The sequence below is a fragment of the Glycine max genome, chromosome 20 (genome assembly GCF_000004515.6).
Source record: "Glycine max cultivar Williams 82 chromosome 20, Glycine_max_v4.0, whole genome shotgun sequence".
Lineage (NCBI taxonomy): Eukaryota > Viridiplantae > Streptophyta > Magnoliopsida > Fabales > Fabaceae > Glycine > Glycine max.
The window spans coordinates 917289-1061467 of record NC_038256.2 but is presented as its reverse complement, the minus strand read 5'-3'; the positions used below and the strand labels follow the sequence as shown (position 1 = coordinate 1061467).

The following is a 144179-nucleotide window of genomic DNA, read 5'->3' as shown; positions in this document are numbered from 1 at the left end:
AAAATGCTTCAAAGTTCATATGCTGTATGCATGTACCTCCCTCCCTGGATGAGATAGTTAAATCTTACAGTTGATATTTATTTCAATATGCGTGAGTTTGTTTTTCTATCAAATTCAATTTTCCTCACAAGTGTGCATCCTTTTTCCATTTTTACCTTAGGTCTTGCTAAGCTCCTTATAACAGATCCTTTCTTGATTTGATTATACTGATGATATCTGATATCTAACTTGAAAGATTTTTTCCCTATAAACAGACGTGGATGGCGTGTCAGACTTTCCTGCTTCTGCTATATCCTCAAAGGATTTGTCAACATCTAAGGCTAACCTTGCAATGGACACAACAACATCATCTCTTCCACAATCTACTTCTCTAATACAAAAATACACTTATGACATGAGCTACACTAGGTCAAATGATCTTCAACAAAAAGACCTCAAATCCTCCCTCTTAAGTGAACATAAAAATGAGAGTGATTTCCACTTAGAGGCTCTATTAGGGAAAGGAGGAGGGCTTGAAAGCTTGGAGAGCATCGTGCGGATAAAAGAGGCCGAAGCGAGAATGTACCAAAACAAGGCAGATGAGGCAAGGAGAGAGGCAGAAGGGTTCCAGAAGATGATCAAGACAAAGGCTGCACAGATGGAAGAAGAGTATGCAGAAAGGATTGGCAAGATTTGCTTGAATGAGGCAGAGGAAAGGAGGAAGAACAAATTTGATGAACTCAATGTCTTGCAAAATTCCCACTACGATTACTTCAACATGAAAAGCAGAATGCAAGATGAGATCCATGGTTTGTTGAAGAGAATGGAAGCAACAAAGCACCAACGGGTTTAATATACATATTTTCTTCTTCTTCTTGTTTAATGTTTTACTGTCTAGAACACTAGTAAAATGTGTGTACTTTATTGATCTAGTGCCGATTTGTATTCTGCTGTTTCTTATCATTCAGAATAGATACCTTTCTATTGATAAATTCAAGAATCAAGTTTTTCCTTCTCAAAATTGAGAGGGGCTTAAACGTGAATTTAGCCATGTCCTTCATGAGAGCTTGTAATTCCTGTTTATGACCTAAGACAAAATAAGTTAGTGAAATTTTTTCTTTATATATATATATATATATATATATATATATATATATATATATATATATATCCTTTTTTTCTGACTTTTATTTCATTTGTCGTTTTTTTTACCAAATTAGTGTAGTTTGCTTTTAAAATGACTAAATTAGTGTACTTTTTGAAAAACATACCAATACTGGGTAAACTGTACTTCACCTTCACGAGGTCAGCTTCCTTTTATTAATTAATTTATTTTTTATTCATCGCAGTTTACTAACGACCAGCATTTGTAATGAAATTCCTAGAAATTATCTGCCTTTTTTTTAAAAAAAAAAATACACTTGTTTGATAATTTTAAAGTAAACTACGGCTAATATATACAAATATATTTTTTTTTTATAAAAAACAATTTATCATTATAGGTTTGTCAAAAACTATTTATTAATTTGAATATTTTTGTCATGTAGAACACATGCGGCGATAATAAAAAAATGTTCCTTCAAGACACGTTATTCTCAATGATTTCTCATCTTTAAAGTATTTTTTTAATAAAATTGAACAAGAGGTGTCACCTTACATGAATTCTCTTAGTTAAATTGTTTTCTTTTTTAAATAAATTGAAGAGAAGGTGCTATCCTGATTTATTCCATTCAAGGGGCATCACCTTAAAAGGCTTCCCTGTTTAAATTATTTTTTAAAATAAATTGAACAGGAGGTGCTAAACCTCCCGTGCTAGTGAAGTTGTTGTTGGTGATTGTGAAACTTGCTTTTTTTTTTTTTTTATCTTGTAAGTTCTGTAATTTTGTTTATGTATATTTTTTTTAATTTTATTTAATTTTTTAAGTTTTTTTTCAGTTGTTATTTTATTATATAGTACATAAGTGAATATTTTTTATTGGTTAACTTTATATATTATTGTTTTTTATTTGTATAAATAGATAATATTTGGTTGGTCCTTTTTTTAACTTTGTAGGAAAAAAATATAGTTGTAGAAAACAAATTGTAGGAATAAAAAATTTGTATAATAAAATTTAATAGAAAATTATTGTTGTCATTTTGTAGATTTGTAAAAAAAATGATAGGAAAAAATATAGTTGTAGAAAGAAATTAATATTAGTGTTCGTGATTTGCTATAGTGTTATTTTTTTAATAATTTTTTAGTTCATATTTTTGTAAGAAAATATAGTAGGAAAGACTTTGATGTCCTTTTTTAGTTTTTAGAAAAAAAAATTAATGTACTAAATTTTTAAGGTTGTAGATAAAAAATTATTTTTTAGGTTGTACATAAAAAAAATTTAGGTCATAGAAAAAAAATATTTTTTTAGGATTTAAATAGGAGATGCCTTTTAGGGTGGTGGCTCCTGTTTAATTTATTAAAAAAAACAATTTAACCAGGAGAAATTATGTAGGGTGACATCTCCTATTCAATTTTGTTAAAAAAGTACTTTAAAGAGAAAAACTATTCAAAATAATATCTCTTGAAGGAGTATTTTTTACTGACGTCACAATAGTGTCTTACGTTAGAAAAATCACCCAAGTTAGTAAATAGTCTTTTGACAAACTTATAATGATACATAGTTTTTTTTTTAAAAAAAAACAATATTGATAAATTAGCCGGTAAACTACATTAATTTGGTAAAAAAGTCTTATACCAGCTAGCAGCACTGAATTTAGGATAAGAGTCTGGAAACGGATCTTCTATATTCTGATTTGTTAAGTTGGTCCCTGATATGCTTGATAGATTATTCTCTTAGCTTTGCCAATTGCCACGTAGTGATGTAGGACAAATTTATATAAGAATATGAGGGTTCTTATCTAATTGTTACATAAACAAAACTGTACTAGGAGGTGGAGAAGGAGAATAATGTTCAATGGTGCCCTCCCTAGACATTATTATTCAGTGACTTGTTTATTTGATCACTCATTATTGAGGCTTCGTGCACCATAGGAGGCTTGGTACGGTGCACGTTTTGAATTGACTTTAATCAAACATATAATATTTGTCGTGGCCAAGTCACTTACAATTTGCTATTGCCAGTTGCAGAAACAGTCAACACTATAGTCTTAGAATCGAATTGAATTCACATCACGCTTGAACAATGTAATCATTATAGTTTGGCCAAAAACCAAAAAGATTAATATCTGTACGTAGTTTTGTTATATGGGGACACGATTTTTTATTTTTTTTTTATTTATCTTTGAGCATATTTTTATTACATGATAAATACATATAATCAAATCAACGTGAATTGCCTCGGATGAAAATTTACACGTCCTTAAATTATTCTAAAATTAGATGCAAAAACCTAGGCGTTGCAAAGCTAATTCAGAAAGTATAAATTAATTTTAGTTTTATTTGGTTTAAAGGTGTATTTTAATTTGCGTGGAATGAACATTATTATCTCTGCTGTTACTTGAAAAGTGTCTCCTGAACACTTTTAAGAGTTATTAGATGCAACAGGGGAAAAATATTTATTCTTGCTGTAACAACATATACTAAAACGTTGCAGAGAAACAGTTTGCGAACCACGTACAAGGCCATGGAACACATGATACCTATGGAGTTCTGCAACAGGAGAGCGATTCTAGCAAATTTAGAAAAGAAACCAAGTAAATATGTGCAAAGAATCACTTGTGAGAGAACAAAGCAACAATGGGTTTTGTATTTATTGTTGAAGTTTTTTTTTTCCTTTTCTTTCTAAGAACTCTCATAAAATGCATGTAATTTTATTAATCTTGTGCCATTGCCCATTGGAATTATGCTTGATATTGTTTAAATAAACTTATCCACAGACGGTTATTATAAGAGAACAAAATATAAATAGTAGTATATACATTTCCCTTTTTTTTTAACTTGTATTTGGCATTACTCTTAGAATTTAGATTTTTACTTAATCATACAAAATTTCAATTTGTAAAGTGAAAGTTTCTCTTACTTCTACTTATATATTTCATTTTAATTATATAGTTGAAATTTTTTAATACATATCTCTCATGTCGAAGATTAAACATCTTAAACATAAAATTCATAAGATTAAATATTTATGTTTGATCGATCCAATTATAATCTGATATAGTAGGTGACATGAAGGATTCAATAAAAATAATTATTGTAAATTTTGATATTGTCTTAAAATTTAAATTTAGGGTTAGTATACATGATTTGGAAACCAATATGTTCCCTGATTTGTTAAGCTGACCCTAACATGCTACTTGATGGATATATAAATCCTCTTAGCCTTGATGACATCATTGTAAGACAGATTCGATCTGAGAGGGTTTTCTTATCAATATTATCACGTAAACAAAATTATACTACAACTGAAGAGAGAAATTGTTTGATGATGATCAGTTTTAGAACAGCTGCCAGATTCATGTGGGAGCCCAAACTTGCATGTTGGATATTTTCAAGGAACACATAAACTAATCTCATAATTGTCTTCTGAATTTGACATGAAAATATATAATGATAGATGCAAGGGAGAAACTTGTGTAAGTATACCAAGTAACAACACATTAAATAAAACGCGCGTTGGATGGTGCCCTCCCTAGAAAATATTGTTCTGCTGGGACTTGTTTATTTGAGCACCAGTTATTGCGGCTTCGTGCATCACACGTGGCTTGGAGCATCTTGTCAAACATTTTTCTATCCAACATTCAAACTAATTTACCAGTATGTTATGGCATATCTGATAGATTACTGGCACTCAAATCAGTGCGTGACCAAAAAGCTTAAATTGGATTATATGTGCACCTTCTATCCTTGTATATGTTGTTTTATTATCTCTCAATTGGATTGACTTTAATTAAGCAAACTTTCTATACATTTTTGGTCAAGTCACTAGCGAACTACAATCTGCTATCGTGAATGCAATCATTATACTTGGGCGCAATAAGATTTACTATCAATCTGTAACTTTTAATTAATTTTATGATAAAAAATGACACAAAATTTTATTAAAAGTAACTAAGTCATGACAATACCAACACATGTACACTAAGTTAAAATGGAATGATTTGTCGTCGTGTTTGTTTAGCTAATCGGGCATATTGTGGGAGAGAGTCAAAGGAAGTGAATAATTTATTGAATCATGATATAGCATAACAATTAAATAATTTAAATAACAGAAATGGAGCAAATGTTGCAACAAACACATACATATTTTCATCAGTAATTTCTTTGGAGAATGACAGAGAGGGTAACAAAGACGGCAAAGAGGAAGAGTAAGAGACCAGTGGAGTTGATAATTAGTGCCTCTTGAGTGCGGAAAAGCTGTAAAAACTGGAAATATTCAACCAAACCCGTCTCAGCTGTGGCAACTGCAAGGAGGAATATGGCCATGCCCATAAACCTGTGCCATGGCAAAAGGGAAGCTCTAGCAGACATTTCTGCACCGGGGAAGAAATAAGCAAAGAACCCAAATATATACTGCAAAAGAAATTTAAAAAAACGGGTTTTATTACAAGAGTTTATCATATAAATAATGGAAAATTCAAAAAATATATGATAATTTGTGATTAAATTATAATATAAAAAAAGTTATACTATAAAGGATAATAATAGTTTAGAAAGTATCTATTAACAATGCTCAATGCGCGCGTTTAATTGTTAATTAAGTATTTAATTGATTCCAAAAAAACCAATCAGATCATGCCGGTTCCCATAACATTTCTCGTCAACTTGAATCGATTATATCACTTGTTTGTTCCTAATTAGACCGGTTCAACGTACCAATTAGTCTAAGATAAACCTTTTGGTTTGCTTTAAAGGGAAGTTAATTAGAAATTGGCGAAGGTTATAGTTAAATGGAATTAATTACCTGTAAGCCAAATAGTGAGATTGCTGACATGCCTAGCCAAGAGTGTAATGTATACATATCAGCAAGACCTGCCTCTTTCTTAGATTTGAAAACTGCAATAATCCCTATAATTCCAGCCACTAAAGCTATCAGATGCAATAGGAGGTGAACCACCTTCACTGACCTCCTTTTTTCAGGCACCGACTTGTATATCATGATTGCTGTTGCAAGTAATATTCTTGTGTAAGTCACCAAATGAATTCAAGTTTTGAACAATCGTGAAAATTTGATCACTGCTCCCAATATCATACTAAAATATGCCAAGAGAAAATGTTAGCCTATGGGGGAAAAACAGAAAAATAATGGGAATTGGATTAAAAAGCCTATGAAAAAATTTGAGAATGAATTTCATATTTAAAAAATTATTCAAAATTGGAAGCAAAAAAAATATTAAGATTCCTGATCTCTTTAATAGGACGAGCTCAAATGCAATAAATCTATTACACAAGTTTTAAAAAATCGTTCGCAATCATGATTTCAACTATAACATCAAGATTTTTAGAGTCAACGTGATTGTAACGCGACGTATGGTGTGTTTAATTTAAAACACGTTAAAAACTATATTAAATATGAATTGTTACTAATAATTGTTTTTGTATTACTTTTGATGTGATTTTACTCGAATAAACGTGGATCTCGTAATATGAAGGATTGTAAACAAATTGCGACTATGACCATAATTTAATTAAAACCTGAATACATAGTCTATAACGGCTTAAGTATAGTTCTTTTTACCTTCTCCACCAACTAAAATAAATCCAATTACCATTAGAAGAGGATGCAGCTGCATATAAAGTAAAGAACATGTTAGTAGCTAGACATGTTGATCAAAACGAATATCACACAACAACATGATCAATTACACAGTTTGAACAACTCACGTTGAAAATCTTGACTGGGTTGGAAGAGCTGAAGAAGGCCACACCTTCTCGAAAGTGTAGCAACCAAACTAACACAAGGGTTGCTATTGCTATGAACAACAAATGAGCAAATATGGTAACTGAAGTAGCTCGAACTTGGAAGCCACGAGCCATTTTTGTTCAACTCAAAGAGTAACACCTCTATGCTACCAAGTCCTTAACTAGAGACCTTTATTAGTATTTGATTGCAAATTGATCTAAGAGATTAAGATATCCCTTCAATGGTTCTGTATATAAATAAAAGGGAAAGTGGTGAAAGAATCAAACTATGCACACATATTTACATGAGGATAATAACAAAAAAAGGATTAAGGAAAACGGTTTGGCCGGCAGGAAAATTGCTGACAAGTGTAACAACAAATATGATTGTAATTATATCGATCGATGAAAGCTAGCTGTTTATATATATTATAATTATGGAAATTTAATATTGATCAATGCCTAGGATTAGCTGTAAAGAGCTAGAATTTGCAAAAGGTAAATCGAAAGTTTGGTTACTCTGTATATTATTATTACATCGAAAGAAAAATAAATCACAATCACAAAGCAAAATATACTTATTATTTCTGTTGTAGGTCAAGACATTAATTAAAATTAAACAAGGTCCAACATAATAGCGGATCGATAGTTAAGTTCTTTAATTACATTATCAAGGTTTGCTTCTTGGTTATGTATATCAAGAAAACTTTTTGGTTTTTTTAGAGAATTTTTTTTTATTGAGATAAGCAAAACTTACTTTCATGAATTGATGTCTGGAAAGGATGGAAAGGAATTAGTTTCTGATTATTAGTTAAAGGATATTCTTGGTAAAAATAAATAAAATTTATTATCTTTGTTTAATAATAAATCACAGAAATATTGTGGCTGACAGGCTGTGTAGTGCTTGTTACTTTCGAAGACATTGAACCAGAAAATTTTCCTTTTGAGGCCAACAATTAAACGACAAAATTTTTATTAAATGTATATAAACTAATAACTTATATTTGTATCCTTCGTATATTCTATTTTGTATCTTCCAGAACATATAGTTAGTTAATGTTTAAGGACTATATTTGGCTTAGTAAGACATTGGTGAAAACAAATATAGCAAGAAAAAAAAATACTAAAGCATAAGTATTTATTGAGCGGTTTCGGCTGAAATATCATTTGCGGCATTTTTCTACACATGTATCCTTTTGCGGATGCAAGAGCATGACAAAGACAAATAAATAGTATGTACAATCATATCATCTGTGGCATTTTTTATACTTTTTTTCAAAAACAAATTCAACAATAGCATGTACAATCATAAATTCTCTAAAAATTAATTCGTACATATGATTAACATGACACAAATTATACAAAATTCTAAAATGAAAATTACAGTTTGAATTAAAGTAATTGTAATTATGATTAATATACATCAATCCATATTAAAAAGAAAAAAATAACTCAATCATCAGTGCCAAACTTGGATGGTTGAAATGTGAATATATCTACAAAATGTGTCGCCCAAATGTCGAAAATCTCATGATCTCTAAATTTTTTTGTTCAGACAAAATCAGTACAATGGGTTGGACCAAAGCATTTTGGACGTGTCAGTTCTTTTGATTTTCAGCACCAAATTATGTGAGTTCTTCTGCACCTGTTTCCACCAATCCTGAATTGGTTAGAATAGCATCAATGCGGTTCATGAGTCACGACATGATTCTGTATATTCTTTTCTTTTTCTCCTTTTATTCCAGTAAGTTTCATATAACTCAACGTTCTTTTTTTTTTATCATTGAAACAACTCAACCTTTAAAAGGACATACTCTTAAATTCCAAGTATATTATGAATTTCAATGTGGCCACATTTTGGGGTTAATTGGATTCGGTGTGTGTCCCGTTTATAAAAACTACTAGAGGTAAGAATATATGCCTACGTACAAATAGAATTAAGATGCTTGCTAAATTCCTAAGTTTCTTTGTTCATCAAAATTCCAAAACTAAGAACAAAAGTAATGATCCCTTTTTTTTCTCCTCATTTCAATTCTATTTTTCCATCAAATTCATCAAAGGGTATAAGACTGAGTCACTAGCCTCTCTTCCATTCCATGAGAGTGTGACACGATGAGTCCCTTGGGTATCTCAGGTTTGGCACACTTGTTTGGCATCTTAGCATTCATCCTCTTGCTCGTTTGGTTGTTGCATTACCGTGAAGGAATTGATTATGATTCAGACAAGGGATTTCGCGTCTTCAATGTAATATTGTTTCCTCTCCCCCTTTTTCTTTATTTGCTTCTGTTATATATATATTAGATTACATGAGTTAGAGAGTATGATTCTTTCAATTAGCATTCTCAATATTATTATTTTGTCTCTTTTAGAGGTATATTTCACACATTACTTCAACAACTAGCCATTTTTTTTTGTCTCAAGTATTTATAATTATTCTCCTTTTTATCTTTATTAATATACTTGATTTTCTTAACTATTTCTTTCTTTCAATTTTCCGTATTTTATTTGTATCTCTAAATTAATTTTTTTAGTGAAATTGTCAATAGTTAAAAATAGTCTTTTATTACAAAATTTAAATTGTTCATTATATATAAATTGAAAATATGATTTATATATTCAAAAATATATATCTATATAAAATATAAACATTCATCCAAAGAGATACAAGAATACTAGTTGTCACATAAGGGAAGGGATGTATCATAGCTATATGGTGGCACATGCTTCCACTTATTTTCAAAATTCTTTAATACGATTATCATTATTGATTGTCAGGCATTGAGTCTAGCAGTAGTAGTTAGTCTCTCATATACCCACATATTTAATGTTTGATAGTATTTGGTAAGATTGCTCGAGAAAGGAGGACATCTCTGTACGAAGGAGGAAAAATAAATTCAAAACTTTGCCCCCGTTATACAAATCTATTGTACAATTTTTTTCCCTCATACAAAGAATGTTATTTTGTCCTATCTCCATTATATAATTTACATATTTGTCCCTACACTGGTTACATAGTTAACAACCATGTGATGTTAAATTTACGTGTATATATACGTTCTGCATGCAGGCTCATCCTTTATTGATGTACTCGTGCTTCATTTTCCTTGCTGGAGAAGTTATCTGCTAATTAACTTCAATATTCGCCTTCTGTAGTAGAGCTATGTAAATTCAAAATTGATACTTCCAAGTTATCATGTGGTTGTCTCAAAAAGCAACATAACATTGTGTCAAAATGCAACAACAAATATCTTATATTTAATTTTCTTCATCCTTTGGCTTCTTTTTTAATTGAATTGAAACATATATACAGCTATGATGGCATTCCAAACCATACCAAGCGAAAGGAAAGTCAGGAAGTTTGTTCACATGCCCTGCATTTGATTGCTATAGTTCTTGGCATTGTTGGTTTGAATGCCGTTTTCAAGTTCCATGGTATGGAAAACATTCCCAATGTTTACAGCCTCCATTCATGGATTGGCATTGTCACCTTCTGCTTATTTGGATTGCAGGTAACCTGATTATTAATACCAATCATACATTTATGCCTTCTATTATTTTGGTAGAAAATAGTTTATGGTAAGGGAGGTTGTCTTGTGACTATGTCATGGGCCAAATTGATGGTTATGGCTAAATCTGTCAAATGAGTCCATCTAGTCTGTTTCGATCTGACTCAAAACTTTTAGCGTTTTCATTTTGTTGGCTTTGCTTGACCTATTGGCTTATTGGACTAGACTAGGTCAATTTGACCTACTTATTAATTTTGTTTTGAATTCTTTTTTAAAAGATTTTTTTAAAAAAAAAACAGTAGTAGGACTAATAGGATCGATACCATTGAGGTCTAAATTTGATTGGCATGCTAAGGTGGGTCAAATTGGTCTAATTTTATTTAGACCTCTAATTTATGGTTCATTTTGATCTAGTTCGTTAGGTTATCTAATTGAATTAATATAACTAAAAAAATAAACTTTTAACATAAGTTATTAATCATGTTAAATTACTGATGTTAAAAGTATCAAAGTTAAGATCGGTTTTTAAAAATCGATTTTAAACTAAACTACACAACATCTATTTTTTTTAAAAAAATGATGGTGTATAAAAAGAAATAACCAAAAAAATGTAAAAAATATATAAATCAACATCGGTTATTAGAAAAACGGATGTTATTTTTTGAAATTTTTTTAATATTCTGTATGTTTTTTTAATTACCTCAAATTAATCTACAAATTAAAAAATAAGATCAATTCAAACAGTTTTCAAAAAGTTTTTATTAGACAGTTCAAATTTTATCCATAATAATTGAATAATTACTATCAATTAAAAAAAATATTTAAAGTAATAAAAGTCAATACATAAAATCATTTGTAACCTAATCTAAATTAACATAACTCTATCATTCTAAAATTACATAAAGTGTTTCATTCTTACTTTTTAGATAAAATCTTGCTCAATAAATATGAATTGTCTTCATTCTTTTTAATTTCAATGATCTTGAATTAGTAAAATAAGAATATAATAAAACATAAGTTAATAACTATATAACAATTATAACTAGTTATGACTTGTGGATAGTTTTAATTTGTGGTTGGAATCTTTCAGTTACATTATGATTAGCAAGATCATGAAAAATCACAAACATTACAAGTGAAAAAATTATAAATAAATGGTGTAGTCCTAATGAAACATTTATTTTCTAAATACGAGAAAAAAAATCAATTTAAATTTTCATTATCTCTGTAAGATTAAATCAATACATTAAAAACTCCAAATATTGTTGCTTTAATTGCAATTATGGACCACTATTAAATACCATAATTGTTACCTTCAATTGAAAACATATATACGGAATATATATATATATATATATATATATATATATATATATATATATATATATATATATATATATATATATATATACCGTAAAATTTTAAAAGTATGCATGATCAGTGTGAAGATTTTTACAGTGTCAAAATAAGTTTGCATCTAAAGTATGACTTTTACATTAATTAATACATAAATTAATAATATTATATAAATTATAATAAGTTGATATCATAAAAATCACTAACATTATATTCTAGTTAAGAAATTGTTAAAATAATTTTCCTCAACAAAATTGTTAAAATAATTTGCTTATTATACTCAGTGGATCATGGGTGGTCCAAAACTAATATAGAACATCCTATAATGACTCCCTACAAATAATTGCAGCCCATGAAGAACTAATACTATGGTTATTTAATCTTAAAAGCCTATTACCAAAGGACAAGCTTGATTACACTTTTGACATAACTTTCTTGATGAGAATTGTTGTTTGCAGTGGCTTTTTGGTTTCGTTGTGTTCATGCTTCAAGGAGCTTCAGTCAATACAAGAGCTAAAGTGCTACCATGGCACAAAGTTGGTGGTAGAGCACTGTTGTTCATGGCTGTGTGCGCTGCTGAAACAGGATTGATGGAGAAGTCTTGTTTCTTAACAAATTTAAAATTGTTACATGGGAGAGAATCTAATTTGATCAACTTCACGGGTCTTGCGATTCTCTTGTTTGGAGTTTTTGTAAACTTTTCTGTTGGTTTCTCTTAGTTTGCCATAAAAACACTCTCTCATTTGTACACTTGACTCCACATTATAAATTGGATTGGTTCAGTGTGATTTTATCTTTCCAATTCTTTATTATTTTGTAATAAATAAATTATTTGATTCGTGGAATGCTTTATATTGAATTTTCTTCTTTTTAACAAAACCAATGGTGCAAGTTGCTTAATGAGCGGTTCGCTCGTTATTACTTCTTGCATCTCACATTTTTTGTCTTTCAAGGTAAAGTGCATGCCTTAAAAAATATTGTTTATGTTTATTTATCAAAAATATTACAAAAAAATGATTTAAAAATATTATTGAGGTTTAATTTATTTTTTGTCACGGTATAATTTTGATCTCTCAAAATTTCATTAAACTAGGCTGGTGAAAGCCCCGTTGGCCAACACATTTGGGCTGGATAATGTACTATTGGGCTTCCAGTTAATGCTCGGGACTGTTGGACTTTGATTGGGCAATTGCTTCCTGCACTTCCCATATTTTTTTCGAAATGACCATTCCATAAGCAATATGAGAAGCCTCGGAAGCAATATGAGAAGATTTTGCAAGCAAATGTGGGAATTGTAGGAAGCAATTCTAGAAGTGCAGAAAAAAAAAAAAAAAAAACCCTTTGGTTGAAGCTTGGGACTATTGGGCTCCGGCTAATGTACACACACATAAGCATTGAAAAAGGATTAGAAACAAAAATTCAAAAATAAAAGAAATAGGAGAAATAATTACCTTTTATTTGTTAATTTAGCAAATATTTCAAAAGATAAAGGATTTTTTGTACCCTTTTTAGGAGAAAAATAAAAAACAACAATTAGAAGATAACTTATTCCCAACAAATTAATTTAGCCTGTTTTACTCTTAACTTTTAAAAAACTTACGAATTTTACTCTCTCTTATTTTACTTTTAACATAATTATACTTTTTACCCTCAATTTTTTTACAAATTTTACCCTAATTTTTGTGTTTATTAATGGATAAATGGTTGGGATAAAATTTGCAAGTTTCTTAAAAATTAGGTTAAAAGTGTCAAATTAAAAATTTGGGGATAAAATTCGATAACAACAACAACAACAACAACGCCTTATCCCACTAGGTGGGATCGGCTACATGGATCAACTTCCGCCATAATGTTCTATCAAGTACCATACTTCTATCCAAATCATTAAGTTCGAGATCCTTTTTGATAACCTCTCTTATAGTCTTTTTGGGTCTTCCTCTGTCTCGAATTGTTTGTCTTCTCTCCATCTGGTCTACTCTCCTCATTACAGAGTCTACCAGTCTTCTCTCTACATGCCCAAACCACCTAAGTCTATTTTCCACCATCTTCTCTACAATAGGCGCTACTCCAACCCTCTCTCTAATAGTTTCGTTTCTAATTTTATCCTGTCGAGTCTTACCACACATCCACCGCAACATCCTCATCTCCGCTACACCTACTTTATTCTCATGTTGGCTCTTGACCGCCCAACATTCTGTTCCGTACAAAATCGCCGGTCTTACCGTAGTCCGATAAAACTTTCCCTTTAGCTTGATCGGAACCTTTGCATCACATAACACCCCCGATGTTTTTCTCCATTTCATCCATCCTGCTTGAATGCGATGATTCACATCCCCTTCAATTTCCCCATCATCCTGTATTACAGACCCAAGATATTTAAACCGTGTGACTTGAGGGATAATATGGTCTCCTATTTTCACCTCTGAGTTAGAAACTCTCCTTCTTTTGTTGAACTTACATTTCATATACTCCGATTTGCTTCTGCTTAGGCGAAAGCCATGTGTTTCTAGAGCTCGTCTCCAAGTTTCCAACCTCTCATTCAACTCCTCCCTCGACTCTCCAAGGAGGACTATGTCATCTGCAAAAAGAATGCATCTCGGCGCTATCTCTTGGATTTGTTCCGTGAGGACATCCAGAATTAAGGTAAAAAGGTAGGGGCTAAGGGTTGACCCTTGATGCAAACCAATTGTGATGGGAAAATCGTTTGACTCTCCACCCTGTGTCCTAACACTAGTCGATACCCTATCATACATATCTTGGATAGCTCGAATATATGCAACCCTAACCCCTTTCTTCTCTAGAGCTTTCCACAAAATCTCTCTAGGCACTCTATCATACGCTTTCTCCAAGTCAAAAAAAATCAAGTGCAAGTCTTGTTGGGCCATGCGATATTGCTCCATCACCCGCCGTAATAAATAAATCGCTTCCATGGTCGACCTTCCCGGCATGAAACCAAATTGATTCTCAGTAACTTGAGTCTCCTTTCTTAATCTCCGTTCGATCACTCTTTCCCATAATTTCATGGTATGACTCATGAGCTTGATTCCCCTATAATTTGCATAATTTTGTATATCCCCCTTGTTCTTATAGATTGGCACTAACGTGCTTCTCCTCCATTCCTCCGGCATGCGTTTTGACCTCATAATTTCGTTAAAGAGTTCGGTGAGCCACTCAAGACCTCTATCTCCAAGAGTTTTCCACACTTCAATAGGTATGTTGTCTGGCCCCACCGCCTTACCGTTACTCATTCTTTTCAACGCTTCCTTTACTTCCTGTTTCTGAATCCGACGATAGTACTTATAGTTCCGGTCATCTTCTCTTGTGTCTAGACTGCTAGAGTCATATCCATATCCATCATTAAATAAGTTGTGGAAATACGCCTTCCACCTTTCCTTGATATCTTTTTCATGCACTAAGACTTTGCCTTCTTCATCCTTAACACACTTTACTTGATCCAAATCTCTAGTCTTCCTCTCTCTACCCTTAGCAAGCCTATATATAGATCTTTCTCCGTCCCTGGTTCCTAGAGCTTGGTATAGTCCATCAAAAGCTTGGGCTCTTGCCTCACTCACCGCCTTTTTGGTTTCATTTCTAGCTATCTTATACTTATCCCAAGTTTCAGAATTTCTACACCTAGACCACTCCTTGAAACACTCCTTTTTTACTCTAACTTTGCTCTGAACATTTTCATTCCACCACCACGATTCTTTACCCCTAGGTCCAAAACCTCTAGATTCACCCAACGTCTCTTTAGCCACTTTAATAATCTCTTGGGACATCTTATTCCACATATCATTTGCACTTCCTTGTGATTGTCCACACCATCCCTCCCATATCTTTTGTTGGAAGATTCCTTGTTTCTCACCCTTCAAGTGCCACCATTTGATCTTTGGTGCTACCATAGGACTTTTTCTCTTTGCCCTATCTCTAATTCTTACATCCATAACCAAAACTCTATGTTGGGTAGTCAAGCTCTCTCCCGGGATAACTTTACAGTTCAAGCAATACTTCCTATCAGACTTCTTGATAAGGAAGAAATCTATCTGAGAACATGTCCCTCCACTTTTGTAAGTGATAAGATGTTCCTCTCTTTTCTTAAACCATGTATTGGCTATAGAAAGATCCAAAGCCTCCGAAAACTCCAAGATGGATTTACCCTCCCCATTCATCTCCCCTAGGCCAAAACCCCCATGCACCCCCTCAAAACCTCTAGCCACGCTACCTACATGTCCATTGAGATCCCCTCCTAGGAAAACTTTCTCTCCTTGGGGTATATCCTGAAGTACCCCTTCTAGATCCTCCCAAAATTTTACCTTAAAGTGTTCTGCTAACCCAACCTGAGGTGCGTACCCACTAATAACATTAAAGGTGTCCTGTCCCACTACCAATTTTAAGGCTATGATACGATCTCCTACTCTTCTTACATCCACGACATCCTTCTTCCACTCCTTGTCCACAATAATCCCTACCCCATTTCTTGATCTGATTTTTCCCGTATACAACAGCTTAAATCCCGAGTTGTCTAATTCTTTCACTTTTTCACCTGTCCACTTAGTTTCTTGTAGGCACATAAAATTGATCTTCCTCCTCACCATAACATCCATTATTTCCATAGATTTTCCAGTAAGTGTGCCTATATTCCATGTACCAAAGCGAATCCTCCTGTCATGAACTAGCTTCTTTACCCACACCCGTTCACGAAAATGTGGGAACCCTTGCTTACTTTTCACTACATCCGGGCGGCGATGCAGCGGCCCTTGCTCTTTTGACACTGTACTCGAGCCATACAGCGCGTTGCTTCCGGGCAACGACCTAGCATTCACATTATTACGTAATTGATCCATGTCATAGAGATTCGACAAAGTTTAACGTTGGCTGTCGAAAGCCTAACACAACCCTCTCCTTTTATCCGGGCTTGGGACCGGCTAAGAATAGCAAAGCTAACCTAGGCTTGGATAAAATTCGATAAATAATTAAAAAATTGGAATAAAAATGTAATTAAGCCACTACTAAAAAAAAATCTTTTAATGACAGTCCTGAAAGGGTTTTAATGATAATTTTCAATGGTCATTGAAACAACCGTTATTAAAAGTCAAAGGATATTAACAACCGTTTAAAACTATGCTGAAATAGAAACTTTCAAAGTTTAAAAACTGTTTTAAAAAAGTTTTTAAACAACATTTTCAAATATAGTTTTGAGAAAACCTATTTTTGAAAGTTGATTTTTCATTATGGTTTCTTCCAAAACTATTGTTATATATGTGTTTTTAAAGATGATTTTCTGGTAATCATCTTTGAAATCTCAAAATTTTTTAATTTTGATTTTGTTTTAGTGAGAGGGGGAGAGATGAAAGGTGGATTTGATGACGACCGTGGATTTGATAGCAACGGCAAACAGGAGTAAGAACACAAAGAGATATAGCGAGAAAAATTAGAGAAGTTAGGTTCACAGAGAGGAAAGAAGTTAACAAAGGAAAGTGCACGAGAACAAAAATCTTTAAGCACATTCAAAGACTGTCTTAAAATATTTGTAATTCAAAGATAATTTTTAGAAAAATCTTGCTTTCAAAGAAAAGTGCACGAGAACAAAAGTCTTTAAAATCTTGCTTTCAAAAAGATGGTTTTTAGAAAAATCACTTTTGAAATTCACTTTCAGCAATAGTTTTGTGAAAACTATCTTAAAATATTTGTAATTATTTACAAAATTATCACCATATTTTTTACAACTACAATTTTATAAAATTGTCATTGATTTAGTGTTGTAAAATCTCATTTTTGTAATAGTGAGCCTAACAAAAATAAAGACAAATAGTAGAAATAATTATATTAACCCTTAGAAGGAAAATCATGTTTCATTAGGCCAAAAATACTTTGAACCTGAACTACTTTTGGGATATAAAACCTGATAAACAAATAGTATATTTTCTAAATTCAGCTCAAAATATTACCAAAAATTCATGTCACAATAATGTTTTCAAATTAACCCATAGTTAACCAAGAGTAAGTAGAGTAAATAATTTTAACACTATTATTTAAACATAAAATATTATATATAATAAATTTGTTGACTTTTATGATATTATTTTAATATTTATATTAACAATGATTTTCTTGTTAATTTAAAGTAAAATGTTTTTGCAGTACATAAAAATTAAATTATAATGAAAGGCACAACAGGAAAAAAAACACACACACACACAAAAGAGAGTCTTCCTTAGCAATTGGCATAGGCATAGCATAGAGCACTGAATATGTTTGCTCATTCATGGCCACCTGAAAAGGGGAAAGAAGTTTTCAAAACCTTTGGGGATATCATCTCCAAAGCAAAAGTTAGGCCATTAAAATTGTGTTCATTAGTGCACGCGATAAGGTTGAACCATCACTGGTCCATGGCATAAAGTGCACATAATTACGCCAGATAAGAAAACCTCAAACATTTGAAACAATAAACTCTCGTGCACTTTTCAAATACTACGAGGATGATAGTCCATTTCAAAACAAGGAAAAAGGAAATGGAAATAAAAATAGTGGAAGGAGGAGGACCACAATGGCAATGTAGCTTGCTATCATTGTTGCTGTTTTTTTTCCGGTCAATGACTTGATGACTTTATAGCCATAGTTAATTATGCGATTAACCTCAAAATTAAAGGTTGTCATAAGGTAAATCCCTGTTTAAAATGGTAATTAACTTTTGGAGTCACGGTTTATTTCTACTGTGACTAATTGATTTTGGATAACAGTGACTATATATGTAGCTATGTTCGTTTTTATATAATTAAGTGTTCGTTTTTATGCTCTTCCATTTAAGCAACTAATTTGTATTAATTATTGTTTGCATTTGGTCCTCATTGCTGGGAAATCATGGAAAGTATATGCTATGCTTGTCTAATAATTATAACTAGCTAGTCTGATAGAGACATTGGATTCAATAATATCTACTTTTCTACTCTAATGATTTAAATTTTAGTTGTCATATGCTACACATATCGATCATCAGAATTATTTAATTTTTTAAATCAGCATATACATAATATATATTATATGGGGGCACAAAGGGCACCCCAACTTATATACAAAGAAGAGCAAAGAACCAAAATTAGGATCACGTACAACTAAGGTTATGGCATATATATTTACATAGAACCATATGTGAATAGATGATAACAACTAGAACTTTTCTTTGAATGAGAATACCAACAAAAGGTTTCTATAATTGACTAACAGCCTTGAGAATATCATCAGAATTTTCCAAATTTCATAGAAACCTGCCTCTAAGTTAATCTGTTTATTTGTGGATCTAGCTGGGTACATAAACTTCTACTATATGGTAGTATTTAATTAGTCTGCAATATTTTTCCTCATTAAATTTTTTACCTTTTTAAAATGACTGTACTAATGTGAACAATCTTTAAAATGCTACAGATCTTGAAGCTGTTGCGAATAACCAAATTGCATCAAAATTGGAACATCGCGTAATTATTATTGGCAGCTTCATTTTGTTCATCAACATCGGCAAAGTTGCTGTTATGTTGAGTTCTAACAAGATCTTCTATGGACACATGGTAATCAAGGCTTATTTATCTAGAATAAACACCTATTAATTTTAGTATTATAAAGATACAAGTTTGATACTAATTAATGTGCACCCAAACACTGGGGAATTCACCCTTAAAAACCTATTGTTAAGGATAAGAACCTTGAGAAAATTACATAAAAAAAAAAAAAAACTAACATCGCACTGTAGTTAGCCATGGGTTATTCGTTAGAGTCAATGTCTCGGGCAATTGACACAATACGATAGTTCACTGAATCTTTTTAAAATATTTGTATATTAAGGGACGTCCCTTATTATTTTTTTCATAGACCCATAAAAGGTCAGGATCGGTCTATCAACTTGCATTCCTCATACATCAGGAGAGTTGTATTACATGAAACCTACTAGGTCCTAACACATGCTAACATATAAACAGTTAGAGATAAATAAAATCAAAGAAATTAAATGGGACTAAAACCTTTTAAAATACAGTTTTAGTTTTTTTTTATGGTTTTTATTATATTCAGTTTGGTCCTTATCTTTTAGAATATTTAATTTTATCCTTTATGCTTTTTAAGTGGGTTAAAAAAATCCTTCTTAAATAATAGTTGTTTTTAATTTTAGAACATGATTTTGAATCATTCAATTTAAAGATATGAAAATTATATAGTACCCAACTAACTTTTGAATAAACAGGATTAAAATTGCATAAAAAGTAAATTTAACAAGTAATTGAAAAATTAAAAATAATTAATATCAGTTTTTTTTTTCGATTGTTCAGATATATTTTAAAGTATATGTAATAAATAGAGTTGTAATGCAGCAAAAAAAAAAAAAAACAAGTTGTAATTTAAGTAATACATATATTTTTGAGTTGTTCATAAGTTTAGTCTTAATTAATTTGAATCAGCAAACCTACCTATATATTTAAAATTGATTATTTAACTAATCAAACGAAGTTGAACCAATGTCCAATGAATTAATCTCGAATAGTTTATAGATTCAAATCATTTAATTTACACACACAATGCTCATATAATGATTTATAAATAATGAAGATATTTTAATTAAATTTAATTTGAACTATCTAAATTATATATATCATCAAATTTTGTTTCTCTCACGTACACCCCATCAAAACCACCTGGTAGTATAAGATATGAATGATAGATTATCTGATAACCGCGTGCAAATTGCCCAATGCGAAACAAAAGGTGGCTAACATAATTTGAAAGAAATGGAAGAGCCTCGAGGCCACTTAGCTGCAAAAGTAATTTATTTTACTACCAAAAATTGAGAGAATGGAAGAAGACCCTAGAGGCCACATATTCAGTTTATTTATTTTGCACTATCAATGTCTTTGTCATATAATTGTGTACATCTTCTCCAAAAGAGCCAGGGAAAGTTGAGCATATAAGAAAAAGATTTGCAACATACCTCAGAAACACTCAAATCCATTTTTCCACTAATTTAGTTAATGCGGGTAATTGGATTGCAATTTTTTTTATAAACAAACATTTATTTATACTTTTTTTTTTGTTGCATACATTATACGATTAATTATATCAACTGAATATAAGAGGTACTCAAATCAAATCCATTACATTCAAGGAAAATTATTAATTAAAGCTGCGGTAAAAATAAATGAATGATTATCTCCTTATATATGAAATTAAGACGTGCAATAATTAAGAGTTAAGACATATACATGAGCCTCACTTTTCATTTGGCCTTTTCAGCATTGTCAGTGTTTCGATCTCTTTCAAATTACCACTTTGAAATATCATAGATAAAAAGCATGGCTTCAATAGATTTCCATATATATATTCATTGCTAGGATAAAATTAAATTCACCATTTTACATTTTTTTTCTTACTAAGCAGTGTCTCATAGAATTTAATAAACAAAATAGTTGGATAGATTACTATCATGCTTATTTAACTCAATAGAGCAGAAACTAAAACTCAATAAAATTGTACTATAAGTGCATGATTAATTAATTTATTGTAAAGCATCAGTTCTTTTTGCAATTCTAAAGAAATTCTTATAGAAAAACAAATCCTTTAATTTTTCAAAATTTAAATGTGCACTACTCATAGCTAGCTCCACAACACAACTTTCATGTGTGGCTTTGAGCTTGTGGAGGAGAATGCATGGGAGTTGTCAAGATATGGAAAGCGCCACCTCTGGATGATGTATCACGCTGGGGATGAGCTTTACAGCGATAGAATCATATATTCACTTTCGTGTGTTCAATCTCAAATCGAAAACAATTGGTGAAAATAAGGAAAGCTTTGATTTGTTGACCAATTAATGCACTCAACTCAAGTGTAGGGACATATTTTAAAATCTATAGTATGATATATGAAATAAGAACAAAAAAATATAAGAATCCTTAATTATTAAAAAAAATAAGAATTGTAAATTTAAATATACAATCGTTTAGATATCCAAATTAAAAATTAGTTAACAATGAGATCATTATTTAAAAATAATAAATTATTAGATATATGGAGATCGATTAGGACCATGATGGTCCAGATCCACCCTCCCATAATTTCTCATAAGAAGAATGAATTAACCCCCTACCACTCAACAAATTAAGGCTCAATTAGTCTTCACCATAAAAGAAGGATTCACAACTAGTGTCTCACTGTGCATTAAATAAATTTGTCCAAAAGTTATCTTCATGGATTCATATTTAATAATATATTGAACTTGGAAAGGTTATAATTAAGTTTCATTTAAGTCGTTATTAATTTAATTTTCAATTATAGCATATTTATAATTTTGAATAAGATCTAAGATATAAATTAATACTTGAATTTTCCAGACATCTCAAAGCATAGGTTGCTATTTCCTATCATTTTATGTGAATAGATCACTAATCATTAATTCATATTTTTTGTAATATTCATTATCCTATATTTAATTCCTTAAAGTTAATCGCATGAACAATTTCAATGCCTCGCACGGAAGAGAAAATCAATGACTTAAAAAGGATTTTAAGCCGTGTGATCGAGATAAAATCCTTTTATATATTTTTTTTCTTTACTCCTCTATTTAAAAATATGTCATAAAAAATAATATTTTGTTTTTGATTGTTTATTTTTTTCACTGAAAAGTATATTTTTTTTAATTGAAAGAATATTAAAGAAGAATAAAAATGTAAACACAGGTAATTTGATTCCGTGTAAGATAATAGATAAGGTTATTAATTGTAAAATGTAAGTAATTTCCTATAGCTAGCATACTCTGATTTTACCAATATCAAGGTATTTTGTACCATGTATATTATAATATTTCCCCATGGCCTTAGTTTTCGGAGTACCCCCACCCCCCACCACCCACCAACCACCATAACGTGTGGAGATCACTAATATAGTGGCAATTTGCCAAAGTTGATAAGAACATGATTTGGATGGACCCAATCACATACTTATGCATGTTACAAACCCATATTTAAATATAATTAAATTTCCCAACGAAGGAAAAGCAATGCCATTTTCTAACCCCATAGGAACCTTCACTTTCAAAAAGTGCATATACCTTATTTTGAACAAACCTCATCCATTTGTCCGTATCTTCGACAGGAGAACCTCCTTTAGATATAGTGTACCATTTTACATGTTAAGTTCCACAAAATTAATCATTTGACTTGGGATATAAGCAAAGAATAGTTCAATAATACAAGCTATATAAGTGCATGCATGGCTCAGAAAGAGAGAAGACGACTGGCCCGGATCATTAATTAGTTGGAGCTATCTTATGTGTTTTTGACATGTCGGGAATAAATGATGTGAAGAGGCCCTACAATAGCATATGCATGAAAAAACTAAACGGCAAATTAAAGAGGGTGTGAGGAAAAGTCTCTTGAACATGGATATATCATATATGGAACCCCACCTTGCCTACAAGATAATTCACATTGTATATATAGAGAGATTGTTTGGTATTTCTTTTGGCCTTATTGAATTTGGTTTGGCACCATGGAATCTAATCACAGATATATCATATCATATATACGACCAATTTATTATAATTTTACAAGTAATCATGTTTTTTTTTACTTGATGCAACACTTATAACACAAGAGATGTTATATATTACGAACCAAAATAGACACGAAAAGTACGAATAAGAAATTTGACAAATCTAGGTCCTAAACACAATATAAGAGTGGTTTAAATGATAATCATAAAGTATGGTTTGAATTATTTTAAGATTATTATTTTAAAAGTTATCATACAAAATTATAATTAAATTAGTGTGTAAAATTTTTCTCTTTTTCGTATAGCATAGCACATTTGCATTTGCCCTCAGCTTGTAGGGTGTATTGATTATCTGTTACTTTAGTCAAATTATATGTATTTGATTTAATCAATATGGAAAGTTAATTTGAGGGGCAAATGGGTTAATTTGTGCACATAATGGGAGGGTATTAACGCTTGAATAAACAATAACGGGAACTAGGTCGTCAGGTACTGGTTGCGCTTGCCTGACGAAGATTGCAAGTAGCTGCCCCATTCGCAATAAAGGGCAAATCTGTTATTTATATTTATTTGATATTTTTTATTAATTAGTAAGAATTAAAACCAGATAAATAATTCCTCTTGTTTAATCTACAGAATCAAACCCCTCAATTGATATATATAATAAGTAATTGATTAAAGGGGTTATCCTTTCTGCCCAAAAGTTTTTTGAATATGATTATTTTCCACAATCATTCTACTTTTGTTATATAGTACTGTTTTCGTTTCCTCCACTGAACTCATTGCCTTTATTTGTTCATACTTGCTTTTGTTATTAAAGCTTTTGACACTTTGTCTCTCTCTACCCTTCAAATTTTAATAAGCTTTTAATTGATTGTTTTAAACTGTTACAGTAGGCATAGGATGCCAATAAATATTTCACTCATTATTGTTAATTAACATATATTGGCAAGAGAACACGGGTGTTTCATAATCCCATTCTTAGCATATATTTATAGTTTTCCATTTGCTTTTTATTTATTTTCTTCTCAATTTTTTTACATTACACATCATTGATTACAGTTGATATTTTCTTTTCTTTTTTTCCTTTTATCTTTTCCTTCCTTCCATCTTTACACCCTAAAATAGAATGTATGCATTGCTCATTTTCCTTTTAATTACAAGAGCTATCATTCACCATCATTTTCTCTAGCTTCTCTGTGGTATTATCCTACCAGATTTTTTACATTGTCATTTGCTAATTGATCTCTTTTGTATAATGATCTATAATATTTTATATCTTAATTAAATATATTTTATAAATTTTGTCTAAAAGCTTATTCTTGAGAATCTCATATTTAAGAAAATGGACTAAACACCACCTATATGGTACATTCTTCACATTGATATATAAAAATATCATTTAATCAATCAAAATATTAAAGAAAAGTTGGCACGTACTGATTTTTCAGTTATGGTTAAAAAAAATTTAAACTAGAGAGCAAGTATGATAAATGGTTGGGTCAAAGTCAATCAATTAATATATGTTTCCGTTTGTATAACATTTAAGAACATTTATACTTCCTTTAAAAAAAAAAAAGAGAACATTTCTACTTCTGATACAATATAACAAGGGGGGGTAAGTTGTTCATATATAATTAAATGAGTTTGTTAGCGGACAATAACTTAGGTAGTAGTATCCACGCGCAAATTGGAAGCCTGGAGATAGTGTACATTACTGCATTTTATGAATAGAATGTCTCTTAACATGCATGCCAGAATTAGTATTTAGTACAGAGCATAATGGTATATGAAATTGGAGGCTGAACAAAAAAATGAAATTGTAGATTCATTTTATTAAATTGTTGAAAAAATACTACTAGCCTATACTCGTATATTATTCTCTATTTTGTATATATAATACTATATAATACATATATTTATAAAAGAAAAAGTAAATGAATATGCTTAAAGGTTTGTTTATATATGTTAGGTTTGTTTATTAAAAAGGTTACGTTAAGACTTTCTTCAAATTTTGTTTAAATAAAAAGGTCAAGCCTTAAATTACCTAAATAACTCGTTTGGTCCCGTATGTTTATCTATTTAATAACAATAAATTATTATTATTATTATTAATTTATAACTCTAGTTTTATATTGATAAATTTATTAGCTTTTTTGTAACTTACACTAATAGGTTTTTCGACTTATATTTGTTTATAAGCTTATTAGTGTGGTGTCAATGGTCTGTTTACTTGTGTGTAGACTTTATTATGAAAAATTTGAAAACCTTTTATGTCAAATCAAACTTTTACATAAATCAGTTCAAATATATTATAATAAAAAGTACTATTAATATATAAATCAAACTTTAGTTTAAGATTATGAATCAAGTTAGCAAAGTCTAACTTCACATAACTCATTTCTACTCCAAGTAATGTGTTAATAATAAACAAATCCCAATTAAAGATGATTTTTTTTAAGGCAAATATGAAGTTGTTTTTGTATTGTAATAATTTTACTTCCTTCTTTTCTTAAAAAAAAAAATATCCATGTCAGGATATCTATTAAATTAAATCTACTGCAGAGTGCAGACAGCTTCAAATGGAAATGTAACTGAAAATTATATACATATTTTATGGAAAAAAATCATTAATGAAACTTTAAAAATAAGTGAACAAGAGCTATAAATTTTGGAGAGATAAACGTTACTTCTGCGATGAAGAGGACTTAGAGACATGTAAACCTAGGCACATATTAAAAGTTTTTTTATCAACTACCCATAAGTATTGTTAAATTATTAACACATACTAAATTTGTGAAAACAACTGATATAATTTCAGTTTCAACACTTATACTTGTACCCCAATAACAAAGAAAGGTATATTGAAAAAAAAAAAAAAGCAACAAAGAAAAAAGAAATCAAGAGTAGAAAAAAGGGCAATAGAAATATCAAATGATAAATCATGTGCATTTCTCATTTTCATCATCATTACTATTTATTGCAAATCAATGAAAATGAGGGTTTCAAAATAGTTAATCAACCTTCATAAAGAAACTTGAGTAAAGAAGAAAATCAATCCATATATAAACAATAAAATACAATGTATTAAAAGTTGATTTTATGTTTAAGAAAATATTCCTTAAAAAATGTTTAAGAAAATATTAACGTAGTTTTCCTGTTCAAATATAATTTTTTGCATAAAAATTAATTTTTTATTTTTTTAAATTCAAAAGGTGTTACTATTTAGAGTTTGATTTATATACCGTATACATGAAGAACATCTTTATACAGAAATCTAATAAGATTTAACCATTTTATCTTAATTAATATAATAATTTAATTTTTATATATTGTTAATATAAAAAAATTACATAATCTAACAAATTAAAAATCATCATTAATATAATTTTCAAAACTACTATTGGAAAAATCAACGTTCTTACTATGACATAAAAATGTAAAAGTTGTTTACATTATACTTGTATATTAGATTCTAGTCTAGTGTTTAAATTTATTATATACATACATATAATGAAATTTGATAACTTCACTTTAAAAAGACATCCAATAAAATTAATATTTTATTTTTGGCTTTTCACATGTATTTTCTTCTTAAACATTTTTTTTAAAAGCAATTTAGATAAGTACCTTAGTTTTCCTTTATTGAGAGGTCGTGTTATCAATGCTGATTTTGCGCATACATCGGATAAAATTAATGTGTAGACTTGCTGGTTAGAAAAGTAAAGTCTTGAGTAGAGTGGGACGTATTACTTTGGCCAATTGAATGGCAACTTATAATATGCAGAATTTATGTGATAGTATTTTGACTATTGATAAGTTGGTTCGTGGTTTTATTTGTTTGGGTGAGTTGGGAAAAATAACTCAACCAAAGAGTATTGGTGGCTTGGGGTGTTGGTAACCCTTCTTGGCAAACACATTTGGGAGCTTATTCATACGACATCACAATAAGTTGTGTGTGCAAAGGGGGAAATACATTTTTAATATTGAGGCTAAACCCTATTATGAAAGGGGTCCATGACTTAAAATCAGGCTTCAAGTTTTGTATTTTGGGGTCAACCATATTTATTAGGCGTTTGTCTTCTATGCAATGGAATTTTCGAATTCTTCTTGCTAGGAATTCATCTTCTTCCTTTGATAAGTTAGTTATTTTCGGTCAATCTGGATTTGTTGACAGATGCTTGTGACACTCTTCATGTAAGGAATTAATTTTTCTGAATATAAAAACAAAAGATACAAACAAAAATTCAAACATTAGTTGTCATATTATTAAAAGATTAATTCCTTCTGTTAAACTTAACTCTCGTAGCTCCGATGTTAGTAATAATAATTCTTTTTTGATTTTTCACATTTATTTTTTTAAGCAATCCTTTTAAAAGCACAGAATACTAACATTCCTAGACTTCACTCTAGTACCTCCAGTAAAACAATAAGCTTAATATGACCACAATAGAATTGTGTGGGGATGGAAACTAAAAATGAAAGGGAAAGAAAAGAAAAATAAAATAAAATTGCCCGCATATAATAATATTCCAACATCTCTAACTCTCAACACAGCACAGCACATTCCCAACTCCCAAGTCTCGCCAATAAAACGTTATATTCCAACCTCTCTCTCTCATCCCCTGCTATTCTTCTTCATCACTCTTCTCTTCTCTCTTCTCCCCTATAATAATATAATAATATTACCAACACAACACAACACTCACAAAAACAGCAGACAAGTAGCCAGAACAAGAAATCCTTTGACACATTAATCACTTTCTTTAAGGAAACTAATTAACATGGGAGGAAGGGGTCACATGGGGTGGTTCCTCTTCTGTTGTTGTTCTTCTTCTCTCCTTTTTTTTGTTGCTTCTTCTTCTTCTGTGTCACCCAGAAGAAACTTGCCCATCATAGCCTTTGAGGATGGCTACACACCCTTGTTTGGTGACCATAATTTGGCCATCCATAGAGATGGCAAATCAGTTCACCTTTCACTTGATGAAAGAACAGGTTTTCATTTTTTCTTCTTCTTATATGATGCCTTTATTTTTATTTTATTTTATATTTTATTTTGAGTTGTGATTACAGGTTCTGGATTTGTGTCTCATGACCTTTACCTTCACGGGTATTTCAGTGCCTCGATCAAGTTGCCTGCCGATTACACTGCTGGAGTTGTGGTCGCATTTTATGTGAGTAGTGGCTTCTAATGCTTGATGATCAAATAAAAATCATACCTTTCTTATTATAATTTCATACCCTTTTTACAGAATTTTAATCATCCATCATAATTTGTTAGAAACTGTACATGTTTTCCTTTTTCTTCACTCCTTCATGAAAAATGATCATTCATATCAATTTTCTTCTTTTTTTTCATTTTTTTTCCAATTAACTAAGGTATTAATTGAGGAATTTCTAGAAGATGTTTTGAAGCTTGCTTGTAAATAATGCGTTATGAGAACAAAAAAGGAAAGCATATTGCTTTCAGTTTCGTTTTCTTCATGAGGTTACTAATGGGGACAAAAAAAGATTAATTTTTTTTCCTGTTTTTAAGGGAAACTCCAATGTTTGTTTGTATTATTGAAATGAAAACGCCAGTTAGTTTGTTTGTCTCGATTTTCCTTTTTTTTTTAACTCCTTTCCCCAGAAGATAAGGGGCACGAGTCATTTTAATTTATTCCTAACATTTTTCTGCTGCAGATGTCAAATGGTGACATGTTCCAGAACAACCATGATGAGATAGACTTTGAGTTTTTGGGGAACATTAGAGGCAAAGACTGGAGGATTCAGACCAATGTTTATGGCAATGGAAGCACCAGCATTGGTAGAGAGGAAAGATATGGCTTATGGTTTGATCCTGCTGAGGATTTCCATCAGTACAGTATTCTTTGGACAGATTCTAAGATCATGTATGTATGATGCAATCTATTTGAATCCCACATGCCATATTTGGTTATTACATTTTCCTTGTTATGGTAAAACTAGTTTCTTCAACTGTTCTATTATTGCCTTTTATACTCTAACAATCCCTTGCTTTGATGGAGTGGTTTGATGGCTTTTTGTTACTAGAATTGTGGGGGCTTTTTGTTCAAAAGATTCTCTGGTTTTCTTTTACCGTTTACTACATCCACAGTTTTTAAATCAAAACCAGTTTTTGCCTGTAATGCATTGATTACTTGCTGATAGTGAATAAAAACCAGATATGAAATGGCCTAATTTTTCTAAGTTGTGTATATCCTTATGGAGAGGAACCCACATGATGAAATTTTGGTGGGGTGTGTGACCCACAAGATGAATTGTTAGTTGTTGGAGAACTATTTTTGTCTACCTAATTTCATGAATTAGCAATCAATATTCATTCCTTAGTTACTATAGCTACCATACCTAGTGGGTCTCATGCGTCCCTTGCATATAGGAGATAGGAAGAGATTATGCTGAATTTCCTTTTATGTCCCACCTTGTCACTTAGTACTTTGTAATGTTAAATTTAATAGACTTTAATTTCTATCCCGTATGAAAGATTTTGTATTGTTAATCAATCAGAAATCATCATTTATAGACTTTAAGATAGTTATTGTAAAAGTCAAGTTTACCGTACTTGACCATTTGTGTTTGGACAGTACATAGACTATTTGCACAATTTGATAATTATTTGTGGTTTACTTGTTTTGTTAATTAAGTGTTTATTTATCGAGGGGGTCTAGATAAGTTGGTTGAGCAGGATGCGTGAATTATTGTAAGTCTCTCGGTACATGTCTTTGATTCCTACAAATAAAAATAAAATAAAATTGTGTTTATTTTTTTTTCTTGTGCAGATTTTATGTGGATGATGTTCCTATTAGGGAAGTTAAGAGAACAGAATCTATGGGAGGAGATTTCCCTTCAAAGCCAATGACATTGTATGCCACCATATGGGATGCTTCAGATTGGGCAACCAATGGAGGCAAATATAGAGTAAATTACAAGTATGCACCCTATGTTGCTGAGTTCTCTGACCTGGTCCTGCATGGTTGTGCAGTTGATCCCATTGAGCATGTGGCCAAGTGTGACAGTGCCCTAGGTTCTGAAGAAGTTCCCTCTGGTGTCACCCAAGTACAAATAACCAAAATGAGAAACTTCAGGTTGAGGCACATGACATATTCTTACTGCTATGACACTGTTAGATACAAAGTCCCTCCACCGGAGTGTGTCATCAGCCACCAAGAAGCTGAAAGGCTTAGAAAATTTGATCCCATAACGTTCGGCAATGGCCGGCGCCACCGTGGTAAACGACACCACCATAGTAGTAGAGGAAGCCAAGAAGAGATTACTGCTTCTTCATTTTAATGTATGGTTCCATATGCAGAATTTGTCATAAAGGAAATATTTTCATATAATGAATCAGTTTGATTTACCTGGGTTACAAACAATATGTCTTTTGATCAATGATGTTTTTTAGTCCGTGAAAAATGAGTCATTTTTTTTTGTTAGTCCCTAACTTTTAAAACCATAAGTTTTGGTCCCCTTCACTATTAGCTTTAAGACTAAAGTTTGTGTATTTAAAAAATATAGGGATGAAAACTTATGGTTTTAAAAGTAAAGGACTAAAACCCAATATGACTCGTTTTTTCAGGGACTAAAAATATCATTAACTTGATATCTTTTTTTTCCTTTATCCTTTCATTTTGGTGTAGAGAGAGAGAGAGGGGTTTGGACATAGAAGTCCTTAATATGTTAGTTTATGATATGGTTCTTGCTGGTGGGTTTTTGTATAGTCCTTCATTCCTCTAGGTTCCTGGGTATTTCCTCATTGATGTCCTATGCTACTTTACAAATTGAACCTCTTCATTGATGATTTATGTATGTGGAGACACACCCCAGGGTTTCAATAAACTAGTATTTATTTTATTATGAGGAGGAGTGATTTAATGAGTGTTAGGTATGAATTATTTTAGTGTTGGTATGCCACATCCAGTATGAAACCAACCAAAATGACTTTTATATTTAGTCCATGACTGGTACTGAGGTGTGTTTGGACTGTCTGGAAAATTACATGGTCAGATTTGTCAGCTTGAGGACACAAAATGTGGCCATTTTGTCAAGGTAATTGGAATCCAAAGTCAAGTCTTGAATGTGACAAATACTGCAGGCTGGTTAGTTTACTGGTGCTTTCATTAAATAGTGTGACCAAAATTTCTCTCTCCACTTTTTCTTTCCCATGCTTTTGTCTTCTGGCCTATAGTTGGGAATTTCAAATGGGCAGTTGGGATCTCTAAGTACAACATTCGGAGTGATTATTGGCCTCTTATCCTATTGTTTGCACTGTCTCTCCATCTAAGAAAAGCAAACAAGGAGGACAACTTGTGTCCTTCGTTTTTCAAATAATAATAATAATAATGGCATTTTAGTACTGATAATCCTGGTTCTTGTGGTAATTATCTTACTACGATGGCCATAAGGGGACAATGACCATAAAGGATTGAGTTTGAGTTTGGTAGAAAAGTGTATAATTGCATTTTACTACTCACCAAAAATCACTAATTTAGAACCACTAAATATGTGGATTAATTCAAATGAGATTATTCTAATTTAATCATTGTCCTGGAATTAGAATTTTTAGCATACAATTGTATTAAATATTTAGAAAGAATTTTGTATCCTAAAATAATTTTAGAGTCAGTGATACCATGTATTATCTCAATAAAATATATATGATTTCTAAAGAAAATACTAATTAAGATGACCCAAAATTTTGTCAAGGAAAAAAGATTCAACATGCATAAGCTAGACTAAAATCTGAGTTTGATCATTGATAAAAATAATTATTAGTCAAATTTTATTGATTTTTAAATTCAACTCTAGATTTAATCAGAATTTATTTTTTTATAAACAAAAGGATTAAGAAAAAAAAAATATTGTGAGAAAATGGTCAACTATGTCTCTATCACAAAATACATAATAATAGTGTAGAAATTTAATTTATATAAAAATGTATAAATACTTTGCATCTTTAATCCATCACTTTATGTTGTAAAACATGAACAGTTTTCCGAGCCAAGTATTTCACAAATCTCATTTGATCTGATTATTTTTGTGAATTATCTCATAACTATCATTTCATTGCCATGAAAGTGACAAAACATTTCATATCATTAGTTTTAGTGTAAATGATAATGTTAATTAGTACAAATAACTAATCAATGTTCCGCAATCCGCTCTACTTTTAAAAAGCATTTTGGAAAAGCAATAGCACTAGTTTGAAAAATATCCGAAACTTTTAAAAACAAATAAGAAAAGTAGCTCTTGATAAAGCAATGTTAGCTCTACTATTATTTTAATTTAGATTGATTACAGCAAAATCAAATACTCCCTCGTATATTGGAGTGACTATGAACTATAGCCACGTTTAAAAATATGTTTAAATACATTTTAGTTTTTATAAAATATGTTTTTCTTTCGTTTTGGTTCTCTTTTTTTTTTTTGTGTTCCAATTAAAAAAAAAATTGTTGGATTCTAGTCTGACTTGACACTTAGTTCATATACTTCATTTTTAAATCCCTATAAAATTTTAAAGTTCTAATATAGGTCTCTTTTATATTCAAATATTATTTTTTATTATTTTAGTGCATATTATTTAAACAACATTAGCTTTGTTTTTTTTAACCTATCTTAGTTACATCATCACTTAGGAAATCTCGATGTCAATAAGTAATTACTAACAAATAATAGCAGATATACAAACCGACAACAAAATGTTTTAGATAACCAAAATGAAAAATACAATTTTATAGAAAAAAATTTATTAAAGCCTTTTAAAATAATTGTACCCCTTATTAAGGGGAACCACCGAATCAGTCTCCACATTGATGCAACGTTTGGTATTAAGTACCTAGATGAGAAATACTCATCAAAGGTCATTATCATACCTACAAAAGTAAAATTTCAAGCCTCAACTTGTCCATTGGCCAACACGAAAGATGAGATGATGGAAGAGAGAGGTTGCTATTTTTTTTAAATAAAAAAATACCCAGAAATTTAGGCCATAGAATGAACATGCATGCTTCTCTTTTATAACAGGCCATCTCACCTGTCTTCCCCCATTGGTTTGCCCAATCAATGGCAATTTATCATTTACGATTCAATTTTTGAAAAATTTCAAATTTCAACTTTCTGTTGGAGAAGTTATAACGTTAGTTGCTAATTGAAAATGAGAATTTGAGGGATGAAGGAAGAACACGAAGAAATCACCATTCTAATAAGAAAGGCTAAAATATACAAATCATCATTTAACTTATTTTTTAGTTTTAAATAGATCCTCTAACATTTAAAAGTTCTGAACAGGTTCTCTTATTTAATTCATGATAAGTTAATACTTTGTAACCATTAATCAATTTTAATACAATTTTAAATAATATTTTTGTTGATTCAAAATGTGAAATTTATCATCTACATAAAAATTATTATGAAAGTCAACTAATGTTCGGACTAAAAAAAGATGTAAATAAAGTGAAAAATTCATAAAAAGTGATCGAAAACCTAAAATTTTTATTATTCATGAAACATATCTTTCATGCAATTTTCATTCTATTTATGCTAATTTATCATGAAGTGAATAAGTAAGGAAATCATTTTAAAACTGTTAAAGGTTAAGGATTAATTTAAAAAAAAAACAAGATAAAGGGCTATTTTTTATATTTTAACCAATAAGGAAAGCAACAACGTTATTGAACTGAAAAAAGAAAAAAAACTTGTGTTATGTACATTCAGCGCTGAACTATTTTCCAAATACACCCTACATATCTCTATAACAATTTCGACAAGCATAACGGGTTTATATATAAAAGGTTTATAATACATGCACTAATAATATTTTTTTTACAATAATAGTTATCCTCTATAGTAAATTCGTTGATTCTTATAACAACTAACTTTAAAATCATATTTACTATAAAATTTTATTGACTGATAATATAATTCTTTTTACATCAATAATGCATAAAATATTAAATTCTTAAACACAAACACCATTAACAAAAATGAGTATAACTTTAGTTTAATTAGGAGTACTTGTTTTTATTTACCAATTAGCACAAGTCTCCACTTGCATGTAAACCTTGTACTTATTTCATTATTTTTATTTTTTTACATTGCTCAATGAAACTCAAGTAAAATCTTTATTCCTGCAGAAAACGACACCAAACCGTAACTGATTCTTTTTTCTTTTAATATTGTAATAACTGCTGGATTTAAAGTTAAATATTAATGTTTCTGGCTTCACATTGATGCATATTGAGTATGAAAACATAACTGACACAACTTAAACAATTACTGTAGTTCATAAATATGTATTATTTTATACTTATTCTGCAGTTGTGTCGGCAAAAATATTTTTATGTTGGTGTTGCTCATTTGGAGGGGAAAATTGAGAAAACATTTTTTTATGAGACTTACTATTTGGCACTGCATCTCTAAGGGTTAAATTAACACTAAAGGAACATTTATCTCGTTAAACGTTAAAAAAGAATGAGAAAATTGGAATTAAAGACAATTGTTGCAGTGACGGATTAATAATAAATAAATTCAGTTTAGCATCTGATTAGCTTAAACTGCAAATGTGCATTTTCTTTGTCTGATTATCCTTAAAACCCAGAATTTATTCTTTATCCCTAGGAACCCACTAGGTCAGTGTCAGCTTAGTAGAAGAGAATATGGGTAAATTGCATGAAATCCTCATTCAGATTTCATTGCCGCTGTTGTTATAAAAAATCATAATATAACTAAGTTGAATAGAAACATTTGTTTTACTAACGAGTGATTAGCTCATATCATGCATGTCTTATTGCATTTAATTAAAGTCACCTATAAAAGATAAATATAAAGATAAAAATTTGTTTTATTTTTTTTACAGAGAATTTTTGTTGGGTGTGGGGGATGGGGAGCAATCTTTAGCATGAAATGTTAAAGATTAAATTCCTTAAAAAAAGTATGAGATTAGAAGTGCAAGAAATGTGTAATCGAACCGAGGTCCAAACAGTTTGTGGACAGAGCTACGTCATAAATGAAACGTAGTAATTATTATTCCATTTTTTTATAAAAAAAATCTTCGGGATAGTAAGATAAAGATAAATATTGTTGACTTTTAATTTTTTTTTTGAAAAAATGTAAATTATATTAAACTCAAAATGATACTACAATAAACGGGACATATCCCGCAGATAGAAAAAATCAAAAGTCTCCCTAATACAAGAAGACCTATATCAAGATGTTAAAACAAATGCAACATGTGCGCTTGTTTATATATAAGAAACGTAATCTTGCTAATAATATCTATTACAGAAAATTGATAATATTCAAAAATCAGCTTGTTTCTAGACAATCAGATATTGTAATTGTTATAATCTTTGAACAACTGATGTGGATCTGTCCCTAGTTAAAGATTCACTGAAAAAAAAAAGTAAAACGCGTGCGAAAAGACTTTTAATTTTTAATATTACGTCTTTATCTCTTTTTTATTTTTTTCGTTTGTCTTATAAATTTATCATCTCAAATAAATGATATATAACCCCACAGTCCCACACCTGAAATTAAGTACGCTCAGATTTGCCGGGTCAGTTTGCTTCCTTTTGAAGACCAAAAACCTTTGCCTAAAATATAAGCAAACTAATCTTGTTGCTTTCTGCACTTTCTAAGTTTTTTTTTTTTTTTTACTTTATTTTATTTTACCTTTGAGTTTGATCATTCTGGATTGCCCAAACTCTATTGACCCTAGCAGATCAATTACAAAAAAAATGTGATTTAAAATTTCAGTAACCAGATTTATTAAATTTATCCAATCATGCATATGGAATAGATTTTTTTATTTAAGAATACATGTATCTTTTATAGGATGTAATTATATCCTAATTCTATAAGATATTATGCACAATAAAATTCTTCTTTTAAATATTTAATATAAATACATACTCAAAATTTAAATTCAAAATATTGATTTACACAAATAATAATTATTGACATGCACAGAAGGAATTGAATTTACCTAAGGTTTAAAGTCAAATTACTAAAGTTTAAGTGAATCTATTTTACAAACTGCCTTTGGTTGAAGTGTTGAGTATGTTTCAGACATAACCTTTTTCTTGGTACCAACCAGGTTAGAGCTGGAGGTAAAGTTGGTCAATTATCTGCATAGAAATCACATGACTCACATTTATCCCAAAAAACTATACAGCCATATCAGTGCATATATATTCTTTTAGCTTTCATATCTAGTAGGGACGCAAAGGTCTCTAACCACCACCACCCCTAAATTTGCAAGGTTTGACCTTTTCATGAGTCCCCCAAAGGAAAATATTCGTGAAGTAAGCAATTTTCCAACTTCAGATGAACTATTAAACAACCTACTGACACTCTTTTTGTTCTAGACCAACACTTATTCACGTTCTTAGGATCACAGCCAAAAGTACACGGTTAAAATCGTTGTTCTTTCTTTTCTTTTTCTTTTTCAAAATCTAACATACGACTGTACTGATTTTTTTTTTTCTTTTGCAAATTTATTTCCAACGTCAAGTATAAGCTTTTTTTTTCAACTTCATTACTTGGACATTATTCACAATTGTGATGATTTTCAAAATAATCCTATGTTCATTGAAAGACCATATCACCTTTATAGTCAAATTCAATTTTGTTTGACCGTAGTGCCCAATGAAACTTCCCCATTTGTCTTGTCGGGCCTCTCCCTAACATTAGAAATATTTTCTTTCTAAATTTTTGTTTAATACATTCAACCGTAAACACTAAGTTAATTTTAATTTTATGGAAAAAAATTAAGTACTTAACTTTTGAAAAAATTAAATGAAAAACAAAATCTTCTCTAAAAATTAAGTACATGAGTTAATTTTAATTTTACGTGAGAAACTCAATTTATTTTTTTTCAAGGCTGACCCAAGGATAAGACGGTCCAAATCCTTACTTTAAACCTACCAAAAATTAATTTTTTTCTTATTATATATATATATATATATATGTGTGTGTGTGTGTATTAAGCATATGTGCTATCAAAAGTTGCGGCTTAGTAATAACACTTCATTTTGCACAAAAGAGAAGCAAGATATGGAGAATCCAGGGAGAAACTAAAATCAAACTTTTATAGATCTTAGGGGAATCAAATAATGGATCAATATCAGGTCAAGGTTCTTCCCCACCAAGATTTTCTATGATTTATCTAAACTGTTGCTGACAAAGGTGTCATTATACCTTTCCTTTATTTTAGTTTGTTGTGTCAAGCCACAATTTTAACTATACACATCAAACATTGTTTCAAGAACCACCAGCCTCCCTTCTCTCAATAAGCTTCACATAATTACGGACAAATTGTCTAGCCTTCTGGGGTTATAAGGCTCTCTGGATGAAACTGAACTCCCTGTAGTGAAAAATAAATAAATTTCAATATGGGAAGAGAATGGAGACAAAGTGCAAGTTCAAAGGCAATAATAATAATAATAATAAGGCATGAACTTCAAATCAACAGAATCCTTTACTGCTAACTAGGAATGTATAAGGTAAAGGTTTAAATTTGATTGGAAACCACCCCCACAAGTAGCTAAGCTTCCTACTTTATAAACACAGCATAAACTATTAAGATTTTGCCCTATAAAAGTATAAACACTAAAAAGGATTGGTGACAACTGACAAGATATGGAGGTTGCATCAATCCAGGAAAAGAAAGACATTTACTGATGGTAAAATAAATTAGTGTTACTATGTGATTCTATTTGACAAAACAGGAAATTAAGCCCATGTTTGTTTTGGCTTTAAATGCTAGGAAATAATTGAATTTTTCAGCTCTCTCACAGAGCTGGTTTGAAAGTGATTGTTTTTCCATAATGAGTTGAATCAAACATAAGCTAGTTCTTCAACAGCCAATATAGAAATTATGTTGATGACTTGTTAAACACGAGTAAATAGTGTACAAAATATGTTCTAGTCTGGAAAATTTAAGGGCATGTAACAGAAGCTATACTGGGAATTAGGTGATTTGACATTTGAGGCTAGCCGACAGAAATACTGCAGGTTTTAGACAGAGAACTCATCAATTCATGGCTTATGCACTCACCTTTCTAAATTTTCTGAATTTGCAAGAAAAAACTGACAGATTTATTTTGATTTACTTCATGTTAATACAAGACTCTCGAACATGGAAACAGTATTGAAGTACATGTCAAACATAAGGAATACTATGCAGCCTGTGGATGATGTCAACTACACTCCATATCAAGAATGAAACTGAATCCACTATTTTCCTTTATTTGTGTAAAGAATATAGATTCCTTTCTAGATTGTATTAGAAAATACCAAGTTGTGGATTTATCTCCTCCTAAATGAACACCAGGAATTAAAAGTTACTATTAAACCAATTAAACTACAATATGAATACTTCAATCCCATATATTAATCATCAAGTTTCAATACTCCCACTTTATTTATTCTGCATAACAGGCTATTCCTTTTATGTTACTTTCATGTATTATTAGAACACTCAATCATTTACACCAAGTTACTTTAGATTGATACAAAACAGTGGAAAATTATCATATGATAGAACATCGATTTCAATGCTGAATAAGACAATCAGTTCTGAAGGAAAATTAAGATGTTACCTGTGGATGCTTATATTTCTTATGACGAGCAGCCATTATAAGACCATCTTCTGTCCAGGCTGTAACCTCAAGTTCATCATTAGGAAAGTTATCTTTCTCAATTACAAGGCTATGATATCTACCAGCCAAGAAAGGACTGAAAATGATGTGAATTGAATAGAGAAAATTATGTTAGTGCTCAGAAAAAGTTGTAACTTGAATGTAGGGGAAGATCAGAATGGTAAAGATCAGAATGTAGGGGAAGCTTGTCATTTAAAATGAAAGCCAGGTTTATGATGAACAACATACAAATATATCAAGAAAAATTTACACTCATTTCTATGCACCTAATAGATCTGCGGCTAAGGGGATTACAAGGAACCTAATATTCTCACCTCCAAAAGCCTCTCCAATGCACTGCAAACCCATGCACACACCAAACAATGGCACAGTTGGTCCAAGCTCCAAAACTGTTTGCAAAGATATGCCAGAATCTTGAGGTTCTCCTGCAAGGATGAAAAAAAATGTAAATTAGCAGCCTTGTGTTTATTCTATTATTTCTTTTTCTTTATCTATTATCTAAATATTGATCATGTATTAAGTTTTTATTAACTCGGAAATTAAAAAAAAAATGAAATTTCTAAAGAAGCCAAGCCTTACCTGGCCCAGGTGATATCAGCACTCCACTGGAATTTTTACTGTTCAAAAGACACAAAATAAATAAATAAATAAACATAGTTAGCCTTTCACATCAGGAACTTCAAAGGAACATGCGTTATCCCACAAACCGCTTCATCAATAAGAACTGTTATATGATAATGCATAACCAGAAAAAACAATTTTACCTTTTCAACTCCTCCACTGTCAACTCATCATTGCCGTAGATGTTGAGAATAGTTCCACATCGGATGTTTAACAAACTTGATAAGTGCTTATATAGCTGGGTAATCCACCCCCTTATGAACCGATTTTTAAGGGGACCTTTCGGATGCCTTTGCTGCACTATAAAATTTAATAGTAGACCTCAAAGTGAAACCCTAACTCCCCCATATACTTCAAATAAAAATGATACAATGTTAGAAAAATCACTTGTAAAGATGTACATGTACAACAACAGATTCTATACAAAGCTCTCATTTGTTCCTAATTGCCCATTTCTTAAAAAAAAAAGAGGAGGTAATAATGTCAAACTTGTTATGGCTCATTTGAAAAAAGTTAAGTTAAATTTGAAGAAAATGGAGGCAAGGTGAGGGGAGGGGAATTTAAGACTCTTTTCCAAATAAGCTCCTGAAGTAAACAAACTTGGTATGGAAATCCCTCTATGATATTTCATTTTAGATATTAAGTTCAGTGTTAAATTTGCCATTAGCCTCTCCCCCTTCACTGCAAAAGGTTCAAAATCAAGCAAAAAATTATCTCATCTAAACCAAATCTCATGCCAGCCATTCAATAAATTTGGTTCCTTTGAAGTGCAATATTTTTTTAGATGGCAAACACAAAAGATCCTGAAATTAGCCAAAACTCTGGTTGCTGCATATTTACAAATCATGTCAAGAATTTGAATCATTGCCTTGATTTCAACAAGTTTCACGAATTTGAATCATTTTACAATGACTACCAGGACTTTTACCAAACGGATTTAGGTCTTATACAATTCTTCAAAGTTCAAATCCATCAACTCCCAGGATTTTCAGCACAGAAATAAACATACACACACATACACAACCAAGAATCTTGAGAACAAACCAACATCAAGAAGAAATCACAAAAATGATAAAGAATGGATTTAGGTCTTCTACAATTCCTCAAACCCCTTAACTCCCAGGATTTTCAGCACACAAATAGACACACACAAAGAAAGTAGCAGTACATACAATCAAAACCCCTACATTTCCTCACACTAAAACAGTGAGTAAAGCACATGACACAGTCATCAATCAAATATTAAAAAAAAAAGAGAGAGAAACAATCTTGAAAACAAACCACATCAAGAATAAAACATACTGTGTAAGCCATATATATATATATATATATATATATATATATATATATATATATTATCATTATGAAGTGAAACAGCTAAGCAAAGTGACATGTAAGTCTCAAACTAATTTTAATTTTAGTTTTCAAAATATATTGACTAGAAAATATCATTATTTAAATTTGATTGGAAAATAAAACTTGATTGATCATATCGAATCTAGATTCTACTTTGTTCAAACAAAAAATCTAGATTTTACTTTTGATTTTTTATTTCTATATTTTTAATTAAAAGAGATTAAAAAGTCTTATATACGAGCAAAAGAGCCAATATAACTGAGGGCCCAAAGTTAAAAGCCACGGTCCGTGTGTCTTGGAAGTTGGAAAGTAAAACACAAAAAGTTGCCTAGCTTACAAAACAAAACATAAAAAAAATTACACAGTACGCTGTCGTTTTGGGGATGTGAGTTTGGTCATCCCTAAAGGAGAGGAGATAGCTTTATTGATCGCTGTTTGCCCCCTTTTTACGTAAGTTTTGGCAACAAAAAAAGAAAAGTGTTTTCAAAGGCATCAGATAGAAACAAAAATTACAGACAAAAAAGCCATGACAATGAAGAAGAAGAAGAAGAAGGAATTGACGGACAATTGCGAAAGAAATGAAATGAAAGAACCAACCTGGGCAGAGATTACAGGTGAAGCTGTCATGGTTGTCAATAACAGCAATGGGGTTGTTGTTGGACTTGTTGTTAGCCAAAATGCCCTCAACGGAATTCAAGGTGGCCTTTGCCACAAACCCAATCACCCTTTTGGCCACAGAACCCCCACCTGCAATCAAAATCCAAAATTTGCAACAAAAGGGGATAGTAACAATTTTATTAGTATAAACATTGAAAATTTATACATATAGTAATACTAACAATTTTATTGGTATAAAAAATCAAAAAATACTATCAATGCATAAGTTTATAAGAGAGATGGCAATGATGATGCATGTTATAAAGTTCTATTCTAACCCCTCTGAATGAGAAGTTATTGTTTATTATTATGATATGAATCGATAATTAATTTAAGTGAAAAATATGTTTTTAGTTTATATATTTTCAACCAAACGTGATCAAAAGCTCTATAATTTGATATTGATACTTCAAACTTAATTGAAATAACATGAATTTAGTCTCTTTTAACTTTAAAAAAAAAAACGATGAATTCTTAAACATAAGGGCAATCCACATGTTTTAAAAAGATTCGGTGACCAAATTGATTGATATTAAAGTATAAGAATCTTGAATATATTTAAAGAAAAATACAGGGATTGAAAATATTTTTTTCCCCTTAATTTAAACAAAATAAAGGTGTCTAAAATAATCTTTTCCAACCACAGAAAACCAGGAGAGAAAAATGTGACATTCAAAGTGTTGTACTGTGGAATATGCCACTCGGACCTACATAAGTTGAAGAATTAATGAATGGAGTGATTCCATCCATCCACTTGTTTCTGGTATGGTTTATACTTTTTAATTAACAATGTTTGTGTCTCTTAAAATAGTATTTTAATTAAGGTTTAAATATAATTTGTTTATGTAATTTAGTATTTTTTTATTTTTGATTCTTGAAAAAAAATCTGTTTTAATCTTTATAAATTATATTTGTTTTTCTTAAAATACTTTATAGATAATGATTTTTTCATTGTTTAAATAATTTTTTTACTATTCGAAGCCATTTAGGACTGAAACAACTATATTTTGTAAGGATTAGAACAATTATTTTTAACTAAATTACAAGAAAAAAATATTTAAACGTTTTTATTAATCAAGTGTAAGAAGCTTGAAGTGCCTAATTGAGTTCATGATATTGGATGAACAGATTACAGTGGTGAGATTGTTGGAGAAGTAACAGAGGTGGGAAGCAAAGTAGACCAGTTCAAGGTTGGAGACAAGGTGGCTGTGGGATGCTTGGTTGGGTCTTGCAAATCATGCCAAAATTGTGTCAACAATGTTGAGAATTATTGCCAACTAAATATTCCCACTTATGATGCCAAGTATGTGGATGGCGCCATCACATATGGGGGGTTCTCTGACTTCATGGTTGCAGATGAACACTTTGTTGTCAGCATTCCAAGTGACCTACCTCTTGATATTGCTGCTCCTCTCCTTTGTGCAGGGATCACAGTGTATGGTCCTTTGAGATATTTAGGGCTTCACAAACCTGACATGCATTTGGGTGTGGTTGGCCTTGGTGGACTAGGCCATCTAGCTGTCAAGTTTGCAAAAGCCCTTGGCTTGAAGGTCACTGTCATCAGTACCTCTCCTAATAAGAAGAAAGAAGCCATACAAAATCTTGGAGCTGATTCCTTTGTGGTCAGTAGAGACCAAGATCAAATGCAGGTGCCTATTATTAATTACTGTTAACAATTGTTTTTCTTTGGCATCATGGTTTTAAAAAATGGTCCGCCACCATGATTTTAGTTGCAACATATACCAAGGGACATGCATCTACACAATAGTAAATGGACAACTTATAATGTTTTTCCATAACTATATATAGGCTGCAATGTGCACCTTGGATGGTATAATTGGTACTGTTTCAGCAGTCCATCCTCTCATGCCCTTGATTGATATGTTGAAGTGTCATGGGAAACTTGTAATGGTTGGGACACCTGAGAAGCCTCTAGAGTTGCTACTCCCGTCTTTAATTATGGCCGGGTAAGTATGCAAAAATATTTTAATTGATTTATGTTCAAGTTATCACTCACTTGAAGGTAGAGTTCACGTGGATAGAACAACTGCATTATTTTTTCTCAATTCCCTGCAAGGAAAGAGATATTTTATCTCAAAAATCCATTAAGAGAAAAAAAAACACTTTCATTTTTCTCCCTTCATTCTCCCATTAAGAGATGTTTTACACTTATCCCATTAAGAGAGTATATATGTAAGGAAATAGTGTTAACACTTTCATTTTTCTCCCTTCATTCTCACATTTTTTAATTGTCTTTTCATGATTAATATTTTTTCATAAAATAGATTAATTAATCTAATATTCTATACATATTAATAACATATGATATAATATGTGATTTGCATAGAAGACGTGATTTAAAATCTTATAGAATCTTGTTAACAATCTCTAGAATTTAGCCGTTAACTATTGTTCTATAATCATTGATAATTTAGTTTCATATTTATAGTATAAAGATAATTTAGTTTCATATTTATAGTATAATTTAAATGACAAAAATTATGTTCAATAAAATATTTCAACTAGGTTCTAACTTTTTTTATTAGTTGAAAACTCATTTAACTGTTTGATAAATAAGTTTTTTTAGTAGTTTTTAGCATTTTTTGAAACGCTACTTAAAGTAATATTTTTTAAAACTTTAGCTTCTAGTTTTTTATATTTTTTCCCTTTTATCCATAATATTTATCAAATTTTTTACTTACCTTTTTAAAATAAATCATAGTTTATTATTTTTCAATTATTTTACACTTTTTAACTATTTTAACAACTAGTTTTATCAAACACCTATATTTAATAAGTTAGAGCTAGTTTTTCAGATAATTTTACAAACATAGTTAGAATGATACAAGGAAATGAAAAATATGAAGGATAAAGAATAGAAGTGAAAAAAATAATGTTAATGTCTATGCTAATATTTTACATGTAACATGAGATTTAATTGAAAATTTAAGAGTGCTTCCATAAACAAAAATGACAATGCATTAAGTTCAAGAACTAAAATATCAATAAATGCTTAAATTCAAGGACTAAATGACAACAAATTGTTAATTTCAATGATTAAATTGAAATGTAAACAATTATGTGTTACACATGACAACCACATGCTTGACATGTGATAATTGTTAGGTGTGCACATTAAGGATAACAAAAAAGAGTTAACGACATAATCGATTTGTTACATCTTTTTGCACATTCGATGATTAAATTCAAATTTATCTTTCAATAATCAATATGTAAATGTCCCATACTTTCAAGGATCAAAATAAATATTTATTCATAAAAAATTGTGCATACCTTCTAGTCATAAACTATTAAATAAACTAATAAAATATTAATTAAAAAAAGCAAAAAAATTAAGAAAAAGAATCATATAGTCCAGAATCACCACATTATTTATGTAACCCATCAATAATAATGTGACCGTGAATAATCAAAAGATATATTCACTAAATTAAAAATATATTCAATAATTATCTAAAAATAATTCATTGTGTTATCTTTTAATTTAAGAAATCTTAATCTATTTAAAGCATTAGATTATCTATGTATCACATAATTATTAGTGAGATTATAAATTGCTAGAGTTCATAATTTCTCCAAAATTAGGCACATTTAGTTTAATCTAATTTAAACCACGGATGCGTGGTGAATAAGCCATGAAATTTCTTTTAACATCAGAACATAACCTTAACCCAACCCTAGATCTTCATCCTTCAACAGCGCGAACCTTCTTCCTTCTCTTCAACTCAACAACATTACATCACACTTCATTCTCAGATCTTCCCGGACAAGTCTCATTCCTTAACAATTTTCCACCTTTGAGCCTCAAACCCTCTTAATTTTGCATTCCATCTTGTGGGATCCACTTGAATTACACTGGATTTGAAGCCCCACTAAAAAAAGTCACATTTTTTTTCAACTGGGTATGCTTTGCATGCGGCATTAGTGAGTAGTGTATTGTTAGGTAGTGAGTTACAATGGCAATGCCATCGGGAAATGCAGTAATGCCGGAAAAATTGCAGTTTCCGGGTGGCGGTGGTGGTAGTGAGATCCACTACCGCCAGCAGTGGTTTGTGGATGAGAGGGACGGGTTTATCGGTTGGCTTCGCAGCGAATTCGCGGCTGCAAATGCCATCATAGACTCTCTGTGCCACCATTTGCGTTGTGTTGGGGAGCCTGGGGAGTATGACATGGTTGTTGGGGCAATTCAGCAGAGGAGGTGTAATTGGACTCAGGTGCTGCTTATGCAGCAGTACTTTTCTGTGTCTGAGGTGGTGTGTGCACTGCAGCAAGTGTCATGGAGGAGGCAGCAGAGGGTTGTTGATCTGGCGAAAACCGGTGCAAAGGAGTTTAGGAAGTTCGGTTCGGGGATTAGGCAAGGGCAGCACAGGCTTGAGGCTGCCAAGGATGGTTATAATTCTAGTGTAGAGTCTTTTTGTCATGGGACAAATGCTGTGGTGGTTGCTGGAGGTGTGGAGAAAGGGACCCCTTTGACCGAGAAGAATGGAGAAATTAAATCTGGTGGCAAGGTTGGGACCATGGATAACAAGAGTTTAGCATCTCCTGAGGAGAGGAAAGGTAAATAATGTGTCTTTTGGAATGTATGTATACTGTATCATGGTTTTAGATTATGGTTTCGGTTTTGGAGGCTGGCTTAACCGCTTAAGCTGTCGCTGCAATGCTGTGGTCTTAATTGTAGTTGTGGACTATAATTATAAAACAAGTGTTAAACTACAATGTGGTGAATGTTGGATCGCTTGGTGAATATTGTTATTTTAAAACAAGTTTGATCTTGTATTATACTTAATATAGTAATTATAAATTGAGTGCTCCATTAGGATTTAGAAATATGGCTTTTGTACATCGCTTTTTGGATAAGGTAGATCTCAAACATTGGAATTCATGACATGGTAGAGCCAGAGGATGAATTCACGGATCACTGATACATTTCTACATATTGCTATGAGATGCTTATTATGGCTATTGTTTCATATGATAATGTGGTTCCTTCTTCCCTATTAACGATAAGGTAGTGGATGTTTTCACAAACACTGACACACTATAAATCAATGACACTTAACAATTGGAATTAGTCTCTGTTATGAAGAGTTTGTGAATTAAATAATGGTTTCCTTTAAGCACCAGGAGGTGTGTGATTAAATAACTAGTACTCTAATACATTGCAAATTGAAAATGGGTGGGAGTGAGGACAAAATAAATGTCTTATTCACTTATAAAAATCTATTGGTGGCAATACTGTCTTTTTGATTCTGATAATTAATGAAAGGTCTTCTCTTTTTGCTCTCCTGTTTGTTTTCCCCTTACTTTTTCTTGAGTTGAAATCTAGTGTAGCATTATTTTGATGGCTCTGTACTTTACTTTGTCCACTTTGAAACAGACTCCCTCACATTTAAACCTGTTGAAAATAGTAACACAGTTCAGAGTTTTTTACTTTATGAATACATTTTATATGCTTGTTGCTATTTTGACTTTTTCATCTTTTGGTTGCTTGAGCAGATACTATTACAAATCATCAATCTGATGGTATTTTGAAGGGCTCTGGGAATTCTCAAGGATCTCTGTCCACCTCTGAATGTGAAGCTGTGGGTGTAAATGAAGAATGTGTATCAAATTCTAAAGGTTTTCTTACTGCTGACTGTGATTAAATCTAGAGGGCACCAGACTATGTTAGTTATATGCATGAATTTTTGGAATAAGTAAAAATGCTCAGATTCTTTCCCCCCACCTTCTGTGTTTGCCACCGGCATGCAATGCAATATACCTTGACTGCATATTGACATACCAAATAAAAAAAAATGTCCATACTACTTTGCTTGCAGTCACACATGCACATACAGAGTTACATCTAATTATAGGATCAGAGTCAGCTTTTAGACATAATTTGCCTTGCACATGGATTTGATTTTGTGATTCTTGTGCAATGTGTTCCAGAGAATGATTCTACCATGGGAAAAACTTTTATTGGCAACGAGATGTTTGATGGGAAGATGGTAGGGTCCTTTAAATGTTAGTTTGCTTTGTTCATTCCTTGTTGTTTTTTCTTGACATGTAATACCTCATAAATTTTCTTCCTTTCCATTTAATATATTATCTTTAAAGTGCGCCTGTTTTTTAATCTTAGGTGAATGTGGTTGACGGACTGAAGTTGTATGAAGATTTATTGGATAGGACTGAAGTTTCAAAACTTGTTTCATTGGTCAATGATCTGAGGGTTGCCGGAAAGAGAGGACAATTTCAAGGTAAGTGTACTGTGTGTCTTATGTCAGTATGTTGGAAGGATCTATCGCTGCTTCTTTTTGTAACTTTCTTTGATCAATATGCAATAGTCAGTGTCTTTGCCCATATTCTCAAAGTTGGTGGTTTCAGTTAGAAATGACCACTGGTACATATTTTTCTCTTTCATTATAGTAGTTGAATAGCTATCAACAAAGAATTATTTGGAATTACCATGATGCTAACTAACAACTGTAAATTGGTAACGTGACTTATGCCGCGTCAAATACTTAATTGTAATATACATTCAGACTCTTGTGATTGTTGTGAACATATGTATTTCCATTTGTGTAAAATGATGAATGATGAATTATCATATCAAAAGGCACCAACTCTGAGATTCCAAGGTGCAATAGAAGACACTTGGTTATTGATATTTGGTTAAAAGAAGACACTTGGTTATCAACAGAGATGACTAATTCAAAACCGAAGAATAACAAATCCTCCCAATGCAAAGAAATAATAGGAGGTTAAATATTTAAAGAAAATTATATCAGCTCAGCTTAAAAGGATTCTTAGTTATGAAACAGTAAATATTCTATTTCAGTTTGACTAAAGAGAAGATGCATAATTGAGGGATTTCTTGCTAAATTATGGCAATTTGTTCCAACGAAATGCACCTCATCCTAGTTATATTCTCTTGTATCTGCAAATCTAGCTATCCATTTATATTTTCTCTTCACTCTCTAAATAAGACTATTTCATCTAGCTTTCCATTTATATTTTCTCGTCACATCCGAGAGGGATTTCTGTATTAGCTTTCAGTAGCTCAGAGTAGGAGTTGTAGGCTTGTAGCAGATATTAGATACCTTATTATGTAGCCATACTATGGTTCCTTTTCAAACTACATTAGTTTTATTTTTGAACCATGAGTATGGACCTAACTTTTTGTACTTAGTACCTCTGGTACTTCTATCAATATATTAATATTTTTGCCGATCAAAAAAAAAAAAAAAAAGACTATTTCATTTGAAAAAGACATACATTGTGGTGGCAGCTATTGGATATGTCAGTAGGCACATCCAAAGGTGTAGTCTTAAATTTGGGGGGAAGTCTTATTTGGCGCCCTACCTTGCGTTTTCACAATTGAATTCTATCAACAACCAATTATCTTCTTAAAATTCTATCTTTCAAACTACTTTAAAATTTACATGTGCAAAGAAACATTTAATAAGATCTAATATGATTTAGTTCTCACAACATTTGTTAACCAAGTATTTTCAAAGCAGGAAATGTCAGGTTACATATATGGCTCGTGTGCAGAAAATTACAATCTGTGATTATAGTTTGACAATTAGCAATTTGTATTTGTGTGTTATGCAAGTTATATTTCTTATAGCTGAGTAGGTTTCCACTTCCCATTTATGGAATGTGATCCGAGACCCTGTCTTCAAAACAGAGAATAGGTCTTTCATTTCATCAATAAGATGTAAAGAAAGGATGCTGCTTTGGGTGCATAGTTCACTTTGCATGCATCACTATTGTACAAACCCCTGTATTAAGGAAATCCTTTTTAATAGTCAATCAAGGCCGAGTCTCACTCTTGTTGTAAATCCATTTGTCTAAACTTGTGTCTTATGTTCAAGTAATATTAAGATTCAGAAGTAGTGTATTTTCCAATATATTGGGACTTGGTAGTTGGTACCAATCTTCCACATCTTACGATATTATCTATAGACCATGCATTTTACCATGGTTTCCAAAGATCTACAATATTATTATATATTTTATTTTATTGTATACTTGAATAAATTGAGTTATTTTTACAACCTACTCACCGGTGCTTCTCTAATGCAAAGATTCTTTTCTTTTTAAATATCCTGCTAATTGCTGATGATTTCTGTAAACAGGAAATCAGACATTTGTGGTTTCAAAAAGGCCCATGAAAGGACATGGAAGGGAAATGATTCAGTTGGGTGTTCCCATTGCTGATGCACCACCAGATGTGGACAATGTAACAGGAATCTCCAAAGGCATGTTATCTCATGCATATTTATTTTATATAGATCATTAGTATAATTCACATATTTTTCTCTTTGCTGCATGTTATTTATCTTCACTACCCTTGTAGTATTAGTAATGATTGATGAAGTTCCACCAATTGAATCTGACAGATAAGAAAGTAGAATCTATCCCTTCTTTGTTCCAAGATATTATCAAGCGCTTGGTTGCCTCGCAAGTGATGACTGTGAAGCCTGATGCTTGCATTGTGGATTTCTTTAATGAGGTTGCTTCTTCTTCCTTTTTTCTGGGGGGGAGGGATTTATATTGGTGTTAGATTTGCTTACATAACTAGGTATTGCAATCATCTGTAGGGTGAGCACTCACATCCCAACAATTGGCCTCCTTGGTTTGGAAGACCTCTTTATATGCTTTTCCTGACTGAATGTGACATGACTTTTGGGAGAATAATTGTCTCAGATCATCCTGGGGAGTTCAGGGGTGCTGTCACGCTTTCTCTTGTACCCGGGTAATATTTTTTAACCTTATCTATTTGTTATGCTGGTGCTTCTGATATTATTATTGTTAGTATCATTTTTTGCATAGGATCATCTTGGCATTATAGAAACTGTGACATTTCTATACAGAAATGTCTATACCATACAATTTAGTTGAATTTTAAGTTATGGTTAGATCTAGTTGAGTCAGTAGAATGTACTAGGCATTATTAGGTAAGAGTAAATTCCCTTCATTGGCCTTCACATCTCTAAATTAACGTAAAAACAAAGCTAAAGGTGTTTATTTTTTGAATCCATCATCTGTGAATTATATATTAGTTATTCCATGAGTCAGATATTTGTTTCCAATCAAAATTAACTCTTTTGACGAGTGTATCAATAATTTTTGTTTTTTGGATACACTATTGAAGATTTGTTTTCAGAGGACTTGTATATTCCTACTCCCTACTATATTATTGTAATTGTAATTTGGCTGTCTGGTATGGAAATGGTTTTTTCTGCCGTGATGCATATTGGCCCTGACAAGTTTCATTGTTTTAACATTTGCTGATGGTTAGAGGTTTAAATCCTCCCGTAGCCTCATAAGCAGCTCATGCTGCATAATATTACATGGTATGCTCTTTTATCTGATTCTACAATTAATATATCTAAGAAGACTGAGCATTTCTAAGTAGTGGTCGTGTCATGTTGTAACCGTGTCAGATATGTATCTAGGTCGGATACTGGATGGGCATTTGAAATACTTTTTGATTGGATTTTTTTTATAATTTTTGTAGCAATACTAATAGAATACCACGATAATAAAATAACTTTTTGTATATTATTATGTTTATAATGACTTATGCTAATCTTTAAAACATGAGTTCTCTTGTGATTTAAAATTTTATTTCATTCACTTTAAATTAATTTTATATGTCCAATGATTTTTAAAATTTGTTGTATTTCTATGTCCATGTGGTATTGTATCTGTGCTTTCTCCTGATATGACCTATTTACTCTGGCAATTGTAGGTCCCTTCTGGTGATGCAAGGGAAATCAACTGATTTCGCCAAGCATGCTCTTCCTTCTATTCACAAACAACGCATAATTGTAACCTTCACAAAGTCCCAACCGAGAAGTTCCCTGCCAAATGATTCTGAACGACTTGCTCCACCAGCAGCGCCCCATTGGGCCCCACCACCGAGCAGATCTCCCAATCATGTGCGTCATCAATTAGGCCCCAAGCATTATCCCACGGTTCAAGCAACTGGAGTACTGCCAGCTCCGAACGGTATGCAGCCGTTGTTTGTGCCGGTGCCGGTGCCAGTTGCATCTCCCATGTCATTTCCCACACCTGTGCCAATCCCACCTGGTTCCATTGGATGGACCTCAGCTCCTCCGAGGCATCCTCCTCCTCGAATCCCTGTTCCTGGCACAGGAGTTTTCCTCCCTCCACCTGGCTCAGGTACCATACATGAAGTGAACCCAAGTGTGGAAACTTGGACTGTGTCGGGAAAGGAAAATGGGAAATCTAATCACAGCAAGACAAATTCTGAAGCTGAAGAAGCTGGTGTAGAGAAAGAACACGAAAGCAACGACATGACGGCTGCAAGCCATTGATTGAGCTATGGCAGATTAGAAAGAGGGAAAGCTTATCAAAGGAAAGGGGTAGGCTACGGATCTAACGAGTTTGAAGCAAATGTAAAGAGCGGCAACATTTGACACGACACGATACAATACTGCAAAGGAGAGAACAAGGGAAGTAGGCACAACTTTTTTGGTTCACTTCTTGATCCTCATTCCTTTTTTCTTGTCTTATTATATTTAACTTTTACAGCAAGGGAAACCCCATTCTTAATTCAGATTTTGATTTTTCCTATCTTTGAATTATTTTACGTGTTTAGGGGTCGATTATTGTTGTGGTAATGTTTTCTTCTACCATTTTTTAAACAATTTTGATGCATGCATGGTGAAATAGAATCTGAGGACTCTTGAATTAAAGTAGAAGCAGGCAAAATAACCCTTTGAAAATGTTTAAAACAACCGACTTATTTTGCACCTATTGAATTCTAAATATTTTAATAGTCGTATTGCTGAATCGAATATATTATATATTGTAGTTGTGCATTATAAACGATATAAAATGTATGGCAATAGTTCTCAAAATTTTTGTTCTTTTAAAACCAATTGTTAGATAATGAGTTGCCAAATACTAACATCTTGGTTCTTGTATATTTGATTAAGACGTTTAATTTTTTTTTGCTTATGGTTTGTGACTGCCGCGGACCAATGAAATTTTTACATATGGTGTGAATCAAATATAGATTTTTTTTAAATAAATTATTTTTACTCATATAACCGCAATGAATCTCACATCAATATGTCAATTCTTTGGTTTTAAGACATGTAATTATTATTCTTTATAGTTTATGAAGAAAAATATCACCTTTTGTTGATGTTCTAATTACTATCCAACCAAAGCTTAGAAAAATATATTTACAGATAAAAATATCTTTCCAATTTTTAATACATTATATTTTTAAAAAAAATTGGTTTAAATGATTATTTTTAAATCGTCACTTAAAAAATCAATTTAAAAAGTTAATTTTTTAAGATCGATAACTTAAAGAATCAATTTAAAAAATTAACTTTTAAGACTAGATTAATAAGTGATTTAAAAAATTTAACTTTCTATGTCACTTTCATAGACTTCAGCCATACAATCAATGTAAAAAAAAAAAATTATCCTGTGTAAAAAAATCTTTTATATAGTAATGTACTCTCAGCTGAGTAAACGTAATGTATAAAAATTGAAATTTCAATCTCAGCATCAAATTATTTTAATTATAATCTAACTGTTAAAATCAATTCTTCTCATTTGATATATATATATATATATATATATATATATATATATATATATATATATATATATAAATGAAATGAATCAAAAGATACCAAATAAATATTACTAGAAACAACTTAATAAAGAAGGTAGCTGATAGAGTGATAGTGTATGTTTGGAAAATGGTTCGTTCCAACGCAAACATACATTATATTCAACGAAACACTGGTGTTGCTTCTCCGTTTTCTCTCTTGAAATGTGCAAATAAACGTTTTTGGTGATTCATATGGTAATCCAAACACACTATGCATCAGTGGATTAGGCTTTGCACTCCACTTCTCCCACATTTGTCATCAATGATGACAGTACATTCTAACTGCGTCCAATAGTCTCAGGTGGGTTTGGAGGAGGCAAAAACAGCTCCATAGTCATTTTTATGTATCAACCAAACTCCCAACTTGTCAGGGACTCAGAAACCTTCGGTAAGCGCAAAAGTTCGACCAGATAAACTGGGAGGCAATGCACTTACAGCGTGTTGAATTTCCTGAAAATATCACAAGCACCACCCAGTGTATTAGTGTCCTAACAAATAAACATCACTGGACTAAACTAACATTCCACAAGCTAATAACAAGCATCACAAACGAGTTTTTGTATTAATTTGAAACATGGAAGGCACTTATTCCACATCAAACAAGAGGGAACTTCCCATGAGTAAAACATGGGAAGCTATACCAACCTTCTCCCAGGATCACACTCACCAAGGCTTTTAGAAGGAGTAATGTATCATTTTCTAGAGTCAAAAAAGCAAAATGTTATACCTCTACTGTGTAACGAGCCGAAAAGTGAATCAAAAGGATTGCTCTGTTCTGTAAACTCTCAGCATAACTTATTATCTGAAGAACATTAATCAGAAAAATAAACAAATAAATAGAAAAACAATGATAAAACCACTCAGATTTACATGAATCTTTTGTGCATACCTCGGACAGATGAGTGTGTCCATAATCTCTGGCATGTTCCACAGTGATTGAATTGTTAACAAAGGTGCACTATATGAATAAAGTTAAAGGAAAAAAATGGCTGTAAAACCATAATATCAACCATAAAAAATTAAAGACAGGAAAAAGTAGAATCAGTAAATTAAGAATGCAATACTGCAATTCGACAGAGAATTAAGTAAATTGACAATGAGATGCTCTCTTTAACAATGGAGAACATAGTTTAGCCCCGGGATAAATAAGAAAAAGCAATATATATAAGCAAAAACAAATGCAGATTTAAAATTCCTTTTACTCCATTACTTAAAAAGTCAAGGTTGTGTTTTCTTGTATTTGAGGAAGGAGTATGTACATAGTGACTAGCAGAGCTTCTATGTTACTAATCAATAATAATTAATAGCCACAAAAGTATAGAATAAAGTAATTCACCTCCAATACAAGAATTCTAGCCCGTAAGACATCTGTGTTATTTTCATCAACTATGAAATCTGACATGGTATCTCCCGTGAAAGCAATTTCTGGTTCTGTCAAAGTGTACGTTATCTGCCAAGAACCCAGCTTGGTTGCATTTAAAACCAAAAGATATAGATGTAACTTCTATCCCAAAATTCAATGTAAATGGTGCATAGGCTACAAATTTATTTTTTAAGAACAATTAATTAATAATTAAAAAGTTACAAAAAAATCAATTTAAATTATATGATTTAGCATATCCACGGCAGAAATATTCAGCAACAGACAACTTTATTTGCTGTGTACAGCAAGAAAATGAGACCAAACTTAAAACTGCTATTTTTTCAGAACTAATATTGCACGAGATCTGAAGTTTAAGAGAGCTAAAACAATTATATCACAGAAACATATTGTATTCATCTAATGAACATAAATCACAGAAACAACGAAACATTATGTTGAGTTGTTGAGTATAAGTTTAGATCCTCCTTCATGGCCAGATTCACCATTTTCATTATTCTGCTGCAAGTTCATTGCTTTCTTGTCATCAAAAGTAAACAATAAAATAAACGAAAATGTTACGTGTCTGTTAATATCTGTTAGTGAGAAAGTTAGTTTATTTTTAATATCTGTTAGTTTGTTGGGTTAAGATAGAAAAGAATTAAGGCATATTGTCTATGAATAAGAGGAAAGGTTGAACAGGAGATTTATTTAGAGCCTTTAGGCATTGGGAGGTATAGATTCTTGAAGTTCTATCTTTGTAATTGGGGTTTATCCCTATTTGGTCCTAATAAAGATATCAGGTTTCTACTAGAAAACTACAAATTAACTAGTGTTAAAATTGGTTGACACAGACAGAAGATAGTCAAATTTGCCAAATCATTGATTTGTACAATAGTTAAGACTGACCTCCACGCCAGATGACTTCAAATTCTTTATTTCATTTCCAGAAAGGCCAACATACTCTGGTTTAAGTTTCTGTTTTTCAGAATATAGTATATAACCCTGCCAAAAACATGCAAATAGTTAGGCCGCACAAGGGTAAGCTTCAAGTGTCAAGATAAGGATGCTGTGGATGGTCATTTGAAATTGTTTGGTGAAAATGTGATAAAGGTGCAGTGGAAACATCATTTTAAAACTGCTTTACATATATAAAATTACAAAGCATATGTTATAAACTACTAAAGACACAAATTTAAACTTGGAAAAGATAAAGCATGAATTTAACATAACATAAAGGTCCTTTATATTTTTAACAGTCTAAAGCTTAAAAAACCATGCACTATGGTGCTTCTCAAAAGTTCAAGAGGAAACAATTTAAAAGAACTCAAGTTTGTGACTTTCACTCTCAAAAAGCACCAGAAATCTACAATCAACAGCCAAAACATTTTTTGATCTGGAACTAGTAGTGATTAACTTAAGACTCAATAGAAACACATTGTGTTGGCTGGCTACCTGGCTAGGTATAACATGGTAAGTCCGGAAAGCTTTTACTTTAAGATCCTTTCTCAAATAAAACTCTTCTCCTGCAGTAATGCATGAATTAGCAACAAAAGGGTACATGAGCAGAAAGACACAAAGTTTAACTGTGTAATTACCTACATCCAAGCCAATCAGGTTGTGCTTAAGTTCTGATTGATCCATTTTCCTGTGAATCTCAAAAAGCTTCTCTACATCCTCCTTTACTGAAATTGGCACAATAATCGTAGGGGGCTTCATACGATACAAACCACGTGTGGCAACATACATAGGAAGTCCTCCCTGTCAAAAAGTAAATTTGTAAATGTAAGTCCTAAAATGGATGTTCAAGTTCAACAACAAACTAATTCAGCAATACATTCATCATAAGTATAAAAAAAATAAGAGTTTAATGTTCACGCACGCACTGATTGACTGACAGTGTAAAACACTTTTACACTATCATCCAATCACAATTCAAAAATTGAATGTTGTGCATGAAAGAAAGAAAGGGACTAACAATGTGATCCATGTGAGCATGGGTGATTAAAAGAAAGTTCTGGGAAACAGCGCGAGGTGGGCAGCGACCAATATCAAAGGCTACTTTAAGTGTGGGGAAAATGACGCATGTTTCATGGCCTCCAATGGACAGCCCCCCAACTGTGTATCCTTCAATTTCCAAATCCTTTCCAGTCATTGATTGCTCAGTTCCCGGCTCCAATGAACTATTAATAATTGATGATAGAGTGAAGCAGAGGTTTAAAATAAATACACACACTGAATACAAAATGTCACATGTATAATTATAGTGCTTTCCTTGACGATAGGCAAAAGGTAAACTAAAATCAACAAACACTATATATAGATTTTAGTAGGAGCTTTGCAATTCACAAATACAAGCACAATGAACTAATCATGAAAATTGGATCCATCTTAATTAAACAACGGGCATTAAGAAGCAGCTTCATTTCCTAATCTTATTCAATTGGAACTAGGACAAGCTATATCCATCGAATAATCAATTGTAAACACACAAGCAGCACATTAGGAAATTAAACGAAGATTCATTCGCATATAAATATAAATTAAACGTTACCAAAGACAGAGTCCGACGAGACCGAAGCGACAACGTGCTTAATGCTTGCTTGGGCTCTTGAATTTCTCTGCCAGGGAAGTCGCTATGCACGCCGCCACACCAAAATCTGATTTCTTCACATACACAGTACTCAAAATACTATAATTTTATTTTCAAACTTTTTAGCAAATAGTGGATTGCTTAATAAAGTGTCTTTTAAAAGAATATCTTTTTTAATTTGAAGTATCGCAGATATGCATGAATACCCATAAGTTTAAAAAATAAATCTGCTGGTATATACCCAATAGTTAATAGTTAATGAACCGATTGTAAGTACGAATTTTCTTCTTCCCAACCTAGTGCCATCTCTAAGCAAAAGAGCCAATATAACTGAGGGCCCAAAGTTAAAAGCCACGGTCCGTGTGTCTTGGAAGTTGGAAAACAAAACATAAAAAAAATTACACAGTACGCCGTCGTTTTGGGGATGTGAGTTTGGTCATCCCTAAAGGAGAGGAGATAGCTTTATTGATCGCTGTTTCCCCCCTTTTTACGTAAGTTTTGGCAACAAAAAAAGAAAAGTGTTTTCAAAGGCATCAGATAGAAACAAAAATTACAGACAAAAAAGCCATGACAATGAAGAAGAAGAAGAAGAAGGAATTGACGGACAATTGCGAAAGAAATGAAATGAAAGAACCAACCTGGGCAGAGATTACAGGTGAAGCTGTCATGGTTGTCAATAACAGCAATGGGGTTGTTGTTGGACTTGTTGTTAGCCAAAATGCCCTCAACGGAATTCAAGGTGGCCTTTGCCACAAACCCAATCACCCTTTTGGCCACAGAACCCCCACCTGCAATCAAAATCCAAAATTTGCAACAAAAGGGGATAGTAACAATTTTATTAGTATAAACATTGAAAATTTATACATATAGTAATACTAACAATTTTATTGGTATAAAAAATCAAAAAATACTATCAATGCATAAGTTTATAAGAGAGATGGCAATGATGATGCATGTTATAAAGTTCTATTCTAACCCCTCTGAATGAGAAGTTATTGTTTATTATTATGATATGAATCGATAATTAATTTAAGTGAAAAATATGTTTTTAGTTTATATATTTTCAACCAAACGTGATCAAAAGCTCTATAATTTGATATTGATACTTCAAACTTAATTGAAATAACATGAATTTAGTCTCTTTTAACTTTAAAAAAAAAACGATGAATTCTTAAACATAAGGGCAATCCACATGTTTTAAAAAGATTCGGTGACCAAATTGATTGATATTAAAGTATAAGAATCTTGAATATATTTAAAGAAAAATACAGGGATTGAAAATATTTTTTTCCCCTTAATTTAAACAAAATAAAGGTGTCTAAAATAATCTTTTCCAACCACAGAAAACCAGTAGAGAAAAATGTGACATTCAAAGTGTTGTACTGTGGAATATGCCACTCGGACCTACATAAGTTGAAGAATTAATGAATGGAGTGATTCCATCCATCCACTTGTTTCTGGTATGGTTTATACTTTTTAATTAACAATGTTTGTGTCTCTTAAAATAGTATTTTAATTAAGGTTTAAATATAATTTGTTTATGTAATTTAGTATTTTTTTATTTTTGATTCTTGAAAAAAAATCTGTTTTAATCTTTATAAATTATATTTGTTTTTCTTAAAATACTTTATAGATAATGATTTTTTCATTGTTTAAATAATTTTTTTACTATTCGAAGCCATTTAGGACTGAAACAACTATATTTTGTAAGGATTAGAACAATTATTTTTAACTAAATTACAAGAAAAAAATATTTAAACGTTTTTATTAATCAAGTGTAAGAAGCTTGAAGTGCCTAATTGAGTTCATGATATTGGATGAACAGATTACAGTGGTGAGATTGTTGGAGAAGTAACAGAGGTGGGAAGCAAAGTAGACCAGTTCAAGGTTGGAGACAAGGTGGCTGTGGGATGCTTGGTTGGGTCTTGCAAATCATGCCAAAATTGTGTCAACAATGTTGAGAATTATTGCCAACAAAATATTCCCACTTATGGTGCCAAGTATGTGGATGGCACCATCACATATGGGGGGTTCTCTGACTTCATGGTTGCAGATGAACACTTTGTTTAACCAACATCCCAACAAGTAGATTTTGTAAAACAAATATAATAAATAGTAATAACCTTGTATTAATTGTATATAAATTATTTCATATAAGTTTAAAATATATTTAGTTTATATATTTAAACATATTTATTATAAAATTTTAAATATAGTTTAATTTATATGTTTAAAATCATTATATAATACAATTAATACACATCTTAAAATACTAATTTTTAATTATAAATCAACTTTAAAACTGTTTTCAAATCAGTTTAGAACTTTGATATAGTTCTAAAACTATTTCTTTGGAACAGTGTTTTAAAACTAGTTTAAAGATTGATGTTGAAACCGGTTCAAGATTAAAAATCTATTTTTGTCCTATTTTAAAATCTGTTGAGGCTTTAGTGATGGTTCTAACTTGCCAAGAAAGTGATTCTAACAATTCACCCAAATAAGGAAAATGATAAGGCATCTCAAAGAAAGTTACATAGTTAATATGATCAATTCTATTGTAGAAATTATGTTAAAGTATAAGTATGAGGTAAAATTTCTACATTCAATATATAAATGCTAAAGTTGAGCAATTATGTAAGTAAGTAAAAGATTCATAAATTTAAACCTTAAAGTTTTGAATTAAAGTGTAGTGTCAAGTTTATTTATGTGGTTGTTCATGACTCATTGGTGAAAATTTTCTTAATATTTATCATTTTCATATGCACAACAATTGTTATTAAAGTTGATGATTCGATTTGATGATTGATTTAAATAAGTGAAGTTGACAATAAATCTATGAACATGAGAATCCCTTGTAACAAAAGTTTTCTTAATAAATGAATTCATGGATAAAGGTCAGACAACGTGTCCCATGACCTTGAGGAAGTGGACTGCAATGATGCAAGATACTAAAACATTTTTGCAGACAATGACTAGATAGTCCCAGTAGTCATGTTTAAACTTCAAGTTCATTTATGTCATATTAATACTATTTCTCTTTACGCCTTGTAACAATTCTTCTTATTAATAATATTGCGGTTTTGCTTTTTTTTTAAAAAAAAAATAATAATTATGTATGCCATATTAGGAAAATAATTTTGTAGATTTCAGTATTCCCCTTATAATAATTACTAATAAAATATAACAAAAATGCTTTGTACTATATTAAATAGTAGTGAAAGAGGTAAACTAGATAGATGTTATGTACAAATAAGGCTACATAAAATTTCGTACACATTTTCTTGTACATCAACTAAACATACTTCATATAGAAGGATGCATCGTGGACTTAGTCACTTTCCAATGGTGTATCTTCTCACCAAAGACATTGTAGAAAGCAAAATTTGTGTCATTTTCAGTCATTTGAACAGACATGAAACCTTGACCATCATAAAAGAATTTCACATCAAAGTGGGTTTCTTTAACATCACCTCTCCATGCCTTTGATCCTGCTCCACTCGTTAAATATAGAAGTGGGCTGCATTTTGATATTGGTATAATAAAGAAGAAATTACTTTATAAAACCACATATATAGTTTGATTGGGAGAATGTATTTTTGTTTTTTCGTTACCTATCTGTGCTGCTTATATGTTGGAGGCAATGGTCATGCCCATTTATGTACATGTCAACATTGTTGGCCTGGATAATCACAAAAATATCATAAGCACATATTCTGGTAAAGAACAAAACAATTGTAGATAAACTAATGGTGATGTCAATTCATGAGACAAGCATAAAAACTAATAAGAAAATATTTTTGTTGGCGAACCTAAAATTTAACTTAAGCTTTAATTTACCTTTATGCCGATGCCGGAACATGAGAAAATTACTAATGGACATATTAACATTATATAAATTGTCGGATTGAATTATGTTAGTCTTAAATCCTCCAAACTTGAAAGTAGCATTATATCTTAATTAATCTAACTCGAGTTGGGTACATCTATTATAAGGAAGAAAAGTTCTTCCACTATCTATTTTTTCATTTCAAAAAATTGAATTTAAGATCTTAATTACTTGAGGAAAACTTTTTTTATAACTGAGGGAAACTATTTCTTACTACCTGAAGCTATTGACGTTGATGAATAGTGTTATTTCAAGCTGAGACAGATCCTCATTGAGTTGTTTCCACATTTTTTTTAAAAAAAATTCTTGATATGATATATATGAATGATTATAAATTGCTCTCATAACTTATATTTTTGCAGTAAAAAAATAATCTATAATATAAATATTATTCTCACATCTTAAAATTTTTTATCCACCACTCATTTACACAACAACTTAGAGGAAGGGCCAAGCAGGGAGGACAAAGGGTAGGTGAAATGGAGGTTTGGGCCTTGGAAGAATTTAGTGTTGCTCATATTTTAGTTGAAGAAAAGAAAAAAGTCATAAATATATATGGAATGTTTGCTCAAAGAGTAAAATTCATTTGCATTAAAGACATGACTAATAGCTTAAAAAAAATTATAATCTCAGTCATTTTTCTATTTTATCCTTCTTGGATGTTTCCCTCAAATAAAATGAATATGCATATACCTTAAGTACTGGGACAAGGTGCTTTACAAGTTCTGGACTATCACCGTGATGGCCAATACTTCTTATTGCATGGTGACCCACAGCGATTTTCCATCTTGCAGTTGATTTCCTCAATTCTTCCTCAAGATCCTTGTCACAAAAGTTTTGCAAAATCTTAATTAAGTACAAGAGACATTATTTATTCAATTCGTTGAGTCAATCATCAATTATTTGGTACCTTCAGAAGGGTTTTGAGGTATTTTTGCCTCGGAAGCACGCCTCGCCAATCATAGTGACGATTCGAATTGTTGAAATATTTTCTCATAAACGGGGTTGTGTCTATGAAGAAAAATTCAGCAACTCCTAGGTAAAGAAAGTTGGTAACAAAAGAAAATGATGTTTAAATATGAGATACAAATGGAATAATGCTACATCATTATACAAATCTTCCTAATACTTTATTAAAAAAGTATTAAATGAAAAATTAAAAACATAACAAGAGGATTACTAGGAAGATATTCTAACCTATGGTGTTTAAGATGTTGAAAATTGAAAGTGCTAGCTACTATTATTATACCTGCATTAAGAATAAATGATCTCTGGCAAAACCATCTCCTGTCAATCTTCCTCAAGAGTGGACTTAACTGTGCCAGTGCATTACCCCTATAGTCATGGTTTCCCAAAACTGCACAAGATATGGTTTTAAAATTTAGCATTTACATATATACCAAAAATAATAATTTATTATAGTAAAGGATTCACAAACATGATGCATGATTATTGTTTTTCACCCTTTTCCCTTTTTTTTACTCATGTTTTATATCCTGAGAGAGATTTATTTTGGTAAAATAGGAATTATTTGACTTACCAGAGTACCATTGCTTCCTAAGGCTCTTAGCAGTGTAAATGTTGGAAAATGACTGCAGAAATAATGGATCATTTACACCTTTTAACCCACTATTGTAGAAATTGTCTCCAGTTGATACAACAAAATCTAAATCAAGTTTGTCTCCCATCTTTCCCATCTGTCATGTCCAGTATAAACTTTTGAGGTTAGCCAACAATACCGTTTCAAATGAAGAAGCACCAATGACAATATGAATATAGCTAATTGTCAAATCTATGTCTATATTAATTAGTTAATGATAGTTTTTACTTTTGGGGGAGCCTAGCTTTGGTAAACAGAGTCACTGTGTTTCGTTTTTTCACTTCATCCACAATGAACTCATATGGTGAGACAACATATGATTTTCTTATGAAACTTCATAGTCTCACGGATGAGTTTGTTTTTGACAAAATCATAGTGTTTTTATTATTATTAATAATAATGACAAAATGTAAGTGTAATTTTTTAAGTACTTTCAGCATCGTTCTCCAATCAAAATTAGAACCTCCGCTTGATATTCAATGTCTACTTTAAATGTCTATTTATTTTATGAGTTAACAAGGTGAAATTCTAATTTTAATTAGACAATACTACCAAAAACATCTATGATTTGCTTCTTTTTTTTTTATTCCTAAGAATAAAAAATAATATCAAAGGATTTACAATAATTCACGTATCCTACACAAACAATTAAGTTAAACTTCCTTTAACCTATGATTTGTGTATAAGCATTGTCTTAATATAATAGCCTTGGAATTTGGACAGGGTAAGTAGGAATTTGGACAATAGCCTTGGAATCAAATTATAGTAAAATTCATGGTGAACAAAGAAGATGAACCTGTGTGGCTACAAGGGATTGATTATAATGCCCTTTTCTACCCCAATCTCCAATGACTAGAAAGTTGAGGGATCCATCATGTTTTGGTTGATGTTGGAACCTCTGAAGCTCTGCAAAAGCGGGTAGCACAAAATATATGCATAAAATTGCTGCTGAATGAAGGGGAGATGATGGGGAAGCCATGGCAAACAAACCATGGTTTTGCAGAAAGACAATTATTAGTGATATATGGTGATGGAGGGTTGTTTTATAAAGGTAATTGAGAGATAGAGAATGGCTGAAGCTCTTGGATAACTTGTATTTGGATAGAGAGGTTCATGCAACTAGGAGTCCAAGTTTCAAGGAAGATTACTATTTATGGTATGCAACAAATGGGTAATAGTTTGCAAAAGGTTTGAGGAATAAATAATTATGGTAAAATAGTAGTGCCCTCAATCCTATACCCGAGCAACCCTCTGAAACTCACAAAAACATAGCAAAGTAAATACATTTGTCTTCTATCTTTAGTTGTCTAGTCAAAACTATTCTATTCCGCCTAAAATATACATACCTTAGAAACGAAGTTAAACTATGTATGATTGAGCACATATGAGAAGGAAAATTTTATTTGAACCTTCAATATTCTTTTTTTTTTTTTAATTTTATAGGAAAAATGTGATAACTAAAAAGGGAAATGTGTAAAACTCATGAAATCAAGGTGGCATGTTAGTTAAAGTTGATTGGATTTGTATTAAAATTTGCAGCACTATTAAAATTAATATAAACTATATACCTCTTGAAAATAATTTATTAATCAACAAATGCACAAGCTTCATGAAATAAACTTGTATTAGATAAATGAATTAAAATTACATAAGAATCCAATTCAATTTCATCAACCCTAGTCAAGATTGGTTTACTTACATATGTTAAACAAAAACTAGAAAATAGAAGGGGTATGTTGCATTTGTGCTGCTAAATCCCTTCTCATGGTCCCCAAAACTCTAAAAATGATTTGGTATTTTATTTCCTAATGTGTCTCCAATGCCAACCCTTCCAAACCTTTTTTTCCAAGCCCTTCCAATGATGATGATTAGCGAGTTATCCAATCAAGAGTTGGCCCCTCTGTAAACATGAGAGACTCGAAAATAAAAAAACCTCAAAAGATTTTTACAATTGAACCACCTATTCCTAATAGACCAACGAACATTAGAACCTGAGTTAAACTAGTGAACTAAGAGGGAAGAATCAGTTTCCAATCTTACCCATCTTGACAAATGCAATAGTAAGTCACTGTTGGAATTTCTTAATATATTAGCTTAAGTGCTCATGCATGCATAATCATTTCCATTGCCGAATTCTCAAACTAAAATAGAAGCGTAAAAAAATAAATCTTATGCAGTCCAACTAATTGCTAGCTAGCTTAAAAAGAAAGATCATTACTGACTTTTATTAACCAGGTTATGTTGAACTGAGAAAGCATATTGTAATTCAAGGAGTAAAAAATGTCCAAGTATCAATTCTATTTAAAATATCTATGTTCTATGAGAAAATAATTAGTTAAGCCCAAGTTTCTGTAACATTAATTAGCTAACATTAAATTGTGAAGTTTTAACCATTCCTTCTTTTTGATCTCCATAGAGACGATCAAACAAACTCTATTTCAACTGCAAGTATCAGATGAGTCCCTATCACTCATAATGAGCATGGGCTTCAGGGATCGTGATACAGAAAAAACATCAAGAATGAACATGCAAAACGTTCAAGCTTCAGATGATTTCCTACAAAGGAAAAGACAAAGGAAGTGCTAAAAAAGGAAGACATTCAAAGACAAAAGGAAATTTGGTGGGTACGACATTTGATCTTTATTATTTACTGAACTATAGATTATCTTTAAAGATGCCAAATTTTGAGATATAAAGATCAACTATCACCCACCAAATTTCATTTTGTATTTTAATGTCTTCCTTTTTTTACCACTTCCTTTGTCTTTTCCTTGGCAGAAAATCAACTGCAGCTTTCGCGTCTTGCATATATGTTCATTCTTAATGCCTTTCCCAGCATCACGATCTTTGAAGCCCAGGTTCATTACGAGTGATAAGGCTTTGTCTGAAACTTGTAGTTGAATTACAAGTAGCCTGATTTCCGCCAAGAAGATCAAAAAGAAGAAAAAAAACAGAATATATGTCATAGTTATATCTTTACAATTTAATGTTTGCTTCTTGATGTTATAACAGATTGGACTTCACTATTTTTTTCTCATAGAGCTTAGATATTTTAAATAGATATGATACTCAAACTTCTTTTACTTAATCATAATATACTTTCTCAGTTCAATAACCCTGGTCTAGCTTAGCTTTTGTAGAATAATAAAAGTCAATGTTGCTCTTGCTTTTTAAGATAGGTAGCTATTAGTGGACTTCATAACATTAGTTTTAAGTTTTTTCTTTTTTTAATTTTAGTTTGAGAATTTAGCATTAATTGGAAATGAAAATGACATGCATAGACACTGAAGAAATCCCAAAAACCACTTACTACTTGTGTTTGTGAAGACGATCGAGTTTGGGTAATAAATTGAGTCCTTTCAGTCTGCCCTTCATTGCTCTACTATATGGTGTTTGAGGACTTCCACTAAGAAAAAGCCTCTTTTTATGTTTTTGTGGAGAGAACTAGCTAGGTGAAGAAAACAAGGATTCAATTAGACACACTTTAAGAGAGAGGGATTATAAGGGTGTGGTTCTCGAATGTGAAGTGAATGAACCACCTCATGGTTTGTGTCCAAAACGAGATGAGTGATCTCCCTCTAAGAGCGGAAGCTTTGATAAGAGATAGAGGAGAAACTTTGATGGGAAGGTAATTGGGTGAGATTAAGGGTAAGCAAATTGGAAGGGAATCTTGGTCAAGCAAAGATTTTGGGCAACTTAGGGTAAGCAAAGGCGTGTTAGTGATACCTCTATCTTTATCTATTTATAAGCACACATATAAAATTTAATATCTAAAAATATTTATTAAAATTTTATGATTTTTTTACTCATACATGCATAATTAAATTAATACTATATACATTAATTAATTAAATATAATACATTTAATTACATCTATCTATATAATTAATGCAATATCAATTTACAGTGGTATATATTTAAATCATTGTTATATACATTTAATATTTATAATATACATTTAATGTACACACATATAAATTAATGCTACATAAATTAATTAATGTAATATACATTTAATATATATTAAATAGATGTAAATAAGTCAAATGACTTACTGGCTTTGGGAATTGTACAATAGGATGAGTGAGGGCAGGGGGACATCGAGATCGGATCCTTAAAGAAAAGTTTTTGGTACAAATCTTTTGTATAAAAAAATGCTATTAAAGAGAGATTTTACTAAAAATAATTAATTATGTTTTTAATAAAAATTAATTTTTGGAACAAGTAATGAATATTTCAAATAATATTATAATGACTAAAAAAATTTCATGTTATACATGCAATTAATTATATCTACATTAATTATTTAAATGTAATACATTTAATTAAAGTTATCTATATAATTAATGCAATATGATACATTTAATATATATTATATTCATTAATTAATTATTGTAAAAAATATTCATTAATTAATGCAATGCCAATTTGTTGTATTAAAATAATGTTATATACATATAATACGTTTAATGTACACACATATGAATTAATGCTACATAAATTAATTAATTTAATATATATTAAAATGAATGTAAATAAGTCAAATGACTTACGGGCTATGTGAGTTGTACAATAGGATAAGGGTAAGGATTCTTATCTCATCTTACTATGTAATTGGTTTAAGCTAGTGACATTGAATTTGGATTCTTAAAAGAAGTTTTAGATATGAATGTCATGAATAGAAAAAAAACGGTCGTGACCCGAAAAAATTTCATGCTATATACATTATGTTATATACATTAATTAATTAAATTTATCTATATATAATTAATGCAATATCAGTTTAATTTATTAAAATAATGTTATATACATATAAAACATTTCATGTACACATAAATTAATGCTACATAAATTAATTAATACAATATACATTTAAAATATATTAAATGAATATAAATAAGTCAAATGACTTACCCGCTAATAAAGGAGTTTTATAATAACATAAAGACAAGGGTTCTTATCCCATTTTATCCATGATGTTAGGTTGAGTGATATTAAATTTGAATTTTGTAATTTCTTAACAATAGTATTCTCAAGTTCTAAGACTTATAAATAGAAAAAACATAATTAGAGAAGAAATATTAATAAAAGTTGTCATTCAAATTACCAATAAAGATCGATCTTTAAAAAAATTAATAGATATTTCGATCAATGTATTGGTAACTTAATTTTTTTTAACACTATGTATATACAATGGATATATTATATTTAATGTGTAATACGAATTTTTTATTTATATAATATTGAAAATTTCAATAGTAAACATAAAGTAATTACTCTATAACTATTTAATATTTAGATATATACATAATTCTAATTTAAAATATTCTAATAATATTTAAAAATAATTTTTAAAATATATTTTAAATAATAAGATTAAATAAATATTAATATAATATTTTTAATTGATAAATATATAGTTTCTTTTTATTGATTTTTATGTTTAATTATTTTTATAAATACATTTTATGACTTATTTTAAAATTAAGTTATATTAATATATACTAATCTTTTTAATTATATATTAATTTGTATTAAATATATATTAGACAGATTCTAGGAGTCCTCAGAATTGGGGTTAATCTAAGTAACACGAGGTTAGTGTACACCTTTTCTATCATATGATGCTTTTCCTCTTTACTCTCTTTGTTGCCTTATATATGCGACTCTTCCGCGCGCATCAGATACAAACACACACATCGACTTCTCCAACAATATCATTTACCTCTAGAGATTTGAGAAACCAATTTCTGTCATTTAATCTTAAAACTCCAAACAACCCATCTTTTATTTATTACGATATATGAAACACAGTTGATAAATTTTTCTATTATTTCCATTTCAAGATGGTTGGCGATAAACATTATTCTTAAGTTTGGGGAGGAAAGCAGGCTAAAGTAAATATATGCCTACTAGTATAATTTCTATCATTTGTTGCTTCCAGTATATACTTACAATATACTTGAAAAAAATTTAGAACAATAAAATAATTCAAGAAAAATAAAAGAAAAGGAAAAGCTATATTATTAAAAAAAGGTATATATAAAGTTGAAATAAATGGTGAGCTTGTATGGAAGAATATGGAAGATGTAATTAAAGCTTAATTATAGTTGTATATTCCTTGAGCTTAAGCAAGTTAGCCAAAATGTTATCTTACATTTTAAATGCAAAGTTGAAATGATGTATGGCTTGTAATTCTGAAATTCTTAAGTAATGAAATCACATATATTTTTATTATCTCCATTTGATGACTAAAATGTAAAGTTAAGGATAATTTCCCGTAGGGTGTTACAAGAATGAGCCCATTCTCATCGGATAAAACATGAACTAATAACAATTGATTATAAAAAATATCGGTTGAAATTTAAACAACTTCACAATTTATTTAACATATACACATATTTTATTATAATCACATCGGTTAATTTTTTACTCATGAGTTAATAATGCATGATGCTTCTATCTTCAATAATACATTTTAGAAGAATTAAGAGGCAACACACGATTTAAGAAGTGATACAAAAAAATTATGATTGAAATAATATACATAATAAATGTACTCAAATCATCACAACTAGCATGAATACAATAACTATTTCTCAAGAAACACTATCAAATGTTGAAACTAAAACAAAACAAACCCACTTCCATTTAAGCCAATACCACTTGTATAAAGAGTTTAGCTCCAATGAGTAAATTTTTCTGATACCATAACATAATTCCTTGGATGGTTTAATTAGAAGTTATCAAACTGCCACAAGGAGAGAGAGATACATTATTTCCTTGCCATGGTAGTATGGTAGTGCATGACTTAAATTGTCCTCCACTAATAATCAGAACCTAAAAGATTCAGAAGAAAATCTTTATAATGGCCTGATGTGTCTGACTTAACAGCGTGAGTTAATGGTTTTCCATATTTCTTATAATATGTTATTTTTATATAATGCATGTCTATCTCAGTCCTTGTTACAATTACCCTTATTAGTCTACTATCATCAGTTCCCACACCCTTCATTGACTTGCGTAGAATCTGCAAAATATCAAGGGTAAACATTATTTTGTGGCAAAAACTAACATATACCATAAAGCAAAGTGAAGCCATATAAGTTGCATGAGCCAGTGAAATATAGGCTTTTTTATAAACACCTCTAATTGAAATGGCTAGCCAAGCACTTTCAATTAATATTAAATTATTCAGTCCTTTGTTCTAACTTTTCCCTAATCTCTATAATTTCTTCAGGTACACAAGCTTTAATTAGGGTGTTGAAGAATATATTCAAAGGAGAAATCATAAAGTCCATTTAAATGAAGAAAAAGGTACATATATAGTTTTTCACTCTCTAGACGCTTTATAACAGAATATAGATTTTAGGAGATGACAACTTGGGAACAAGAAATACCTTGGCAAAGTACATAGCAGGATCAGTAGCACAACGTAGTATGGTTAAGAGGGCACTCCCAAAAGAGCCAGATGTTTCCTTCTTTATTGCCTCCATGAGAAAGATATGAGTTAGAGTTTGCTCACAAAATAAAGAGGGAAAAAAATAGATCACTAATTGTTTGGAGGCATTGTATACCTTTTCTAGTGAGTGTCCATATGAAGCTATGTAAGCAGAATTGACTGCAGCCAAATGTGTGCTGCTTTTCTCACTAAAAATCTTTATAAACATCTTCTCATCAGTTCCTATCCTTTTCTCCCCTGATTTATAGAGTTGTTTTGCATCCTCCTGGACTATTATATGATCCAACTCTGGGCCTTCATAGCGTGGTATACTCACATACGCCAACAACAACTATATTAAAGTATCCAACATTAACATGTCAAGATTTTTTTGCATTAGTTTTCATATGTGTTGCAGACTACTAAAATGCAATGTCAGCAAATGCTGTAAGAATCTGATTATTCACAAGAATTAATGATAGCAATACCAACATCACCTACCAGGCCCATAAGGACACGTAGCAAGCCCACTTACTTGGCAGATTACACATAGAAGATTCAAGAACCAAGCACGTGGGAAATTCATTCGTTAGGAGATATTTCAATTCTGTTAATTGTGCTATTGCTCTGTATCTTTCTGCTATGATAGCTAACCAATTCTGTTATGGAGTTGCACTAGGATAGCCTTTAAATACCATTTAGTAATAAGAATAATACACACAGAGCAATTTTTCAGTCATTTCTTATCTTGAGGAGTTTTTCTTGTTCTCGAATAAAAGGCACATTACTGCTTCTTTTCCTTATCACCTTCAGGGACCTTATCAATTAACTTCAAAAATTATAAATTTATAAGATTTATAAAACAATTTGTAACACATTGTATTCCCAAACACACTGGTATATATTGGGAGAAATACAAGTGGATCTAGCTAAATATATAGTGGACCTACACATCATTTAGTCAGATTCACTTGTGTTATTTTTTGGGAAATCCTCCAAAAGTCCTGACCAAAAGTTAAAAGACTAATCTCTTAAAGTCTTGATCAAACTTATTTAAGAGATAAATCTATCCCAATACATATATCGAATCTTTGATTACAAGATTATTATGAGACATGTTATCTCTAAATCCTATCATACTATGCTGGTAGTGCATTTCACCCAATAATAAAGTTCTAGGAGTGGAATATAAGGAGATGAAAATTCTTACTCTAAACAAAATCAATACTAGTTCATAGTCAATTAAATCGTTATTATTATCCTAATTATTTCATATAATATCCTAATAACTTTAACTTTTATTTTCATGATATATACTCGATTTTTATTTTGAGTCCTCGATATAAGAAAAGTTTTATTTTGGATCTCGATTATCAGTTAAGTGATGATGCGACATCATCTTAACGATTAACATATATTGAAAGAGTTATTGAGATGATGCTACATCATCACTAAACTGATGTTGAAATCTAAAACAAAACTTTTAATATATAAAAAATTTAAAATAAAAAAATATCAAAAACTCAACAAAAATCAAATACATATAAAAAACTTCAAATATATTTAAGCCTCTACTATAATTTTATTTGTGATGAATCTAAAATTTCCACCATATCATACATAAATTTAATTTTATTTCTCTCTCTACTTGTGTGAGTAAATCTTGTATTGGGAATCCACATTAATGCATAGGAAATTGTTCCTATATCTATCTCATTCCAAATGACATGCATTATGACCTAAAAATGAAGGTATTTTAATCCTTTTTTACACTCACAAACCTATCCGCTAGACATATTTAGTTTAAAAGAGAGTGTAGACCAAGGATATAATTGCCACATACTATCAACTAATTTATTAACATTACATTGATCTAAGTAAATCTTTAATTCTTTAAGTAAAATCTTGAGTCTAATTCTTGTAAATAATAAAATGTAATTGAAAAGAAAGATCAATTAAAAATAATTTACTAATTCTTTAACAAAAATTAATCATTGATAAAATTAAAAAATATATATTTCACACCTATAGCATGATAACCAATACTATCAACTATTTTTTATTATTGAACTTCATAAAAATCATCGCTTATAGCAAGCTAGCTTTCACTCTAATTATTGTTTGCACTTGGGATATATGAATCATACTAGAGATAATGCACAACCAAAAATGCCTTGCAAAAAGATAGGAGTAGGGAATGGATCCAGCACCTTCTTGTAATCACCACTGGTTTTGTTCTCAATGTCTTGCTCAAGATAGGAATGATAAGTTGACAGATAAACTTCTTTCAATCGCCTTAATTGTGATGGGGTACGAGAACATATTATTTCTGTTAAAGCCTGATTATCAACAACTGAGGCAGTTAAGGCTTTTCTTACTACCTTAGCATCCCTAGTTGCAGGATCATGCAACCAAAGTAACATTGCTTTCTGAAAGCATTAAGAAGTGATATGAGAAAAATAAAATGACATTTTCTTCTCGTTTGAGAGTGGGATGATACACAATATTTAATTACACTTTTGTTCCACCTATTATTGTCATTTTAAGAATTTGGTCCCCCATTTTTTTTTCTTTTGAATCTCCTTATTATTTAAATTATGCAATTTTGGTTCATCTAATTATAACTTGATATCCAATATTTAATGGAAATGCCACAGTGACGCACTATTGCATTAACACAATATCCATGTTGATGTAACACACTCTATTGCATTGTTGCATTTGTATTTTTGTTAAATATTGGATGTCTAAGTTAATTGATGAACCAAAATTACAAAATAATGAATGATCAAATTCACAACAAAAATGGAGAGATCAAATTCACAAAATGATGATGGTAAAGGTACCAAAAGTGCAATGCAATTAAGCCAAAAAAGCACACACACACAAACAAAAAACCTTGAGTCATTTTACAGGTATACAACCACGCAAACAAAAGTACTTGAATAGAATTATGCTGAGAACAACACAAAACTGTGACATTTGTCTAAGTACCTTAACATGCCCACGAAGCTCTTTTGATAATCGTTTGGAAAGTAGTTCAGAGTAGTTGGTTTCAAATTCTTGTTGAATGAGGCTACGTTGTTCTGCATTCCTGTGAGCAAGGATTTTGATAACTTTAGACGTGTCACAACCAAGACCTATAATGAGAGAAATACATTATAAGATGACTCAGAATTCAAATGGTCACTCATTTACCTGAATTTCATATCTTGTCTTGTACAAGCATTAAGAGAAACCAAAACTATCTTACCATATTCAATGTGAGATGGAAAAGTAAAGCGAAGAAAAAAAAACGAGAGGAAAAGTAGCACACATTGTTTTCAAAGAATTAGCATGCATTAATTTCTTCTACATCCCAACAGAGTTTTACGTCAACCTTTTTTATTAGCCCATTACACCATTAGTGGCTGAGTCAAGCATAAAATTGAGAAATGAGACATGAAGGAAAGGTGAGTGTTAGGAGCAGAGGGAGGGGGAGAAAACTACACTACTTGGTTTCGAGGACCAAGACCTCCTTACAAACAAATTTTCTAAATTCTTCTCTTTCTCTGCCTTATTCATTGATTCTTAGAGCTTTTATACACAATTGCATGTCTACATTCCCACTACAATAACCGCTACAATAACCGCTATAATAACCACTACAATAACCGCACCCCCACTACAATAACCTCTACTAGAATGATAACTACCCCTATGATAGATTTTCATGGCAGAGCATCTTCTTCCTAACATTTCCTAGCCCATCAAAAACACCTTGTCCTCAAGGTGTTGGGTGTAGAAAACAGAACCTGGATCCCAAATGAAAATGGGTGTAAGAATTAGTGCCTGAAGATGATTGTGGAGACAGAGCCCTTTGGCAGCGACAAGAATGACGAAGATGAGGAGGAGGAAGGGGTGGTTGAGATTTGTGTCCCTGATCGTGGCAGCACACACAACAGAAAGGGAGAAGTGGATGTCAAAGGGAAGGATGCCACGACTAGAAGACTTTGTGTGGGACCGATGACTGGCGACCGGGAGGGATTCGAAGGAGAATGCGTGGTGCTTGCTAACGGGAAGGTGGAAAGTTGCCATGGGAAGGGGAGGCAACGTGGTTTCTGCTGTTGGTGGAGGCGGCGTGATTTCTGTTGTTGGTGGTGGCTTAGCAGAGGAAGAAGTTGGGTTGATTGTCTTAGGAAGCAGATGCGGCATGGGTGGTAACTTCGCGGAGGCAGAAGATGGAGAGGGTTGTTTAGGTACCATGGTATTCAATATCCGAATAATGGCATCAAGTTTGGAAGTAATGGAAGTTTGGTCTGCAACAATGGAAGTTTGAATTGCAGCTAGTTTGGCCATGGTGGCCTCAAGACGATCCACACAGGCGGTGGAAAGTTCGGTGTCCGCCATTGAAGAGTGGCAGGTCGAACCAATTGTTAGGAGCAGAGGGAGGGGGAGAAAACTACACTACTTGGTCCTCGAAACCAAGTAGTGTAGTTTTCTCCCCCTCCCTCTGCTCCTAACAGTGAGTATGTATATGATAATAAGGAAAGGGTCAAAGTGAAATGTGAAAAGGTGAGGGGTGGGGGGAGGGGCGAGGTTATAGGAAAAAGAAATAAACTCAAAGGCACCAAATTTGATAGAGTCTAAAGTTTGTCATATGTGACAAATGCTTGGTGTCATTATGCTTTGTCAAATTTTCTCTTTACCACCATTTTACTTGATCTTCAACTATTTCTTCCATTTTCATGTCTACTAATTAACCAATCTAAAGACTTGCCTCTCCATTATCATATTAATTTTGTTCAAGCAATTAATTAAGTCCTTTGATATTGAGTATCAGAATTTTAGCATTTAACAGAAACAAACCAACTATATAGATTTATTTTATGGTATAAAAGTGATCATGCTAATTTCAATTTATGGCATTTCTTCAAATGTTCACCAAAGAAATCACTTGAGCTATGCATATGGTGGCTCTAAGAGTGCTTTAACTTGCAACAATGATATAAGAAACATTACAATATCAATATGTGCCTTTGTGAATTCTGCGTGTGTTCATTAACAACCTTTGAAAGCTTTATGCAACTTGATAGCATCTTCCCTAGGCGAGGGTATCAATGGAGGTATGCTCAAAGTTGTCATTATTGCCAATCTTTCTTCTGTATCTCTGTCAAACAAATCAAATGTTATTGCATAGATAAGTTGTTTTGTTTTTTTAATCTGTTTATGGCATTTTGAATGAAACACACAATAAACTTAGCAAACATTTCTTGCCGATCTCAATTGTCAATATACTAATATTGGTATTTTTTATTATCTTAAATTTAGGATACGAAATATGCCTCAACAAATTTTAAGGGCAATAATCCACAAATATAGTAAAGTAGAGCAATGGCTACGAGATGGCTGCTTGTCTAGAGTTACGTATATCCTTTTAATTTGATTATTGTATAAATATAAAATACCAATTTTACATGTGTTTTATAGACAAAAAATAATTGTAAGTATGAAAGGAAAAATTAAATATAATTAAAATTAACTAATTTTAACTTAATAAGATTACTTTTAAAAATATCCTTCAATTAATAAGAATAAAAGACTTTTTTAAGTTTGATATCAAGTAACTTAATACATATTTTTGTTTGGAAATTAACATAATTTAATGAAACCATCTAATTCTGCATTATCTCATGTATAATAAATTTGTTAAGTTTTTTAAATTTTTTTGTTTATTTTTTACTAATTATTTTAAAAATTACAATTATTATAAAAATGATCAAATAATTATTTTAATAAAAAATAATTATTAAAATCGCTAAAAATTTCCAGAAATAAATAATTATAAAACTATAAAAATAAACAATAAATTTATTTTTAGAATTATTTTCAAATTTTTTTTTGAGTTTTCAATAATTTTTAAAGTCACGAAAAATCATTTTTTTTAAAAATAAATTAATTAAATAAATTTAGATGATTAAAAAACAACATAAACTATGAAACTATGAACATAATGACTAAGGAAGGACTAAAAGTAGATTTTAAAAAATTTGAGAGGCTAATAAATATAATTTTTTAAAGACAAAAAATAATTATTCAAATTTAAAAGATAAAAAATATATTCAAGACTTTTTAATTAAGATTAATAGTTATTTTTGTTTTTGAAGATATATAACACTGACAAATTTGTTTTGAAAGATAAAAATTTCAAATTTTAGTTTACAAAAGTGAAAAAAGTGGGATGAATTTATCTATCCGTTAACTTCTACATATTATCGTTGAGACGAATTTGTCTGCTATCTTTACATTTAGGATGGAAATGACTATTTACCTAAAACATAATTTAATTTTTATCTTCCTCTTTTTTAATCATTGCAAGCATAACATCATAATGAATATTTGAAAAAATAGAAAAACAAATATAAGTTAGAACAAATATAATATTAAACATAATATTAATTAATAAAAATAATATTTCAAAACAATAGATAGATTATGCTTATTAATCAATATTATGTTTGTTTTCCTATTTTTGAAATACTAAGTGTAATGTTGTTATGCTCACAACAATTAAAAATAAGGAGGGAAATATGAATATTAAATTATATTTTGGATAAATAATCATTTTTTTTTCTAAATGTATAAAATGTTGCTAAAATCGTCTCTGAACATGCAGATAGGCTTTTTCAGGATAATCGACAAAAGTTAACAAATACATGAATGAATTTGCCACACTTTTTTAAAATTAAAATTTGAATTTTCATATTTCAAAGCTAAATTTATCATTGATCTACACATTCATGATGAAATAACTATTTATTTTTTTAATTATCATAAAAATTTTACACAATACATAAAAGTGAACTCATTCTAAAAATATATAATATTTTTATAGAAACTAAAATAAAAAAAATCTTAATATTTTTGGAAATAAAAAATATGTATTTATTCAAACCATTTTTAATTATGAATTGTGAACCCGTGAGTTGTTTATTCGAGTGATATCAAATTTCATTCTTTTAAGTATAATTTTAAATTTAAATATTGTGTAGATAGAAAAAATATAATTAAGAGTAAGAATTACACTAATAAAAATTAGTCATCTACAAACCTTTGGAAACTCTATTTCAATAACATATTTTAAAAAATTATGAATTTTTTAGGAATTTTAATTTTGAATAAGGGGAACAAAATAAGAGGCGGAGAGGGACATGTCAGTCGTACAGTACAGTATATGTGCAGAGAGAGAGAGAGTGTAGTTGGGTAAAAATTTCCCGTATGTGTTGTGTAACAGTCCCTCAGACTCAATCAGCAGCTAGAAAGAAAGATTGAAGCATTGCACAACACAGATAAAGGTGATGACCTCATTATTTCACAATTGCTCACAAATCATCACAACCCTCATCATAACTTTGGACCATCTTGTGATATTACCTCTCAATTACATCTTGACACACTCATTTCAGTATTTTTCGTGTTAATTTTCATTTGGGTCGGATAAAATGGTGTAAAAATTAAACCTTTATTTTTTAAATTTTTTTGCCCCTCTTTCTCTCTCTAGGATTTTGGCTTTTGAGTTTCTCTCTCTCTCTTGATGTTGTATCATCTGTCAGATATTAATGGGGCACTGCAGATTCCTGTGGTTTGCAACTTGGGTTGGGGCCTTTTCAACTCCAGTTGTCCCTATTTGTAGCAAAGAGCAGTTGTTGGGATGGGACCAAATAGACCCATCCTGAACCTCTCTGGTTTTTCAAGACAACAATCAATGTCATTTATGATTTGTGTGTGAATTCTACCCTTGAATATTTTCACCAAATGTTTAAGGTTTTTACTTAAACCTGAATTTATTATCTGTGTGTTTGTGTTTTTTACTCTTTAGGTTGTCTTTATCAGATTGATGTGATTTTTTTTAATTAGGATGAAATTAATGCTATCTAATTGAAATGTTGTCTTCGATGGTATTTGTTTCAAGTGTTTTGGGAAAATTTTGGTGGGTGAGTTTCTTCTCTTTTACTGTCACACTCAGAATTAGGTTTTACTACTTGAACTGTGAATGAAAACATGTTAGGTGGCGTTGAAGAAATCTTTTTATTGTTGGTTGGTTAATGTGTCAGAAGCTTGACAGTGCGTGTGACTTTGTGCATCCATTTTTTCTTTTTGTTTTTTCTTTTGTTTTTTATCATGAATATTTTGCATCCAGTGTTTTAAGGTGGAGATTAGTTGTTAATTCAATTGAGTTCTTATAATACTCCGTTTTCATACAACTACTGAATGGATTCTACAGTTGAGTAATTCATTGGATGTTAATGAGGTTGGTTTTCTTGCTTCTGTTAAGTTGTTGGATCAAAACTATTGAGATTAAGAATATTTAATGGATTTTGTATTCGAGTACAAGGTGGCTTTATTAACTTCCAATCTGGGAAAAAGACTTTGAACCAAATTGTTAATCACTGTGTATATTCCTACACCCTTTTTTACTTTATGAGATTTTAATTTTTAACCTTACAAGTTTCACTGATTCTGAGGCCTTTCATGCCTAATTAGTTATTACTATGAATTACTGTCTGTTCCATGGCATGGACAGAAAACAGAATATGATGCTGAGTGTGTTCAGTGAAAATGAGTTCTACAGTGGCTATACTTATGGGTGAAAGTTTTGTGGGCCTGTGCTGTTAAAACTGTTGTTATTATCAGTAGGGCTAAGCTGAAATTTTTTTTTTATTGAATGGGAAATAGCTATTTTGAATGCCCTTTGCTTTCCCTTGTAGTCTTATCTATTCTTCCTTCTTTGTTTGTTTCTGGAAGGTCTCTTTCTCAATCTGAAATCCTAGACGGTTATTACATTGATTTCATTGACTGGCGTTCGCATTAATTTCTAGGTTTCATTTCCCTTAAACCGTCATGTATTGCATCCATGATTTTATGGTTGTCAGACTGAGATATTTTTCCATGTTCTAATTGGACTTCTTTGCCTTTTCATTCATCAGCAAGTCAGAAATTCACAAGTGTCTGGTTTTCTGAATTTTGAAGTAAATCACCTTTGAAATTTCACATACCTCATAAGTTTTTTGGGAAACCATTGGTATTGAACTCTGTTCAGCTTCCTGCTATTTTCTGCACATCAGGCTGCACCTTGTAGTCCAACACATCTGCTCCCTAAGTTTATAGCATTTAGCATGCTGGCAAGGTTAATATTTGTGGTACTCACCATAGAACAAATCAGAGTTTGTGGCATATAAGATGGCCTTAACCTAGATTTAGAGCAGTTAGGTAGAAACTTTTCCTCTCCTTCTAATAAAACTCGGTAGTTGCTTCAAACAAGACTAGATGACTGTGGATGAAGTGGATAGTAGCTCTGAGTGGAGCAGAGAGCAGGATAAAGCATTTGAAAATGCATTGGCAACTCATCCGGAAGATGACTCAGATCGTTGGGAGAAGATTGCCGCTGATGTGCCGGGGAAGACTATAGAAGAAATCAAACAGCATTATGAGCTCTTGGTTGAAGATATTAACCAGATTGAATCTGGTTGCGTGCCTCTTCCATCTTATAATTCTTCTTCAGAGGGCTCAACAAGCCATGCCAGTGATGAAGGAGCTGGCAAGAAGGGCAGCGGTCCTGGGCATTATAGCGGTGAGTCTAATCATGGAACTAAGGCTTCAAGATCAGATCAGGAACGACGAAAGGGGATTGCTTGGACTGAGGATGAACACAGGCAAGTTTATTATTGCTTATATAATTTGAATAAACCTATATATGCTAGTATAGGTTACATTTAAATGGTTATTCTTTCAATCTCAAGTTTATGATGTTTAAACATATGCTTTTTGTGGATAGTTGTGGTTGTCTCTAGTTGTGGACTCTGTATCCTATCCAATGCATCTGGCATTCTGAACATCATGATATATTCTGAGTCACAGTTTGCTTATATTCCTCAAAAAATTTGTTTGCAGCTTTTTGTAAATCTCATTTTTATTTTACATTTATCTGTACTGACTAATAAGATGACATAACATCCATACTCCTTAAAATTGTAACAGTTTTAGGTGTGGATAGTTCTAGTTGTATCCAGTTTGCACTCTGCTAGTTCCATCTCAACAGGCATTATGATTATTAACAACTATTTCCAATGTTGTCAAGGTCAACAACCTACTTGGGATCAGGAGGGGGGGAGGGGGGTGCAAGATCATAAAACGTAGGATAGTAAGATCTTGCCCAAATTGTAAAATTACAGATAATAAATTCAAAACAACTCGAGAGATTGGAAGGTTGGCTCAAGACAGCAAGGTAGATGTGTGAGAGACATGCCAGATTGGAAGGTTGGCTCAAGACAGCAAGGTAGATGTGTGAGAGACATGGCGTAGATGAACAGTGGTTCAGAACTTGGGATGAATGAGATGCTGTGACCTGCGAATGGCTTGAACAATAGATGGGATCTGTTTTGGGAAGTAAAATCAACAATTTAGGGAACAAAAATGGGTTAAAATCCATGTTTATGAGAATCAGGTCGCGCAACCTGGCCCAAAAATCTATAATTTTAAAATCCAATTATGTTATTCTTTTCTTTTTCTATTCTACACTTTCTTTTACCAGGATAGAGGACCTAAACTGTCTTTGAATGAGAGAGTATAATTATTTTAATCTTCTGTGCAACATCTTTGAAGACATAAACCTATAAAAGTGCAAACTTATGATTTTAATTTAAGGATGTTCCATGAAAGTAGTTCTTTACTGCTGCGCTGATTTATGTTATTTGGTTTTATTTCCTGCTCTATATACTCTGTACTTATCTTCATTGGATGACATAAGTCATATTTTAAATTATGTCAAATTGTTGTGCTTATAACAGTTTGTCTTTTTGATCATAGCTTCAAGAAATTACTGTTTCATCTTACTGTAGTAGATACAAGTCTAGCAAGAAGCTTAAATGTTACATCTTTTACGGATATGCTCCTACAATCTTCAATTTAACAATTGTGGTCTAGATTGAACATTAATCTTATGGTCCTATATCAACTGCTAATTAACTAAATTAGAGCATATGATGGTAGTAGATCTTAAAACTGTAAAAAGATTTAACACTCACACCCTTGTTTTGTCAAACCACAAATGTGAATTCTTGCATCTGTAGATGGCATTGAGCTGTATATGCAGATTAGGGTTCTGTTATGCAATGGGGAAAGCTAGCTTAGGACGTTTATCTATGGCTTAGAAAGTGTATTATGTTGAGATTTTATTTGATTTTGTTCATGCTGGACTGAACCATTTTTTTGCAGTACATTTTCATAATCAAGTGCTTTTGTATCTTTAGTTTATATTTGTGGTCATGATTTTGAGATGTGTACTAGAAAGAATAGATTGACCATGAGAAGAAACATTTAGGTGGCCAGTTAAACCTTAAATAAATAGTTAGTTATAGGCTTCTCTGAAATAGAAAAAGTTGACTAATACTGTCCCTCAAGTCTTTCCTAAGCAAATATATTTAAAACAAAAAAGGAAATTGGGCTACCTATATGGGAATATTAATAGCACACAATAGTGGGCCGGATGGCCATTGGCTGATATTGGAAAGCAATCACTGGGCATTTTATTGTCATGACTGTAGTGGCAGAAATAGCAAGCAAAATTGTGGCAAATAGTGCTATAGTATCACCATGCCAATTGCAATCAAAACCCCCTTTTTGTTTCTGTTACACTGTCGATTTTAGGGGTAAAAACAGGATTTTACTCCCATTTATGGCCATAAGGATAAGGGAAAGCTAGGACTTTAGCTCTTTCCTGACCTTCCGTTTCAAGACACTCAGCATTTCTGAACTCTGAAGGATGCCCATCCACTGTTGTCAGAGACATTCTTTTCTCCAGCCATTTTCTACTTTCTATCATTCTCTCCTGTTGCTGGCTGCATTCTGTCTCTGTTTCCAGCCAACTTTCTGGCCACCTTGGTTCTTTTTCCAACCTTTTTCTATTGCAATCGGTATTTACTTGTATGTTTTGCTTAAGACCTATGACCTTTTTTTTGATAATTATGAATATATCATGAATTTTGAGTTTTTTTTCCAGCATTTATATGTATGTAGTATAAATATAAATTATATAATCTAAATAAAATATCACAGTAGTGGCCATCTTACTATACTGCTGTAGCATTTTTGGGGTCAGTTGCTATGCATCGCTATTTGATATTGATGACTATTCTGTATGGTAAGTAGGTAACTTAGTTTCTAACCTCCCATCTAAATTACAATGTAATTCTTTTAGTCAAAGTGACTAACAATGAAAAAGCCATTGGCATAAACTGCCGCTTCATACATCTATTTTGGGCCTAATTTTAGTCAACATGTTCTTAGTCCCTTGTAAGTTAAAGATGTTTTCAGGGTTTTAGTTTGGTTTGATTAAAGGGGTTGATTGTTTGGGAATAGACCTCCTATTGGGAGAGTCTATGAGAGGATGCATAGGGAAGCTGTAGGGCATCATAACCCTTTTAGTTAGTTGTATGAAGGGGTTGATTGTAAAAAGTGGCAGTGATTAGTTAGTTGCTAGAGACTAAATATGTGAAGGTAGGGTCTGTTGAAGGGCATACAGATTGTAATTTGGGAACTTGTGAGTGAGTTGGGTGACTCAAACTTCTCAGCAGCCTAGTGTAATCGTTCTTCATCTGTTCTTAAGTCTGTTTCACTTTGGGTCTTGGGGATTAGTGATAAAATCATTCTTGCTTTCAATTTTTGGTACTGGTTTCTATCATTGATGCAATGCAAATATGGCTGAGGCTGGGATACCTGCATAGCCTTGGAGTGCAATTTTATAATGCCTTTTGGGGCTCTATGAGAAAAAAAGATGAATCATATAGCGGAGGGTCCATTTCAGGATAAGGAGTTCTTCCTCAATCTTTAATTTGGCTTGGAGTTTGTGTTTTTCGTACTTGTTCTGATTCTCATTCGCAAAGTCATAGATCCTGATTTAAGCTTTTCTTTTATTGAGTGGCATTGTGTATTTAATTGGTGCATACTCATATTGCTATCCTTTTCCTTTTTATATTGCAAAATTTTACATTGCTATAAAGGTATTAGACACATTTTGGATTTTTTATACTTTTAAAGGAAAAAAAAAACATTTTCAACAACCAACTCATCTTAGATCAAGAATTTGTGATTAATTAACCCATTCGTGTGTGCTAGAGAAATTGAATCCAATTGGATATACTTCATAATTAGTTTTTGTAGATTTCCTTAAGGTAAGAAAAGATTACATCGCATCAGGCTTTGCTTCTTCAGGGGGGTAGAAATCATAGGAAGTGGGAGCAGGAGATCATTGTTGTACCCAGCTATGGTTCCTTGCGAGACTGAGCTTAGTCTGAGCTTGAAACCATGCTGCTGGCAATCTAATTACATGTACTGTTTTGTACCTCTGGTACTCACTATATATATATATATATATATATATATATATATATATATATATTATCTTTGCTGATCAAAAAAAAAAAAAAAGAAAAGATTACAGATAATAGGAATATCCTAACGTAAGATATCTCAATAGGTAGAATGCAAAACTATTTCCGCCAAAATTGTTAATAGAGTTTCTGTTTGGTAGAATGCTTTTGAAATAAAGATCTTCTAATGAGCTTCAGCAGTGTTAGTCACTTTACTTCCCCTTGTCCTTGCAATTATTTGTTTGTTTGTATGATTAAGACACTGTTTTTGCTCCATGGTTCATGCCGTGGTTGGAGTAATTACAAAATGTTGGTGAAGGATTTAAAAGTGCCATGAGGCCTGGCATTTAATGTTGCTAATTTGAAGTAACTGCAAATTCTTGGACAAAATTTCACATTACTCTGTAGTCTGAACAGAGCTTATATGAAAGACAAAATAAGATTTATTTATTATCATTTAATGGATTAGATGGGACTGGGAAAATGGAGATAGAGAGTAGAAACAAGAAAATATTTTTAAACCATGATTATGAAAAGACAACTGTATTTCATTCATGTTAATGATTTTCTGCTTGTATCAATCCTTTCTTTCCATGATACTTTGTTTTTTACAGTTAAAGTTTAAATTCATAAGTTTGTCAGGATAAAGCACTGGCATGCTAACAAATTTTGCAACATTTTCCACAAGTAGTTCTATTCTAGCTGGTTGTATACTGCAACGATTATGGTGATGCATAGATCTTGTCCTACTTAATTTCTGTTTAAGAAAAAGCAGGATTACTTTTTCTGGGGCATAGGGGAAGTCCCATCATTGGGGTGAGGCCTACAAGATCCTCCACTAGGAGACCCAAGGGAGGGGGAAAGGGGGTTAGTGTATCAGGATTGAACCTTTCACCCCAAGTACATCAGAAACACCATATGCCACTAAGCCAAAGGCTCTGGGTAGTGAAGGCAATATCAATCCATTTTTTGTTGTCCAGTTTATTTTTAGGGTTTCAAGATCCTTTATAAAGTACTGACAAATGCCTTAAGTTAATGTTTCTCAGCGTACTCTCTTTAACCAGAGTCTCACGTTGGACTTTCTGTATAAGCTCTTTTGCAACCCTAGGTAACATCTGTTCTGCAGCTGTGGTTGGTAAGAAATTGTGCTTATGTTGAGCTTATAGTGAATGAAGTTACAGACCTTGCAAAATCATAATCCTTTATGGGTTAATTACACTTATGAACCTCAAGAGTGGCTAATGTATGAAAATTGTGTTAATTATTTCTTTGGGGTTTTTTAGCACATTTCCTTAAGAACCCCATTGTTTGTTTTGGGTTTTACAAGAAATGTAGCACATAAGCAAATAGAATTCCTTTTAACTTCAAAAATAAGATCTGATAGAGATGGTTGTGTAGGTGTTTGAAGCCTTACATGCTTTAAGTTTGTATTGGATGAACATTTGGTTGTTTTGTAAACAAATTTGTTATTGGTAAATCCAAGATTAGGATACTATATAGAAAAAGTAGTACAAGATTCTTAAATGAAGTGTTCTGCTGCCATTTCATTTGCTGTTCTTTAAATCTACATGTGCAATAATATTTGATCATATTGGCAGCAGTCATATCACAAATCTGATTGTTGTCATCATTGTGCTTTTGTGTAGGAAGTATATTTGATATTAGGCCTACATATGTGTGGCTACAGTTTAATTTTGTTATTCACAATTGCTTGAGTTCTATAAGATTCTTCGACATATACAAATGGTCAAACAACTAATCAAGGATTCCAGAGTTGGATTTATTCCTTAGATTTTTCTGATAGTTTAGGGTCAAAAGAATTCCACTCTTAATCTTCCTTCACAAATATCAAAGCAATCTCATTTTTTTTAGTAGTACAGTTATTGTTATGATGCGTTTGTAGTTTTTATATTATTGTAGCTAAGTTCACTAGTAGGCATGGAACTTCAGTTATTACTTCAGGCACTATCTTGGTTGTCCTCAAACTCAGCCTCTGTTTCCCTTGCCTTGCCTTCTTTTAAATATATAGAGCAAGTTCTTTATATTCCTCATTAAATTCTCAATCAAACAATGACCTGGGGATGTTTTTTCCAACATTAGATTAGTCTCCATTAAGGACATGTGCAATTTCAAAAAGTATCCTCATCTCACAATTTGATTTAAGAACTTTGGCAATAATATAAAAAACTTGATATAAGTTTTGTCCACATATGTGTGTCAGTGTGTATTTTGATGTCTTATGATTGTCATGTATTGTTTTTATTGTATAGTAGACAAGCTCATGAGTAGGCTTGGAAATTTGGTTATTACTTATTATTCCTGGCACCATCTCTTGATTCTCTTACAACTTAGCTTCTGTTTTCCGTTTCTTGCTGGTTGCCTTTTGTCAAATCTAAAGCTTTTGGTTGTGGTGCTCTTTCAGCACACACTATATATCCCTGCTTCATGCCGGCACACATAGACTTTAAAATGGTCACATAACAAAGCCTCTCTCTGATTCATGCAGCATGTTCTGAATTGTTTATCACAATTCAATGATAAATTCTGATCCCTGTCAAATTTATGCCTGACATATCATTCCTTTGTCCCTCAAAATAATTCCACTTGTCAATGTGCTAACCCAGTTTCTTTACTGCCAAAAATTCTGGTCTCCAATCCTAAATTGGTTTTACACTGAGCAGGGAATGAGCTGCTGACTATTCTTCCTTCCTGCCAAAAACAATGTATTTTTTATTTGATATTACCTGGAAAACAAAAAACATTAGAAAGAAATAGGATCAAATTTCAGGGTGAAGCTGGAGATTGATTGGTAACCCCTATAGTTAGTTTCATAGAATAATTGGATAGTTGAGTTAGTTAGAGGCAGAGATAATTAGACAAACAAGGCATGTTGCCTATAAATAAGAAAAGGGGTTGATAGGGAGATTGTATCTTGTGATTTGGGAGGGAATTCAGATTGTTGTGGGAGAGTCCAGGCCTCTCGAAAGTCCTGCGAATCATTTGCACTCTTGTTCATAGAGGCTTTCCTTTCTGATCCAGTTTCTGTTAGATTAAGCATGGAGTTTACATACTGTGCTGTCAGTGTGACTCGATGTTTTCTTTTGAAACTTAGAGCACTTATAATGGTGCTATGTGTTGCCTAGGATTACAAGTTTAGAACAGGACATTTGTAACATTTATCAAGTGAGGTTAAACAAGCAGGAAAGCTGTTACTAATGATATCTCTACTATTCATAAGCTAATTGCTGACTTTAATATATGCCAGTTACTAATGATATCTCTACTATTGATAAGCTAATTGCTGACTTTAATACGTGCCAGCAGCTGATGCTATATTTAATTTCTTCAGTAATGAGTTACAATCTGAGGATCAATGATTGTATCTGTGTGGACTTTACAGTTTTATGGTTACTGTTATTGAATGCTTTTCTTTTTTGGATATCAAATAGATGTATCCATATGCTAAGCTTTATTTTGTTTTAAAATTTCAAATTGGTTGAACAGGTTATTTCTTCTGGGCTTGGATAAGTATGGAAAAGGCGACTGGCGAAGCATATCAAGGAACTTTGTGGTGACACGAACTCCTACACAAGTAGCAAGCCATGCCCAAAAATACTTCATTCGTTTGAACTCAATGAACAAAGATAGAAGGCGATCCAGCATACATGATATCACCAGTGTTAACAATGGAGATATTTCAGCACCTCAAGGGCCAATAACCGGTCAAACAAACGGTTCTGCTGGAAATTTTACTGCCAAAGCAGCCAAAGCGGCCACCCCGGCCTCAACTGGGGTGCCAGGTGTTGGAATTTATGCAGCTCCAACCATTGGACAACCTATAGGAGGACCCTTAGTATCTGCTGTTGGCACCACAGTGAACCTTCCTGCACCTGCACACATGGCATATGGGGTCCGAGCCCCAGTACCCGGTGCAGTTGTACCTGGTGCACCGGTAAATATGGGCCCTGTGACGTACCCTATGCAGCATACGTCTGTTCCTCACAGGTGAAGTGCTGTTTAGAGGCCTAGTGTACAAAAGAAACAAGAGACTAGTGGTGGCTTCTGCAGTGAATGAAATTCTTTTCTTGACAATTGCTTTTTGCTTATTATATGCAACAATGAGTTATATGCATAATCTGTCATTTCAAATAAGCCATATGAGGAAGCAATTGAATGTATCCGTGTAGGCTGCCATGGAATGTTTGACAGCCTTGACATAGGAGAGCATAAAAGTACGGTTGTTTTGTAGACATTTGAACTGGCTATTATTAAACCGTGCTATAGAGGAAGGTTCTATGGATTTCAAGTGTAAATTATTGTTGCACTCTTGGTTTTTGTAGGAAATAAACTCTTCGCTTATGGTCTACCTTAACTTTATGTGTGTAAGTTACTACAATTGAATTGGCACGAATTATTAAGGTTATGCTTGGATTAAAGTTTGGAAAATACTTTTATGAATTTCAATGCATGATAAAACAAACCTAAATGCATCAAATGAAGAAAGAAATAAATTGTTTTCAGAAACGTACTTTTGAACTCGACCAACTTTAATCAACATAACATTTAAGAATTTCTTCCCTGGGTTAGTAAGTTGTTGGACCAAATGTGGGTACAATTTTTGCTATTGTGTGGATGATAATAAGATTTTGGGTGTTGCTAGATGCACTCAGCATTTTTACCGGTGCACCTAACACTTAAGGAGAAAAGACTGAAATATCCTTGATCCGTAAGCCTTTTAAGTTGATCCGTAAAAGACTTACGAATTAAGTTGATTCATATGCGTTTAATATCAACATACAGATGAACTTAATCCGTATCAACCTTACGGATCAACTTAATCCGTAAGCCTTTTACGGATCAAGTTGATCTGTATGTGCTTAATATCAACATACGGATCAACTTGATCCGTATCAACCTTATGGATCAACTTGATCTGTAAGTCTTTTATGGATCAAGTTGATCCGTATGCGCTTAATATCAACATACGGATTAACATAATCCGTATCAACCTTATGGATCAACTTGATCTGTACGATTTACAGATCATCCTCACGCATACCCATCACAAATGCGAAGAAAGTGTAGGGACAATTTTGACATTTTCAAAAAATGTTGGGTGTACCAACAATATGCTGGGTGCACCTAACAACACCCTAAGATTTTTTTAAAATATTTTTAAGGCCGTAGGAGGGGTTGTGTTATGCATATTTCCTAAGTTACTACCCACTTCCTCTATTCACACCCCAAGTTAATGTTCATAAGCCCACCAAAGGCCCAATAAACATAAGGTACACTAACAACACATCAAATACATAAGTGATTAATGGTGTTTTATTATTGAGCTTATTAAATTACATGAATTTTAAATTTAGTTTCATTTTGTATTTTTTATTCAAGCACTTCATTATGTCATTTAAGAAAAATGTGACACCACATCTATTCATAATTAAATTAACCAGAATCTCTCACTGAAACTCACACCAAGCATCATCGAATATTCATTTTTTTATATTTTCATCAAAGTAAAATTTAATTACTCTTGTAGTTATTCCAAATCACTTAGAATCATAAGTTAAGAAAATTATTATGTTACATACAACATCTTCAATTTCCATTTCCAATTCTGTTTTGCATATAGTTGTTTTCCAATAGATGTATGCCAAAGCGTTGTATGAGTTTGGGATTTTCTTGAGTCTTGCTTGTGAGATTTGTATGATGCTTCAGTGTTTTATTTATTATTTATCTTGTCTGATGTTGAAACATGTGAGCTTACTGTTAACTTTAATCAAGACTGATAACTATTGTGAAAAAAATGGAGATACCAATCATCTCAAAAGAACTACTTTTAAACCAAATATTATTCCCCATATGCCACAATGACCAAACTACAGTATGCCACAAAAGAAAACAGAAAGACCTAACTTGTTTTCATGAAGAAGGGAACCAAGTTTTAATTAGTGTTGTTTAGCTGAGCAAGGAAGGACCACTTGCACACCCATCCACGAATAAATCGAGTACCAAGTAGCAAGGAAGGGCCACTTGCACACTCATTAATCACACCATTAAAACCTTTATATCCTTCTCTTAATACCTAATAGTAAATGCACATTTAAAACTATGCCACATTTTTATCGACTCTACCTCCATTTTTCTCAGAAAAAGATAATGAAATCAATCCTGAATTTCATGAATAAATGTATATGATATATATATATATAAAGGATATGTTATTACTTAAAATCACATTTAATTAAAAAAACACACTCATTTAGCTATATAACTCTTTTTTGTATTGATTATTTTATATATACATATTAATTAGATTAATTTATCTTTTATATTGAAAGCAAATGTGAATAGTTTTCAGAGTATGAAATTACATTTGTGTTTTTCAGTTCAATCGCATAGAAATTCAAAACTTTAGATGGAGATGAATTAAATAAAAAAGGATTTTAAGTATAGAGTATTGTAATATTAATATTGAAAATTTTAATTTATTTCCAATTGCACGACATACAAACATAAGAAATATATGTTGTACTAAAAGCATTAAATTACATAAAACGCTAAAATATTGTTTTTCAAATATGCATATATTGCTTCTGAGATATATTTAATAATACTTGTAACCATTGCTAAAACTAATTTGGAATTACTCAAATTTTGTTTGAGATTAATTATGTTAAAGAATATAGATTCAATGAATTTGTTATTTTTTTATATTGAGATAGAGTTGAATATTCAAAATTAATCCTTCTTATTAAAAACTTTTAAATATAAAAATTTAGTAGTAAATAATAAAAATTAATATGAAAATTGAAGAATCAGGTTAATTTAATTTAAACTTTTAAACATAAATTTGGCCTAAGACATTTATTTTTAGATACAACCCTGTTAACCTAAGCATATTGAAGTATTTTTACAACTACTCTTCATTTTTATCTCACCTTGGTCAGTTCCATCCTCGTCAGTTCAACAGGAAGCAAATTCGGTGAAGGCTTAAAGCTCAGCTAGATATATCTTATAGTAATTAAACAAAAGCGTAAAACATTTAAGAATACTCCGGGAAACAACTAGATCTATCAATTTTATTATTTCGTTAGTGATACATACATAACCAAAATATGATTTTTTGTTACAAACATTATTTTAAGCACCTTATTATGTATTTTTTTTTCTTTTCATAGGTGTTTTGCATACAAATGAGGTTGATGAAATGAAATATGGGAAGGATACTCAATCCCATATACATCTTAGCTGCTAATATATGAACCCATATGTATACAAGAAAGAGGGTTCATACACAATGTGAAAAAGAGGGAGAATCCTTTCTTACCTTGGAGCTAAGCCAAAACTAAAACCTCACTTTAATTGAATCCATCAGACCAATAATCTCAGAAGAAATACCCTTAAACAAAATATTATTTCTCATAACTCATAAGCCCCAATGACAAAACTATAGTATGTCATGTTCCAAAAAAAAAAAAAAATGAATAAACCGAATAACAAGGAAGGACACGTGAACATTCATTAATGACATTATTAAAATTCATTCTTGTTCTTAATATCTAGTAATAAATGCGCATTTAAAACTCACATCGCTCTATTAAATGTCTCACTAATCAGTATATAATTTTTTTTTTGTTTATTTTTAAGTTTCATTTTTTTAAAAGATTTTTATTTCTATTTATCTGTCTTTTCACAGTTTAAAATAACATTAACGACTCTTTTTGCCAATTATATCATTATTTTCATTTAATCTTTAATTAATTTACACATGTGTTTTTATGAAGTAGAAATGAAACAAGATAAATTAGAAAACCTATAACTATTTTATTATGATCAAGAAAATTTATTAAATTTCTTGATTTTTATTTAAAAACCTCAAAAGACGATAAAAATAAATATAAGAAGTGTAATTTATTAAATAAATAAAAAAATTAAATGACTGAAAATAAGTTATCTAAACTACCCTTATTTTAGGCAACAAAAATATGTAACTTCCTTACTTTATATTATAAAAAATAATAGTAACTATAGAATGAAAACGGAGACAAAGGAAAAACACACAAAACTATTCTTTATGAAAAACACACAAAATTCTGGAATACTTAGTTACTAGTACCCTCATACTATAATTACAATAAGATAATTTGAGTTACTTTAAACAACCCAAATATCTCTATTCTTTATAAAAAAAAAAATGCATGGAGTTAAATTTAGATCACCAAAAGAGGCCAAATATTTATCCAAAAAATGCGCGACTTATATTTAGACAACGGGAGATGTCTGATCTTTACCCCAAAAAATGCATGGATATCATTTTTTTTTTCGAAGGCAAAAACAATTTTATTTTTTATAAGTGATAAGATAAGACTTAATTAAATCAATACCAACTAATGAATTGAATAATCTTGTTCTATCTCTTTTCATCTTGCCTATAAATAGAGAATATTCAGCCACTTCCTTTTCAACGACAAACATAAGTACATGTTTGGAATTGTTTCACAGTGAGTTGGGGAAAATGGGTTCCAAGGCTATGCTCGTTCTTGTTATGTTCTTGGCTTCTGCCCTCATTCTTTCTGCTGAAGTTGCCCCCAAAAATTTGGATGAGAATTTTGATGCAAAGCATGGTATTTCTTTTCATGAGAAATTTTCACTAGTATTTGTTATTAGTTGTACGTTCAACTCAGATACATGTTGATGTTTTTTTCAAGTTAATATGCTAATTAATCTGACCAAGTTTAATCAAGCATTAGGTTGCTAGAACTATTATGTAGAGAAATTGAACCCTTTCTATTTTGTTTTTATATTACCGAAGAATTGTATGTGCATTTGGACAATTATATCAACTTCAATGTTTTGTTAGTGATCGATGCATACGTAAACAAAATATGATTATTTTATTAACATTCTTTGAAGTACCTTATTAATTATATATTCTTTATGTTTTGTTTAGTAGGTGTTGTGGATACAAATGAGGTAGATGAAAAAAAAGATGGTTATGTTAGTTGGCGAAGTGGTGTTCCATTGCGTTGTGCTCATCCTTGCTGTTATTGGTACCATGGAAGGTGTTTAAAGTACTGCTGCGGTCCTCCTCCTCCAAAACCTCATAACTAAGCAGGAACTTATGCTAAGACTAGTTGTTGCAATCACAGTCACTATGTATAAATAAAGAGCAGTGCAGGAACTGGCCCTTGTGTATTTGATGTTTCATCACTTCTTGTGTTTTCTAATGATATTTTTATTGTTGATAAAAAAAAGTATAAATAAAGAGAAATGCTGACTACTAACATAAACAACATAAGAAGTGTAGTTATACGAGGAATAAAAATGAAAATCTATCCTGCTTAATAATAATAGAATTATAGATTAATTTGACATGCATGATTCTTCTTTCAATTTCTTTTGTTTTCTTATTTTTTACTCTGATCTTATATATTGGTCACATTCTAAAAATAATATTTGATCATATTTATAAGTCACTAACTAACATATTAATAATAATTTTTCAATTGTGTCTTTTATACTATTCTCAATAATTCATTATTAGGGAAGAGAAATATTGAGATGGAAGGTTATTATTGGTCTATATCCATTGATGAAGATAGGAAAGTAATGAGTGAATATTAATAATGACATGGAAGAGAGAGAATGTGAGATGATAATTTAAACTAAACATTTAATAAGTTTTTAGTGAAATTTGTTGGATGTGTAATTATGTTAGGGTATAATTAGAAACTTGTATAGTAAATTTATTGTATTTTAAAATAACTATATTAAAGTAATTCAAACAGTAATATTAAACTCTTTAAATTATTTCATTGTAAGTAAAGAAAAATGGGTTCTAGGCTATGCTCCTCCTTGTTATATTTTTTTTACTTTTGTTCTTTTTTTTAATTTCATTTTTTAGCATGGTATTTTTATTTTAAAAACTAAAATTTATAAATATAATGAAGGGTAAATAATCATTTTCGATCCTGAATGTGTTGGCAAATTTATTCTCGAAAGATGAAAATTTAAATTTTAGTCTCCAAAAGTTAAAAAAGTGCGACAAATTCATCAACATGTTAACTTTCGTCTGTTGCCGTTAATGAAAGAGCATATGTATGGCACAAATGAACGAAAATGTTACAAAAATGTTAACATGGATGCTAAATAAATTAGATCAAAATGTCACTAAATTTTCATTAGATCAAAATGTCAATAAATTTCCATTGAATTAATTAGTCAAATCCCAAATTTTATTTCATTTAAGGATAAAATATAATTTAATCTTCATCTTTCATCTTTTTTTTTATCGTTGCAAGTATAACATTATGATAAACACTTAAAAAAAATAAGAAAACAAATATAAGTTAAAACAAACATAATAATAAACATAATATTGATTAATAAAGATAATGTTGGGTCTCTTTTTTTATAAGGATTAACTTAATTTTTCATTTTTTACCATGCTTATTAGTATATATTTTTAATTTATGTTTACTTTCTTATTTTTTAAGTGTTTATTGTAATATTATGCTAGCAATGATAAAAAAGGGAAAAAATAAAGATTCAATTATATTTTATCCTTAAATAAAACAAAAAGTTGAGATCTAACAAATTAGTCTAATAAAAAATTATTGTCATGGTGATCCAATCTATTGAGGAGCCATGTTGATAATTATCTTTGTGACATTTTTGTCTCTTTGTATAACGTAAGTTCTTTTATTAACGGTAACAACTAAAAGTTAATATATGAATGAATCTATCACATTTTTTTACTTTCAGAAACTAAAATTTAAATTTTTATCTTTCGAAAACGAATTTATTGGTGTCCTATTCAAAGATAAAAATGATTATTTATGATCTATTAAATGAATACACAATAACCAATGTAATAATAAATAAATTTAAATACTCATTAATGATGCACCATTAATGACTCATGTGATAGGCAACATTAAATACTCATTAATGAGTCTCTTTTCTTAATAATAAATGTGCATTTAAAATTTATCATTTTATTAAATGTCCCAGTAATTAATATATTGTTTATTAAATAAATATAAAGAAAAACAGCTGAAAATAAATTGTCTAAAACACCCTTATTTTGGGTGACAAAAAATACACAAAAACTTTCTTACTATAGTACTAGTAGTAGCTATAAAATGAAAACGGAGACAAAGGAAAAACATACAAAACTATCATGATTATAAATTAAGGAATACTTATTCTACCTCCTTATGAATTGAATAATCTTATTATACCTCCTCTCATCTTGCCTATAAATAGAGAATATTCAGCCACTTCTTTTTCATCGACAAACATAGGCACAAGTTTTCAATCCTTTCACAGTGAGTTAGCAAAACTGAGTTCCAAGACTTTGCTCGTTCTTGTTATGTTCGTGGCTTTTGTACTCGTTCTTTTTGCTGAAGTTGCACCCAAAGATATGGATGAGAATTTTCATGCAAATGATGGTAATTCTTTTCATGAGAAATTTTCACCTGCATAAGTTATTAGTTGTACGACTCTAATAGGTTAATATAGTATCATTTTATAGATAAATGTAGATATTTTCTTCACATTAATATATATGCTAATTAATCTGACCAAGTTTATTCAAGCAAGTAGAGAAATTGACCCCTTTCTATTTTATTTTTATATTGCCAAAGGAGAACTGTAAAAGCATTTGGACAATTAGTTAACCATCGAGGGCTAACTTTCATATCAATTTCTTTGTTTTGTTCGTGATACAAACGTAACCAAAATATGATTATTTCACTAACATTATTTTAAGTACCTTATTAATTATATATTCCTAGCCTATTTTTTTGTTTAGTAGGTGTTGTTGATACAAATGTGGTAGATGAAATAAAATATGGTTACGGTAGTTGGCGAACTGGTGCAGCATTGTCCTCCTAATTGCTGTTATGTGTTCCGTGGAAAATGTATAAGGTGCTGCTGAACCTCATACCTAAGAAGGAACTTTTGCTAAGAACTAGTTGTTGCTGTCACTATCACTATGTATAAATAAAGAGAAATGCAACACAAACTACATGAGAAGTGTAGTTATACATGAAATAAAAATGAAAATCTCTCCTTCTTAACAAAAGAATGATAGATTAATTTGACATGTTTTCCCTTTCAATTTCCTTTGTTTTCCTTGTCTTGTGCTGTACCCATTTGTTTTGACAAAAAAATAAATACACAAAATAAGTAAGTACATTTGTTTTCCCAAACTAAATGAGTTTGACCGAATTGAAGACTATACCAAATTAATACATATAAACTTGATTCTCACAAATGAACTCTTTTAATTTGTTCCGAATTCTGTGGCTACCTAACTTCTGTATTATGAACTTCGTTAAAAGAAATGAAGATAAATTTAATATAGTTAGGAGAGATTTATTAAGACTTTACAAAAAATTCTTATTTTAAAAAATATTTATTATTTATTGAAATTATCTTTGATAAATTTGATTATGATACAATTAATATATTATTTATTAAAGTTAATTAAATTTTTAATCCTTCAACTTTTTCATATTTTAAATTTTAGTCCTTCAAAAGTTTTTAATCAGTTTTAATCATTTGTTAATTTTCATTAGTACCTTTAGTCCTTCAATATTTTTAGTTTTTCATTTATTTTTATTACTCAAGATTAATCATTTTAGTCTCTTATTTTTTATATATTTTGAATTAGTTTTGAGTAATAAAAATAAATGAAAAACTAAAAGTAGAAAATTTTTTATAGACTAAAAATGCTGATAAAAAAATTAATGAAAGACTAAAAATTGACAAATAAATTTTAAAAGACTAAAAAATGAAATAGAAAAAATTGAGAATTAAAAACTTAATTAATCTTTTTTTTATATTATTTTTAGTAGTAAGGCAATGTAGTTTAAGATTTGTGTACAAGTGTTGTTACAAGTCAATTAAGGATACTCTTTTTTATTTATTTTAAAAAGTTAAAAATATGATGATTTGCATATATATTTTTTATCGACTGTCCCCCTTTCTAAAAAAAATGCTATTGAAATTAATCCTAAATTCGATTAATAAATTAGACATTTAACTAAGGCCAAACTTGGACAAGATATCCACCACTTGCCTGATGATAGGCATGGTTCCATGCTAAAATTCCAGCATCACTTACGAAAGATTGAATAGCTGAAGCAAGAATGGTTTAGTTTGAATCAGAGTGCTGCTTTAGAGTCAAAATACCCCCTCCTATGTCTACTGTGATTGGTCAAGAGGCCATCTTTCGCCACTTTCCACATCAAATTAAATACCACTTCTTTCAGGTCCCTTTTTGAAAAAGTGGATTACAGTCACTTGATCCCCCAACCACCTTCATATATCCATTTTTTTGCCAAATAGAATTAGGAAACATACTGCAAACTCATGTACTTTAACTTCCTTAACTCCATATAGCAGAGAGAAAGCTATCCTTTTTACGCTACGTACCATTAAGTTGTTACGTGGTGTAAAGAGAGTAATTCCATGATTTTACGACATTGCTAGATGGGTGATTAATAGCTAGTTACTACGTGCAACTGCACTGTTTCTTAAAGGACACTTAGCATAGTGTTTATTATATTATGTAATTTGCCTATAAAAGGCCAAGGTTGTACGCTGAAAAATATGAGTGAAAAATTAAGTTTACTTGTCATCGGGCAATTAATTAGCTTGGCACGGCAGGAATGTATATTGAGACCAGAGAATGGTTGAAGTTTTTTTTTTGGTAAGCATGGTTTAAGCTTGGTTTCATTTAATGAAAATTAAAGTCTCACGTCATGACATTTAATTTCCTTGCCTTTGAGTCTCATGCATTCACCGAAAATTAATTGAATTTCTTGTCACATGCACTTTAAAGCTTGCATTTCTAGATAACATAACGCTGTTATAGTATTTATATATTAGAAGTAGACTTTGTTGTTTTTAACTCCAACACTAGCAATTCAGATATAGTTAAAAGGATCATTCTTATAAACTTGTTACAAAAAGAAGGGAAATAGACAAAACTATGGTCATCGTATATTTTGGAATGCTTATATAGTTATAGGATAAGGCTGAATTAAATCAATATTTACCATCTAAAGAATTGAATGATCTTGTTTTATTTATTCTCACATTGCCTATAAATAGAGATTATTCGATCATATCATTTTCATCGAAAACATAGGAACACGTTTGCAATTATTTATCTTCATTTCTTTTTAAAAAATGCAATTTCAAAATAAATATCTTTTTTTTTCTCTTAAAAAAATAGTCAATTAGGCTCAATTATATATATATATATATATATATATATATATATATATATATATATATATATATTAAAAAGTCTTTATAAATCTTTAATAAATACTTAATTACAAAAATTTTAACACAATCAAATAAATTTTACCATAAATGCAAAGAAATTTTGGATTAGACTTTTAAAATTAATTAAATTTGGGTTGGACTTAGTTGATTGTTACTGGTTTGCAGGCCAACCCGTGAACCCCACAGTCCAAACCTGCACAACCTGCGAATTTTGCAAGACAGGCCTAAAATTCTCTATAATCATGAATTTTTTTAAAAAAATTAGTTCATGGCCCGCTCGGACCGCGGGTCCCGTAGATTGATCCATGGACCTGAACCCATTTATCTATTCCTAATTTGTACAATTAACAATGGAGGGCTATAGCTTCCTAAAAGCATCATTATTTTGTTAGTAACACATACTTAGAAAAAATGATGATAAACATTATTGTAACTTAGAAAAAATGATGATAAACATTATTGTAACTAACTGAACATATTCCTTTTTTATATATTTACATAACAGATTTAAATATGTTTAAGATCTTTAATAAATGGTTAAATTTTGTTATAGGTCTCTAACAATTTTTTTTGTTATTTTGAATCCTCCATATATGAAATTTTTTGTTTTGAGTGTTTGTTATTAATTGTGTGATGATGTGTTATCTAATCTTTTCAACATTTTCAACAGTGATAATGATATCACATGTCATTACTTAACTGATGACAATAACTCAATTTTTTTTTTAAAATATCAGATATTCAAAACAATCTAAATTTATTAGAGATTTGTAATAAAATTCGATCATATATCGGACACCTTTAACATATTTAAGCCTAAATAATAATCTTGATACAAATGGGGTAATTGAAATGAAATATTACGGAGGTTGGGGGCATGGTAATGGCGTTTGGTGCCGTGGTTGAGGTGGATGGCATGGCAGGTATTGTTCCCTATGGTTGTTGTCGTTTGAGCTATGGAAGCAACTGTAGAAGGTGCTGCTATTATCCTGGTGAAAATGTTGATGCTCATGCTGATGTTGAACCTCGCTACTAAACAGGAGATTTGTGCTAAGTTAGGTTCTTGTTATCTATATAAGGAAAACTTCAGGTGTACTTATTTAGTTATTTATACACATAATAAAAGTGAAAATATTTCACTGTAATTACTAAAGGAATAATGGATTTACACATTCTTCTTTCAATTTCCTTTCTTTGCCGTGTATATTATTCTCTCCAATCGTTTTGGCTAAAATTATATACGCTCCAAGAAGACAATTACTACTGGTGTTTGACAGAATCTGAAGACGGTGTCACCAAATTAATACTAATATAAGTTGCTCCTCATCACTAGTAAACAATGTTGCTGCAAATGGCTCAGCACCTGATTTTTGCATCATGCACTTAATTAAGAATGTATGGTTTTAAGATGGGACAAATGAAGATAAAATAGTTTTAGAGATTTCACGGGAGGAAAAGCTTTACGCAAGAAGTTTCAGATCAAAGAAATTATATTGCAAATGAGATGAAAAAAATTGTTTGAGTCTCCGTAGAGTGGTGAGTTTCTTAAATTTTGTATCTTTAAAGCAGTGGTATGCACTGTACACTTTTTGGACGGTAAATGTTTTATAAAACTTTTAGCTAGCTTATCAACTTTATGGAGAGCGTCAATTTAGGTTTAATTTAGATAGACCGTTCCACCAACACTTAAAAATAAATAACGAAAGAGGTACATAATAAGTTAAAATTGTGTTTTTCAGCTTTAATTATAGACAAGTCTTTAAATGAGAGATTTACAAGAGGAGATTTCATGGCAGAACCTGAGAACTAGTAAAAGTGAAAAACACCATCGACGTGAGTCATTGCTGTCTTATTGTTCTTAGGGCTTCGTTAGTCTCTTAAGAATAAAGAATAAGAACCTCACCATTAATTGATAGAAATAATGAGAGAGGACCGAGAATGATCGGGAGAAAGAATATTAAAATGAGACAAGAGCAACAGCTATTGAGAGAAAGAAAGATCAGAGATCATGGCTGCTATTATAGCTATAATAAGATATGATCAATTTAGGGTCTAAAATCTGTTAATAGTGAATGAAAAATCAATTTGTAATCATAATTCAACTAATGAAAAAAATGGTATCCAAAATTATGTTTAATTAAGTAGCAATCAAGAATTGGCCACTAATTATATATCAAAGTTTTCGGTGAACTCATAATATTATTGAGTTATTGAGATCTATTGAAGATAATTTCTTTCAAGAGATATTTTTCTATACTATGCACTAAAATTGAGTTCTTGATCAAATGCTTAAAGAATAAGATTATTTGTTATTAATGTCACAACATGCCATTAGTAGTTATATATCAATTACAAACTAAAGAGAGAGTTTCTTATTAAAAAGTAAATAATATTTTATCATTATTAGTGACAAAAAATAAGTCTATAATCACATTTCAATTAGAAACCACAAAATTAGTCTTTAATATACATATGGTGTATTCTGTCAAAAAACAAATAATAGTCTACTAAGTCTATGTTAGGTTTGGAGACTCTTATATATGGAAAAGGAGGAAGTGTAAAAACTAAATTTCACTACACCTCTAATGACTACTACTACATTCAATAAAAATGGTTTCCTTTAGTTAATTAATTGTGTAAATTATTTATAAAACTTAAAAATTTGTTTGATTTTACCCCTTTTATTTTCAATTAAAATAATTATGGAAATAATTTTTAAATCATCTTTACAAATTAATGAAGTATATATCAGAATCTTATCATATATTTTTATTTAACAAAAAAATGTTTGGAATTATATATTTTTTAGAAAATATATAAGTATATATTGAGAGTATTAAAACATACAAATTATCATTGATAAATTTTATCATGATATAAAATATTACTTCATATTATTTTTATGTGTAAGACAACAAAGTATTAATTAAAGTGTGTTTGGCCCTACTTATTTTAATAACATAATAAATTTATATTAATGGTTAATAAAGAAAGATAATTTAAACACACATTTCAATTAATAAAATAATTAGTTTTATTAATATGATGAAATAAAATAAAATAAAGTTAACTCGATGAATTATTTCTCTTATGTGAACTCAAAAAATAAATTTGATTTTTATTAAGTCATACGTCATTCATAACCTTATTATTTTGTATGAATATACATTTTTCTATTTGCTAATTAATAAAATGTTGATAAAATTAGCGTGCTTTACAAAAAATTAACTGTTTAATACTCAAGAAAAAATTGTGGAATTGCTTAATACTCTATTAAGGTATATAGAATATATGCTTGTATAAAAAATCAATTACCTCAGGGTGAGATATATACATAGATTCGATCACCCAACATTTTATCAGGCAATTATGCAGATGACTATATTTGTATAATTTGAGGATTGACTCGAATGAGGTATTGACCAGAGAATGGATTGACGCTAGGTTTCATTAAATGAAAATTCTTGTCTTACACTTACGTCCTGATATTCCTTGCCGTGAGTTTCATTCACCGAAACTTAATTGAATTTCGTGTCTTATGCACTTTAAAGCTTGCTTTTGCAAATACATTAACGGTGTTATAGTATTTATATATTAGAAGTTTACATGATCATTTGTAACTCTAACACTAGTATTTCAGACAGATAAGATCATGAATATAACCTTGTTACAAACAAAGGGAAATAGACAAAACTATGGTGATCCTATGTTTTGGAATTCTTAGTTATAAGATAAGACTGAATTAAATCAATACCAACTCAACAATTGAATGATCTTGTATTACTTAGGAGTGTTTGTGGGCTGATTCGAATCAGTTTTGGTTAAATTCAGGATCCAATCCAATCAAATTTGATCGGTTTGATTTTTACAATTTTTTTTTGAAATTCAATTCAACTCATTCATGAATGATTTGGTTCGGTTCGGGTCAATGAGTTATCCATTTAAATTTGATCTTTTATTTTCTTAAAACTATTATTTTATATCATGATTTATTCAAATATCTAATACAACTAACAAAATATTATCAAATATCTGAAAATAGTAAAATTGATTCATTTAATACTATCAACATAATATTCTAAAATAGACTAATACAAATTAAAATAAAATATTTTTTAATAAGATTTACTATAATAGTTTGAATCACAACTATTTTTTATAAATTAATTTCTTGCAAATAAGTTTTGTTGTAATCAAATTTATTATAGTCAGATTTGCTGAAACAAATGAACAAAATATGATCCATTAATATTATAAATATGGCAAAAAATAAATATGAAAAAAAGTTCAAACAAATAATAATATATCTAAAAGTAATATCTTAAGAAGTTTCTAACACTGGAAGTCTCAATATTTGTAGTCCCAATATTAGTAATATTTAATGCCAAAATAAATAACTCTAAAAATTTTGATTGGTTCAGTTCGATTTCGATCAGATCTATAAATCTAAACCCGTGACTCAATTCATACATGAATTATTTTGATCCATTTGATTCGATTTTGACTCAAATACATAAATGACTCAACCCAAATTGTTTAGATCAATTTGAGTCAATTCGAGTTCACAGATAACCTTTACCGTGAATTCCCCTAGTACTATTACCTCTTCTCACATTGTCTATAAATAGAGAATATTAAGTGACTTTCTTTTCATCAACAAACATACGAACTAGTTTGCAATTGTTTGACATTGAGTTAGGAAAAATGGGTTCCAAGGCTTTGCTCGTTCTTGTTATGCTCTTGGCTTCTGTCCTCCTTCTTTCAGCGGAAGTTGCATCCAAAGATGTAGATAAGAAACTTGATAAAAATGATGGTAATTCTTTTCATGAATTTTTCACCGTTATTGGCTTTATTAGGTACAAGTTTAATACTAAAATTTTGTAGATCTGTGATATTTTTTGTGTCAAATTGTTAAGGTGATCTTACAATGTGTAATGAAGCTAGAAAACTATTTTTCTCTCTCTAGAAAACAGAATTTATACGTTGGATAAAATTCAGCTACCTTGCATAGGGTCATGAAAAATTGTATGTGCATTTGAACAATCAACTAGCTTTCTAAAAGTTTTTTTTTGTCATATGTACAAAAAAAATATGATGATAAATATTATTGCAAGAGAAAATAGACTATATATTAATAATGTAAAAAAATTTACACTATCATCTCTAATCACAAAATATCATATATATATATATATATATATATATATATATATATATATATATATATATATATATATAAAATTTGTTAATTTTATAATATATAATTACTTTAAAAATAATGGAATTTGTGATTTCTAATAAGTTGGTAACATAAAAACTTATATATTATCACTACATTATCATTAAACTCTTATATTGTAATTAACTGATTAATTATATTTTTTTTTGTTTTGATCGAAGGTAACCATGATACAAAAGGAGTCGATGAAATGAAATATTATGGTGGTTGGGGGTCTGGTTGGGATAGATACCGCCGTGGTTGGTATTGCCCCAATGGTTGTTGTCAATGGAGCTACTACTATCAAACCTGTTGGAGGTGCTGCTATTATCCTGGTGAACATGTTGATGTGCGTACTGATGCTCAACCTCGCAACTAAACATGAACATTGTGCTTAAAGTATAGGCTATTGTTATCTATATAAATAAAACTTCATGGGACGTGTACTTCATGAGACGTGTACTTATCTAGTTATGCATGAAATAAAAGTGAAAATCTTTCACTGTGCATTATTACTAAAGGAATAATTAATGGATTTGGCAATCGGCATGATTCTCATTTCAATTTCTTTTCCTCTTTCAGTGTCTATTATTTTCTCCATTCGTTTGGTAAAATGAAATAGGCAAAAAAAAAAGAAGAAATGTATTTTGTCATAGAAGATATTTGCTAAAGGCGTTTGACAGAATTTGAAGATCATGACAAATTAATAGTGCTATTAAAGTTGATTCTCACGAGTAAACAGTTAATTTTTCTGAAAATGCTTGGGCACCGGATTTTTGCACAATGAACTTACAAATAAGAATTAATGGTTTAATTAAGAGGGGACAAATGAAGAAAAAATAATAGTAATTTTGAGAGATTTCACTGAGAAAAAACATAGAACTCAATTGACGCTTGCAGGAATTCCATACACTGAATCTCTAAAAAAAGGATGCAAATGGAAAACATGCAGCTAACACAGACCACCAGAAAATGCAGCCAGCAAATTAAAATCATCTAAGAATAACCCTTCAAAAAGGCAAATTTATTCACACCAGCTGTGGTACCTACAAGGGCTTGCAGCTTAAAAAGATCCCTGCATTCAAACTCCACTGCACAAAGGAGAAGCCGAAACTAGGCACATCCAACTCCAAACATTGAATTTAATTTCTTGCACCAATTTCGAAGCATCCACCTCTAAAGATGCATTGGTTCCTTTTATTCCAAATGCACCAATGCAAGTGATCGCAGCCCAACAAGAAATTAAATATTGGAAGCTATTGAATTTGCGTGATATTCACTTGGCTGCAATTATTTGCAGTTTCTATAGATATGGCAGTAACCTAAAGATATTGTTCAACTAATTTTATGAGCAATCAGGTCCAGAGGCAATTTGTTTCAGTGGATATTTTGAATAATGACTCACCAATTATTCGGTGTGGAATTGTCCTTCAGTTGGCCATTACAAGCTTAACTGTGATGAAGAAAGGTGCTGCGGGTGGGGTGTTTAGGGGCTATTGTGGTAATGTGGTTTTTATTTAGTCCTTCATGCTGAATTGTGGGCAATATATCTCGGTATTGGTATAGTCTGGAATCGTGGCTTCAAACACTTTATTGTTGAATCTGAGTGCGATTAATCTTCTTAAACATGGTTGCAGTTCATATCATCCATGTTTTAGTTTGATTCAGAAAATTAATGCATTCTTCTTGGAAGGTGAGTACATTGCAGTGGTTGCATGTTTTGCAGAAAGTTAATCAAGTCCCAGTTAGGATGACAAATTTGCCCTATCTTTGGAGGGTTAGATGAGGGTTTTTGATTTTGTTCTGCCTTGAATTTCTTATGTCCTTATATGGCTGATGTAAACTCTATCGATCGTGTTTTCACAGGGTTTTTAATCTATCCAAGGGGTGTTTTTCCCTGTCATTCACACACACAAAAAAAAAGATATATATCTTGGTGTTCCCCCCTTGTGTTCCTGACGCATCCAACACAGAAATGAATAAGAACAGAAAATCAAACACAAATTGTAGGTGAAATAAATAAAGAAAAAAGTTACCATTTTGCAAATTTAACTATGTTAGATGGTAAATTCATATTTAATGAATTTATGTGCATGTTATTGTGGAAAATTTAACAAGAAGGCAAACAAAAATAATGTAACCATGAAAAAAAAACTGATAAAAATGATCATGAATCTTGTTTATGCACCTTCTTAATTTCTAAATATTATTGTTGTTTTCTATGAGGATTTCCCTATACTCAGTAAGAAATAATAGCAAAACTAATGCAATTGACTAGGGCTTTTTTTTATCAGCCAAGTGTTAGCTTTGTTAAGAAAATCAATGCCCGTTTTAACGCCATGTCATGCAGATTGAACCACCACTCTAGTATTGAAAACAATGTTTAGCATTGATTAATTAATTTGTGGGGTCTTCCTAAATATTTTAATTCCGGCGTTGGAAACATTGAGGCTAGCGTTTCGACATTGGCGACGAAAATATGTGATTTGTTCTAACTGATTCTTTTATGTGTGGTTAATACTCGTAAAGAGGTCAAGAGAATGTCTTTGCCATCTAAAATTCCTCGGGATGTTAAAGAGTTGCATGCTAAGCCTTGTTTAATTTTACTAATATAAATAGATAAAGGTTCAACTTCTTGTCTAGGTATATTTAAGTTCTACAATTCTCTGTTATCAATACAGGATGGCAATAAAAGCAAGCAGGTTCTTGAAGAAATTTGCAAGGTCTGCGTCAATGGAAACCCTTGGAAACCTTATTACTAATTCCTTAATATAATACTTGTGGAAAAGGTCTGCATCATTGGAAACCTTATTGCCAATTCATCAAGATAATACTCGTGGATCTGAAATTCTATATCATGTTTTATTATATTATTGGTATGTGGATGCTAAACATGTTAGGCAAAATGTTGGTTGCTTTCGATTTCCTCTTTCTCTATTTTTTGTTATTTTCTTTGATTTATTACTTATTCTAGTGTGTGGTTGCACTCATCTCTGATATCGGTTTCTAAAGAAGGCAAGCATAACACGTCTCACAATGTAACGAAAACAATTGTGAATGCATTTTCTGGTGGCCATTAACTGCCACTAAATGCAAAATTAAAACTGATTCAGAATGCATTTTCCACCAGTTTCTAGCTGCCAGTAAATATTAAGGATTTTCTGACAATTTTAAAGAGTCAATACCAGCTGCTATTGGAAATCCGTCAAAAGTTGTTTGTGACATGCATAATACTAATAGTTTTTTAACTGTCAGAATTGTCATTTGTGGTATCTTTTATCCCCACAAATTGTAACTTTTTTTGTAGTGGGGCAATTTGCAAGGCCCGTTGAGTAGAACTATATGTGTACCTTTGTGATTTTTATAATAAATGAAAATAGTGTAAATTGCACATCAACTTTATTATAGATCATTACATGAAGTCAACTAATGCTAATTATTAAAGTGGAGACCCGTGTGGTTCGCGGTGATATGGAGCTAGCATATATATGGATGCACAGGAATACATTGCTGTTAAAAAATGGAACGCTGGATTAAATATGTTTGGCAAGTTAAATAGGAAGGTGTATAGCTACAGAGCAATAGAAACATTAAAGCTAAATCTGCTAAAGGTGGGGAACAGATTAGAGAAGGCTGAGTATGTTCTATATGTTTCTTCTGTTCGATCTGTATATAAATATAAATTTAGGGCTGAAAGGATTCTTATTTTCTAAAAGGGTTGGCCACTTGGGTTACCTCTTGTACCCCTATGTTTTTCATTAATATATTCTCTTATTTGCTTATAATAAAAAAAAATCACAAGAGAAAAAAAATGTCTTGCCTTAAACTTTCTAAACCTCTTTTACAAGTAGCTTCTAAAGCGAGCCTCTTAAATATACTAAAAATAAAAAATCCTAAAATCCAAAATACAATAAAAGATAAGAATTTCTAAACTAGACACAAAAACATCTAACAAAACCTGAAAACATATAAATTCCGTGCATTTCATTGGGATACCAGTGATATTTGGTTTCTTGTTTCCTTCCTTCATTTTCAATCACAATTAGTTTTAATTTATTCCTATCCAAAGGTCAAGTTTCATTATTCCTACATAGAAAATAGAAAAATAATTATAGTAACATGAACTAAAATGATTAAATTGTGTGAATTACTAAGGATAATCATGCCTAAATGAACTATGAATCATTAAATAATAGTAAAGGAATGAAAAATTATCTTCAAATCAAGATGCATCATTTCTATATAAATTAGGGCGGTGCAAAGCACATGAGGACAAAATACATTGATTGAGAGAAATGGAGAATTAACTAGAGACTGGTTGAAACTTAGTTTCATTTATAATGAAATGCAATATCTTCACGTCATGATAGTTTATGTGCCAAGAGTTGCATGCACGGAGAACTAACAGCAACATTTGTCAAGCAGTCTAAAACATCCAATCGCATTTATATTTACAGTGTCATAGCAATCTTAAAAGTCCACATTATTGTTCTCAACTCACATTCTAGCAAGTGATCAGATATGACATGATAAATGCATATCCTTGTTGAGCCAATTCCTCTAACGGTGTCCAACAATATGTATATGATTATCAATTTCAACTCCAAATTGCAAACAGAAACAATGGGGAAACTGACAAGCTTCTGATGTTAACATCGGAAATTTAAGTTATAAGATAAGACTGAATCAAATTAAAATGTACTTCCCCACCACCAAGTAAAGAATTGAATGTTTCTTGTTCTGACTCTACTTCACTTGCCTATAAATAGGGAACACTCAGTCACTTCCTTCAAATCGACATATATACACTTGTACTGTTCTATTAGTTCATACTAAGTTCTGAAAATGAGTTCCAAGGTTTTGCTTGTTCTACTTATGTTCTTGGCCACTATACTTCTGATCTCCTCTGAGGTTGCACCCGATGATGCATACGAGAATTTTGACAAAATAGATGGTAATTTAGTTCATAATTTTTTCTGCATTAATTATAAGTTTTATTGGTTGTACTGATGGCAGCACTTAGCTAGTAAACCTATATAAAGATATTTTCAAGTTGTTGGAAGAATTCTACATGTCAAATATTTCTATGATTAATAAGTTTATTTGGAATATCAACTCACTATATAATATCACTGAGAACTAATTGTATAAGCATTTTGATTAAGCATTGAGAAGGTTGCCTAGGGCAAATTATTTTAGTCTCTACTTAATTATTATTGTAATTGTTTTCCTTTTTTGATTGTAGGGAAGCCTAGTGCAGATGGGGTAGATGAAAGCAAGTATTGGCGTGGCGGCTATGGTGGCGGCTATGGTGGTGGTTATGGAGGTGGGCGTGGAGGCTATGGAGGTGGGCGTGGAGGCTATGGAGGGGGACGTGGTGGATATGGCGGCGGACGAGGTGGCTATGGTGGCGGGCGTGGTGGCTATGGCGGCGGGCGTGGTGGCGGGCGTGGTGGCTATGGTCCTAATGAACATAACGAGGCTGGGGTTGATGCTAACCCTCACAACTAAGAAGGCAACTTTCTAAAGCTTATATATGGGTTTAAGTTATCGCAATAAATAAAACTTCATGAGAAGGTTAGTTGTAATAGAAGTGGAAAACTTTGTAAAGGAATAATACCTTTCATGAATTTCCTTATCTTTGTGTTGTCTCTGGTTCTGTTTTGCTAAACTCAAATAAATAAAATTGTATAATATTGTCTAATTTGTTTCATCCAAGAAAGCTATTGCTGCTAAAGGGTTTTGATAGAAATGAGAAACTAGAAGCCAGATTAATTAGTGAAGTTTATTAAGAAGAGAATAACAAATCAACTTAATTCATAAGAATTGAACTGGGTTAAGTAATGGTTCCAAAACAGGGAAAGTGACGGTATAATTTACTATTGCTGTAGAGAGGTGAATTTGATGACAGAAAAAAAAAATCCTACCGCAATAATTTCTATATGAAAGGATAGTAAATGGATAAAAATTCGAAGAAAGTTCAAAGAGATTCCTTAATTAAAAATAATTCAGGTTCAATGACGGTTCGAAACTCATTCTGTTTGAAATTCAAGGAAAATTTGTTTAAAAACTTTTGAGGCTTGAAAGAAAAAGGAATTTAGTTGAATAGGAAAAATAAGAAAAGAAACGTAAAAATAGAATCAGTACATAGTGTTTTTGGAGTTAACCATATATATTAGTAGAAAACAAAATATCTATAGATTTTTATTTGTTGATAATTAATTTTTATAAAAAAGTCTGACTTATCTTTTTAGTAAAGTCTCATCTCATAATTATATTTTTTTAATGACAAACTCGAATCAAATTTAATTTTATTTAAACAAGTGAATAATGACACATGTTGGTAATCATAATATATATCCTAAAATATCTTTAAAATTTCAATATATAGTCAATAGAATTTATAAACCGGTCATTAAATTAGATGCATAAGATTCTTATTCATCACAAAAATTTAAATTAATGGAAGATAAACTATATAAATACATAATACATATTACTTAAAGTACATTTTTTTTGTTAGAACTTTAAGTACTTTTTTGACAACCCAAAATACTGATATATATATATATATATATATATATATATATATATATATATATATTTTGTGGGGTCTAATGTAACCATTAATCAGAATATGAGTGGCTTTGTGTATTTAACTGGTGCATACTCATATTGCTATATTTTTTTGTTAGATTTGACCCCACAATATATGTATATACATTTTTTTGTTAGAACTTTAAGTACATTTTCAAAAATCCAACCATTAATCAGATTGTATAGCCATTAATTAAATACAGAATTTTAAACAAAAAAACGGTGTCAACATGGGTTAAGCATGAGAATGAAAACAACGATGTAAGACACATAATTAATATTATTTTTTAATCAGTTATTTAGAATATTCAAAGGTTAGTTAGAAAGTTTCTAACGTTAATATGCATATATAATTCATTTGTAATTGAAAATTAAAATCGCTAATAATATATTTTAAAATTTAAATATTTATTTAATAATTATTAATTTATAAAAATTCTTAAACAATATCTATTATTTTGTTTCATTTATTATTTTAATTGTCTATTTTTTTATTATTTTAATTAGTTATTTAATTACTTTTCTTAAAATATTCAAACGTTAATTATAAAAGTTCTAACGGTAATATATATATATATATATATATATATATATATATATATATATATATATATATATATATATATATATATATATATATATATATATATAAAACTTGAGAGAGGAGTGTGGTGGCTCACAGAGAAAGACGTAGAGGAAGGTTGGAGTTTTTTTGGGAGAAAGAAAAGCAAGAAACACAACAAGCTCACCCAGGAGAAAGGGACGCTTCAGAGAAGAACCCTCACTGTATCGTCGTGGTGTTGCCAGAGAAGAAGCCCACTGAGGCCGCGCAGCACAGAGTGAAGAAGACCGTGAAACAATAACCTCTCTCTCTACTATTTTCCCCCTTGCACTTAGGGTTTGGTTTCTCTCTCTCTTCAATTCTCTAGGTTTTTCATTCTCTTTCTTCCGAATCAAAACTCCTTCGGAGAAATTCCACAACAATTATTGTCGTCGATTCGTTCCACAATGTTCTTTCTTTTTTGTGTTTTGGAGGAGGGTCATATAGCGGAGGGTCCATTTCAGGATAAGGAGTTCCTCCACATTATTGTTCTCAACTCACATTCTTGTTGCAAGTCAGATAGTTATGATGATGCATATCCTCGTTGAGTGATCAATTCCTCTTACGGTGTTCTATATGATGATCCCTTTTCAACTCCAAAAAACAATATAGAAACTGACAAGCTTCTAATGATAATTTTGAAAATCTTAGGAATGTTTGATTTGATTGTTTTCTGTTTTTATTTTAACTGAAAATAAAAAATGATGATGAAAATGTGTTTAGTTAGATTTTTAAAAACATTTTCAATGAAAATGAAAATAAGAAACAACCAGGAAATGAAAATAATAAAATATCATTTTCGATTGAAAACAGGAATCTCATTTTGGGTAAAATAAAAATACGGTAGAAAGGAATATAATTTTAAACAAATATAAAAATACAAAAAAGACAAGAAGTCAATATATCATAAATTTTCAGTGTTTATATTTCATGAAAATAAAAAATAAGAAGTCAAATCAAACATGTTTTCAGAATTCAAATCTTTTGAAAATGAAAATATTTTTCAAAAAATAAAAATAAAAAATAAAAATACAAATCAAATACACTCTTAAGTTATAAGATTGAATTAAATTAAAATGTACTTCCCCGGCCACCAAGTAAAGAATTGAATGTTTCTTGTTCTCACTCTACTTCACTTGCCTATATAGAGAACACTCAGCCACTTCCTTCACATTGGCATTGTACTAGTTTTCTACTAGTTCAGCAAGTTTTAAAAAAATGGAGTCCAAGGTTTTGCTTGTTCTTTTTATGTTCATGGCCGCTATACTTCTGATCTTCGCTGAGGTTGCACCCAATGAATACAAGAATTTTAACAAAAAAGATGGTAATGTTGGAAGAAGAAGAAGATTTTATTACATTTGCCACACCAAATATAAGAGTATGATCCCCTATTTATACTAAAATAGAGTGACCACTCACATAATTTGCTTATTCAATAATACTAAATGCTCACATAATTGCTTATTCAAGACTTTGTAACTCACAACCTTACAACTTTCATCTTCCACAATTTAAGGCTCATAAAACTTGTTATTATTATTTTTCTAATTAATATCTAACATCCTCCCTTAATTGGAAAATTCTTTTGCACACCAAGTCTTGCTCGCAATCTTCGAAAATCTTCAAATTTGAGAGGCTTGGTGAAAATATCCGCAACTTGATCTTGAGTTTTCACATGAGTCAATTCTACTTCTTTCTTGGCAATGCACTCTCTAATGAAATGATACCTTGTATCTATATGCTTACTTCGTTCATGGAACACCGGATTCTTGGCAAGCTCTTGTGCAGATCTATTATCAACATAGATCTTTGTGCTTTCCTTTTGCAACAACTGAAGTTCCTCCAACAATCTTCTTAGCCAAATGGCATGACATGTGCAAGAAGTTGCAGCTACATACTCGGCTTCACAAGTAGAAAGTGTCACAATGCCTTGCTTCTTAGAACTCCATGTAAAAACACAATCACCCATAAAAAATACAAATCCGGTAGTACTTTTTCTATCATCAACATCTCCGGCAAAATCACTATCACAAAATCCCACAAGCTTATAGTTATTGGAGGGAGAATAAAACAATCCAAAATCAATTGTACCTTTCAAGTAACGAAGAATTCTTTTTGCGGCTTTTAAATGAGGAGAGGTAGGAGCCTCCATAAAGCGACACACAACTCCCACCGCATATAGAATATCGGGCCTTGTATTGGTTAGATACCTTAAACTCCCCACAAGACTCTTGAAGATCGTGGAGTCTACCTTCTCTCCTTCATCAAACTTTGATAACTTCAAGCCACCTTCCATAGGTGTGTTCACGGGATTGCAATCAAGCATATTAAATTTCTTCAACACTTCTTTTGTGTACCTTTCTTGTGAGACAAAGATACCATTCTCCGTTTGCTTCACTTCCATTCCCAAGTAATATGACATGAGTCCCATATCTGTCATATCAAATTCACGAGACATGGACTCCTTGAAGTCTTCAAACAAATTTGGGTTATTGCCGGTAAAGATAAGGTCATCCACATAAAGACAAATAAATAAGATATCACCATTATTAAAAGTTTTAACATAAAGAGCATACTCATTTTGACAACGAACAAACCCATTGTCTTGGAAGTACTTGTCAATGCGGGTATTCCATGCCCTCGGTGCTTGCTTTAGACCATACAACGCCTTGTTCAATTTCAAGACTTTTCCTTCTTGACCTTCGATGACAAAACCCATTGGTTGTTCAACATAGACATCTTCTTCAAGATAGCCATTTAGAAATGCCGATTTTACATCAAGCTGAAAAATTCTCCACTTCATTTGAGCTGCCAAGGAAATAAGAAGACGAATGGTTTCCATGCGGGCAACCGGTGCAAACACTTCATCATAATCAACTCCATATTGTTGCTTATAACCTTTAGCTACAAGTCTTGCTTTGTGTCTCTCAACCTCTCCTTTTGCATTCTTCTTGATTTTGAACACCCATTTGACTCCAATTGCTTCATGACCTTTGGGAAGGCTTGATAACTCCCAAGTGTTGTTCTTCTCAATGGCTTTGATTTCTTCTTCCATGGCTTGTCTCCACCTTTTGTCTTTCATTGCTTCATCAAAGTTTAAGGGTTCACTGTCAACAAAAAGACAAAACAAATCATTTATAACTTCAGTTTCATCATATAATTCTTGAATATTTCTCATTCTTCTTGGCCTTTCACTTGAACTCCCTTCGGAAGATGATGAGGCTTCATTGGTTGAAGGAGTTGGTGAAAGTGCTGGAGTTGAATCATTTGGAGTCAAGGCTTCTTCATCTATTTCTTCAAAGTACGGGAAAAAATCATAAGTGTCTTCTTTCTCCTCCCAATTCCATGTGCCTTCTTCATAGAACTCTACATCTCGACTCACAATTGTCTTTCCATTGTTTGGATTGTACAATTTGTAGCCTTTTGAGCTTGCATCATAGCCAATGAACACATGTTTCTCACTCCGATCATCAAGCTTGAATCTTCCTTGGTCGGGTACATGAGCATATGCAATGCTCCCAAATACTCTCAAGTGATCAACTCTTGGCTTCACTCCACTCCATGCTTCTTGTGGTGTTTGATCTTTGACATTCTTTGTTGGGGAGCGATTGGACAAATAAGCGGCACATGCAACAGCTTCGGCCCAAAATTCCTTTGGCATATTTTTAGCCTTCAACATACATCTAGTCATATTAAGAATAGTTCTATTTTTTCTCTCCGCTACCCTATTTTGTTGTGAAGATCTAGGAACCGTTAGAGGGCGACGAATCCCATATTTTTCACAAAATTCATTAAATTCTTTTGATGTGAATTCGCCACCTCTATCGGATCTTAGAGCTTTGATTACATAACCACTCTCCTTTTCCACAAGAGCTTTAAAATTTTTAAAAGCTACAAATGCCTCAGATTTTTGCTTTAGAAAATAAACCCAAGTTTTTCTACTATAATCATCAATAAAAAGCAAGAAATATTTATTGTTACCACATGAAGGAGGATTGATTGGGCCACACACATCGGTGTAAACAAGTTGGAGAGGCTCCTTTGCTCTTGAATTAGCTTCTTTTGGAAAACTCCTTCTTGCATGCTTTCCAAGGAGACATGCTTCACACAATTGATTAGGATGGTTGATTTGAGGCATCCCTTTCACCATCTTCTCCTCTCCTAAGGATTTTAGTGCTCCAAAATTCAAGTGCCCAAATCTCATATGCCAACACCATGATTCATCTTTTATGCTAGCCTTCAAACATTTTGCTTCATTGGTTTTAATGTTCAAAGTGAACATTCTATTTCTTGACATAAACACCTTGGCAATCAAATTAGAATTTTTATCTCGAAGCCATAAACAACAATCTTTCATATGAATTTCATACCCCTTTTCAACAAGTTGTCCCAAACTCAAAATATTGCTTTTTAGTTTAGGAACATAGTAAACATCCGTGATTAATTTGTGAGCACCATCTTTTAAAGAAATTAAAATGATACCTTTTCCTTGGATTTGCACCTTGGAAGAATCTCCAAAAGAAACATTTCCTTTCACCTTCTCATCAAGTTCCACAAATTTCTCTTTGCATCCACACATGTGATTGCTTGCTCCATTGTCAAGATACCATAAGCATTTGTCTTCCTTCTCACCATTATTAAGTGATAGTAGTAGTGTTGACTCTTCAACTTCTTCTTTATCATCAACAAGATTGACCTTCTCTTCAACATTTGTTCTACACTCCCAAGAGTAATGGCCATATTTATGACAATTAAAACATTCAACATTAGATTTATCATACCTCCTTTCATATGCTTTTTCATAATTGTTTCTACCTCTTCCTCTTCCTCTTCCACGACTTCTAGTGGATTGATGGCTCCTCCATTCATTATTGTCAAAATTATCACGATCTCCTCTTCCTCCTCTTCCTTGGCCATGACCACGTCCACGACCACGTCCTCTTCCACGTCCACGTGCTTTTTGACTACTTTCTCCTCCCTTTTCTTTCAAAGAAGCTTTGGCTTTGAGGACTTGCTCCAATGGCTCATCATGTCTTCTATTGAACCTTTCTTCATAGGCTTGAAGAGAACCCATCAATTGGTCTACGGTCATTGAGTCTAAATCCTTAGACTCTTCAATAGCACAAACCACATAATCAAATTTAGCGATTAAGGAGCGAAGGATCTTTTCCACCACACGAACATCTTCCATATTTTCTCCATAACGCTTCATTTGGTTCACAATAGCCAACACCTTGTTGCCAAAATCTGAGATAGATTCAGATTCCTTCATATGCAATGATTCAAACTCTCTACGTAGAGTTTGTAGGCGCACCTTTTTTACCTTATCAACACCTTCAAGGGAGGTTTTCAAAATCTCCCATGCTTCTTTGGATGTGGTTGCATTTGACACCAACTCGAACATAGCTTCATCCAAACCTTGATGAATGAAAGTAAGTGCTTGTTGATCCTTCTTCTTCAACTTCAACAAAGTCTCCTTCTCATTTGGTGACAAAATAGCTTCATTTTGAGGTTGGGCATAACCTTTCTCTACAATCTCTCATGCATCTTGAGAACCTAACAAGGCTTTCATGCGACGACACCAATTATCATAATTCTCTTTGGTAAGACGAGGGAATTGAAACATACTCAAGCCATTGCTTGTCATCTCTCAACTCATAAAGTGTTTCTCTCTCAACTCACAAAGTGTTTCTCTCTTAACACTCTAGAACTCAAGTATATGATAGTTTGATGATAACACTTACTGTACCTACAAAGATATTTTACAAATAACAACTTGATATAATTTCACCGAGAATAGTATAGGCATTTTGATTAAGCATTCAGAAGGATATAAGCTACCTAATTTGTCAATTTCATCATTTTGTTTGGGACATATATAGAAAAAGTATAATCTATAATAATTATTTTCATTAGTCCTTATTATTATTATTATTATTATTATTATTATTATTATTATATTGTTGTTTACATTGTAGGGAAACCAGCTTCAAATGGGATATATGAAATAAAGGGCTGCTAGGGTGGTCCTAGGTATGGAGGTTGGGATCGATGGCACTTATTATGGTGGTGGCTGGGGCTGGGGCGGCCCATGGCATGGTGGCGGCTGTGGTGGTTGGCATCCTAATGAACATGTTGAGGCTGGGATTTATGCCAACCCTCTCAACTAAGAAGAGAACTTGCTAAAGCTAGCTTATAATATGGGTTTAAGTTATCGCAATGAATAAAGCTCCACGAGAAGTGTAGTTGTAATAAGAGTGGAAATCTTTCTTCTCTTATGATATAAAGCAATAATATATAGGTTTTATGTGTTTCCTTATCTTATCTTCTCTCAACTAAGAATTGAAAAACTTGAGGCAAAACAAAATAACATCAACTTAATTAATTCATAAGAATAATGATTAAAAAAAAACTTAATTCATAAGAATTCAACTGGTTTAAGTAACGATTTCAAAAGAGGGAAAGTGAATTAAGGTATAGTTTACTGGTTTAAAGAGGGACTGTTAATTTGAAGACAGAAAAAAAATGAAAATAAAAACTCTTACGATTATAATGTATATATTGAAAGATAGTTGCAAATGGAAAAAATATTGAAACTTCTCCCGCGTGTGTCTACATTCTCTTGGAATAGTAGTAGTGAAGTGATAAGAATTCCTCTATTGACTCATTTAGTGAGTCATATCATGTGTGCGCAGGTAGTAGGGGATGTAGTTCTAATGTGTCTCAAGGATGTTAATGATGTCACTAGATGTTAGTCTCTGTTCATGTATCATCCTTGTTGGATTAGGACCTGTAATTTCGTTCTGGATGATTCTAATTGATCTTATATATCTTTCGTAACTATTTATAATTACTTTATTTGTAAAATGTTATAAGATTCATTTACAACTTTTACGTATGAAACTTTGTATTACGTTTACGAAAGGTTATATTCTTTCTCGAGATATTAATGAAAAATAAGTACGTAAATAAAAAAAGAATAAATTAATAATTTTAGAATAATAATATAAATAATTGATAAATTTAATATTATAATTATTTTGTGTGAATGAGTTGAAAGAGTTATATAATAAGACACGATGAACTAGATATCCCTACGTTTGTCTTACAAAATTTACTCTAAATTTATATTTGAAATGATCTTCCACCAGGTTGCACACATAAGATTGATATATGAATCGTCTATTAGGTATCTGCAACTGAAAATTTTATGAATGAAAGTGTTTTTTTTTTTATTTATATTTTGATACAAATAGTAAAGACAACGTGTAAAAGATTGTCTTTTATCTTTCTCTCTCCACTACGACTTCAATCGATTGCCGCAAGGCCTCCACGACACCACTCAAAAAGATGAAATCGATCAAAGCTAAGGGACCTACTTGCACTTTCTTAATAAAGTTCCAATATGCAAGATATCAATAATCCACAAGAATACGAGCATAAAGAAAGTCTTGACAAACCCTATTAAATAAAAAGATCTCTACACCACCCTCAACAAATAGTGAAAGTCTCGAAGATCACGACATCCTCCTTGTCAAAAAACTTGATAGCCACATTTGTTGGTCTCGATCTGCCATCGATGATTCTACTAGGTTCTTGATCTTGTCTTTTGCTGTTGCTGGGCTTCTAAGTGGGGTGCTCTTCACGACGTGCTTCGTCTTCTGAGAGGATCGTGTGGGTCAGGTGTTGCGTCCATGTGAGAAAGCAATGAGAGATCGAATAGGAACTTAGTGTAGTTTTGTGAATGTAAATGTAAATTAATTTATATCGGTTAAAAATGAGAACTTATTGCTTTTAACTTATAAATTGCCATGACATATATTTCCATATCGGTTGTTATACAACCAATGTAAAACCCCATTTTGAAGTAGTGAAAATAAAATATCCTAATTATCCTTGACGTTCCACAAATGCCATGCAGTTTACAAGAAGTTTGGTGATATCTGACTTCTTGTTTCTATTCTTTATTTGATCCCAACTAGTTTTTTTTTTTATCTGATTCAAAGGTCAACTTTCGTCATTCCTGCAAAGAAAATGAACGAATGATAAATTATTATTGAATTAAGATCTACCATTTCTATATAAATTAAATTATTTTTATCGGTTGATCAGAGAAATGGAAAATTGACTCTAGAAAATGGTTGAAACTTGATTTCTATCGATGAAATGTAATTTCTGGTTTCATTTTGGGTTTAAGGCATCCATATAATGCATATTGTCATCATACAAATATTTGTAGTCAGTGGATGTTTTCTTTACTATAGCTCCTTTTATGTAAATTAAACTAGTCTTTGGGCGGTGCAAGAACGAAAGGATTTGTTTTTTTTTTTTTTTTTGAGAGAAATGGAGAGTTGACTAGAGACAGGTTGAACCTTGCTTTCATTCAATGAAATGCAATCCTTGCGTCATGATAGTTTATGTACCAAGAGTTGCATGCACGGAGAACTAATTGCATTATTTGTCATGCAGTCTAAAACATCCAATCGCATTTATATTTACAGTGTCATAGCAATCTTAAAAGTCCACATTATTGTTCTCAACTCCAAATTCTAGCAAGTCAAATAGCAATGGCCATGCATATCCTCGTTGATGCATTTGCTTTTACATTATCCTACAATATATGATGATTGTTTTCAATTTCAACACGGTAATGCAAACGATAACAAAGGGGAACCTGACAAGATTTTGATGATAATTTTTAGAAATTGAAGATAAAAGATACGACTAAATTAAATTGAAATGTACTTCCCCATCAAGTAATGTATTGAATATTTCTTGTTCTCACTCTACTTCACTTGCCTATAAATAGAGAACACTAAGCCACTTCCTTCACATCGACATATATTTACTAGCTAGTGTTCTATAAGTTCACGGTCAGTTCTGAAAAATGGGTTCCAAGGTTTTGCTTGTTGTAGTTATGTTCATAGCGGCTATACTTCTGATCTCTGCTGAGGTTGCACCCAATGAATACGAAAATTTTAACAAAAAAGATGGTAATTCTGTTCACATTTTTTTTCGTTTGTTTTAATAATAGCTTTTATTGGTTGTAACTCAAGATAGTTTGATGATAGCACTTAGTATACGTATAAAGATATTTAACAAGATTTTGTAAGAATATCCTATCATGTTTTTCTATGTGGACAATTTTACCGAAATAACAACTTGCTATATATAGTTTCACCAAGAATTGCATAGGCATTTAGATTAAGATTGAGACAGGCTACCTCGCCAGTTTGTCAAATTCATCATTTTGTTTGGAATATATAGCAAAAGTATAATCTAAAATAACTATTTCATCTGATACCCTATTATTATATATTGTTGTTTTTATTGTAGGGAAGCATGCTCCAAATGGGTTATATGATAGCAAATGGGGTTACGGTGGTTGGGGTGGTCCTTGGTATGGCGGCTGGGGTGGCCCTTATTATGGTGGCGGCTGGGGTGGCCCTTATTATGGCGGTGGTTGGGGCGGTCCCTGGCGTGGTGGTGGCGGTGGTGGCTGGGGAGGTTGGCGTCGACCTAATGGCAACCCTCACAACTAAGAAGAAAACTTGCTAAAGCTTCTTTACGGGTTTAGGTTTTCGCAATAAATAAAACTTCATGAGAAGTGTAGTTGTAATAAAAGTGGAAGTCTCTCTTCTCTTGTGATATAAAGGAATAATAGTTTTATATATGTATTTTCTTATCTTTATATATGTTCTCTCTGTTCCATTTTGCTAAACTTAAATATATAAATAAAACTACATGTTTAATTTGCAACGACCAAGAAAGCAATTGCTAGAGGAATTTGATAGAATTGAAAAACTGGATGCCAGATTATGTATTACAGTTTATTAACAAGGTGATAACATCAATTTAATTCAGAAGAATTCATTGACAATTGATAAATGAAAAGAAAATATTTTGCATGTGTATGACAATGTAAAGAAAATTTGCACTACTATATATGAATTACAATTTGTATGGATGATAAATTAATTGACTTTTTTAAAACAAAAAAGTTATATAATTGACTTTTACAATATATAAAAATTAAACCCAAAAAAAGATTGCTATACGTTTTAAATTTTAAATATTTATTTTATGATCATAATATTTATTTAACAATATATAATTTCTTAAGGTAATAAGTTCTTCAATGATTATTTATTGTTTCAATATTCATTTATTTATGTTTTTATCATGTTTATTCATATATTAAATGATAAATGTATTAATTAAATAATATATGTATCAGAATGCAATAGATATAATTTAATGTACATTAGCCATTATTAATATTAAATAATTTATATAGTGTTGTTTCCTATGTCGGCATATTTTGACCCATGTATAGACTAAAACTTGACTTTCATTAATCGGTTCCTTTATTTATTTTTTTAATTGAGTATATCCCCTGTTGAAAATCAAAGATAATCTATCAAAGTAACAAGATTCATTCAAAAGACTAACATCTCCCAATAAATATTTATTTATACACATAGATTAGAGATAAAATTAACCTCCATGGAACATGTTTGAGAAGTAATTTCACAAGACATGACATGCTAAATAGAATATTTTGTTTCACATAATTGAAATAAAAAAAAGAGTTGGAATAGATGTTATAATTGAGTTAGAAAATAACTTCTCATACTGACGAGAATATATATTTTCAACTTTCAACATGAAAATAAAAATGATTTAAAACATGGTATATCTATTTTTTTAAAACTAATCAAAATTGGTTATTTAAAACTCACAACAAAAAATTACATTCCCAAATTTACATTCTTAAAAATGATTTTTTAATTCATAAAACAAACACACTTCTTCATTCTCTTTTGGAATTGACTTCCGTGGCATGTTGTAATAACTGTCTTCTTAATTTTAAAAATTATGTAGCTGCCAATTTTATTATAGGTGATCAAATCCTATTCGGAATTCTTTCTGATGTGTGCGTATATATATATATATATATATATATATATATATATATATAATCCTATTCGGAATTAGGTTTCATCACCTAATTATCATGCAGTGAATATCCTTTCATTCACCAATTGGTCATGATAAAGAACGGCAGAATTGATGATCTTTTAAGTTGAGCACTCTAGTAAAGAGTAACATGACATGGAATATACTTCAGCATTTTATCATTACTTTTTTCTTATCCTATCCTAAGAGAATGCAAAGAACGGTATAGCATCAACAAGTTAAAATGCCAGCTGGAAAAAGCTTGGATGATGCATTCACATTTATAAGCAGTTGCAATAAACAACCCTATTAAGCAAGTGCAATTAAAAAGTGTACCAAATAATATGTTTACTTTTTCTTTTCATTAGTTTATAAGTTACTTTCCGCTTTGCAAAAGACTACATTCTTCACCTACTGACCTATGGATTTTCCTAGAAAAAGAAATCAAAGTAGTCAAATTAAAATGTTTTAGAATTTTTTTATAAGCAAAAAAAAAAAAAAATTAACACTCTGAGGAAAAATTCAATTGATAATATAGGTAAAGTTATGGACTCTTAATTAATAGACTCATGTTGTCAACTCACACGAGTTTTGAAACTGACATTATAGGTGTAAATATGCATTTTATTCTTATAAATTTGACTAATTTATTTTATCTTCAATTTTTCTCGACTTTAATTCTTCTAATTTTTTTTTAAATTATCCTCATCACGTATATACATCTAGTTAAGCTATGTCAATGACTGTCTTAAAGTAACATACAACATAGCAAAATGTCTACTAGATGTCTATCATGTCATCAGTAAGTGATGATAGCTAGATTCTATTTTAATAATTTAGCAAAATTAGGAGAGAGAAAAAAAGAGAGTAGAAGACTAAAACTAAAATAAGCCATATTTAAAAAAAATAAAAATTAAAGCTACACATATTCTACCTTAAAGTAAATGCCCGAGCATAAACTAATAACATGTAACTAATCCTTCACTAACAAATAAAATAAAAAGTAACTAAGTAAAAACATATATCGAGCTCAAAACTTTCGCGCTTCCATAAGGATTTAATTAAAATCATGGAAAACACACAGGCACAGCAATAATTTAAGAATTGATTAAAAAAGGTCATTTATTGCTTAAATATATACCGATCATTGATCAACCACAATGGAGCCTTGCTCATTAAGGTACATAACCTCTCTCTAAACTTTAAAAGCAACTTCCTTCAAAAACATTTTTAAGTGTTAAAAAGATGACATGGATCTTTCTGTACCATTATTTTTCTCTAAAAGCAACCAAAACAGTCCATGTGGCTTTTATACTATCATGAAGATGCCATGCAAGTTGTGTCCGTATATATGATCATAGTTGATGATCTAAGAATATGAGTCACCAAAAAGAAAAAGAAAACAAAAGCGAATATTCATGCACATCCTAGCTTAACTTCTCTTTAAATAGCTCTTTGGAATAGAATCAAGGGACTTACCAAATCCATTACAAGCATAAATTTCTTACACCTTCAATAAAACTCAAGTCCTTTAAAGCATCAGAATTCAGCCATGGACACCACATTACTTCATTCACTCAGCATAGCTACCTATAATCAACTGCATAAGTCAATACTCAACAAATTCTTACCTGATCCTGCCAATGAACGCCAATTGTCAACAACAACGTCAAAGCAAAGTAAAACCTTCTTTTCTTTACCTACAAACATTAAATTTTATATATATATATATATATATATATATAAAGTAATGGCTTAATTTAGAGCTTCAATATTTCAGGTAGAATATATTCGATTATAAACAAGCTTGGAAGGAAGGCTGATAACTTTTCGCAAGAAGTACGAGAACATGGTGAGTATTCATGTAAACTTGATATAGCCATATAGGTTCCCACATTCCAAGTGATAATGCATGCACTACGAGGTGCTAGTTCAATGTAAAACTTCTTTGTATAATTTTTTTTTCTTTCATAAATATGCCGAACAATATATGTATGTTCCTACCTATTTATTGTTATCTTTAAATAGAGATCAACTGACATAAATTTTTGCATAACAAGGTCACCTAAAAATTCAACTAGACGTACAATTCAACTAAGTTACTAGAATTGACCTTTTGGTGGAAATTTTTCTAATAACATGGACTCTTTTTTTTTAACCGCGTATGTTACTTTTTAATTATTAGACTTTTGTTAGTGAAAAAATTACAATCCATAATCTTTTTCTCATTTTTTTACTACTCAATCTTATAATTTCTATTTACGCAAGTACTTAGGTTTAAATTTTATTTTGTCATCATACCCAAAGAATTCAACCATGCAATTTGACTTAATTTTCTCCAAATCAATTTAACCTCCATATACAATCCTATATTGATTCAATATTTATAAATTTGACGAAATTTCAGTGAGACTGGGGCCAACGATAACTGAGACAGTTATGGGGAAGTTGAGACTAGGGGCTAGAATTCTTCAAGTTGGTGGTGTGAAGAGAGTCTTCAACCAATTCTTCACAGTGAGACAAGGGGAGAAACTGTTGAAATCTTCACAGTGCTATCTATCAACCACATCAGGCCCTTTAGCAGGGCTCCTCTTCATTTCCACAGACAAGGTTACCTTTTGCAGTGAGAGATCAATGAAAGTCTTCTCTAGTAAAGGCGAAATGTGCAGAATCCGTTATAAGGTAATTAATAATTGATGAAGTGATAAAAATAAATAAATTATCCCTGACTTTAGTTTCCTTAATTAGTCCAAAATAGTTTTCACATTATGATTTACATCCGAAAATTATTGTGTCTTGTCACAGGTTTCAATTCCCCTGAAGAGGATTAAGTACGTGAACCAAAGTAGAAATGTTGAGAAGCCAACACAGAAGTATATAGAGATAGTCACAGAAGACAATTTTGAGTTTTGGTTTATGGGATTCTTAAAATATCAGAAAACTTTCAATTATCTTGAGCTTGCAATTTCTCAAGCTTAGATGAACAGCTAAAGCCTAAAGCCACTCATTGTACCTAAGGCTTCAAAGCGTAACTTCATTTAATCTACACACCTCATTAAGATATGAGAGTTGACCTAGCTGCATTGGCATATATTGCAGTAGAGGAGGAACTAAGCTTCATATTAGAGGCTTAATGCTGTAGAAGATAGAATACATATATACTGAGTACTGCCATACCATATAGTGGAATGGAATGGAAGGAGGAAAATAGACAGAAATTGATGTAAAAATATATAAGAGAATCCAAAGAATGAAGTTGAGCTGTTTTTTAAGGAAGGAAGAATGAAGTTGAGCTAGAAGACCAAAAATATGAGATAATGACTTTTAAATAATTTTGTATGATTTATTAATTATTCATGTGATTGATAATAACGAATTTTAAAATAATATTAACTATTAATGTTATTGTTGCTTTAAATAATCTAAAAGTTATTAGTTGGCATGCATGTATGTTGGCAAACAAATGGCCGGGTGAGGATTTGTCGTTAATTATAAATATGACACATCATCAACTACCTTTAACCTTAATTGTTATCTATTGAGGGACGAACATGAATGACAGAAGATATTTTTAAGGTTTTTAATTTCTGGGACTAACTTGGTACTGTTATATACACTTTTCATCGTACACTAATTTCACTATTCAGCCTTATGAAAATTATTGAAGGAGATATTATCCTTTATATTAGGGTGCTTTAATTTCTTCATGATATTGTATGTGACTTGCATTTTCTTGTGGATATGTTTATGTATCTCTATAGTTATATAAAAGTGTTTTTAATATTTATAGCGAAAAATTTTAATCTATTTTATATTTAAAAAATATATAACAATAATAAATACAGAAAAACATGTTTGTATATTCGGATTGGCGTTCTTAGAGTAACAAAGTTTTTTTTTAATAGTGTCATATCAAAATCAATCTCTACCATCAACTCTTTGATGAATGAAATTCTAAAGAGAAAATCTTAAGTCTTCTTTTCCAATCTAAAATTAGTTTAAATTTTTTAGTTTGTGTCTTATGTCTCAAATGGATGTTTCTATTTATAAATATGAATTTCGGTTGTTTTTCAAAGAAAAAAGAAAAGATTTTATTTAAAATAATTTTATATCTCTTTATTTTTATAAAAAAAATAAAAATCATCCCATATCTTTTATTTTAATAAACTTTCTAATATAAAACAAAAATAATTCACAATCAATCATATGACTAATTATGATAATTAATCAGATGATCTGATCCTAATATGTAGCAATAGAATATTATTCTTAATTTATGAATAACTTTCACATTTATAAAATAATATTCCCTTTTTTATATTAATTATATTCTTGGTTCAATATAATAATTATATAATAATATTTCACTAAAATATTTATTTAATTAAATTAAATTCTCTAATTTAATTATTAAATAAATTATTTTCTTTTGCAAAGATTAAAACATTGTGTGACCATGTAGGTTTGATACTAAATCGATAATAAACTAATCATAATTATTTTACTAATCAAGGTAGGCATGTAACAATACTTCTCAACATCCAAATAACATGAATACCTTCAAGAACCAATAGAAAAATAATATAATATTTCCTTCAATCGTTTATAACTCAAGTATAGTATTATTGTCAAACTCCAATAAGTTAAACCTCAAGGTTAACTCTAAAATATAGTATTATTGTCAAACTCCAATAAGCTAACACTTTTAATCAACAAATGACTTAAGAAACTTTTTTCTTCATTCCTTCTTGATTAATCATTAATTCTACAAGTATTTATCATCATATTCGATATTCATTCAACTAGTACTCTAAGACATTAGCTGTCTGAAATTAAAATATAAAAAATAATTTGTTAATTTTTATGTAATTTCAGGTCAACTGAAGCTATTATATTTCTTCTTGACTATTGACATATCAATGTAATATTAACTATTAAATTTTTTTAATTAAGTCAGTTCAATGATGACATCCATATATATATATATATATATATATATATATATATATATATATATATATATATATATATATATATATATATATATATATATATATTAATCTATCGAAATTATTGATGTCTTATTCACAATAATTCTACGATTAAGAACAATTTAGATTAAAATTGTAAATGACTTATTTTTCATTATCATAATTTCTATCATGATAACAAATATCTAATTTTAATTAAGAACTTATGAAATTAAAAATTTAATAAAATAATAAATATGATAATAAAATAAAGAACAATTCTTTATTAAAATTAATAACATGATGAATTAAATCTTAACTATACATATTTATTTACAACACTAACATTTATCACATATTACGCTTTAGATTAGATATTTATTTCAATAGCTTGGTTTGTTTTAGCTTATAAAAAAAAATGGATTTTTCTTTTGGTGAATATAAAAAACTTGGATAGATGCATAGAAACTTTTAAAATTTTAATAGTGTAGTATTAATCTTTTGTTTTAATTTCTAATTGTTTTCTAAAAGCCTTCCTTCTAGTATCTTCTTTAGAAATCTAGGGTCTCATTTCAAATTAAAATAAAATAAAAAACGCGGTTTTCATGTGGGGCATAAGGATGATGTGGGAACGATGTGGCATTCCCTTTTTGTCAGAAGAAGTTGTGTCTCACCTCACTCCCCTCCACATGATGTTCTCATAGCCAACCTAATAACATGTGTATGTTTCCTTAGCTGGCTCGGGCATTGCCAAATTACCATGTATATATGCTGAGAAGAAATCAGAAACACTTGACCTTTCAACAACGTGCTTAGTTTGCGGTGTTTTATTTCCATTCATCATCAAATTAAGAACACTACTTTTTCACGGATGGCTGCTGATGTTAATTTCTACTGGGACCAATATAAGTGAAAAATGAAACCAACTTGGAAAAAACTCTGATCTTATCTTTATGCAAATTAAACATTAAATAGATGTCATTCCATAAACTATATCTGGATGCCAAGCAAATGTGTCTGACGTATAAAAAGTTATTTGCAAGATGACCATTTTATTTTTAACTTTTTTATATACACTCTAATTTTTATATTTACTTTATATCTATGTATTTCTCTATTTCTTTTTCATCATATTACATACCATATACTCCATCCGTTCCAAAAATACATATATGTTTAACCTTTTCTTTTTTTCAAGGAATTAACATATGTTTAACCTTCATCCACATCAATTAATTAAGTGACATTTAATAAATATTAATGTATTTTGTTTAAAACTCACTTATTTTATATAAGATGTACAATGTACGTAGTTTATTGTTTTGTTGAAATGTTTTTCTTACATACGGTAAGTGTAGTGTTCCTTGTAAAGATAAATATATATAATTATTTTAAATAGGAGTATATTTAAAAAATAATAATGGGACTTAAAATTTGTAAAACACCAACAGTTTTGGAATAAAAAAAAATACTAAAACATCTATAATTTTAAAATGACAAGAGTATTATTTTCTCCCATTTTCTTATCTCTCTTCTACCTGATAAAGGTGCATGCATACACTCGTGGAGTGTTTTTATTTTCTTTTATTATTATTTTTCTCTAGATTTCATATCTTATTATTGCAAGAGATCGCATATATTCAACCATAAAAAAAGATCGCATATTAGTCCATCAGAAAGCTAACTTGCCAACTCAAAAAGTTCGTTGACACGCACAAATAAGAAGTCTATACAAGAAAAGGAGGTGATACATCGTATTTTGTCAGGTATATGTCATAAATATTCAAACTAACGAAGATATGTTCCCTCAAAACATATTGCGAGAGAGTATGCTATTCGATCCCCAAAAGATTGCCTTTATATATTTTTAATTGCAAATAGCTTTTGGAAAGATTTCCTTATAATTTTGAATAAAGGATGATTGCCCTAAAAGGAACCGACTAATTAGTTGAACCAACTGCAACCCCAATATATTCTAACTGTTGTAGCATTTATTTTCATTTTCATAATCAATAATATATATCAACATCATGAAGCCTTGCACACTAAGAAGTTACCTTAATTATACACATTATATCCAACATTTTGGGATGATCTTTCTTTTTGTTAATTTTGATGAGGACCCTTTTACAAACATAATTTGTTCTGATAAAAGCAAGCAGAAAACTTTTCTTCAACCACAGAATAACCATTTTCCTTTATTTTTCATAATGGCAAGCTGATGACTCAGCTAAAACAAAAGTCAAGATTCATCTTCTATGTCTTCATTGCTATATATACCTCTTTTGATCATAAGGCTTCATCATCCAAATTAAGAGCGCATCTTGCATATATCTAATTGAAGATCACATAAAGAAGAAGAAATTTACTTGAAAGTTTAGATATGATGGCATCCTTTCTTCAAGAGCTTCTAATTGGATTTCCATTCACCTCAGCAGCATATTTGGGTGAGAAATCATCAAAGAGGTACCTGCCAGATCCTGCCACCCAATATATCACATCTACCACAAGCTCAAAGCAAGGTAAGATTAATTTTATTTGAAAGTTATTAATTAATTTGATCAATTGCTTAATTAGAAAATGAGAGAAAAGACAATTATTCATCAGGTGTTCAATAAAGGTATGGTAATATTAACAACACTGAATAAATGTCTTAATTTTTTCAGGTGGAGTAAATTCAGTTCTTACCAGGATGAACAAGCTTGGAAGAAAGACTAACATCTTTGCAACTGGACTCAAGGAACATGGTATATAAACACACTTCTAATCACATTTAGAGATAAAATAATTTAAACTTATAAATCATAATTAGTCACACAATAAAGTTGTAATTGACTGATAAATGATTTTGGTGACATGCAGTAAAACTTGGGCAAAAAATAACTGATACAGTGAAAGGAAAATTAAGCCTAGGAGCTAGAATTCTTCAAGTTGGAGGAGTGAAAAAAGTTTTCATGCAACTATTCAGTGTAAAAGATGGAGAGAAGTTACTAAAAGCATCTCAGTGCTACCTATCAACCACATCTGGTCCTCTAGCAGGCCTCCTATTCATATCCACCGATAAAGTTGCCTTTTGCAGTGAGAGATCAATCAAGGCCTATTCTTCTAAGGGTCATTTGATCAGAATCCATTACAAGGTAATACACATATATCTAACACAAATGTTAGCCAGTATTCTATATAGACACTACTTAAGAAACTAAGTAAAAAGTCTTTTTTATTAAAAAGCATAAAATTATGTTTTCTTTTACTCTTCAATGATTTTCACATTAAAAACTTTTTTTTTTTAATTTCTTAACCCGTGCAAGATCCATATGCTAATTTTAATTTACACAAAACCTCTGTATATGTGTCTCTTGTTTTCTAACATAAAATTTAAAAACTGTCATTGCAGGTTGTGATCCCACTTGAAAAGATAAGGAGCATTAACCAAAGTCAACACGTGAAGAAGCCTTCGCCAAAGTACATAGAAATAGTTACAGTGGATGACTTTGACTTCTGGTTTATGGGTTTCTTAAATTATCAGAAAGCTTTCAAATACCTGAAGCAGGTTATTTCTCAAGCGTAGAGAAAGGAGTAGTTTACTTTACTCATTCTCATGATTTCTTCATTAGTATAGTAATTATTGTGTGAAGCCACAAAAGGCCTAGCACAGGCACAAACATACGTTGTACATAATCTTGTTGGCAAAAAGAAAGCAAATTGTTTCTTCAATTCTTCACTTGTCTCCACAAGTAGATTCTATACATTTTTCGGAAGTTTCACAATCCCGAATTTCAATTTTAAACAATTTGTCACGCTAGATTAACTTAAGCTGGTAATATTATAGATTAATTTGCCACGCTAGATTAATACTATAGATTTTAAACAATTCTCTCAGTTTGCCAGCCTATCATGTTTGAGCTATTATTACATACATCAACCCAATGACGTAACAGATTAGGTCGTAAAAAATTTACAATAAAATATTGCATGATCAAGTGTGTAAAATTTCAAGGATAGGTTTACAATATAATATAATATAATATTGCATGCTCCAGTTTGTAAAATTTCAAGGATAGATTTACAAATTAAATTTACAATATAATATTACATCGTCAATCCTATAAGCATTATCTCTGACAATAAGCATGTCATTGACATACAATAACAACATAATGAAGTCATCGTCAGAAAATTCTAACAAAAACTATATGGTAAAAAGTAACTTGCTTACAGCCTTGCTTATACACATCACTAAAACTTCTTGTACTACTGTTTTAGACAATATAGACTATTTCTCTACCTTCAAATGAAGAGTAGCTAGCAACCAAACTCAACACAATTATCATGGATATTCCTTTTGTAGAAGCTTTAGAACAAATGCCTAGTTATGCTAAGTTTCTCAAGGATAATTTGGTTAATAGGAGGAAGACTAGCTATTGAGCCTGAAACCATGACCCTTGCTCAAAGTAGTTTAATTACCTCCTAAGTTTAAGGACCCAGTTAGTTTTTTGTGCCATGTGTTATTGGATACACGATGTTTGAAAAATCCTTGTTTGATTTGGGGGCTAGTGTTAGTCTAATGTCCCTATTTAGTTGTTTTCAAAAAGCTTGCTATTGATGAGCAGCAACCTACCATATGTCATTGCAAAAGACGGATCGACCCGTCAAACATCCTGTGAGAATTGTGGAGGCTGTTCCAGTTAAGATGAGGGGTTGTTTTATTCCATGTGATTTTGTGGTGTTAGAAATAATGGAGGAGACATCCAAAATCTCCATTATCTTAGGTAAACCCTTCTTATCAACGGTCATGTAAAGAATTTTAGAGAAAGCTTATATTTTAATTCACGACAATAGGATTAATTATAGATAGATAAAACAAATTAGTAAGGAATGCAAAGGATTTAATTAAACATACCATAGTTAGAATTAATTCAATTAAGCATATTTTTATTTGTTGAAAGAAAATGGAGATTACATTAGATTAACTCGCCATTCAAAAAGAATTAGAAAAAACCCTGTTATATTAGTTGTTGAACAAGAGTTTTGATGTGAATTCCCAATCACAGAATGTTTCAAAATCTGAAATTAAATTTCAATCAAATATTGTCTTATATTCTTTAGTTTATTTTTATGTTTATCATTAATTTAATTTTTCTAAATATTTTCCAAATTAATTTTCAACATTTTCTCAACTGTTTTATTTCTACTGAATCGTGATAATTGCAAAATCGAAACGCGGTCCATGTAAATTTCATATTTATTAACTAATGACGATTGTCCACTTACAATTTCCCTATCAATTTCACGCGTCCCACATGATCACCATATATAGTTATGCATGTATAAAATTAACTACATAAGATAAGGTCGCCATGCCTTTGAATGAATATTATCAAATTATCAACAATATACGTCGTCATATCCTATTTGCCTACAATAATATGCGAGGGACAATTACAGCAATAATGTTTCAGCTACTTCATAAAACCACTATATATATTTCAATGGGCCATCACATGAATTTTAAAGCATGACACCCATGTGCTTGGAACAACAACTGACGTGTAAGGAAGAAAATGCATGCCACATGTATTATCCGTGGTTGCTCCGGAAAACAAGCCACCCCGGCAAAGCCATGTGCAAAGGAGCTAATAGTAATGTTTTGTTTTCTCATGCCTATATTTCGCGACCAATGATTTCATTATTATTTGTTTTATATTCATTCGTATGGTCAACGGTTGGCCAAAAGCCTCAACTATCGGACACATGTCTTGGAAAATAATTATCTGTTTCCATATACAACATATTTGACATCAATATTCTTATCATGTCTTAAAAATGTTGAGATAAAAAGAAGTAGAGAACACCCATCTGAAACTAGCTCGGAGTTTGTGATAATGGAGCCAGAAACAGCAAAGCTTGGATCCTCTCTTCTTGTTGATTCTGTGAAAGAACTAGCAAAGGAAGCACTAATCAAAGTTCCTGAGCGATACGTTCATCCAAATATTGAACCCCCAATTTTATTTCATAAAGACACTTTGCCACAGCTCCCTATCATCGACCTAAACAAGTTATTGTCTGAAGATGTTACGGAACTGGAAAAGCTAGACTTTGCTTGCAAGGAATGGGGCTTTTTTCAGGTTAGCATCTACATCTTTTCTCACCTCCTTTTTCATTTCTATGTACGTGTTTTCTTGCCCATTGTTTTGATCCACCCACAGAATTAATTACATAAAAAGATTTTATTAAAAATAAGGTTGACAATACATTAGAAATTATGAGATGTAATAATGAAATGTTATTATTTTTCATTCCTTAACTAGTATCTTAGATGCAGTAAAAAAAAAAAAAAAAGCATCTTAAATATTTTCATATTATAATACATATTTTTCAACTGGTTGCTTAAATTAAATAAATCTTTTTTCTTTTTTATTATCTATTCAATCTAAATAAATTATTTTTTGTAATTTCTTAATTATAATTGATAAGGAAAATGCTTGTTGGTATGAAACTGATTTCGTAAATAGATATACGAATGTATTAGATTGGTGTTATTTTTTTAAAATTATATTTTGTATTCTGTTAACTGTAATCGTGTACGTGCTATTGACACCTGTTTATTTGTGCAATTTGTCTAAGAAAAGTTTCGTACGAAATAGCAATGCTCAATTGATCATTATTCTATCAACAAAACATAATAGAATATTTATAAATCAATGTTTTATCGATTACACAAATTCAAGAAAAGTTTATTTACGTGAATTGATATTCATGCACCTTAACTGAACCCAGTTTCATGGGACATGAGTTGTGTGTGCGCGGTTTTAATAATGTGTAATAACTCTCTTTTATCTCTTTTTATTCTTTTATTTCTGTTTTTTCCTTGTAAAGACTATTAGTTTTTTCTTAAAATAAAATATTATATATTCATTATATTTCACTGGTTCGTTGGTTTTAAAGAAAAAAATTACCAGTTAAAGGAAGGATATGTGATGTTTCAAATGAGAATCAGAAATAAGAACTATCAATTTTAGTCCTTAGATTATAATTAAAAAAATGAATGGAAGAGATTAAAATTTAATTATATGTTTATAATGGCTAGCAATATTCAAAATATTTCACAGCTGAGTAATTTGTAATAATGTTAAAGAGATCTAAAGAAAGTAATGCAACTCTAAGAAATTGTGGTCACGAATGTATATGACAGCTTGTTAATCACGGAGTTGGCATCAAATTGGTGGAAGATATAAAGAAAGGTGCCCAAGAACTCTTAAACCTTTCAATAGAAGAGAAGAAAAAGCTTTGGCAGAAACCAGGAGGACGGAGGGGTTTGGTCAAATGTTTGGTTATAAAGAGGGGCCATCTGATTGGGTAGATTTGTTTTACATTTTCACACTTCCATCCCATTTAAGGAATCCCCACCTATTCCCTAATATACCACTGCCATTCAGGTGCTATTTCATTCTTTTTGTCCTTTTATATATTCTTTTAATGAATAAATTAATTATTAATGATTCTAATGATAAAATAGTTAATTGTTATTGTAGGGTATATTCAACTACGATTTCAAAAGATTTTAAAAGAAAAAAAATTATAAAAAAGTATTTAGGTGTTTAATAAGATTTTTAAATAATAAAAATAAGTCTTTTGATATTAAATCAAGACTATTAAGATTTTTTAAGAAATTCAATAAAGTCTTATAATATTTAATTAAGATTTTTTTACAACTTAAAAAAGTCTTTTGATATTCAAAAATAAATAAATTTCCACAAATTCTTTCTTAAAATGAATTTTAATAGATTTCATAAGACCTTTTAAAATAATAAAAAATACATATTAAACAAATTCATGTTAACTCTTGAGATTTTATGAAACTTTTTTTCTTTTCTTTTCCTGTAAATTGACATGCTTTTTATTTTTTATTCAACATTTCCTGTTATGTGTGATAGGAGAGATTTTTTCAATTCTTTAAATTTGGGAACATTTTGACTACGTGTTAATGCATATAAATGTACACATGAATATGTACGAATATAAGAAATATATAGCTTTAATAAAGGTGGGAAGTTGACTCATATATAACTGGATAAACATATAAATGAGGTTTCAAATAATTGCATGTTTTTTGTTTGGTGGAATCACTATTGTGGGAATGAATACAATTATATATTCTATCATAGACATTGTGGCATATAATTTTTATAATATTAATATGATTGATGATTGAAGAGAAATGAATATATTGTGCTTGTAAATATGTTAGGCAAGATAGATTTGTTATGTAACAGGTTTAAAGTTCTTTATATAAGAAAATTTTATTTAAAATGTTAGAAAGACAACATTCATGGATTTTTTTATCAATAACTTTAAATGTTTTTTTAAAAATTTACAAAATTTTGTAAAATCTTAAAAATTCATAATATCCATCCAAATCTTATGAATTTATATTTTCTAAATCCATTAAAATCTGAATTTTAAAATCTAAACATAAAAATCTTTTAAATTTTTTTAAAAGTCATTACATTCTTACAAAATCTTTTAAAATTCATAAGATTTTTATGTCAAAATAATCTTTTAAAATTCTAATTCAATACCATCTCTTAGTTAATTGCTATCATTGTCATTTATGAGAAACAAAGTGTGCTATTGAAAATTAAAAATATTGAAAGAAATTAAATAAAAAGGTCGGCAACAAGATGGATGTTTTAATATTTCGATAATTTATTGAAATACATATATCTATTAATTAAAAGTTTGAATCTATTACTCTATTAATTTGAAGTGGTTCTTGAAAAGCTTATTACAAATTATGCCTTCAAATAGGCTTTTAAATCAGGTAAAGCTTTCCTAAAATAGAAAAAATAGGCAAAGTCTTAAAAAATGATTATAATTGGATCAAGAAAAAAATTAAGGTTGGAGTTTTAATGTAATTTGGTCTAACTCATTTCAACACATAATTGTCTCCAAGGAAAAGAAAAAAAAATGTCGATGTCAGCAATATAGTTTAAGCTTAGTTTACTAGCTATTATCTTCAATTCGAATTGATTGCGTTGAGAGGTGAGAGAAGTAAGGTTCTCACAGAATCGTTAACTGTGAATTCTTTAATGACAAATTCTTGCCTCTGTCATCTAATGCGCACATATGAAGTCAGAAGTAACAATATTAGTGTTGCAATTTCATAAAATTGTTGTAGTGATTATTGCTGTCTAGCTAGCATCTGAAAATCACATTGATAATAAGTTAATTAATGTTGACCGCTACAGGGAAAATTTAGAGGATTATTGTATAAAGATGAGAGACCTTGCCATCAACATTTTTGTTCTTATAGGGAAAGCTCTTGGTATAGAGCTAAAGGATATTAAAGAGTCATTAGGTGAAGGAGGCCAATCAATAAGGTTCAATTACTATCCACCTTGTCCCCAACCAGAAAATGTCCTTGGCCTAAATGCTCACACTGATGGATCTGCCCTCACCATCCTTCTCCAGGGCAATGAAGTGGAAGGCCTCCAAGTTAAAAAAGATGGAACTTGGATTCCTGTTAAACCCCTCCCAAATGCTTTCATCGTTAGTCTCGGAGATGTTTTGGAGGTAAATAATTAAAATTTAGTTAAGATTGCATTAATGACACTTTTTAGATCTTGGTCACATTTGGTATGGTGTATTAGATCATTAATTTGTGACTTTGTTATTGTTATCAAAATATGTATTAGGGAAGCTAGCATTATGTTTTTATTTTGTATATAGAGGTTTAAAGGGGATTGGTTATTAATTGGGATATATTCACCAAGCAAAAAAAGTTAACTTGGATATATTTTGAGGTGCACCAAAATTGATTATTTATCTCATATGTATCTTTTTTATGTAAAACTTTTGGCACATTATGAGCTAAGTTAGGCTACATTTAATCAATAAATTACCTTTGCTTATAACAGAAAAAGATTAATAGTATTACTGACAATTATACTTGTACACATTTGCGTCTTGAATTTAAAATTAATATATCACAAAAAAAGATTTTACAATGCCTCTTAGGGATTTTAAAATATCATTTAGTCTCTCTTTAAATCAATATAAAATTAAAAAATTATATCTAAAGGATTTATATCATAATTAAGACTATATTTTCCTTATACCACAGGATTAATTATTTGATAATGTCGTTACACTTTTGAATCTTAATATATGGTTTGCATAGGTAATGACAAATGGAATATATAGGAGCACTATGCACAGGGCAGTGGTAAACTCACAGAAAGAGAGATTATCCATAGCTACATTTTATGGCCCAGGATGGAGTGGAAACATAGGTCCAGCACCAATTCTTGTTACTCCAGAAAGACCAGCTTTGTTCAAAACAATTGGCGTGGAAGATTTTTATAAGGGATACCTTTCACCTCAGCATCTTGGGAAACCAAAATCATATATAAATGATGTTTTGAGGATCCAAAATGGGCATGTCAAAGGCTAGCTAGCTCCTAGCTAGAATTGAATTTGCTTGTCATCAGTGAAGGAAACATGACAGAATACAAAACCCTCACAAAACAATAATGTAATGAATTCGTTTCAAATACTGCGTATGTAGTTATTTGTCACAAGATTTGGATTGAAGTAGATACAAATTAAGAAGTGCTCGGCATGTGAAAGACATGGCTTAATGTTGCTCATCCAAAATTATCAAGGGTGTAATAATTGTTAATGGAATGGTGATAGGAGACCGGTGATTAGAAAACTTAGTTACTACTTGTATCTTAATAGTCAAGGAGAAAGGTATATATGCTCCTTAGGATTGTTTAATAAGAATTTTTATATTTGGTTGAATAATTTAAAAAAATAATCTCAGTAATTTAACATTTTTTAGAATCGTTTTTTAATTGGGTTTTTCGCTAAAATTTTCCCGTGAAAGAGGATGGAAATGAATTTTTTTTCTTATTATGATTGTGTCTTTTATTCTGGGAAATATTTTTTACTTATTAAATATATGTATGATAGTTCCTTTTTACTTGTTAAATATATGTATGATAGTTCCAAGAAACATGATTCATAGGGATAAAGAAATATTCTTTATAGTTGACACATCTAGGTTGAAATATGTTTATTAAAGATTTAAATATGTTTTGACATCCATGTTTTTGGAGCTCGGATTTTGATGAAAAAACCAACTCATTCAATGCACACCAGAGATCATACCCCATGTTGGAGCTCGGATTTCGATACTCTTAAGTTCGGAATTCGGATCACATCAAATACTTTGTAAGAGAAAGAAATAAAAAAAGAAAAAAGATAAAAATTATGTAAGATTAAGATACCGATTCCTTGTTAGGTTCCAATGGTTTATATGCCAGACATGAGGGATTTTCGTGCTGTCCACAACCAAAGACATAGGAATTTGGGAGTTATATTCACCTCTGTTTCAACTTCTTCCCTGAAGACTTTTTGTTAGAAATATATTGATAACAATACTCTTTTTTTTTTTTTTTACTTTCTTTATTAACTAAAATTTATTGATAATAATTATTTTTTTTTATTTTTTGTCAGTAGAAATCAAATATAATATTAACAAATTTATAACATTTACACATTCTAATAAACTAACTGAGTTAGATTATCTTGATTAATTCTATACCATTTAATCAAATGTCATATTTTAATTTGAATAAAAATAGAAAAACAATTTCAATCCATTAATAAAAATAAAATAAAAAATCACTACATGACTATATATAATATCTTTTAAAAAATTTAGGTTCCTATTAGGCATGGTTCTGGGCCGACACTGCGTAAAATGATTATTAATTTATACCTGAATTTATGCCGGAAAGTTTAATTTGGTCGTTACAGTCATGCATGCGTGAGGGACTTGCCTTGGGTTTAAGCATATCAAAATTGGCTTCTTTGTTTTATAATTTTTATGGAATGAGTTCACGATTAAATATTAATTTCTTTGTTTTATAATTTTTATGGAACGAGTTCAAAATTAAATATTAACAATTATTATGAGACGTTATTTTATACACAAGCATACCATGCCTAACCTGCTCCTTTGTCGATGAACCAAGTTAATTGAAAGATCTACGTCTAAAATAACCGAGTGTGCTTAAATGATAAAGACTGGAAAAAAGATAACCTAGTGTCGCTGTTTACCATGTATATATTACAACCATGCTAGTGACCACTAAACCAATGGAAGATGTCATTGCTCGCAACAATAAAAGTAATGAAAACAGATACTGACAAGGAAGAGTATGGACGAAAATTATAAGATGTTCACGAAAAATAATTTAATATTTTTTTAAAGAAGAGTAAAGTACAAGTAGGAATAAACAATGATAATGATTTATTAGGCTATGTTCATTACTCCAGCAACAGAATGAGAATTTTGCTTCTATTCCATCATAATATACCCAATAAGTAACGGAATAGATTTTTTATTTGATTATGTTCTATTTCAATATATATTTTTCTTCTTATATCCTTTCATTAATCTAAACATCTTTTTAATATTGTTAAATAAAATATAACCCGAAAAAAAAGATAAGATAAAGATTCCGGTGAATATATAAAAATAATTGTATATAATCTATTCAATAGGAATGGTCTATTATTTATGAATATAAAAGATAATTGAAAAGTTACAAATAGATAAATAAAAATAAGAAAATATCATAAAAGATAATTAAATATATGATTATTCATAATAAATATGACTTTTTTTGTTTGAAGGGAACAAATATGACTTTAAATAGTTATTATTATAAAAATATAAAACCATATGTTATAGCTTACATTCGACAATAATTTAGAAAAGCATTATATACTATTATTGCATGTATCTAATCAAACTCTATATTATTATATAGAATATTAAAGGATATTAATTAATATTTAATTATTATCTTATTTTAACAAAAGTAACTATACTACTACTACTGTATAAATTAACTTCACAAATTAATGGCTGCGTGCAAAATGATTTTATAAGCATTGATTGCAACTTAATAAAACCATTATATTTCAAGCTATATTATCACATAAATTCCAACCCATGTGCTTGGAATCACGCACAAATTACGTGTAAGGAAGAAAATGCGTTTCTTTCACATAAAGACCCGTGGCTGCGCCTGAAAATAAGCCACCCCCAGCTAAGCCATTTACGATGAAATCCACAAATAATAATTTTGTTTTGTGAAACCTTTAATCTGCCATCCGTAATTTCATTGTTATTGTTATAATTATTAAATTTGAGGTCAACGGATCGGATAGCGAAGCCTCAACTGTCCTTTGAATAAAATAAATCAAAATCCACAACCTGTCTTAGAATATTCATTATTCAGTATCAATGTCCAAACATATACATATATACATACATTACACATCATTCTCTTGTCTTACAGAGTTGAGAGAGCATTATGGAACCAGAAACAACAGAAGAGCTTGTTATTCCTTATTCTGTGAAAGAATTACTAGCAAAGGAGGCACTAACCAAAGTTCCAGAGAGATATGTTCGTCCAGATATTGACCCTCCAATTCTATCTAACAAAGACTCTTTGCCTCAGCTCCCTGTCATTGACCTAAACAAGTTGTTGGCTGAGGAAGTGAAGGGTCCTGAACTGGAGAAGCTGGACCTTGCATGCAAAGAATGGGGTTTCTTTCAGGTTGGTATATATCTACACCTTCACTTGCTTTGCTATTTCTATTTGATGCCATGTTTTTTTTTTCCAACCACAACAGTAAATTTAGTTGTCATAAAAAGTGAAAATGACTTTTATATTATTCTGACGCAGCCATTAATCGTTTTCATATAAAATACTGTATATATGTCTTGTAAACAATTACATTAATTAAATAATATTTTCTTTACTTATTTATTAATTATATATATATATATATATATATATATATATATATATATATATATATATATGTGTGTGTGTGTGTGTGTGTGTTTTAATTTCTTAATCAATACAACTCAAAATGTAAACTAACATTAAACATAATAAATATTTGGTCATTCTTATTGTTATAATTTTTAATCCATAAAAATATTTTTTAAGATTTAATTTTAAAATATGAAAAACTGTTAACACATGTATTAGTATTTTATGTTTTAATTTATTTTTATCATTAATAAATTTGTATTTAAATTCGAAGGCATGAAATCGATCGAATATTAAACACAATCAAAATAAAACACAAGCAGATTAAGTCTAATTGCGCAAAATTATTGGTTTTGTATAACAGATGATTAATCATTTTTAAGAGTCTAAAATGAAAGTTGACCAAAATTAAAAGAGAGAACATGACGACGCTAATCTATCAAATTATGGTTTTTGTATAACAGCTGATAAATCATGCAACTAGCTCTGAATTGGTGGAAGATGTAAAGAAAGGTGCACAAGAACTCTTCAATCTTTCAATGGAAGAGAAGAAAAAACTTTGGCAGAAACCAGGAGATATGGAAGGATTTGGTCAACTGATTGACAAACCTAAAGAGGAGCCCTCAGATTGGGTAGATGGCTTCTACATTTTAACTCTTCCATCTCACTCAAGGAAGCCCCACATATTTGCTAATTTACCACAACCTTTCAGGTGCTCTTTAAGTCTATTTTTCTCCTTTCTTTAGAATCGATTAATCTAAACGTAATTGATCATTATAAGAAATTAGTTATTTCAACTTTATATCTTTTTAGGTCAAAATTAGATGGATTTTGGGGTTTAAATGTAAAATATAAATTAATTGTGAAAATAACATCTTGTAGAATTCATTAAAAAAGATTTGACTCATTTCTATCTCTTATTAAGTGGTATGAGAAACAAGAGATTCCTAAATATAACTTCCCATAATTTTATATTTAATCACTTTAAGTACCCCTCCCCCTCCCTAAACTTTGATTAATGTGGGAAGTGCAAAATGTAATTAATCTCCACTTTTTTTTCAACTAGTGCCAACTATAATAAAGTAGTAAGAGGTAGAGTTCGCGTGAATCTCAATTTTTATCTTCAATTCGAATTTGCATTGAAGCTAAAATATATTCAAATAAAATTACAACTTTTTTTCTCTCTATATTTTATATCAGTGCTATGGTTTCAATTTTTCATGTAATGATTGCTCCTTTGAAATGAACAATTATTCTTGCCTCTGTTACCGAATGCACACATGATTAGAAGATTGTCATTGCCGTGTAGCTAGTATCTGAAAATCATGATGACATTAATAAGTTAACGTTTTGCAGGGAGAATTTAGAGGTTTATTGTAATGAGATGAGAGACCTTGCCATCAACATGTATGTTCTTATTGGAAAAGCCCTTGGTACAGAACCAAATGAAATTAAAGATACATTAGGGGAATCAGGCCAAGCAATAAGGATCAATTACTATCCACCTTGTCCCCAACCAGAAAATGTCCTTGGCCTAAATGCTCACACTGATGCATCTGCCCTCACCATCCTTCTCCAAGGCAACGAAGTGGAAGGCCTCCAAATAAAGAAAGATGGAACTTGGGTTCCTGTGAAACCCCTCCCTAATGCTTTCATCGTTAGTCTTGGAGATGTTTTGGAGGTAAGTGATTCAAATTTATGATTAAAAATTATAAAATTTAAATAAGTATGCATTGTCATTTGTCAGTATAAAAGTTTTTGTATTGTCAATTAATTTATAATCATGTATAATATGATCTTTAAGTAAATATTATATTAATAATTAATATGTTTTATTAGTGAAAAAATTCAAACTTTTTCTTTTCATATTGATATATTATCATATCTCTCCTCTCAACTATCATACCATCTTATCTTGTGAGTTCCTATGTAATGGTTTGTGAGTAGATGCCTAAACTTTTTATTATTATTGGTGTATATTCTATATGGCTATATCCTAGCTATTTTCCCATATCATGATATATTTGTGTAGTTTTTTACTTCTCGTGCAATTAACCAATGAAACCTGCACTTTAAGAGCTACATAGGTACTCTCCGGAAGCATATATAACATGATATATAATCAAGAGGTAAGGAAAATATAAATTCTAAAAATTTGAGACTACCTAGCTAGCTATAGTATTTTATGCAGGAAAAAGCATTGAGACCATTCACCTCCGAACTGTCCAGCCTTTGACTTCTCATTTCAACCCCAACCTAGGTTAATATAATTAATTAACCTTCTTAATTAATTATAATCACTCACAATAAAAATGTTGTCGACTTAAGTTGATATATGTATTTAATTAAGGGTTTTAATATTATTTATATATGTATAGTAGGGAGAAAACTTAGGTATAGTACATTCTTAACTAATTAACCTTCTAGTAGGTCCACGCATATGTTAACGACTTTATTCCACTAACTTATTCTTCAATTCATTTATTAACTCCGTAGTTAACATAAGTTTTCCACGAACTCAAGTGGCCACTTTAATATCATGCAACTTAATTTTACGTGTCATTTCTCTTTAGTGTATTATAAACTATTTTTTTATTACATTAGTGAATTTTATGAATTATTATATATTTAGAGAAATTAAGTTGACAATTCGATATAATCATGCCTTTTCTATATATATGGTTTAATAGGTAGTGACAAATGGGATATACAAGAGCAGTGAGCATCGAGCAGTGGTAAACTCACAGAAAGAAAGGCTATCCATAGCTACATTTAGTGGCCCGGAATGGAGTGCAAACATAGGTCCAACACCATCTGTTGTTACTCCAGAAAGACCTGCATTGTTCAAAACAATTGGGGTAGCAGACTTCTACCAGGGATACCTTTCACCTCAGCATCGTGGGAAATCATACATAAATAATGTCTTGAGGATCCGAAATGAGAACATCAAAGGCTAGCTCGTGGGGAATAATTGAAAGTTATTTGTATAGTTTATGGAAGCCGTAACTGTTTTGATATTCTTTGTGTGTAATTTCAATAGAATATGGTCTCATGAGTGGATTGGTCCTTTACTCCTTTTCTATATTTGAATGCTGATCATTGATTGAGTCATCATCTGTTAATTATATTTTTCTTTATTGAATTGGTTTTGTTAATGATACACTAAAAAAAAATTCCATATAAGATATTTTGGCCAATCTGTCAGAATCGTTGAGCTTTATTGTTTTTTTTTATTGACAAATGTTAAAGTTAATATTATTAGTTTTTGTTAACAGAGTTAATATTATTAGTTTTTGTTAACAGAGGATTCAAGCCTGTGAGTTCTCCTATTTCCCTTCTCTCTTTATCAGACCTTCCTTATAGTTTTTGTATTTTGATAAAAGTAGAAGGGAGAGAGAAAGAGGTCAAATGTTTATTCTCCTCCTAACAAAAAGTTAACAATTAGTAACTAATATTTTTCCATAAAAAAAAAATTAATGAACTTTTACATTGAGCACCTATTCCATATCGGTTGGCTCAACCCGACGTTAGCCGACATTAGGGTCTTCAACAACCGACTTGAATGCGTTATACATTATCTAATGCATTGAAATTGATTTTCATGTTCTACCTCCCTCCGGTGAATGTTTGAATGATCTCAGCTTTGCTGTATAGGTGGCTAATGTTCTCCATGTCCAGTCCATATCCAGGGATATGGCCAAATTAAAACTGCATTCGTGAATACCCACGGGGTGAAATCCATCACAAATAGAACCGATATCTAAATGAGTATCCGACTAGTAATTCAATTTGATTTTTTTTCTATACCCATTTGTAAAGGGGATAGGGACGAATATGCAAAGTTTTATTTAAAAGATGCAATTTTGTGGACCTTTTCAATTATTTCTTTTAGAAAAATTGGCAAAATAATTAAAAAACATGTTAAAGTAATTACTTTTTACAACTCTTTAATTTATAAATATGGTGATATTTGATGCACCTGTCACTACATGTTTGTCGAAAGATCACAAAAAATAATTTTGTTAATTTTTTTTTATAAGAGTTATCCATGAATATTTGTAGATACCTACATAAAGTTTCTAAAGGAGTACTCATGCACGTAAAGGGTGGGTTTCTATCCAATGAACGACTAACGAGTAGCTACAACTCATGTTCTCAATCTAGGTTGATTGTGGATTGGATGTAGAGCACA

The 144179-nt window shown here is 30.8% G+C and overlaps 15 protein-coding genes, 1 long non-coding RNA gene and 3 pseudogenes across 22 annotated transcripts in view; 14 read left to right on the top strand and 5 right to left on the bottom strand.

The window, feature by feature from the left end:
* The window catches only part of LOC100816647 (protein OBERON 3), a 4055-nt gene extending 3003 nt beyond the window's left edge, over positions 1–1052 (top strand). The window contains exon 2 of the mRNA XM_003556597.5: positions 255–1052. Within this exon, the coding sequence (XP_003556645.1) occupies positions 255–832 (578 nt within the window). The 3' untranslated portion in view covers positions 833–1052. The remainder of the gene's footprint in view (positions 1–254) is intronic.
* Positions 1053–5118: 4066 nt separating this feature from the next.
* LOC100785824 (probable ascorbate-specific transmembrane electron transporter 1) lies at positions 5119–7181 on the bottom strand. The gene is made up of 4 exons (XM_003555794.5): positions 6800–7181; positions 6654–6702; positions 5880–6079; positions 5119–5488 (listed from the first exon to the last, which is right to left on the bottom strand). Exons 1-4 carry the CDS (start codon positions 6950–6952, stop codon positions 5228–5230), a joined length of 663 nt encoding a protein of 220 aa, XP_003555842.1. The 5' UTR covers positions 6953–7181; the 3' UTR covers positions 5119–5227.
* A 1661-nt stretch (positions 7182–8842) lies between these two features.
* Positions 8843–12524, top strand: LOC100816125 (probable transmembrane ascorbate ferrireductase 3). Of its 2 annotated transcripts, XM_041013115.1 has the most exons (3): positions 8843–9061; positions 10128–10326; positions 12138–12524. In XM_041013115.1, exons 1-3 carry the CDS (start codon positions 9030–9032, stop codon positions 12396–12398), a joined length of 492 nt encoding a protein of 163 aa, XP_040869049.1. In that variant the 5' UTR covers positions 8843–9029; the 3' UTR covers positions 12399–12524. The 2 variants fall into 2 exon arrangements, 1 of the variants encoding a protein (XP_040869049.1); XR_005890175.1 differs by lacking the exon at positions 12138–12524 and having other exon boundaries at positions 8926–9061; positions 9885–10217.
* Positions 12525–27738: 15214 nt separating this feature from the next.
* On the top strand, positions 27739–31059 carry LOC100817874 (probable xyloglucan endotransglucosylase/hydrolase protein 28). The gene is made up of 4 exons (XM_003555770.4): positions 27739–28200; positions 28279–28379; positions 28888–29096; positions 30003–31059. Exons 1-4 carry the CDS (start codon positions 27990–27992, stop codon positions 30511–30513), a joined length of 1032 nt encoding a protein of 343 aa, XP_003555818.1. The 5' UTR covers positions 27739–27989; the 3' UTR covers positions 30514–31059.
* Positions 31060–37284: 6225 nt separating this feature from the next.
* On the bottom strand, positions 37285–41775 carry LOC100815590 (uncharacterized protein). Its single transcript, NR_146298.1, has 6 exons — positions 41454–41775; positions 39644–39851; positions 39459–39496; positions 39194–39304; positions 38820–38955; positions 37285–37582 (listed from the first exon to the last, which is right to left on the bottom strand). It is a non-coding gene; the product is annotated as an uncharacterized protein (long non-coding RNA).
* On the top strand, positions 41753–43484 carry LOC113000767 (probable mannitol dehydrogenase; annotated as a pseudogene).
* Positions 43485–45165: 1681 nt separating this feature from the next.
* LOC100814525 (RNA demethylase ALKBH10B) lies at positions 45166–52154 on the top strand. The gene is made up of 8 exons (XM_006605412.4): positions 45166–46091; positions 47031–47153; positions 47466–47524; positions 47656–47773; positions 49658–49780; positions 49922–50034; positions 50123–50277; positions 51277–52154. Exons 1-8 carry the CDS (start codon positions 45491–45493, stop codon positions 51863–51865), a joined length of 1881 nt encoding a protein of 626 aa, XP_006605475.2. The 5' UTR covers positions 45166–45490; the 3' UTR covers positions 51866–52154.
* A 1046-nt stretch (positions 52155–53200) lies between these two features.
* On the bottom strand, positions 53201–58105 carry LOC100809325 (tRNase Z TRZ1). 3 transcript variants are annotated; one of them, XM_014772717.3, is made up of 10 exons: positions 57776–58105; positions 57099–57204; positions 56523–56727; positions 56143–56305; positions 56000–56070; positions 55454–55549; positions 54521–54634; positions 54074–54142; positions 53912–53986; positions 53201–53634 (listed from the first exon to the last, which is right to left on the bottom strand). In XM_014772717.3, exons 3-10 carry the CDS (start codon positions 56697–56699, stop codon positions 53560–53562), a joined length of 840 nt encoding a protein of 279 aa, XP_014628203.1. In that variant the 5' UTR covers positions 56700–56727; positions 57099–57204; positions 57776–58105; the 3' UTR covers positions 53201–53559. The 3 variants fall into 3 exon arrangements, with proteins under 3 accessions (XP_014628203.1, XP_003555802.1, XP_014628204.1); XM_003555754.5 differs by having other exon boundaries at positions 57099–57211; positions 57776–58074; XM_014772718.3 differs by lacking the exon at positions 57099–57204 and having other exon boundaries at positions 57776–58097.
* LOC100813993 (probable mannitol dehydrogenase) lies at positions 57705–59207 on the top strand (annotated as a pseudogene).
* A 1159-nt stretch (positions 59208–60366) lies between these two features.
* LOC100813453 (purple acid phosphatase 17) lies at positions 60367–66318 on the bottom strand. 2 transcript variants are annotated; one of them, XM_014772331.2, is made up of 7 exons: positions 64323–66318; positions 62564–62720; positions 62273–62380; positions 61934–62058; positions 61717–61845; positions 60749–60816; positions 60367–60654 (listed from the first exon to the last, which is right to left on the bottom strand). In XM_014772331.2, the coding sequence occupies exons 2-7, from the start codon at positions 62718–62720 to the stop codon at positions 60441–60443; spliced, it is 801 nt and encodes a 266-aa protein (XP_014627817.1). In that variant the 5' UTR covers positions 64323–66318; the 3' UTR covers positions 60367–60440. The 2 variants fall into 2 exon arrangements, with proteins under 2 accessions (XP_014627817.1, XP_003556640.1); XM_003556592.4 differs by lacking the exon at positions 64323–66318 and adding an exon at positions 63420–63790.
* A 2887-nt stretch (positions 66319–69205) lies between these two features.
* On the bottom strand, positions 69206–75188 carry LOC100799388 (annexin D5). Its single transcript, XM_014772359.3, has 6 exons — positions 75113–75188; positions 73059–73204; positions 72275–72493; positions 70201–70416; positions 70024–70113; positions 69206–69653 (listed from the first exon to the last, which is right to left on the bottom strand). The coding sequence occupies exons 1-6, from the start codon at positions 75186–75188 to the stop codon at positions 69450–69452; spliced, it is 951 nt and encodes a 316-aa protein (XP_014627845.2). The 3' UTR covers positions 69206–69449.
* Positions 75189–77241: 2053 nt separating this feature from the next.
* Positions 77242–87842, top strand: LOC100797809 (transcription factor SRM1). Of its 3 annotated transcripts, none has more exons than XM_003555731.5 (3): positions 77242–77398; positions 79031–79756; positions 86975–87842. In XM_003555731.5, the coding sequence occupies exons 2-3, from the start codon at positions 79371–79373 to the stop codon at positions 87477–87479; spliced, it is 891 nt and encodes a 296-aa protein (XP_003555779.1). In that variant the 5' UTR covers positions 77242–77398; positions 79031–79370; the 3' UTR covers positions 87480–87842. The 3 variants fall into 3 exon arrangements, with proteins under 3 accessions (XP_003555779.1, XP_006605472.1, XP_006605473.1); XM_006605410.4 differs by lacking the exon at positions 77242–77398 and adding an exon at positions 77413–77867; XM_006605409.3 differs by having other exon boundaries at positions 77305–79756.
* Positions 87843–102441: 14599 nt separating this feature from the next.
* Positions 102442–103513, top strand: LOC100790246 (glycine-rich protein). The gene is made up of 2 exons (XM_003555717.5): positions 102442–102596; positions 103184–103513. Exons 1-2 carry the CDS (start codon positions 102488–102490, stop codon positions 103378–103380), a joined length of 306 nt encoding a protein of 101 aa, XP_003555765.1. The 5' UTR covers positions 102442–102487; the 3' UTR covers positions 103381–103513.
* Positions 103514–107798: 4285 nt separating this feature from the next.
* On the top strand, positions 107799–108705 carry LOC102669860 (probable H/ACA ribonucleoprotein complex subunit 1). Its single transcript, XM_006605408.4, has 2 exons — positions 107799–107955; positions 108247–108705. The coding sequence occupies exons 1-2, from the start codon at positions 107847–107849 to the stop codon at positions 108510–108512; spliced, it is 375 nt and encodes a 124-aa protein (XP_006605471.1). The 5' UTR covers positions 107799–107846; the 3' UTR covers positions 108513–108705.
* A 10333-nt stretch (positions 108706–119038) lies between these two features.
* LOC100785986 (major prion protein) lies at positions 119039–119870 on the top strand. The gene is made up of 2 exons (XM_006605407.4): positions 119039–119192; positions 119536–119870. The coding sequence occupies exons 1-2, from the start codon at positions 119087–119089 to the stop codon at positions 119739–119741; spliced, it is 312 nt and encodes a 103-aa protein (XP_006605470.1). The 5' UTR covers positions 119039–119086; the 3' UTR covers positions 119742–119870.
* Positions 119871–121939: 2069 nt separating this feature from the next.
* On the top strand, positions 121940–124563 carry LOC100811836 (GEM-like protein 4). Its single transcript, XM_006606558.4, has 4 exons — positions 121940–122837; positions 122939–123010; positions 123566–123840; positions 123964–124563. The coding sequence occupies exons 1-4, from the start codon at positions 122711–122713 to the stop codon at positions 124135–124137; spliced, it is 648 nt and encodes a 215-aa protein (XP_006606621.1). The 5' UTR covers positions 121940–122710; the 3' UTR covers positions 124138–124563.
* Positions 124564–128258: 3695 nt separating this feature from the next.
* LOC100783868 (GEM-like protein 4) lies at positions 128259–129842 on the top strand. The gene is made up of 4 exons (XM_003555705.4): positions 128259–128650; positions 128795–128875; positions 128991–129265; positions 129523–129842. Exons 1-4 carry the CDS (start codon positions 128512–128514, stop codon positions 129694–129696), a joined length of 669 nt encoding a protein of 222 aa, XP_003555753.1. The 5' UTR covers positions 128259–128511; the 3' UTR covers positions 129697–129842.
* A 2049-nt stretch (positions 129843–131891) lies between these two features.
* LOC100811307 (protein SRG1-like) lies at positions 131892–136944 on the top strand (annotated as a pseudogene).
* A 2537-nt stretch (positions 136945–139481) lies between these two features.
* On the top strand, positions 139482–143191 carry LOC100810764 (protein SRG1). Its single transcript, XM_003556589.5, has 4 exons — positions 139482–139765; positions 140452–140699; positions 141344–141668; positions 142678–143191. The coding sequence occupies exons 1-4, from the start codon at positions 139520–139522 to the stop codon at positions 142942–142944; spliced, it is 1086 nt and encodes a 361-aa protein (XP_003556637.1). The 5' UTR covers positions 139482–139519; the 3' UTR covers positions 142945–143191.
* The last annotated feature ends 988 nt before the right edge of the window (positions 143192–144179 follow it).

Excerpts from the sequence above, each read along its gene's own strand:
- LOC100785986 (XM_006605407.4), top strand. The coding sequence starts at position 119,087 with ATGGGTTCCAAGGTTTTGCTTGTTGTAGTTATGTTCATAGCGGCTATA. Across the intron at positions 119,193-119,535 it reads AAATTTTAACAAAAAAGATG|GGAAGCATGCTCCAAATGGG; the intron begins GTAATTCTGTTC and ends TTTTTATTGTAG.
- LOC100811836 (XM_006606558.4), top strand. The coding sequence starts at position 122,711 with ATGGACACCACATTACTTCATTCACTCAGCATAGCTACCTATAATCAA. Across the intron at positions 122,838-122,938 it reads AACAACAACGTCAAAGCAAA|GTAGAATATATTCGATTATA; the intron begins GTAAAACCTTCT and ends TCAATATTTCAG. Across the intron at positions 123,841-123,963 it reads TGTGCAGAATCCGTTATAAG|GTTTCAATTCCCCTGAAGAG; the intron begins GTAATTAATAAT and ends GTCTTGTCACAG.
- LOC100814525 (XM_006605412.4), top strand. The coding sequence starts at position 45,491 with ATGGCAATGCCATCGGGAAATGCAGTAATGCCGGAAAAATTGCAGTTT. Across the intron at positions 46,092-47,030 it reads ATCTCCTGAGGAGAGGAAAG|ATACTATTACAAATCATCAA; the intron begins GTAAATAATGTG and ends TTGCTTGAGCAG. Across the intron at positions 50,278-51,276 it reads ACGCTTTCTCTTGTACCCGG|GTCCCTTCTGGTGATGCAAG; the intron begins GTAATATTTTTT and ends TGGCAATTGTAG.
- LOC100797809 (XM_003555731.5), top strand. The coding sequence starts at position 79,371 with ATGACTGTGGATGAAGTGGATAGTAGCTCTGAGTGGAGCAGAGAGCAG. Across the intron at positions 79,757-86,974 it reads TGGACTGAGGATGAACACAG|GTTATTTCTTCTGGGCTTGG; the intron begins GCAAGTTTATTA and ends TTGGTTGAACAG.
- LOC102669860 (XM_006605408.4), top strand. The coding sequence starts at position 107,847 with ATGAGTTCCAAGGTTTTGCTTGTTCTACTTATGTTCTTGGCCACTATA. Across the intron at positions 107,956-108,246 it reads GAATTTTGACAAAATAGATG|GGAAGCCTAGTGCAGATGGG; the intron begins GTAATTTAGTTC and ends TTTTGATTGTAG.
- LOC100816125 (XM_041013115.1), top strand. The coding sequence starts at position 9,030 with ATGATTCAGACAAGGGATTTCGCGTCTTCAAT. Across the intron at positions 9,062-10,127 it reads AGGGATTTCGCGTCTTCAAT|CTATGATGGCATTCCAAACC; the intron begins GTAATATTGTTT and ends ACATATATACAG. Across the intron at positions 10,327-12,137 it reads TCTGCTTATTTGGATTGCAG|TGGCTTTTTGGTTTCGTTGT; the intron begins GTAACCTGATTA and ends TGTTGTTTGCAG.
- LOC100817874 (XM_003555770.4), top strand. The coding sequence starts at position 27,990 with ATGGGAGGAAGGGGTCACATGGGGTGGTTCCTCTTCTGTTGTTGTTCT. Across the intron at positions 28,201-28,278 it reads TTCACTTGATGAAAGAACAG|GTTCTGGATTTGTGTCTCAT; the intron begins GTTTTCATTTTT and ends TTGTGATTACAG. Across the intron at positions 28,380-28,887 it reads GAGTTGTGGTCGCATTTTAT|ATGTCAAATGGTGACATGTT; the intron begins GTGAGTAGTGGC and ends TTTCTGCTGCAG.
- LOC100813453 (XM_003556592.4), bottom strand. The coding sequence starts at position 63,602 with ATGGCTTCCCCATCATCTCCCCTTCATTCAGCAGCAATTTTATGCATA. Across the intron at positions 62,721-63,419 it reads AATCCCTTGTAGCCACACAG|ATGGGAAAGATGGGAGACAA; the intron begins GTTCATCTTCTT and ends TGGACATGACAG. Across the intron at positions 62,059-62,272 it reads ATCATTTATTCTTAATGCAG|GAGTTGCTGAATTTTTCTTC; the intron begins GTATAATAATAG and ends TTCTTTACCTAG.
- LOC100809325 (XM_014772717.3), bottom strand. The coding sequence starts at position 56,699 with ATGACTGGAAAGGATTTGGAAATTGAAGGATACACAGTTGGGGGGCTG. Across the intron at positions 54,143-54,520 it reads CTAGAATTCTTGTATTGGAG|TGCACCTTTGTTAACAATTC; the intron begins GTGAATTACTTT and ends TTATTCATATAG. Across the intron at positions 53,635-53,911 it reads CGGCTCGTTACACAGTAGAG|GAAATTCAACACGCTGTAAG; the intron begins GTATAACATTTT and ends TGATATTTTCAG.
- LOC100790246 (XM_003555717.5), top strand. The coding sequence starts at position 102,488 with ATGGGTTCCAAGGCTTTGCTCGTTCTTGTTATGCTCTTGGCTTCTGTC. Across the intron at positions 102,597-103,183 it reads GAAACTTGATAAAAATGATG|GTAACCATGATACAAAAGGA; the intron begins GTAATTCTTTTC and ends TTTTGATCGAAG.
- LOC100810764 (XM_003556589.5), top strand. The coding sequence starts at position 139,520 with ATGGAACCAGAAACAACAGAAGAGCTTGTTATTCCTTATTCTGTGAAA. Across the intron at positions 139,766-140,451 it reads AAGAATGGGGTTTCTTTCAG|CTGATAAATCATGCAACTAG; the intron begins GTTGGTATATAT and ends TTTGTATAACAG. Across the intron at positions 140,700-141,343 it reads AATTTACCACAACCTTTCAG|GGAGAATTTAGAGGTTTATT; the intron begins GTGCTCTTTAAG and ends AACGTTTTGCAG.
- LOC100783868 (XM_003555705.4), top strand. The coding sequence starts at position 128,512 with ATGATGGCATCCTTTCTTCAAGAGCTTCTAATTGGATTTCCATTCACC. Across the intron at positions 128,876-128,990 it reads AACTGGACTCAAGGAACATG|TAAAACTTGGGCAAAAAATA; the intron begins GTATATAAACAC and ends GGTGACATGCAG. Across the intron at positions 129,266-129,522 it reads TGATCAGAATCCATTACAAG|GTTGTGATCCCACTTGAAAA; the intron begins GTAATACACATA and ends CTGTCATTGCAG.
- LOC100785824 (XM_003555794.5), bottom strand. The coding sequence starts at position 6,952 with ATGGCTCGTGGCTTCCAAGTTCGAGCTACTTCAGTTACCATATTTGCT. Across the intron at positions 6,703-6,799 it reads ACCCAGTCAAGATTTTCAAC|CTGCATCCTCTTCTAATGGT; the intron begins GTGAGTTGTTCA and ends CTTTATATGCAG. Across the intron at positions 5,489-5,879 it reads TCTCACTATTTGGCTTACAG|TATATATTTGGGTTCTTTGC; the intron begins GTAATTAATTCC and ends TTTCTTTTGCAG.
- LOC100799388 (XM_014772359.3), bottom strand. The coding sequence starts at position 75,188 with ATGACAACTTTGAGCATACCTCCATTGATACCCTCGCCTAGGGAAGAT. Across the intron at positions 73,205-75,112 it reads GTTGCATAAAGCTTTCAAAG|GTCTTGGTTGTGACACGTCT; the intron begins GTTGTTAATGAA and ends CTCTCATTATAG. Across the intron at positions 69,654-70,023 it reads CTGCTATGTACTTTGCCAAG|ATTCTACGCAAGTCAATGAA; the intron begins GTATTTCTTGTT and ends GATATTTTGCAG.